The 133,019-nt window shown below is 45.5% G+C and overlaps 1 protein-coding gene across 1 annotated transcript; it reads left to right on the top strand.

The window, feature by feature from the left end:
- The first annotated feature begins 42,132 nt into the window (after window positions 1-42,132).
- On the top strand, window positions 42,133-121,087 carry TNR (tenascin R). The gene is made up of 21 exons (XM_060276597.1): window positions 42,133-42,680; window positions 57,876-58,352; window positions 63,310-63,573; window positions 64,945-65,060; window positions 65,737-65,887; window positions 69,112-69,381; window positions 75,066-75,251; window positions 83,215-83,304; window positions 86,525-86,788; window positions 88,573-88,839; window positions 93,079-93,198; window positions 95,478-95,621; window positions 98,723-98,842; window positions 100,336-100,479; window positions 100,673-100,803; window positions 103,145-103,277; window positions 109,505-109,656; window positions 113,902-113,998; window positions 116,400-116,561; window positions 118,703-118,866; window positions 119,927-121,087. Exons 1-21 carry the CDS (start codon window positions 42,182-42,184, stop codon window positions 120,044-120,046), a joined length of 4,071 nt encoding a protein of 1,356 aa, XP_060132580.1. The 5' UTR covers window positions 42,133-42,181; the 3' UTR covers window positions 120,047-121,087.
- The last annotated feature ends 11,932 nt before the right edge of the window (window positions 121,088-133,019 follow it).

Consider the following 133,019-nt stretch of genomic DNA (forward strand, 5'->3'; position numbering starts at 1 on the left):
TCCAAAGTGACACATAATTTAAGACTCGTCTTCACTCCATTTGGATTTTCCCCTCTGGCCACCTTACACTCGTCACAGTAATGAGCCTTGGTGTTGCCAATATTTCCTGTACGTTTTATACATTGTTGTAAATAAAAAAAACCAAAAATACAAAGCGGAGATGTGGCGTTAGATTTGAGCTGACGCAGCATGTGTTCTGCATATGGATAATAGATGATAGTGTTTTGATGGAGCCTGGAAAGAGGCACTGCGGGCTGTGTAATTTGCCTCTGACAGGAAGCACACTGTCTGGGTTAAGTGGAAAGGCCCTGCGGAGGTCTAAGAGGCCTAAAAATGTCTAATGAAACATGACAACCATGTATTAGATACGTGGGCATAAGGCCACGCTGCTTTTACCTGTGTCGAATAATAAGAGAGTAAGAAAATACAAGTGTTTCTTTTTAAGCTTAGCCCTAGGCAGTGACACCCCACCCCCACAAAAATAATAATATTCATGCCCATATGTCGACTGTTTGGTGGTCACTGTTGTTTGGCGCTGGGCTTGGTCCTCTTGAACCAGTCTGTTGGCCCTTAGGAAAAATAAAAAAATAAAAGCAGCTTTTAAACTGATTTAAACTGACCCCAGCTGTAGTGCATCCAGTTGGAGCTAAAATATTCCTAAGGGGAGAAGATGGAAGTGTTTATGACTGTCCAAACGGAAAAGGGGGAGGGGATGCGGGGGGGCATGAGAGCAATTCAAAGAGGCCAAAGTACCATGTGGTAAAACACACATGCCCACGACACTCTGTATAGGGGCTTATATGCTATCACTAGAATCCTCCAAGCCAAGATGGGCAAGCTGGAAAGACTGGTCTCCGAGGAGGGAATAGAGATAGTGAGCAGGGACAAGGAAAGACACTCTGTACTCCAATGGGATGAGTAAGACCCAACAAGAGATCCAAATGAGGCAGACTCCTCCAAAGAATTGCTCTAGGTGACAATAACAGGCCCCAAGAGACACATTATCCCTTCCTTGACCAAAATGACCAGGGTGATCTTGAGATGGAGAAGGAATCTAAGGAGGCATCAAAAAGAACTGACCAGAGAGGAGGCAATTCTGAACATAAGTGGCACCCAAGGACCTTGTGCAAGATCTAAGGGATTGGGAAGAGCTGCCACAGGGCCATCAAGTCCAACACTTATGGAAGTGGAGAATGGCCGAGATAGCGCAGCCCTGTCACATTTGACTTCAGAAGAGTAAACGTCCCCAAAACAAGGGGATTGGTAAAAGAGAAGCTGGAAGGGGAAGTATTAAAAACCACAATAATAGAAGCTCAGCACAATACCGTAATAGAAGCAGGCACTTTCTGTTTCCACTTTTAAGCACCTGCCGAAAACTTTTCTCTTCCTTCCACCAGGCTTATGCAGGCAATCAAGAATAAACCTTTCCATAATAGTTAGCTTTTTTTTTCATATGTTTACACATAATTGTTGTAAACCTCTCTGGTATTTTTTTTACCATTAGTGGTGTATTTTCATAGTGGTTGAACAAACAATGCCTCTTTGGAAGGAACTCGTGGAACTGTATGTCTCTGAGGGGAATAGGGATCTCCCAACAATACTCAGCACCCTTAACAAACTTCAGGATTCTTCAGAGAGATCCATGCCTAATGAAAGTGCTATGAAACAGCTTTCAACGTATCGTGCTGGTAGAGAGCCTTTGTTCTGAAGGATGGAGTGGCAAGCATGGCAAACAAGGGCTCTGTGGTGGGTGGGGGATCTCCCTTGGATCATCCCTCAGCCGCCCCGCCCCCCCAAATAGGCGCTAGATATGCACTGACCCTCCTACATGCTGACTGTTGTTTTAAACAGTTTAATGGCTCCAATGCTATACATGCCAAATGCACAAATCTCTTTGCTTCATGAACAAACAGCATCCACATGGGTGAACCTTAAAAAACAGAAAACGGAGGAAATTGAATAAGAGTTACTTAACATTTCTATAGACCTGTTGAGAGTTCAAATGAGGATGAGCAGGTGTTCCCCATTCTCTTTCATTATCATTTCGTGGGTTGCTTTTGCCTTCTGGTTTAACTCCCAGCCTTCTGTTTGAAGTGTTTGGAAAAGCCCTCCAGAGTTCACAGCCATTTGTACAGTAGCTACCTGGTAATTGCATGTGTTTGTGTCTTAATAGGCCATGCATTACACCCTGCCATTAATTGCCATGTGCGCACTGTCTCCGGGTGAAAATAAAGTGTAAAATGGTATTTGTTTTTGTATTTACATTTGATCTTGCTATGCAATTAAGTCATCAAAAACAGCCTCCTAATTAAGGAGGATTTACAGGCTGTTTATGCCCTGTGACTTTATGTAATAAACATTAATTGTTCTTTTATGACTTCACAATATTATCAAGCAAAACAGACCTGGTTTGATCTAAAAATGCAGGAGATCAGATATGCCAGATCCATTGTACTTTAGTTTACAGAGGTGCTTCCCATGTAAAACTGCTACTGAGGCTGTATACTTTGGCTCCATACACTCCAACATTTATCTGATGAAAATAGGGATGTCCAACAACAACAACAACAACAACAACAACAACAACAACAACAACTCTGCCCATCTAACTGGGTTGCCCCAGCCACTTTGGGCTGCTTCCAACATACATAAAAACATAATAAAACATTGAGAATTAAAATGCAGGGCTGCCTTCAGATGTCTTCTCGAGGTTGTATAGTTACTTATCTCCTTGGTTCGGGGGTTGCATACTTCCATACCCTCCAACATTTCTCCAATGAAAATAGAATCATAGAATCTTAGAATTGGAAGGGACCCCAAGGGTCATCTAGTCCAACCCCCTGCAATGCAGGAATTTCAGCTAAAGCATCCATGACAGATGGCCATCCAACCTCTGCTTAAAAACCTCCAAGGGAGGAAAGTCCGCCACCTCTCGTTTGTTCCACTGCCAAACAGCTCTTACTGTCAGAAAGCTTTTCTGAATGTTTAGTTGGAATCTCCTTTCTTGCAACTTGAAGCCATTAGTTCAAATCCTACCTTCCAGAGCAGGAGAAAACTAGCTTGTTTCCTCTTCCACGTGACAGCCCTTGAGATATTTGAAGATGGCTATCACATCTCCTCTCAGTTTCCTCTTTTCCAGGTTAAACATACCCTGCTCCTTCAAGCGCTTCTCATAAAGCTTAGTTTCCAGACTCTTGATCATCTTTGTTGCCCTCCTCTGCACACCTTCCAGCTTGTCAACATCCTTCTTAAATTGTGGTGCCCAGAACTGGACACTGGTGTGGTCTGACCAAGGCAGAATAGAGTGGCACTGTTACTTCCCTTGATCTGGACACTAGACTTCTGTTAATGCAGCCTAGAATAGCATTAGCTTTTTTTTCCTGCTGCTGCATCACACTATTGATTCATGTTAAGCTTGTGATCCACCAAGACCCCTAGATCCTTGTCACATGTACTACTAGTAAGCCAGGTGTCCCCCATCCTGTATTTGTGCATCTTCCTGCCTAAATGCAGAACCTTACATTTGTCCCTATTGAAATTCATTTTGTTAGCTTGCGCTCAGTTCTCCAATCTGTTAAGGTCATTTTTAATTCTGATTCTGTCTTCTGTGGGATATTAGGGAACACTGAGAAGTGACTTACATGCCCATTCTGGCTTGTCTTTGTCTCTACATCACTGCACTGGCTCTTGGTCCGAAGCCTGACTCATAGAATCATAGAGTTGGGAGGGACCCTGCAATGCAGGAATATGCAGCTATCCCTTACGGCAGGGGTTCCCAACAAAATTTTCTCAAGGACCCCTCATCGAGCCGCTATTGTGACAAGGACCCCCATTAATTCCTAATCCTAAAATTAAAAAGTGAGAGCCAAATTAAGAGTCTTTTTCTATTTTATATTTATACGTTTTTTACAGTTACAACAGAGTACTCCATCAGTATACAGTTAGTTTTAATTTTCAGTTCTTAATTAGATGAACCACTTTTTAACCAACAGTCCATTTTTAACTACGCGAACTGTAGCTTCTGCGATAAACAACGCTTTGTTTACAAACACTACTGTTTTGCAAAGAGGCAGCGCGCGCCAGGGAGGAGGGAGGGGAATGGAGAAGACAGGGTACCTGCGCAGTAGCGCACAAATGAAGCCGACGCGCGCAAAGCATCTTGGGGAGGTGAGCGTTAGTAGAATGCGTGCGCTGCCTCTTTGCAAAACAGTAGTGTTTGTAAAGCGCCACCTAACGGCATACAGCAGAACTACTGCCTCTATCTAATTCTAGTTTTGCGCTAGACTCTGCTCATGCAGGAAGCGGCCAAAACAAAAAATCTGTTATCATACGAAATATATTTAATATATTTTTTATTCTAATAGCATCTTGCAGACCCCTCTGGCATAGCTCGTGGACCCCTGGGGGTCCGCGGACCACCTGTTGGGACCACTGCCTTACGGGGACTGAGCCTCAAACCTTAGCATTACCAGCACCACATTCTAACCAGCTGAGAGATAACTAAGGGCCAGCAAAGTGTTGCAGTGAAAGCGCTGTCTTCTGCGGCCCCAAGGCTGGTACAAGGTTGTTTCTTCCCCCCCCCCTCTCTTTTGGTTTAATGCTTATTTATTATAACTCTATAACCTGTGCTTCCATGGGGAATCAGTGTTCCGATTCACACCTTGTGTCAGCAATGCTGGATCATCCCTGCCATAGCATCGCTTTGTGATTCTGATTGTAGCAGGTCAGCCAAGACAAAGGTCTTTCCGGTGTCACTTTCAAGCCTTGAACCTCCTTTAAAACTAGGGGAGGGCCCACGAGGAAAAGGTGGGGGAAAGTCAAGGTGTGGGTGCAAAAAAGAAAAGGAGATACTGTGGAGATGCAGGGTGACAGTGAAGAGCACAGGGGTTTTATTTTGCCAGTGGTCTTTTTTGCTTTCTGCTGTTGTGTTGTTTTTGGTTGCTCTTGCTTTCATTTATTGCTCTTTTTAATTATGGTCTTATCTGGCATTTTTAATATTTCCTCTGCATATTATTAATATTGTGAGCTGCCTTCGGTACCTGATGCACAAAACTGCTTGATAGATTGGGTAAACAAGATAAATACATTGGTGTTCATAATTCTCCCTCCTCCTTTCTCCTCTCTGTTCCCCCCCCCTTCCCTCCTATTTTTCTGCTCCTTTTATTTTTCTCTTCTGTGGTGCATCTAGCAATAGACACCAGCAGTGCTTTTTTTTCTAGGGGGGGCACAGGGGTACACATATTCCTAAACATTTGTGAATCTTTGTACTTTTGTCCATTTACTTTATTTATTTTTCCCGATTTGCACTATAAAATGGTGATTTTCTTGAGTCAAAATGAGAGTACCCTAAGCACTTTTTTAGAAAGAAAGAAAGAAAGAAAGAAAGAAAGAAAGAAAGAAAGAAAGAAAGACAAAAGCACTGGGCACCAGGGTCCATAGCTGGATGCATAAAAGATGGGGGGATCTAGAATCTTCAATGGAGAAGGACTTCTTTCAACAGAAGTTTGAAAGGGTAAGGGTAAAGTTAAGAAAATAAATTGGGAAGGAAAAACGTTTATATGAAACTTTCAATTAAATTGGTGGCTGAGAGGGAGCCAAGGATGAAGTTTCCCCTCCTCACTTTCTTAAGCCTATCTAAAGTTCAGTGGCAGTGATCAGAAGGCATGCAGAGGAATAACAAAGGTTTGCTTGTCTCTATTATTACATAAAGGGTAAAGGGACCCCTGACCATTAGGTCTAGTCGTGACCGACTGGGGTTGCGGCGCTCATCTCACGTTATTGGCCGAGGGAGCCGGCGTACAGACGTCATTTACCTTCCCGCTGTAGCGGTACCTATTTATCTACTTGCACTTTGACGTGCTACCGTGTTTCTCCAAAAATAAGCCATACCCCCAAAATAAGCCATAGTGATAGGCAGTTTAACCTTATAGGTTAAACTGTACCATACTTAATAAATATAAAAATAAGACATCCCCTGAAAATAAGCCACCATGTTGTTTTTTTGAGGAAAAATAAATATAAGACGGTGTCTCATTTTGGGAGAAACACGGTAGGTTGGCAGGAGCGGGGTAGGTTGGCAGGAGCTCACCCCGTCGCAGGGATTCGAACCACCAACCTTCTGTTCAGCAAGCCCTAGGCTCTGTGGTTTAACCCACAAGAGCACACAAGCAAATGACTGGTTCTACTCAGGACCACAGCAGCGAAGAAAAGTGTTTAAGCCCCCATGGTCTGTTCTCATATTCTAAATTGTTAGCTGTTGTGATTAGCATTTAATTAAGGGGGGGGGGAATCCCTGCAAGTTTGATGCAAAGCTGCATTTAATGCCACGTGTAGTTTGGACCCAATTACACTAGGAGGGAAATGAGAGTTTCCCTTTCCTCTCCAGCTAGCTTCTCTGTTGGGAAGGCAACCAAGGAGGAAGGAACAGGCAAATAATTCAGATGTGTATTGTAACAATGCTAAACCTGTGCTTTCCCTTGGTCTGGCTGAGCTTCTAAATGTACATCGCTCCCCCACCCCAGTCATACTGTCACGGTCCGGTCAGCGGGCGGTTGAAGCCCTGGCTGAGGACATCAGGACCAGAGGCAAGATGGTGGTGTAGAAGCAGGAACAGGTGCAGGGTTGAGGGTCCAGCAGCAGGCAGTCGCAGGGTCAAGGAGCAAGGCAGAGGCGAAGGTCTGGGAGTCGAGGAGCAAGGCGTCGGCAAGACAAAGGTCCAAGGGTCGAGGATCAAGGCGTCGGCAAAGGTGAGGGTCCAAGGAGCAAGACGTCGGCAAGGCAAGGGAGCAAGGAGCAAGAGGCCAGATGCAACCAGGCAGGGATAGCATTGCTGTGGCAAAGAGCTGAAGGGAAATGCTGAGCTTTTATCCCTCCCAGCTCCTGCCACCAGGTGCAGTGAGATATCAAGTGGTCTCACCTGAGTGGCCATTCCTTGCTTCTCCAGCACAAGCTGAGGCAGGCCCCAGTCCTGCAAAGCACTACAGGCCCCAGAGCCTGACTCCTGCCCATACTCCTGACACATACATCCCGTTTGACCAAGCAACAGAAGGCCAAATAATATATTCATATACGCTAGATCACCTATTTCCATTTGGTGTAAGAGACCATAACAGCCTGCCAATTAATTTATATTACACCATCTGCAAATATGCATAAAGGATAGCAGCGAAGTCATTTATTTTAGGGGCTGCTAAAATGCTGATATGAATGTGGATAATGCCGATCAAATGTTAATACCCTTGACTTGAAGGCTATTTATACATGGAAATGTGGCAACAATCCACGAAGGAGCAAGCCAACAAATCCATTTTGAATATTGGGTGGAAGTCAAATATCCAGCAGCTGAGCTCCCTTACCTGTTATTGCACAAAATGAAATTATATCATCCAGAACCTTAGTTATTAAGCCACCAACTTCTTTCCTGTGGGAATGCATGGGGCCTTATTGAAGCGTGCTGTGAAAATTCAATAAAACCAAGGAGAATATATGATGAAAGTAACATAATGCACAGCTACCGTCACAACAGCAAGCATGAATTATTAAGCCAATGGGATTTACAATCAGTCAAGGAAAGGAGAGCTTTCAGGCTCCATCTATAGAGACTCTAATCAGCAGTCTTTTACCCTTGAATTTGCAGCTAGTCAACTGAGATCAAAATTGCCAAGAGCAGATCTCAGATGCTATGCTACACATTCAAAATTCAAAATGCCGAACTTTCCAGTAATGGTCAAGGCCCATTGTAAATAAGCCGGACAAAGCTTGAGCTCTGCTTAGAAATGGGATAACTCCCCCTGCCCAACCACAGTTGAAATGGGGACACTGGGTTAATTACCCGGACAGCTACTGAATACAGTACCTGGAAATTCATATCCATCTCTCACATGGATTGAAGGCAGCCTGATCTGCCTTAGGAAGAATGTGATTGATGGAGCAGGAGAGACATGCAAGATTGGCAGGGCTGGCCGCGCAAGACATCGTGCTGCCTAAAGCAAAGGACAAATTGGCACCCCACCCCTCATTCCATAAATAGAAACTGACTGGACTAGGAGTTGAATCATTCTTCAGTCATTGCCATAGCTGCCAAGTACCCCGTTTTCCCCGGGAAACCCCCGTTTTTACTTACCTTTTCCCGGTGGTCCCCCATATCACTTCGTCTCCCGTTTTTCTCCGTTATTTTCTCCTGCCGGCGGCCATTTTTTTCTGATTTGCCCTTCTATGGGCACCAAAAATGGCTGCCGCCGGCTTCAAAAGTCGCATCTACGCATGTCCGGAGGTGCATAGATGCAACTTCCGGTGTCGGCGGCGGCCATTTTTGGTGCCCATAGATGGGCAGAGCGACACCGGAAGTTGCGTCGACACACTTCCTGGCAGGCGTAGAAGCGACTTTCGAAGCCGGCGGCAGTCATTTTTGTGCCCATAGAAGGGCAAAACGACACCGGAAGTTATGTCAACGCATAACATATGTTAACGGTGTCACACGGCTGCCAGTCCCGGATTCTGCAGTCCGGGACTTGGAAGGTAAGGTCATTGCAACAATATAGCATCCTCCAGTGCACCTGAGCCAGCAGGCTAGCTCAGAGGGTGGGGGGCAGGCTGTGTGGCAGGCAGCTCTGATCTCCAGCAAAGAGAAATAGCCAGAGCACTCAGGGGTAGGGCTGCATCTGTTGCCTGAGGCAATTGCCCCACTCTGTCTAATAGAAGGGCCAGCCCGGAGTCATGGCATGCAATATATACGTACTCACATCTCCCCATAAACCACCAAGAACAAATGCTGCTGGACTACTTATCCCATTATCCCTGAGCACTGGCATAATGGAAGAGGCTGGTGGGAGTTGTCGTCCAATAACTTCCAGAGGACCACAAGTTCTTCCGCCCTTGCCTAGAATCTTCAAGGAAGGCCTTGGTTTTTTCCAGTCCCATTTCTGATCTGCCAGGTTTAATAGGTTGTCCAAAATTGAACTGAAATAGGGATGCCAGCCAACCTTTTTCAAAGTCAACCAGTGAATCAATGAAAGCGGGGGGGGGGGAGTGTTCTTCCTTGCTGGGCATCAGCTTTTCATTTCAAAAACTCTAGGACCTGGGCAGGACCAGAGGGCGAGGCCATGCAAAGGGAAACAAGCACTACAACTACCACTAGCACAATTCCATGCTGATCTGCCCTTTCTCCCACTGCCTCCCTCAGCCCCACAGAGCCTTGTGGGGGGCTTAGCGAGAGAGGAAACCCAACAGCTGCACAAACACTGCAGCCCCACATGCAGTCTCAGCAAACACACCCCTGAGTGTGTCTGCACTGACAGTTTAAGCATGTGCAGCAGGGGGCAGATATGGTGATGCTAAAAAAAACACCCCTTCCTGCTTGAACCTGGCTGCAAAATTTCAAGTCTTTACACAAAACAATTCTAGCAGCTGACTCCAAAGTTTAAAAGCAAACAGTTAAACCATTTTGCTTCATTTTATTTTTCCTGGTCTGCTGGCAACCCTGTTCCCAAACCACCGAGAGCCAATTCACACTTTATTTCTTAAGCCTTGGCTTCCTTCTAGCAGAGCAAATAGCATACAAGCTGTCACTACATTAGGGCTCCGTCATATGAAAACATTCATATCGTGAAATTGGGAATGTAAACATTTCTTCACGGTGGCATTAGTGCATCAGAAAGCAATGTGCGAAATAAGCTCTGGGCAACCAAAACTGGCTTCCTCACATGTGAGGCAGGTGATTCGGCAGGAGATTCTATGACTTTCAGGCAAAACTGAGTCCAGCACTTCCCATTTTATATTAGGGGCCCATCCCAGAAGAACCTGTGGCCCTGAGGGAAAGAAGGAGAGCCCCCATGTCATTCACAAATTAGCTTGGTCATAATTGTGTCTATATCTGCAATTGCCTTTGGCTCCTTCTGAGCACAACAGCAAAATTTCTGACAGATAACAGAGTGTCTTTGTTACTTGTGTAATGTACAGCACCCTCACAGTCTAAACCTTAGGCGATTAAATTACTTTTATTAATGCATGCCATTTAATCCTTTAAAGAATATGCCTCCCTTGAAAAATAAGTGCTCAACAAAGCAATGGGCTGTCAGCGTGAAATGTCACGTAAATCTATATGGGTGAATATTGCTGCTGTCTTCACAAACCATTGCACACCTATTATGGGCTTTCAAAAAGAAAGGCCATTTTTCAAGCCACAGAAATATGAGCCTACTTTATACTCCATGTCCGATAAAGGTGATTGTTCACTCACATGTTCACACATAAGTACGTAGATACTACACCTTTCAGTCTCACTTGCTATGGGGTAAAATTAAAAGTCTCTGTGTGGACTGCTGGTTCCCCCATTCATTTAGCTTGTGGAAAGCATAAATTCTCATCTGATGAGCAAAAGTGAGAAGAATGCATCTCATGAGTCGTCCCCAAGAGATTGGTTTGCCAGCTTCCCTGAAGTTCATATCCTGAGATGAAAAGGCAATAAAATACAATGTAAAGTCAATATGAATATTTAATGTGGACATGCCACGAACCACCTGAATGAAACTGGTGGCCCACAGACCTCAGTCTGGGAACTCCTGCCTTGAACAATATAAAATGAAGGCTTAAGCCCTGCCAACTTTGGGTCAGCTCCTAAGATCTGTCAGGTCTACCTGTGGTTTTCAGGGCTCAACAGGTTCTTCTTCACTAAACAATCCTGACCAGCTTTCTTTTTTTCCTTTCTGTGTTTTATTGTTCTGATGTCACTCAGTTTTTGTCCCGAGAGGCAACATAAATCTTTTTTGTTTTTTGTTTGCATCTGAGATACTATTTAGTCCAGCATGAGCTTTCATAGGCAACCTGTTCCATCAGATGCATTAAGATGCACACGAAGAGGTGGAAAACTCACAGATCGTGCTGTGCTAAAGAACAAACTGAATTATGGTAATAGACTGAGTACTGCAGAGCACACAGGAATGTAAAAATGCAACCGAATAACAGAATCCACAAATACATCATGCATACCCCCCAAAAAACTGTATTTTTCTTTTAGTTGCCATTTTGTTTTCTTTGTAGAGCCATTCAGCATGCCTGCACTTTGCAGAGTAAAATATGCAGAAGGCAGGTGTCTGCCCCATGGAACCTACAGTCTAAGCTGAGGCAGGACAAGGATAGGAAGAGATAAGAGATCACCATTTTGAGTCACCAGATCACCTAAGTATCAGGCCCTGAGTCACAGAGGGTAGAATCCGGAAGCCAGGGGTTTTAACTGATCAGTCAGGGGACAGAGCCTAATGACATCTGGTGGTGGTAGAAGTCAGAACATGGCAGGGCAGGGCAAGTGTTTGGCTGCGCTTGTTGCCACAGGTGGTCTTCCACTGAGGAATCAGTGTACATTTCTACTATACTTAACTGTTGGTTTCCATAGCTGCCAAGTTTTCCCTTTTCTCACGAGGAAGCCTATTCAGCATAAGGGAAAATCCCTGTAAAAAAGGGATAACTTGGCAGCTATGGGTTTCCCATAAGCCAAAATACTACTGGGGAAAGCCTTTGGTCAAAATTGAAATGTACAGAAAACTGCATAGGGAACTGCATTATACACACCACAGACTCCACCGCAACGTGCAAGCATTCCAGGGCAAATAGTTAGGGATTTTTCCACAGACAAGTCAATGTGAAGAATGTCCACTGAAGCTTAAAAACCAGTGGCCTAGTCCAAAGTATTTGGCTTAGCCCTGCAAAAGAGATGGCTTTTAATGACTAGAAGACTGCTGGGCAGCTCCATCGCCTAGCACATGCAGCATACTCTCAGCGGTTCCTGGGCTCGATGCAATATTCACTTCTCTAGTAGGAGCAGAGACTAACAGCAGCTTTTGTGGTTAAAGTTGTTAAGGAGAAAAAGCTGGCTGTAACTTAGCAGCCTTTGCTGTACGTAACAGTTTTCAAATTCACTTTCTAGAATGTATGTTCCCCTTACCTCAAATTAGTCTTACCTTCTTCACTACAATCAAGATACAAGTCGAGGATAGGCTTGTGCCGCACACACCTCTCAGTGGCTAAATGCTCCCCGCATGCTCTCTTCTGAAGCGTGGAGTGGGATCTGTTTATATTGATGCAAAGGTTTTCCAGATGAGTTCTTGGAAGTGTGGTTACCTGATTTTCAATAGCTTTTTTGTTTCAGGAAATGAATGCATCTAGTACCAAACTCCTTATTCAGGGGAAATCACTTTTGTGTATTAGGCATTTGAATGAGAGAGGCGGGGGAATGTGTGGGTGGATGTGCAGAACCGGCAATACCATAATCTTAAGGCAATTTGTGAAGATAAAAAGGGTGAAAGGAAGTCTGACTTTTTATGAGTTTCAAAAACAAAAGAAAGGACAGGATGATTCACAGGGGAGCAAGACACACTACTATTCAGAGCCACTTAAAACTGGGAGGCAAAAGGACTAGCATTATTATGTCTTCTTAGGCACCATGCATTCATGGTTATTAATTAGAGGGGTTCTATCTAATAAGAGGATGGCAAAAAGCTCTGTTCAATTTACAGTTCATTACTTAAGCCTGTTCTCTCCTCTCTTTACCCTCCTCTTCCAAATCAGTTCTCCATACTCAAATGCTCACAAAATAAGAGTCAGCTCTGTGCTACCAGCAAATTTCCACTATGATTGCTAGCTGCTTTAATAGGTCTATTTATCTCTGGCACATATGATCCATCACACATTGGCCTGTTCTCATGAGACACAGGAAGGTAAGTAAAAGAAAGAAAGGAGAGTTCCCAGTGGTTTCACCCAGGGATTTACAGACCTTCACAGAAGGAAAATCACCTCTCTTATCTCATGGTCTTTAGGCAGACTTTTCAAAGAGAGTTTTGCTAAAATCCAGGAGCCAAAATTCTCAGGATACAATTCAACTCCAATTTCAATGCAAACAATTCTACGGTTTCCTAAAGAAATGAAATAAACAGCTATGCTTGCCTAACTCACAAGCGATTTCTCTGATGGATGCAAAGAATACAGATCTCACTGAGAACAATTCTTGCCTAGTGTCAAGTATACCCAGGGAGCAGTATTAAAAAAATATGCCACTGCTTGCGTCTTGCCAGAGGCAAGTGAAAATCGAACTTCAAACTCCTTCATTTTGCTCTACATCCACAGGCCATGTTTTTTGTAGGACAGGGCGAGTGCTTTCCCTAGGGCAAAGTGAGCTTCTGAATTTTCAGCTGGGGAGCTTAAAGGAAGGCAGAATTGCCCAAATATTTTGAAGACGCTCTACTGCTATAGCATCAGAATTGGGGTGAGGGGTGACAGGAGAATATTTCTGTCCTCATGCCAGCCATTCCAACACAAAGATGTCTTTCTGAGTGTGCCAGAAACAAAAAACATGCTCACCAGCTGGCTGGTCTCGAGTAGGCTGAGCCAACATTTATTTATTATCTAACCATTTGGGTGAAGTAAATACTGCCCTTTGGTTTAAAATTCCTCAGGCGGATGATAGCATTGAAATAATAGCAAACTATAACAAAACACATTATTAAAATCTACAAATGCAATATAGTACAACAAAATGATAAAAGTCTGACCAACCCAATTAATATAAAACATTGCCTTAAAATCAGCTTCAATAATCTATTCAGTGGCCTGGCCAAATGGTACCAGAGGAGCTTCAGGTGCTTCACCAGCCGTCTCCCTAAGGAGAGCACTGTACATATGGGGCCACGAGGGCACAGATAACTGACTAGGCAATGTCTGTCCATGCGGGGTCACACCGACACACCAGCTTTAGCTGGCGGAAGGTGCCAGGTGCTGCAGAAGGCACTTAGACCTGCAATGACAGCACAGCACAACCAAAAGGTGAAACTGATCCCTTAGGGGAGAGTGCAACCATGTCCAGAACAGGATGAACACTGCCTCCATGGTCAGATGAACTAGATTGAATTTATTTCATCCCATCCCATCCCATCCCATCCATTAGTGATCCTGGACACTGATTCCATCCCTCTCCCCCCTCTCCTGAATCTGATTAAAGTGAAAAGGAGAAATAGAGCAGGGTCCCACCAACATACTGGTGGCACCTCATTCCAAACTCTGATGTAGATGTTAGCAAGAATGAGAGACAAGATAGGGCAGAAACCCTCTGTAGCATAAATGCCCTGGGGCCAAAGGACTCCCTCCCAGCACCACCTTCTGACATCAGCCATGAAAGCACAACCAGTGCTGAAACACAGAGCCCCAAATCACCAATTCAGAAAGATTCCCATGACTAGTTGAGATTCAGAAGAATATTTCGAACTGGCCAAATTGACGGAGAGTGATGGAAGTCTATTATTACTATTATTTTGTAAAATAGTGTTTATTGTATTGAAATATTATACTTTTCTTTATTCTTTTACTGTCTACTTTTCTTTGCATTTTCTTCTTCTTTCTTTTTCTTTATATTATTCTTTATGTATGGTTTGGTATTGATGTATTTACTTTGCAATAAAAAAATTTAAAATTTTAAAAAAATTAAAAAGTGAGAGATTCAGAAGAATAACTAGGGATGCATGCCCACATAGTACAAGGCAGTCTTTCTACTGAAACCAGGCCTTAGAACACATTGAAATGGACCCACATAATGCTCTCCATGTTCACTTTTCAGCTTCAATGCAGTTATTTAAGGGGCAACTCCTTCAACTCATAATCCTCCTGTTTGTTCAGAGTCCCATTTTGTTCTTTGTTGCTACTTTGGCAGTCTTTTATCATTTATATTATTATTCCTTCCATGATCCTCATGGATCCTATACTGGATGTGCTGAAAGTGTGTAGCTAAGGGCCAACAAAACTAGCAGCGCTTTCTATGCAGGGTCACATGGACAATCCAGAGACCACAAATGGTCAGGGATCACAAAATGAACACATTCGCAACCCTTATATTATTCCGCACAAATAATGCCGATAGAGGATCTCCTTTTATGCTGGTGATTATTTTCTAGTCTCCGTTTTGGCTCAGCCCAAGTTTCAAACTACAGACAGTGCAGGAAAACACCACGTGTGTTTGATTCACACTGCCTCCCAGCTCAGAATCGATAGGAGGGAAATGGGCATTGATCTCTCTATTTCTAAAAGACTTTGTGCCCAACTAAGGTCAGTCAATCATCTAGACTGGGATATACAAAACCCAGTTCCTATATTTCCATTAGTATTTTCATCCACTTGTACACAGGCATCACACCACACACTTGGATATGCAATTTTCACAGAGCAGGTCAGAGCCAATGTTGTGTATCACAAAGTATTGCTATTGTCTTAAATTTCAGCCATCCCCAAAATGCAGCCCTCCAGATGTTTTGGCCTACAACTCCCATGATCCCTAGCTAACAGGACCAGTGTCGGGGAAGATGGGAATTGTAGGCCAAAACATCTGGAGGGACAAAGTTTGGGGGTGCCTGGTCTTAATTACTGGTATGCATCAGATTCCCCACTGGAAAGTCCTGATATCTAACATCCCAGATTGAAGGAACCCTTTCCATGTTCCACACTAACGTCCTCCTATAGAAGCCTTCAGTGTTGCAGATGACTCTGGGTGTATTCTAGGGGGTACATTTCAGTTCAGATGGAGCACATAGCCATCGAGTGCCCTAATAGTCCCCCAGTGCTACCTACAATTGCACATTTCAAGGAAAGACTTATGGTGAGAAGCTGCAGATCAAGGAAGTCTACTTTCCGTTATTAATCGTCGGTGAACTTCTGGGGACCCCCCTAATGTTTCAAAAAGCACACTTTGAAAGTCACAGCTCTAAGCAATGTAATTCAATGCTGAGATTGTAATCCAGTGCACACTAACCTGGGAATAAGGCCCATATGTTTACACATAGGGATAATTGTCTGCAAAAAGTAACAAGCAAATCAGCCTCCCACAAGAGATGTCCACATCCACATCCCTTTGGATACTAAACAGCAGTAAAGATCTGAACATTCCTCCCTTACAGACAGAATTATTATAGCAACACCTGCATTCACCAAATTGCTGCTGTTGTTGGTCTAAACCTGTTTGTTGACCTTCCTTGTCCTCTTGTTAATTTAAAAAACGAGGTTTCCTAGGTTTCAGTACAGGGAGCTTAATATAGCCACGGGGGCCAAAGATCAGCGGGACTGAACACCACATGAGCACATGGCAGCATTACCACACAAGCCAGCCTGGGTCAATTTGACCTCATCAGTCATGGACAGGGAAGCCAAAAGGAACACATAAAAGCATCCCAGAGCACCTCTGCATCTCGGGGGGGGGGGATATCTCTCTGTGTGTGTGTGTGTGTGTCTGTGTGTTCACTTTCATCCACAAAAATCAGAATTGCATCACAGCTTACCTGTAAACAAACTGTATTGGTTTCTGCATTTGTTTGCTGAATGAATCATTCCTTGCTCCCCACCCCCCACCCCCAATGATAACAGGAGCAATGAGCTACTGGGTTGTATCCAACTAAGGGCTCATCCAGACCTGAATTGCTGTTTGTTCTGTTGTTGTTGTTGTTTAGTCGTTTAGTCGTGTCCGACTCTTCGTGACCCCATGGACCATAGCACGCCAGGCACTCCTGTCTTGCACTGCCTCCCGCAGTTTGGTCAAACTCATGTTCGTAGCTTCGAGAACACTGTCCAACCATCTCGTCCTCTGTCGTCCCCTTCTCCTAGTGCCCTCAATCTTTCCCAACATCAGGGTCTTTTCCAAGGATTCTTCTCATGAGGTGGCCAAAGTATTGGAGCCTCAGCTTCACGATCTGTCCTTCCAGGGAGCACTCAGGGCTGATTTCCTGAAGAATGGAAATGTTTGTTTGTTCTGATTCAGCATTAAAGAGTGGGTTTGGATGGGGAAAGCACCGGGCTGGGGGGGGGGGAGAGAGAGCGCCCTCAGACACTGCACGTTAAAGTGCAGAGTTGTGCCGAGAAGCACGGGGTAAAAGGTTAAGTCTGCTTGAGCCCTAAGTCGTACTCAAAGTAGACCAATGAATTCAATGGACTTAAATCAGCCATGCCCAGAAAGTGGGGAGGTTGTGGTTCTCCAGATGCTCTTGGCAAAACAGACCCTGGCAGACAACCATCTGGATTGATTACAGGTGTAGGTGGAAATTTTGGCTCAGACATTGGGTGTACATCCATTTTGGCTTCCAAATGGAGGACTGAAACTGCTGCAGGATCACGCCAACGATTATGGCCTTTCCCAAACATTGATCAACTGGAGTAGCTGTCGTAAGGCCACTGCTGGGAGCTCTATGGCCCACCTGCTCCTCACCTGGCTTCTGGACAAAGCCTTCCACCGAGACCCCTTTAATGGGGCACCCGGAATCCGCTGCTGGTTCAGGACAGGTTGATGCACCACTTCACCCTAGAACTGATGACTAGGATTCCACCCAATGCTTTAACTGTCCAAAGTTGTGACATTTTGCTATAGGGAAGGCCAAAATTCCAGACAGGCCAATTTGCCAACAGGCACATTTCTTTCTGGCCTTGCAAACAGTGATGATTAACAACCATAGCAAGGTCGGGAGACACAAGGAATCAAACATGGTTGAATATAAAAGATCTGGAAGAAAATAAGGTTAAGCCAACAACCTGGAAGTGAAATACGCTTGTTAAAACTTTTTGACCTGAAGTGAAATCAATGATTAAAGGTAAGGGAGGGTGGGATGCTTTGCTCCTCAGCCAACTGTACTGCGGAGGCCACACACAGCCGGTCTATTATGTGTTGCTGCTGAGCCAGGCATGACAGTGGCTAATGCCCAGCTAGACAGCAAGGAATTCCCCACAATTTTGGGTTCTGGTTGGCCAATTTGAACCTGGCTTACTGGATGGGAAGTCATGTCCCATGGCCGCAACGGCCAGGGGGAATTCCCCATCAGCCAGTGACCATGTGTTTGGCTGCCGGGGAAGGATGGAGAGTGGGGGTCTGCAACCCATGCCCCCTGGGAAAGTGGTGGGCATCTAATTCTAGCTCCCATCAGCCCCCTCCCAGCATGGTCAATGGTCAGGGCATTTGGAGGGCTATGGGTCTGATCACAATGTAGCTGTAGTCGACTGATTTCCATGGGCCTACTCTAACATAAGGGGTGTGGGTGGCGCTGTGGTCTAAACCACTGAGCCTCTTGGGCTTGCCAATCAGAAGGTTCAAATCCCCGCGATGGGGTGAGCTCCAGTTGCTCAGTCCCAGCTCCTGCCAACCTAGCAGTTCAAAAGCATGCAAAAAAGTGCAAGTAGATAAATAGGGACTGCTCTGGTGGGAAGGTAAACAGCATTTCCATGTGCTGCTCTGGTTTTGGTGTTCTGTTGCACCAAAAGCGGCTTAGTCATGCTGGCCACATGACCCGGAAAAACTGTCTGCGGACAAACGCCGGCTCCCTCGGCGTGTAAAGCAAGATGAGTGCCGCAATCCCAGAGTCGTCTGCGACTGGACTTAACTGTCAGGGGTCCTTTACTTTTACTCTAACTTAATATGAGAACACCCATCTTTATTAAAAGCAAAAACAATGATCCCAACTAATTCGCTGCTCATACCAAAAGTATATTTTTAATGGCAAAGAGATGCACACAGACAAATGGTGAAGGGAGAGGAGTCAGAGAATGTGGTCTGTGTCTTTCCTTTGGGGATCAGCTGCCTGTGGGCCGAGGCAGTGTGTGCCATGAAGTGACTGATGGCGCCACTTACAAGCAAGCGTTTTGAACAAATGACTTACATGGTAATGAGCAAACTGCTCCTGGCTACGGACATTCTTTACTTGATGCACTCACATATTCCCCCATTCCCTAGAGCAAAAGTATTTGATCTGGATACAAATAGTCTGGCTGGTTGTGGGAAAGGCCCCTATTTTGATCATAGCCATTTTTTGTTGTGTTTCCACCCCATTCTTCTGATTGGTTGATTCTGTTGCGTCAATTAAGCACTAGCAGTGCACAGGTAACTCTGTTGGCAGCTTCTTCCTTTTTTGTACCTGCATTAAAAGACTCTTGTAAAAAAGTTGTTTCCTTTCTTCTCCCAGGTTTTATTTCTGATTTCTTCCAGAAACACCAGGATATTTATTTCGCCCCATCCTCCAGAGCTTCGGGGAATTGTGGCAGGAGCTGCGGGCAGCTGAGCAGAACGGCCACCAATTGTCAGTTAGGGTTCTCCCATGGGGATTTATGAAAACATCCCTGAAAACATCCCTATGAAAACATCCCTGAAAAGATCACTAATCTTATCAAGACACTTTCAACTTCTAAAGTTGCCAAGGTGGCCTTGTTCCTAAAGCTGCTTCACTTAATCAGCACCCTTTAAATTGATCCCCTAATTTTGTTCTAGGTGAAAGCCACAGGGACGACAGGAAATGCACACACTGAAACTTTGGGTTGGAGAAGAAATCCGTTTCTTTTATCACCCATTCACTATTTATTTCTGGGACTGCAAAGAGAACTTTCAATATCTGGAGGACACACACAAGATGAACAGTCTTAAAAAGATGCCATTCCATTTCTTTCCGGGGGGGGGGGGGGTGCTAAATAAGGCGAAGCCAGATAAAATCCCAATGTTCCATTTCCTGTAAATGTGTCATTTTGTTATGTTCCTCAACATCTTTGCAGAAGCTAAAAGAGATCCCATGAGATTTAAACACCTGCCTACTGCCCACAACAGATACAACTGGATCCAAGTGGCTGATACCTGAGATTTAGAAATCCATTCCATTGGGAAAGCTGAAGAAGAAAACTAATTAAATGAACAAGTGGGGAAAGGACTTAGACGTGGCGCTGGAGAAGGAGGAGGAATTAGTGGACATCTGGCACAAAAACCCTTCTGCGTGTCATATGCCTGAGTCACTGTTTAATACTGCTTAATTATAGTCAGAAAGTCGTGGACATTTTTAGTTGTAAAGATCTGGTTAGTTTGTTACTTACTGAAAACTTTCCATGGCACTAAGAAAAACACTTGGATGCCTGCTCAGGCTCCGCGGTTTGAGAAATGCTGGAATGTGAAATCCATTTTAACATTTAAGCAGCATATAAATTGAATTGAATTTATTATTATTATTATTATTATTATTATTATTATGAACCTATAGCCAGAGGAATTTTCTTTTTCTTTTTAAGGGTAGATTTTTTAAGTAGGGTTCCCTTTTTAAAAGTTATTTGGATAATCATATGACTGAGCGGTCACAACTAGACAAATTCAAGACAAAAGATATACAGTCATGCTACTCTCTCTATTGAGTTGTTAGAGCCCAAACGGTAACCACCTTCAACATTTTGATGGATGTTGCATCTGAGCAAAACCCTCCAGATTCAGTACAAATTTTGTAGGAGGCAAAATTCAGTGACAGTTCTAAAAGGAAGAAAATCGCAGCATGCCCCAACAATATTGAACTACCCCGACATGAAAGATTTATTGCATTTTATTATAAACTTTTCTAAGAGCTCTGCAGTGGAGCAGTTAGAAATTTAATAGATAAAGAGCAAACAAGCAGACTCAATAGTGGTCTTGTGCAGTTCCCCTTCAGTTCAGTAAAGCCTGCACAAAATTGCATTCTTTTGGACTGTGTGCCCAATTATTCCTGTGGAATTATTGCTTCAAATTCCAGTAGGCATTTACCCAGTTAAATGTAATATACTGTGTTCCTTGAAGGCTCTTCTGCATGATGAGAGATAGATGGTATTACAGTTTTTTGGGTTCTAGGCTATAGCATGAATCAACAACTCTTGTTGACACCAGAAGAGAATAGCGGGCAGTTTGAGCCACCTTGCTTCTTCATAACCTATGTTTACTGTCAGGGCACTATCAGCTCACAGCAAATTTGAAGCTCTTCTAGCACAGTGTCTTGATGCAAGGATAATGTGTTCATATATCTCTCCCACAAGCCCAAGATCCCCTTGTTATCCAAGGAGCCGTTTGGTTCTGATTAACAAATTGTTAACCAGCAATTGAAGTGACTTGAGAGTTTATTAATGCAAGGTATTCCATCAATTAAGCCTAAGGCCTAAGCAGGGGTAGCGAGAGGGTTGGGGGAAAAGATAAATGCCCTTTTCCACAGTATTGATTTTGAGCTGGAAACACTGTGAGTTTCCTTTGAGGCATTTTGCCACCACTTCTGTATCAAACAAGCCTGCTCTTGTTTTTCAGTCATACAGAAAAAGATTGTGGCTTTGCTGTACATCTGGCGTAAAAGACCTGAGCTTCGGTTTCTTTGATGACACCATAGCAAGAGTTTGTCCTCAAGACAAATTCCTTTTCAAATAAGTCAGTCAGGTCCTCAGGAAGAACTAGCAAAATTCATGAACCATTTAGGAGTCAGAACTCCAGGGCTTTTTTCAGCCTGAAGTCAGCCCCTCTAAGGTGGGCGCCATTGCCATTATAGGAGAATAAGGGAGGCACTGATGGCGAGTTCTGGCACCTCTTTTTCTTAAAAATTAGCCCTGCAGAACTCCCACAACAAACACAGGAACTTTAGCACAAGCTGAGCACCAACTATGCTTCAATTCAGTGTTTTTAAATATTTAGAAATATTTTTAAATTCCTTCAGTAGCACCTTAAAGACCAACTAAGTTTTTATTTTGGTATGAGCTTTTGTGTGCATGCACACTTCTTCAGATACACTTGAAACAGAAGTAACCAGACCCTTATGTATATACAGAGGGTGGTGGCGGTGGGTGGGAATGGGTGATGGGCTGATAGGAGTGGTAAACCTGTTGATGGCTGTTAACGACTGCTGATGACTGCAATTGGTCCTGCAGTGAAAAAGCAAGGGCTGAGGCACTAAAGAAAGCTTGATCATGCATAATGAGATAAGAATCCTATGTCTTTGTTCATCCCAGGTGGTTCCATGGTTTTAAGCTTGGTAATGAGTTCCAATTCAGCAACTTCTCGTCTGTTTCTGAAAATTTTCTGTAATAAAACAGCTGCTTTGAGATCTTGTATAGAATGTCCTGGGAGATTGAAGTGTTCTCCTACTGGTTTCTCTGTCTTGTGGTTCCTGATGTCAGATTTATGTCCATTTATCCTTTGGCGTAGAAATATTTAATCACCTTTCAGATTACAGGACCCCTTAAACCTTTTGCCAACCTATATACAGATATATTGACAACAGGGTGCTCTCCATTCCGGCTGGGGCTGATGGGAATTGTAGTCCAACAACATGGGGTGGGGGTTTCTTTAGCCATCTGAGCACCTTCTGGACCCTAGCCTGCCTCCAGCCCAATTTCAGCCTGTCTCTATTTGCCCACCTCCAATAAAGCTGTCTGCTCTAAGATTTCGGATTGCTAGGGGTTCCAGGACCAAGATGAATAGGGAGACGAGACAGTAGGCATCCTTGCTTTGTGCCTCTTTGGTTTGCTATGGTATTGGAGTCCATATTGTTAATTCTGCATTTTGCTGAAGCTTGGGAGTAAAATTGTTTGAGGGTTTGCAGGAAGTTGGGGCCAAATTTTATGTTAGTTAATACTGCTAATAGATATTTCTATTCTAAGCAATCAAGGGCTAGGGACATGATTATCAGTGGGAGTTTGGTCGTTTTGCTGTGTTCTATCAGATTCAGTAGTTTCCTAATGGGATCTGTTATGTTGTAACCAAGGAACAAAGCCTGCCTGGTCCAGGGTGATTAGTTTGTGTAGGAAGATTTTTAGGCGGTTAGCCAGGATTGATGTGAATATCTTGTGGTCTTGGTTTATCAATGAGATTGGGTGGTATGATTCTATTTTGAGGCTATCTTGGAGTGGTTTGGGGATAGAGGCTATTTTGTAAGAGGTCCAGGTTTTGGAGATGGGGGCCCCATTAATGATGTTGTTAAATAGGCAGGTCATGTAAGGCATCAGGGGTTCTTTGAATTTTTCGTAGAATTCTGTATATAAAATGTCAAATACGTTCTTAATCCTTAGTGCATCAATAATTTGCGATCAATCATTTACTTCTTCTCGCCAATCTTCAATTTCAATCCAGTACTAATATAGGCAGTGTACCTTTACTATATTTTCCTACGTAAATCTTGTACTTTTCCCACTTTGTAGCAAAAGACAACGACAGCAAAACGATTTGGAGAAATAATGACTTTATTAACAAGGGTGACACACAAATTGTAAGGGTCATCAAAAACTAGAAAGATAAGTAAAATTGGTGAGATGGGAGGGGGAGGGGAACGTGGACGGGTGGGGAGGGGGAGGGGGGAATGAAAGGAGGGGGAGGGGGTAATAGTTTATTTATTGATTTGTAGATCGATGTAATAGCAATGTATTGGAGATATTTTGGACTGAGACTGTATTTTGTGTGTATGTCGAAGTGTTTGTTTTTGAATGTGTGAGAATTATTAAAAAAAATAAAAAAATTTTTTTTGTAGAATTCTGCTTATAGCCATCCGGGCTTTGTGTGGTTTCAGGTTTTTGAGTACTGTTTCTAATTTGTCTGAGGTGATAGGGCTGTCCATGAATTCTTGTTCCTCTGCAGTTAAGGTTGGCATGGCCAGCCCTGTTAGGAATCTTCTGATTTCTTGTTCAGGTGGGTTGCGGGAGGTGTAAAGATTGGCGTAAAATTCAACCAATTTTGAGGTTATATATTTGGTGGATGATGTTATATAACTATTTTTTTAGTGACAGGGTGTCTTCTCTCTCTTTGGCGATCACTCGTAGCTGAGTAAGATTGTTTTCCATAAACACGGTTTTAACAATGAGTCCGTAAGTGACTGTGGAGGCCAATTCTGAATCCGCACGTCCTTCCACAGTGGGGACATTGGTTTCTGGGCGGGAGTTGATCACGGTGTAGATTTGCCAAGCGTGCCTTCCTCTTAGCACGTTTCTCCCTTGCGTCCTGAGATCGAGTTTCTTCAAAGCTCATGACACCTTTGGTAAAGGCTGTTCTCCAACTGGAATGCTCGCAGGCCAGTGTTTCCCAGTTGTCGGTGTTTATACTACATTATTAAAAGATTTGCCTTGGGACAGTCTTTAAACCTCTATTGTTGGCCACCAGCATTACGCTTTCCATTTTTAAGTTCGGAATAGAGTAGTTGCTTTGGAAGACGATCATCAGGCGTCTGCACAACATGACCAGTCCAACGAAGTTGATGTTGAAGAATCATTGCTTCAACACTGATGATCCTTGCTTCTTCCAGTACACTGATATTAGTTTGCCTGTCTTCCCAAGTGATGTGTAAACATTTTCGGAGACACTGGAATCTTTCGAGCAGTTGGAGAGGGTGTTTATAAGTGGTCCATGTTTCACAAGCATATAGTAAGGTTGGTAGTACAAGCTTGGGAGTAAAATTGTAGTACAATAGCTTTGTAAACAAGCATTTTGGTTTCCCTGCGAATGTCCCGGTCCTCAAACACTCTGCACTTCAATTGGGAGAAAGCCGCACTCACAGAGCTCAGGCGATGCTGGATTTCGGCATCAATGTTGGCCCTTGTGGATCATGGCAATGAAAATAATGAATAGAGTTGGGGTAATAACACAACCCTGTTTAACACCTGATCCCACTGTGAATGGTTCACTTTGAAAGCCATTGTTATCTGCAACTGTTGCTGTCATATTATCATGGAGGAGCCGAATGATGTTTACAAATTTATCTGAGCAGCCAATTTCCAGAAGGACAGTCCACAGGGCATTACGATTTACAGTGTCGAAAGCCTTAGTCAGGTCAATAAACGCCATATACAGGGGTTGGTTTTGCTCCCTGCATTTTTCTTGAAGCTGTTGAGCAGTGAAAATCATGTCCACTGTCCCCCTAGAGGGCCGGAAACCATTTTGGGATTCAGGAAGGGTCACCTCGGATATTGTTATGAGACGGTTTGCTAAGATTCTTGCAAGAATTTTGCCAGACGCAGCTAATAGAGAGATGCCTCGATAGTTTCCACAATCAGTTCTGTCACCTTTTTTAAAGAGATTGATAATTTTTTGGCATCCCTAAAGTCTGCTGGGATTTCTTCTCTTTCCCAGATTTTTTCGATGAGCTTGAGAAGTTGTTGTGTAAGTTCAATTCCGCCCACTTTGAAGATTTCGGCAGGTATCCCATCAGGTCCACTGGCTTTGTTGTTTTTCATTTGGTTAATAGCTATACACAACTCTCCCAGATTTGGAGATAGTGCAAGCTCATCTCATCTCTAACTTGTTTTTGCAGAATTTGTGAGAGGACCTCAGCAGCTACAGGGGAGTTGCAGTTAAGGAGATGTTGGTAATGTTCTTTCCAGCGCAGTGCAATAGCTTATTTATCTTTTAGAAGTGTGATACCGTCTGCTGAGCGTAGGGGGCATATGCCATGATTTATTGGCCCATAGATGGTCTTTGTGGCTTTAAAGAAACTCTGTGCATCATGAGTGTCAGCTAAGTGCTGGATCTCTTGAGCTTTTTTTATCCACCAGCTGTTTTTTAGTTCTCTGGTTCTTCTTTGAACCTCAGCCTTAGCGTTGGCATAGGTTTTTTCTTAGTGGTACAGTTTCTATATTTTTGCCAGATCTGAAAGGCCTTCCTTTTCTTGTCAATCATGTGTTCAATCTGACTGTCATTCTCATCAAACCATTCCTGGTGTTTCTTGGTTTGGTATCCAATAGTTTGTTCACAGACTGCAATATTGGATGTTTTTAGCTTGGTCCAGTGTTCCTCAGTGTTATCAGGGAATTCTGAAAGCAGATGGTCCTTAAGAGTCGTTTGGAAGCAATCCCACTTAATGGGATCTTGAAGGGCTTGAGTGTTCATTTTGAGCCTTGGTTTCCTTCCTTGAAGCCTGCGTTGAGGTATAATTTTGATAGCCATCGTGGAGCGTATTAGTCGGTGATCTGTCCAGCAGTCGTCAGCGCTCGTCATAGCTCTGGTAAGGAGCATATCATGGCGATGTTTAGCATAGACAATAACATAGTCTAAGAGGTGCCAGTGGTTTGATCGAGGATGCCGCCATGAAGTTTTAAATTTATTTTTCTGTCAAAAGAGTGTGTTGGTGATAACAAGGTTGTGCGCTGCACATATCGTCAAAAGTAAGATTCTGTTCTGGTTGCTGTTGCCAACTCCTTCTTTCCCAATAGTCCCAGGCCACAGATCAAAATCTTGCCCAACACTTGCATTAAAATCACCCAGGAGGATAATTTTACCTTCCTTAGGCTTCTCTGATAGGACGGTATCCAGCTGAGAGTAAAATTTTTCTTTAATGTCTTCATCGGCATCCAGTGTTGGTGCATAAGCTCTTATAACAGTAGCCTGCTGGGTTTTGGAGAGCTTTATTCGAAGGGTTGAGAGTCGCTCATTAATGCCGGTAGGGACTTCTGACAGGAGCTTCACAAGGTTGTTTTTGATAGCGAAGCCTACCCCATGTATTTGATGTTCTTGTTCAGATAGACCTTTCCAGAAGAATGTGTAGCCTCCTTTTTCTTCCTTCAGTTGTCCCTCGCCTGCTCTTTGAGTCTCTTGAAGCGCTGCAATAATGATGTTAAAACGTCACAGCTCTCTTGCAATGATGGCAGTTCTGCGTTCAGGATGCTCGCTGTCTGTGTTATCTGACAAAGTCCGTATATGCCATGTTCCAAAGTTCGATTGTCTTTTATGACCGCTAGGTGGTGACCCCACTGGGCGCGGTAATCCTGTCAGGTGAAAAGGGAGGCAGACTATGTTTAGAGCACCTTTTCTAGCCTTTCCCCCTTTTCGGGGTGAGCAGAGTGGATCCTGAAAAGGGCTGCTCAGTCATGGATACTGCTGCTGAGCTGCTCAACTGCCTTGTTCCTTGAGTCAGAACGACTGAATCTGTATCCACCACCCATGTGCTGGTTAATGACTAGGGGCTTCCAGATTTCGCGATCCTGCCCCCGTTACCATCTGCCGATCGCCATGGGACTTTTGGGGTTTAGGTTGGGTTTTTGGAAGATGCCTGTGCGTGAATTTGTTTTATGTGTGTAGATCAATGCACGCTGACCAACAAACAGTCTTCGTAGTAGGGCTCTGTTCCGATGGTATGAAGTAGTCACAACAAACCGGTAGATTCCTGTCTGCTGCAGCCTTCATCTGCCTTCACAGCTGTTGTAATATACCGCTTGTTATCATCCACCTGTTCTGCCGTTGAGGACTTCTTTGTCTAGCTCCTTCCCTTTGACCTTACTGCCTTGGGTGACCCTGCTGGGAGTACGAGATTCCCGACGGCTTCACTCACAAGGGTCATAGGAACATGCAAGCCCATTCACCACGACAAGGTGATGATCCGGCGAGTGGGTGACAGGGTGTATTCTTGTTTTGAGTGAAATTTTCCTGCAGCTGTTTGCTAATAGTCTGGAGTTCTTCTCTCCATATTCATAAAAGCGTTGTTATAGGATGTTAATCATTAAGTATAGGATGTTAATCATTGTTTTATTGATTTCTAGATAGTCAATTTCCCATCTCTTTTGTTCTATGAGTTTAAGGAGGGTGGGTATTTTTTTTGTTCCTGTTTGTTTGTAGTGTGATTAGAGGGTTATAATGTCTTGTTCTAAATTACCAATTTTTGAGGATGTTTGGTTTTTTAAGGGATGCACTCTCCTTTATGTAGGCTCCTCTGATGACCGCTCAGGGCCATCTTAAGCCCATCCAGTGCCCTGGTGCTAGGTCCCTCCAGTGCCCCCCTCCAGAGCCTCTCCAAGGGCCCGGGAGTGCCAAGCGGACCGCGGCAGCAGCAGGAGGCCACCTCCACGCTGCGTCTCCTTCTCGTTTCCCCAGCGCTGGGTTCTGCTCAGTCAAGCTTCACCACCAGCGTGCGCACCGCGGGACCAGCAAGAGCTGCTTGGGCGCTGTGTGCACGCTGGTGGCAAAGCTCGACTGAGCGGAACCCAGCGCTGGGGAAATGAGGAGGCGCAGCACGGAGTCCTCGGAGAAGGAGCGCAGTCCTGGCCAGATCGCCGGAACCCTGCACTCACTTGGCGTCCTTCCAGCACCCGGCGCCGTGGTTCTCCGCGCCACTAGCCTCTATGGCTACGACGGGCCTGTGACCGCTTTCATTGTGTCCCAGAAGAGGGTAGTTGTTATGTCGCTCACATCATTGTCCTTAAAGAGGTTTTGGAGAGTTTTCAAGAGACTCTCTCTAGCTAGTTGGTTTGTGGTTAGGATGGGGCTGAAGGGCCATGATGGAGTAGTTTGTGCTTCCTCACCTATTTTGAGGGTAGCTAATTTATTTTTCAGACATGTGTTTTCCTCTCAGAGTTGCTCCATTTGTTTGAGTTGCATCTGGTTTTCCTTTTCTAGAGTGGAGTGCCAGTGAAAAGTCTCCACTTTGGAGGTCAGGTTGCTGATTATTGTCTTCAGGGGATTCACTGATTATTGTCTTCAGGGGATTCACTGTGTTCTTCAATAGTTCTGCTAGTCTCAGTTCTATTTCCTTTTCGTTGTTGGGTAGTTGTCATCATGGGGGGATGTTGAGGCCTCTTTGTCATCCACCATCTCCTTGGTTGGTGCCATCTCAATTGTCTTGGTCACCTTGGCCTGGGATGTGCACTGTGTTCTGTTGAAGTGGTGTGTGTGTGTGTGTGTGTATGTGTGTGTGTTGTGTTTTGGTGGTCATTTCAAGTATTTGAAGTGTTTCATATACCACATGTTCCTGTACGGTAGGTCAGTTTTACTAGCATCCCCATTCTGTAAATGTGGAGCTTAGGGCCCATCCACACTTATCTTTCACCCTGTGCTTTCCAGGCACAGGTCCACACTTCCCCTGCCTCTTTACCCAGGAAAACCCGCTCTGTACCACTGAACTGGAGCAACCAGAAATTTGGGTTTTCCATGGATTGCCGTTTGCTCTGCTTCAGCAGTCAAGGGTGGGTCTTCCTGGCAAAAGCAGTGAGGCAAAAAATAGTGCTCAGACACAGACTTAGAAAGTTCAGACCTGTGTCTAGAAATGAGGAGCAAATGTAATGGTGGATGAGCCCTAAATCCTGCAAAATAGTGGGTTATCTAATGGAGTAACCCTAGAGTCCAGGCAGAAGCAACAGGGCAAAGAAAAATGGTGGATTGATTGGGGCCAACTCGCAGTAAGGGGTAGGTATAAATTCATTTTCTGTTGTGTCACTGCTGAGTGGACTGACTTTGGCTCTTCTCCAGGCTAATCTGGCTTAGAATCTACCGTGTTTCTCCAAAAATAAGACACCATCTTATATTTATTTTTCCTCAAAAAAACACACGCTATGGCTTATTTTCAGGGGATGACTTCTTGTTTAATTAAGTATGGTACAGTTTAACCTACAAGGTTAAACTGCCTATCACTATGGCTTATTTTCGGGGTATGGCTTATATTCCTTGAATGCTTACCGTAAAAATCCTGCTATGGCTTATTTTATGACTACGTCTTATTTTCGGAGAAACAGGGTAGCAACAAGGGTTGGGGGTTAAAATTTCAGCCTAAGGCCCTGTCTAGTTACACAAACATACACACAATTCAAAGACGTCATTTGCATGACCGAGGTACAATTTCCTAACTCACATCCTTTCCTGGCCACTGTGCAGCATTAGCCTAAAGCAGCTGGTGCAAGACAAATCCCTTCCCGCTTACTTTGAAATGTCCCTTGTGGGCAGAGGAAACCAAGGACCCTGGTGCTGTGAGAAAATAGAAAGTTCCAGACTGAAGCAATTCTCATTTGACAGCAAAGACTCTGCAAGAGTGTGGAGCAGAGCTGAGTTGCGTGATTCCACCGGCTGCATGGCGGCCCCAGTTCACCTCATTAGCACTGTATCAAAATGGAGCAGCATTATCTGGTGCTTATATATTACCACAGGACATCATTACCTCGGCTGCCGAAGGTGGCCATGATAATTATATTGATAAGGGGGATTGGATTGGCAATGTGGCATAGATCCCCAAAGTATCTGTTTATCAAGTTACTTTATCTTCTCTGTCTAATTTATGTGACTGTTAACTAACGGTATATTGTCCGTGGCTGCTCTATCCCTGCATCTCTTGTTTCTGCAGCACATCTCTCCTTCTGTGCTATTGAATTCTCTCTCGCTTGCATTGTTTCTCTCTCCCTCTCCCTCTCCCTCTTATCTCTGCCTTTTATCCATCCATCTTTCCATATGCACAGTCCTCTCTCACTCTCTCATTTCCTCCGCTGGTCGATCTGTGTTTGCTTTTCAAAAAAGAAAAAGAAAAAAAGTGACTCTTCTGTTCTTATTGAACCAGAGACGAATTCAACTCCTGAGAGAGAGGAGCAAGGGGAATTTCCTATTCACACCAAAGTCTATAATCCTCACAATGCACAAGCCTAGCTTTGAAATGTCTCCGCTGAGCTGGCTAAGAGAGCCACAGTTGCCATCTTGCACCTTACACACCAACATGAAGAGGCAGGCAGGGAAGGGCCAGAAAGCAGGTTGTAACCCCTCTCTGCACCACATGGGGCTCCCCAGAAGCAATTGCTGCAAATGAGTCTCTCGGGCACTCCCACCTCGGCTGTGGCCTGGGGCCAGGTAAGCAATCCAAGGTCAGTAGGGTTTATTTGGAGCCTTCAACTACCACGAGAACAGAGAATCTGGTCAGAAGATTCAGGAGAGACTCCTGGGCAAACTGATCATGCTATCACCTTCGTGCTGCAGGCGCAGGAGTCCCATAATTGTATGCTCCCCTGTGGTCGGGGAAACCTTGCACATAGAAAAGTGGCTACAATCCTCCTGCTTGGTTCTCTGTTTGTAGGGGAACCATTTATAGCGGGGAGACATTCAACACTGCAGACTGGAGTGAAATAATTTCAGGAACACTTTTAGGTTTTAGGCTGGGGTGGCTAACTCCCAGGTCAGGGTCCTGATCCAGCCCCCACTCCAGCAAATTTTAAATCCCACCAAGTCATCACCAATTATGGCAGCAGCAGCAGCAAAAAGGTGAGAAAACAAGGTCTGAGGGTACACCTCACCCCCTCTCCAGTCTTCAAATCCACCAGTTGGTGAACAGAGAAAGGACAGTTCACATACCCTCCAACATTTCTCAGATGAAAATAGGGACACCCCATTATTCCATAATGATAATTTTACTATTTATACCTCACGCATCTTACTGGGTTGCCCCAGTCTCTCTGGGAAGCTTCCAACATACATAAAAACATAATAAAACATTAAACTTAAAAAAACCAACCTCCCTATACAGGATTGCCTTCAGACAGCTTGGGTGCCGGATAACTCCATACCTTCCGGTGAAAATAGGGACATCTAATCATACCCTCCAACCTTTCGCCAATGAAAATAGGGGTGTCCTGTTTGAAAGCACGTCAAAATGCAAGTAGATAAATAGGAACTGCTACAGCGGGAAGGTAAACGGCGTTTCCGTGCGCTGCTGTGGTTTGCCAGAAGCGGCTTTGTCATGCTGGCCACATGACCTGGAAGCTGTACGCCGGCTCCCTCGGCCAATAATGTGAGATGAGCGTGCAACCCCAGAGTCGGTCACGACTGGACCTAATGGTCAGGGGTCCCTTTACCTTTAAGGAAAGGCAGGACATTCTAGGATCAAATTAGAAACCGGGATAGCTTCTCTAAATCAGGGATGTCCTTGGAAAATAGGAACACTTGGGGGGTCTGCAGTACATGCCCTTCACCTACAGAGAAAATGTTGGGAGGAAGGGCCTGTGGGTGCATCTGCCCACAGGGCCGGCCCTAAGGTAAGGCTGGGTGGCGCAATGCGCCAGGGCGCCGTGCCGCCAGGGCGCACTGCGCAGCTGCGCCCGCGGCAGCCGCGCTGCTCCCGCTAGACAGCCTGGCTGCCCTCCCGCTTGCCCTGCTCCTTGCCTCCCGCCCGCCCACCGCGGGTTTGAGTCCCGGTCTCAGCATGGCGGGTCGGGGGCATGAGGAGGACAAGAGGCCGGGCGCTGTGCGGCACCACCACCACCCCCAGAAGAGGCCTTTGCGCAGGAGGAGGCGGCACCGGTGCCCCGGAGGACAACCAGGCAGCCCGGCCCACCCACTGCGGTGCCCCTGAGCCCGGCCCACCCTCAGCGCCCGGCCCGCCCATGCTATGTCCCTCCTCTGCGTCCACGGTGAGTTGGGGGGGCGGGGGCCGAGGGACCTTTGCGCCAGGGCGCTCGATGTGGTTAAGACAGGCCTGTCTGCCCATGTGCGCATCTCCCTCCATGTGCATACAAGAGTGTGGGCCATAGCCCAGTGGCAGAGTTTCTGCTTTGCATGCAGAAAGTCCCAAGTTCCATCCCCAGCAACTCCAGGCAGGACTGGGAAAGAATGGTGCCTGAAACCCTAGAGGGTGACTGCCAGTGAGCCTAGATGAAACTGAGCTAGATGGACTAATGGGCTAACTCAGCATAAGGCACCTTCCTGGTGGCCACACCTACTGCTGGCCTGCAGCCCTTGGAGGGATGGCCAGGGGTAAAGTGGACCAGGGCCTAAGAGGGTTAGGCACTCCTTGGTTAGGTCCTTGGTTTCCAAATCACGCAGGTGGTCTTGTGCTAGGTTGCAGCCGTAGCACTGCCATTTTTCTTTCTTTCCTCGAGAGAAACAGAAGGGGGGAAACAATTGCATGCATTAATTATGTAAATTAAAAATGGGGTCCATGTTGCAGGTGGTTTGACCCCCTTGTCTCTCCCATTTAAAAAAAAGCAAAAAAACTTTTATCGGTTCAGACAACCATATACACAGCCCACAGACTACTGTAGCAACTGAAGCAATCGAGCCACATTGTGATTTGGTAGATTTATCCACAAAACAGCTCCCACTCTCATGATACTAAGGAAGCTCTCGGTTTGTAAATATCTGCACTCTGGATGAGAGCCCGTCACTTGCAACCCACGCTGCTCCACTCCCTGAACTGGAGACACTGCCAGACTTTCATCGCGCTGAAATCTGTTTCTCATGCCTCCCCATGGAGCAATGGCATCCACAGATGTCACTTCAAGCAGCAGGTATTACTCACCAATTAAGGAGAGAGGCAAAGTACAGCCATAATTTCTAAAGAGATTTAAGATAACTACCCTGCAAGTGCTGAAGACGCCACTGAACAATCGCTCAGCATGTTTTTAGGCAGGTCGTGCATTTTTGCAAAAGGTAAGAAACTGGTAAACAGCTGTTTTAATGCAGGAGGCTGTGGGAGAGGAAGATACTTCATTTCCCATGGGTGCAAGGAACAGAAAATAGTTATGAATTATACAAGGCAATTTCACATGTTACTGATGTAAAGTGTGTCCTGATATCTGCAGCATCCCTGTCCTGACTCAATATCAGGTAAGGTCAAGGTCAAGGAACCCCTGACCGTTAGGTCCAGTCACGGACAACTCTGGGGTTGCGGTGCTCATCTCGCTTTACTGGCTGAGGGAGCCGGCCTATAGCTTCCGGGCCATGTGGCCAGCATGACTAAGCCGCTTCTGGCAAACCAGAGCAGTGCATGGAAACGCCGTTTACCTTCCTGCCAGAGTGGTACCTATTTATCTACTTGCACTTTGACGTGCTTTCAAACTGCTAGGTGGGCAGGAGCTGGGACCGAGCAACAGGAGCTCACCCCATCACAGGGATTCGAACCGCCGACCTTCCTATCTGCAAGCCCAAGAGGTGCAGTGCTTTAGACCACAGCACCACCCGCTGGTGGTAGCTACAAGATATTGAGGAAGGCAAGGGGAGTCTCTTCCTCCTCTCCTCTCCCCTGGTTAAGTCAGAATGGTCCCTGGGGAAACCATTTCCCAAGGCCAGTGTAGTGCCAGTGTCCATGTGAAAGAAGAAATTTCCCAAGGGCTCTTTGTGGCTTTATGGCCTGATGTTCTGCTATGCATGGGGTGCCAAAGTAGAAGGAGGCATCCACGCTATATCCTTGCCACTGCTGTGCAGTGACTAAATTGGGTTTGAAGGAGTAGGGAGAGGAATTGGGGCAGTCTGTGGGTGGGTGGGTGAAATGTTTCTCTCTCCCTCTCCCTCTTATCTCCCACTCCTTTCCGATCTGCAAGCCCTAGGCTCTGTGGTTTAACCCACAGCGCCACCCACGTCCTTAATCCACCCGCGTCCCTCAAATCCAGTCCCAAAGCAGACAGGTGGTATTGTTGGAATCTTTAAGGATGACAGCAATGTCCCTGCTTCCAATCCTCAAGATGATGCTGGTGCCCTTCCACGAACTCAGGCAGGCACCACTGGGCAAGATCCACTCCCCCCCAGCTCACCCATCCAAATCTTGGCATGATACACACCAAATCATGGACAAGTGAGGGTTTACTATGCTGCTGCCTGACCTGGAATTCCAAAGCAGTACTGCAAGGCTAGAGGGCTGGCTGACAGAAAAACCTAAACCCTGTTGGATGGGAGGGAGACCAGAAAGGGGGAAGACTCTTAACTGTCTAATCCCCACTCATCTTATTACCTTGCCAGCCCTCCTCCCATTGCCAAATCTCCCTCTGCCTGTGATCACACCAATAGGAAACCCCAGGTATACAACAAGGGTATTGTTGACTGTGTGTATCCTTTGTGCACCAGTTTTTTAAACAATTGTGACCAAATGTCCACAGAAGAGTCATACTCTTTTCTTTGCAAACATGGGTCTGGGGAACTTGGCTGTGGGAACCTGAGCTGGTGAGAGAGAACTGGATCAGCAAGAGAGGGTCAAAGGGCCTCATTCCGCCAGCCTCTTCTCTTCTGGAAATTGCACCCTCCTGGAAACTGGGTCAAGGCCAACAGCAGAGGAGGTACAGCTTGGACTCATTCCAGGAGAATCTGGGGCTTCTGACTGCTGGTGTCAGAATGGACAAAGATGGGGCAGGGAGAGCCAAAACTTAGCTGTAGCTCTCCCCATCCTAGATAATTTTCTAGCTTCAAGCTTTAAAACGCCCAGCCAATCTGGCTAAGTAGTAAGAACATTGGCCTTTTTTGTGTGCAGTTGCAGCTGCTTACCCTTTGTTGCTGATGAGTAATTTCTCAATTACACCCCTGTAGATAAAGGACACCAGTGAAAGACAATGTGAAAGTCAATGGGCCTAGAGGCACCTCATTTGCACCAGGCAGAGCTCAGTGTCCACAAATTGTTGCTAGATCACCATGGTAGCATAAGAAGAAGAATACTCGTGTGTAACACCAACTTTATTTGCAGGAAAGCCAGACTTTCCCCTTCATGCTAGGTTCTCTTCCTTCACTTTTGTCCTGTCCCTCTGACTTAGAACATGAACCTCTTCAGCAAGGCCATGGCATAGGAGTCAACTTCCTAGGAGGCAAGGTCCCTTCGCCCCACCCCATAAAATATTTGAGGGAGTGAGGCCCCCACATTGTTTATGGGCATTGCCATTCAAATGGTGTGGGTGTGCCCCGTCATGTGATCAATTATGCACGGGGGGGCTTACATGCGCCCCCCCCCCAATATTTTACTCACCCCGGCACCCCTGGGCCATAGTGTACTTGTGCAGCAGCTAGCAAAAGTGTAAGACCAAATAAGTCTTAAATAAAAGCCCATGGGAATTGTGCATTTCCTAGCAGTGGGTTTGAGAGTGTGCATAAGCTTTAATTAGCTTATGTTTAAGTAAACAAATTTACCAGTCCAGTCGCGCTTCCGGACGTAAATCTTCCTTTTTCTGCAGAGCGTGTGCGCAGCGGCAAAGGGTAAGGATGAGTCAGCTAGAGTCGTAAATTCAGGTAATCTGGAGCACGTTGCAAACTCAAAAGACTTTATTTACAAAAAACATAGCCTGGAGATAAGGCAGACATCCTTCATCTCTGAGCTAGAAAAACTTAAACAAAACTGTGCCTTAGTGCACAAGCTTGAGGCATGATTTCTACTACAAACAGCAACCAAGAGAAAATCCGCTACTAAGAGAGCGAGCACATGTAAGGAACTGACTATTTATACAGGCTGTCTAAAATTCCCGGATGGTCCATGATGCTCAGTGTTCAGAGCGTCTAGTATAACTTAACCCTTTAATACCAACAGAGAGCTACCAATGGGTTTTCAGTAAGATCACCTGGGGTGGGTCTCTGTTTTAGGGTTGCCAGACTCAATAGAGGTCAGGACTTCTGTGCTTTTAATTGCCTTGCTCTCTTTTGAATCTGGAAACCTTAAAGAGAAACCAGCAGACCCTTTGTTTAACAACTCCCCTGATCCCTAGCTAGCAGGACCAGTGGTCAGGGATGATGGGAATTGTAGTCTCAAAACATCTGGAGGGCCAAGGTTGAGGAAGCCTGCCTTATTAGTTCACCGTGCCAGACTGGGTATTATGCCAGACCTCCCAATATAAGTAGGTTATGCTCCTCTGAATCCAGTCGGGGGCTTCAAGAATGTTTCTACTCGTCTTTGCAATTCTGCTTCTTTTGTATGTATTAATGTGTAACCAAAATTTGGGTATTAATGTTTCTTGGGTTTACATTCTTGGCTAAAAGTTCATGTAGTTGAAAAGCTTGTCATATTTTAAACAAACTTGTATATCTTTTTTACTAGTTTGGGTTGCTGCTCCATGCTAGAAACAGTCCCTTGTATTTGTTTTCTCCTTTAACTTTTCTTATAGCCCAGGTTTTCCCCTCCATGAAACACCCTGCCCTTGCTCTGAAGCAATTGGTGAATCCCAAAATAAGAATTTTGACAATCACTATCTATTCCATCTATCTAACTATCCATCCATTCATATATGCATTCCCCACTTCACCTTATGGTCCCAGGGTGGGTTATAACAGATCAAACTACATAAAACTATCAAATAACACCTACACCATTGTATAATGCCTTGTTTAAAGTACTCACTCCCTGAATTCAGGTCAGCACTGACACTGGGTGTACTCTCGTCTTTTGTCCGGCCTTCGAGGAACAGCTGTAGTGACCTACCATATATTTTGGGATGTTGTCCAACAAATATAGGTACAGTGAACTTTCCACAACTTGTATACAATGCTACTGTGCTGATCAGATTTGGCTATGTAGTAGCCAAATCATGACATGGGGAAGTAAAGTCAGTTCAGAGTTAGGGATTCTTATATTGCTTTGAATGTGCAAATAATTCCCCCACAATTGATAGGAGAGTCAATGGGGGGGGGGGGTCAATGCCATTTTGACCGAGCATTATGTGCCTTCCTGCAGTGAAGTATGGCTAACCATCCTTAGCTTCAAGAAGAGGAAAAACTCATACAAAAGGAGAGAAAATTCAAACATAGTAATTACCGCAAGCTATCAGAACAAAGGGACCCAGGTGGCGCTGCGGGTTAAACCACTGAGCCTAGGGCTTGCTGATCAAAAGGTCGGCGATTCGAATCCCTGTGACGGGGTGAGCTCCCGTTGCTCGGTCCCAGCTCCTGCCAACCTAGCAGTTTGAAAGCACGTCAAAATGCAAGTAGATAAATAGGAACTGCTACAGCGGGAAGGTAAACGGCGTTTCCGTGTGCTGCTCTGGTTCGCCAGAAGTGGCTTTGTCATGCTGGCCACATGACCTGGAAGCTATATGCCGGCTCCCTCGGCCAATAATGCGAGATGAACGCACAACCCCAGAGTCGGTCACGACTGGACCTAATGGTCAGGGGTCCCTTTACCTTTACCTTTTATCAGAACAAAAGCAAATAGCTGGTTCCCACTAAAGCACTATAGCATGAAATTGCTGCAGAAAAGCAGCAAATGCAACACTTGTTTCTAAGTTACTTTTCTTTGAAAGAACTGCATGCAGACAGTACAGGTCTCTCCATAAACTACTCTTCCAATGAAAATTAAATGTAAGACAAATTTCCCGGGCGCAGGTAAGCAATAGGCAGTCAAGTTGACCCCTGTGCTGTAGTAAGAATAATAAGGCTCCCTTAGCCTAGAGTCACAACTCTGCCTGTCTGCCAGGCACAGATTTTTCTGCTGTGATTTTTCAGGCAGACGTATTGGAGTGAAATGCTGATCGATGTGCACCTTCCCAGCCCCCCTTCAAAACAGGCCCCTTCACCCTGCAGGTCTAATCTAGCACTGGTGTAACTACACTGAGGAAAAGAGTTTATGCTGCAGGAGGAATTTGGCCCATGAATTCTGGATTTACCACCCAGAGACTGCAAATCAATACCAAAATGGAAAGTTGCCCAGTTGCAAATAAAGACACTTTACCACATTATTGTGTGTGCCGGTGGGGGGGTGGAATGACTTTTAACAAGCAATATCTGTGCATCCTGAACGCAAACGTAAATAAACCTAAGATTGTGCAGTGTAGTTTAATGATATTTAATGCACTGGCTGGCTGCTGCAGGAGCCCCTCAATCAAACTAGTGCTGTGTTTCTGGGGAATATTACATGGTTTGAGATAATGGCACATTCCTGCCGGGAACAAACAATCACAAGTCACATTTTCATCGCTTCATTATTTTCTTTCATCAGTGATGATGATTAATATATGCAGAATAGAACCTTACCTACTCGGGTTGTGGGGAGGAAGAAGTAGAGTTTTTTCGTCACAGATATAAGGACAGTTGATGATTCCATTAAACTATTGCCCCCCCCCAAAGACTACAAAGTGTCAAGTCCTTTCATAAGGTGCTTGCAGGCCTAAGGAAACTGTCAGAAACCAATAGGGTCAAATCACAGGTTCCTTGGAACAAATAACATTAAGTGGTAATATAGGAAACAGCTCTCAGGACAGAGAGATGGTTTTAATTCCAGATACTTTCTCTTTGTAAACTCCTTTCAGGGTTTGTTTGTTTGTTGTTTTTAAGTCGAGCAGTAGCATATAAATGTTATAAAATAGCATATAAATGTTATAAAATAAATAATACTTTCCCATGACACCATAAGAATTTTTATGATGACTATTAATTATCATTACACTGAATATTTGTTACTGGCCTGTCCATTGTCTCTGTCTCGAGAGACAATGGATTGCAGCTCCGGTACGAATATGAATATTCAGTGTAAGTAACAATCATTGATGTTAATTTTAAAAAAAGTAACATGAGGTTCTGGGAAAGTATTATTTATTTTGATTGAGTGCTAAAGAGCGGTTTTCCCTGGGGGAAAGTGGTGGGACAAGATGGCGAAACCCTTTGTGAGAAACCTTAGATTTCTGCAGCAAGGAAGTCACATTTGGGACTCGTTTCAGCATCTGGCATCCTTGGGCAGTTGGTAGGACCATCCCCTGACCCATGCCTTGCCCCCTCTCAAAAAAGTTTCGGCCTGGCAGAACACAGAGCAGCTGGGTCTAACATGTCCTAGAATGCCCTCATCATCACATTGCAAGGGGTCATTCCTGGAAATTAAAATGGCAGTCCGCAGCCACCCAGTCAACTTCCGAGGGTCCAACAACAGATTCAACCCACCAGAAGGCACCCTGCCTAGAGCTCTCTCAAACCTGGAGCACCTACACACAACCCACCCTTGCTCTCCTGTAAACATTCACCTGAGGTGGCAGATGTTTCTACAGTTGACTTTGAGGCATCGAAGCACAAAGCTTTGCCTCCTTAAGAGCATGCGTGCTCACACGTCTTGGGCAATCATTTGGACAGCCTTGACTTTTAAGTGGCTCCTGGGTCCTGCACAGCACTCTCTGTGGCTCCTGGTTTTTCAGTCTCAGGTCTCTAAGCATCTCTGTGGCCTCAGAGAAAGAGGCTCCTTCAACTTCCTGTACATTAGAGCATTTTGTGGCAGGACCAAAGTAGGGATCCTTACTGGAATCAAACATTGAATTTTACTGCATGTACCGCCCTGAAAAAAAATGTTTGGAAGATTATGTATAGATGGTATTTAACACCAGTAAAATTATCTAAGATGTATAGGATGAGTAACAAAATGTGCTGGAAATGTAAAGAAAAGGAGGGAGAGTTTTATCATATGTGGTGGAAGTGCGAAAAAGCTAAAAGATTTTGGGAGATGATATATAACGAACTGAAAAAGATTTTTAAATATACTTTTCCCAAACAACTGAGGCTTTTCTATTAGGACTTATTTGACAAGAGATTTCAAAGGAGGACTATATAATATTTTTGTATGCGACAACCGTGGCTAGGAATTTGTTAGCCCAAAAATGGAAAACTCAGGATTTACCAACGATCGAAGAGTGGCAGACAAAAATGATAGACTATGCGGAATTAGCAAGACTGACTAGCAGGATCCGAAACCAGAGGGAGGCAAAGTTCCAAAAAGATTGGAGTAAATTTGTGGACTATATGGAAAAGAATTGTAGAGGTTTAAAGACACTTGCAGGACTGAAATAAATCCTACGAAATGACTTTAAATAGGATTAAGGAACTGCGAGATAAGATTTGGAAAGAAAACCAAATGAGGGGAGGGAGGGAAGTCAAGCTCGGCAGAGCACTGGAATGAGAGATATGGGAATAATTGCTATAAAGAGAAATTTTGTGTGTGTTGTTTTTGTTTTTGAATGTTTTGTTTGGTGTAATGTGTTTAATTTGTTTATTTGGAAAACTTAATAAATTGCTCTTTAAAAAAAAGTAGGGATCCTTATTTTTGTTCCAGTACTTTATCACGTTCTACTCTGTGGAGCTATTTCAGTGAGCAAGGAAGGGGGAATGTGTGCCTGTTGCACCTGCCACCTCAAACAGCTGCAAGTTTACTCCAGCAGTAAGTTCAGATGCAAGGTACATAATCGTGGTCTGTACAGATGCACCAAAGCAAACTGGAGTGAATTATTGCTGATTGAACCAGTTTTAGACACTTCAGAGCAGCAGACCGATACCACTGAAGGTACTGCTGGAGAACATCAAACTACTGATGTTTGAGAGGGTAAGTGTGAATGCCATTATCTTTACAGGGTTGAATTGTTCTTTTAAGCAGACTGTTTCATTATCAAGGTTACTTATTAGTTTAGCTCTTTTCAGAAGCCATGCCTTCGAAAGCTAAGTGCTGCCGATGGAGCAGAACTAGGGGGGGGGGGGTGAAACCTCCAAGCAATTCTGGCAAGACAATCACCTTAATCTAGTGCTGCTCAGAAACCTCTCCTCTAATTTATTGAAAGCTTTCTTCACCTGTTCCATTTTTTTCTGCCTCATTTTCCTATAATATCAGGGGTGTAGAGTTGAACTCGCTTTATCACTGAAATGCAACTGTGGGTGTTCATTTTCCCATTAAACTTTTCTCCTCTGCTCTGTAACCTCCCCAGTTGGCTGCGCTTGCTGATCAGAAAAAGCCCCATAGGAAGAGTTCTCCCATGACATCTTCCTCTAAGCCAGGCATCCCCAAACTTCGGCCCTCCAGATGTTTTGGACTACAATTCCCATCTTCCCCGACCACTGGTCCTGTTAGCTAGGGATCATGGGAGTTGTAGACCAAAACATCTGGAGGGCCGCAGTTTGGGGGTGCCTGCTCTAGGCTTTAATTGAAGCATTGGAGCCCAGGGAGGGTGGCCACAGCCCAGGCCCCTGATTTTGTTAAGGGAAGTCTTTGCTGTTAAAAAAATGTCTATTTGTACAGTGATGTGTTTTTAAAAGTTTTAAAAAAAACTTCACTTAAGACACCCATACACAAGTGAGTAATTCATAGAATTACAGAATTGTAGAGTTGGAAAAGACCCTGATGGTCATCTAGTCCAACCCCCTGCAATTCAGGAAACTCAGTTAAAGCACCCATCCTCCCTTTGCCCTCAGAGATGTCATCATATGGGCAAAGCTGATTTAACTGCATGGTGCTGTGACATCAGTGTGTGGCCTATGTGTTCCCTGAGAACATATCATGCAATCCTATATCTTCTGCTCAGAAGAATATCTCATTTAATTCATGGGGCTTACTCCTAGGAAAGTGCGGATAACATTGTTTTCTTAATACAGGTAGGTAGCCGTGTTGGTCTGAGTCGAAACAAAATAAAAAAATTCCTTCAGTAGCACCTTTAAGACCAACTAAGTTTTTATTTTGGTATGAGCTTTCGTGTGCATGCACACTTCATCAGATACACTGAAACAGAAGAAGAAAACATTGTTTTCTTAAGACTGTAAAGCACTTTGCAAGTGCTTAGAGGTACTGTATACTAGTTGTCAGCAATAATAGTTGTAACTGTTGCCCTTAACTTTTCCTAATTATGGATTATAACTGAATTGAAAATTGGTGGGTTTTGTTCATTTTTGCTTAGTTCTTCCCAATCAACCTTCTCTTTCTTTCTTTCTTTCTTTCTTTCTTTCTTTCTTTCTTTCTTTCTTTCTCTCTCTCTCTCTCTCTCTCTCTCTCTCTCTCTCTCTCTCACACACACACACACACACACACACTTAATCCTACGCTTACATGCATAGATGTTTCTACTGTCTGTGCAAAGGATTTCAGCCTCAAATCTATCATATCCTCTTAGGATCTACTCCCAACACTGGTCTCATGAATTCCCCTCATGTGCTTTGTTTCAGGTTCCGCTAGAACCCTGCCTTCCATCGCTGGGACAGAAGCTTCCTGTCCTCCCTAAGAAAATGGGGGCTGATGGTGAACATGCAGTTCTAAGGAACATTCTAGTCAGTCTCCACTTAATGCTGCTGGGGTCCATCTTCAGACCTTTCGAGTGCCGCCTGGAAGTGATGACGGAGAGGGTAAAAAGACAGGTGACTGACACCGAAGGGGGCTTCACCAACTACACGGCACCTATCAAAGACCAGCCCATGGTCTTCAGCCATATATACAACATAAATGTGCCTCTGGACAGCCTCTGCGCAACATCCCTAGAGGCTTCGTCTGACCCAGAGGTGAGTTCAGAAGATGACCGGATGGCGGAATACACCGAACAGACCTCAGACAGTGAGAGCCAGGTCACCTTCACCCACAGGATAAACCTCCCCAAACAGACCTGCAAGTGTGCCGCCTCCTCCCGGGACATACAAGAGCTGCTGAGCAGGATTGAGATGCTGGAGAGGGAGGTGTCCGTGCTTCGTGACCAATGCAACTCCAATTGCTGCCAAGAAAATGCAGCCACAGGTAGTAACTGGTGCCGTGGGGTCTTGGTGAAAGCTAAGAAATTACAAATAAAAAAAGAATGAATTGATGAGTCATTTGCTTAGTGGTTCTCAAGCTTGTTGTTTGACTACAACTCCCATCATTCCATCAGGGGTGATGGGAGTTGTAGCCCAACAACAGCTGGAATCCCAAGCACTGCTGGGGTAGGCAGAATTCTGCATTGTGCTTTCAGATTTCCAGGAATGCCCTCAAGCTTTGCAGACCTGGAATTTGCTCTAGTTTTAATCCTAACTCACAGACATTAGATTCACTTTCATTTAAAAAAAAAACCCAGGTGTCTATCTTTCTCTCCTTCTCTCCCTTTTTCTATACCTTTCCTCTTTCCCCACCACCCAAAACAAAAAAACCCAAAAAGTTTGTACCCCAAGCCACCCAGTTAAAAAAGGTATGTCTAGTGACATTTCATGGACAAAATAAATTACAGTCATACCCCGGGTTGCGAACGCTACGGGTTGTGCGTTTTGGGGTTGCGCTCTGCGCTGAACCCGGAAGTACCGCAATGGGTAACTTCCGGGTTTCGGCACTCGCACATGCGCAGAAACGCAAAATGACATCATGCTCAGAAGCGCCGAATCGCATAACGCGTGTGTGCAGACGCGGTGCTGCGGGTTGCGAATGTGCCTCCCGCAGGGATCATGTACGCAACCCGAGGTATGACTGTAATTAATCATATGGAAAGGTCTAAATTGGGGGACCCTCCTTATCCATTTGGGCAAGATGTGTGTCCAATTGGCAGGTTGCTGTGCTCCCCCTTTCAAGTATATGCCACACCTTGCTGGCTTTGAGAGGTCAGTCCCCAGATCAGCTTTCAGCCCCTGCGTATTTAGCTGATTTAGGGGGAAGATACCTGAATGCACTTAGGCATTGGTACCTTGATTCTTAAGTGGGGGGTTCCCAGAGTGTGGTCCATGTACTAACTGTGGTCCACAAGCTTCATTCATATGGCCTACAGCATGGCTATGGATTTGTGGTTGAAGTCGGGAGATAGCACATCTATTGCATTAACTATTCATATTGATTTTTTGAATTGGGTTTTATTTCTTTTTCTATTTCTTGCATTGGATTTTATTGTATTGTGATTTGAATTCTATGGAATTCAGATTGTAATATGATGCAATGTATAAGAAATAAAAAAGCAATTAAAATACAATTAAAATGATAGAGCACCTGGCAATTACATTACATTACATTACAATTGCCATAATCAGCCCAAAATAATAATGATCATTAAGCGGTCCATCAAGACCCTCAGCAGTTTTCAAGTGGTCTGGGGTAGAGCAGTTTGGGGACCACTGTGCTAGGCCACACTTCGTACCCACCAAACACACTAGTGAAATGGCCAACTAGAAGCTAAAACTTGTTGATAGTGGTGAGACAGAAGCAGAGGGACAATTCTGTCTTTGGGGCTGTCCAGGGGGTGCTCCAGACTGCAACCTGCTGAAGAATGAACATGCATGCATGAGACTGTCTACTCTTATCTGGGAGGCTTGAAAGCATCCTCCTCCATGCACAATGCTTCAGACATGATGGAGAAGTTGAGGGACCAGGTAACCTGAATGCTTTGTGCTTTCCCCCTACATATATCCACCACAATTGAAACAGAGCTTTTACATCTCTCCTAGATGAGAAATGTCCAAGGTGAGCCCATGTTGGGAGCTCATTTCTCTGCTAAGGGAGATGCTAAAGTTCTGTTCTGGATGAGATGGAGAAGTGCAGAAGCAGAAACCAGTGGACTGAGTGTGAGAATCTCTGCACATTCATCTGCCAAACAGAAGTTTGCATATTTATCCCTGTTTCCCCTTTTTTTAAGGCGCAGTCATAAAGTAAGTCATGGCAGGATTTTTAACCTTTTGCAAAATATAAGACATACCCCAAAAATAAGACATACCTCCATGCCATGTGGAGCGAGACCGCCGAGCGCCCCAGCCAGCCAGTGGGACCCAGCACGCCAGCTGTGGCAGCAGGAGGAGGAGGAGGCCTGCCATCCGGAACCGGCTGCTGGAGCGCAGAGCGCCCAGCAGTTCGGAGCACCCAGCAGCACCGGGCAGAGCGCCCGAGCCAGCGGCCTCGCCTCCGCCCGGCCGAGGAGGCCTGCCATCCCACCGTCTAGTAACGGTTGCTGGAGTGCGTGGAGCGCCCAGCAGCTCACAGTGCCCAGCAGCACCGGGCGGAGCGCCGGAGCCAGCGGCCTCGCCTCTGCTCGGCCGAGGAGGCCTGCTGTCCCGCCGTCTAGTAACGGTTGCTGGAGCGCGCGAAGCGCCCAGCAGCTCAAAGCGCCCAGCAGTGCCCCGAGCCAGCGGCCTGGCCCGGCCGAGGAGACCATAAGGTACCATAAAAACCGTAATAAAAAAATAAGACATCCCACCGAAAATAAGCCACCCTGTGGTTTTTGGAGGAAAAAAAAGTAATAAGACGGTGTCTTAAAAAAGGGAAAACACGGTATTATATCATTTATCAAGTTTGTAACCAAACGTCTGTTCAAAGAACCCAGGGTGGCATGCATGATGCGTTGTCCTATGTTGCCTGCATAACTTCCCTGTGAGGTGGGTTATACAGCGAAATAATGATTTGCCCAGCTAGCTTCATGGTTGAATGAATATTTGGAGTTGAGTGAAAATTCCCCCCCTCCCCAAGTAACAAGAACTCTCAGAAGCATTGAATATAAGGAGGACCATGGTAAATTTTGATGGGGTGTCAAAATTCTTCAAAAGATTCATTGGGGGCCACAGTATCAGTGGTAGCACCTTCGCAGGAACCTTTCAAAGCATTTCATTTAATCCCCACCACATCTATTGCCCAGCTAAAAACACAAACACGCTTTTCTGACAGCCCAGATTGCACGCACCAATTTGAGCTGAGAGTTCTCAAGCAATAATTTTGAGCTCAGCCTTAGTCTGAACCCAAGGTTAGCTTGGCACAGTGCTTCTTGAGTGTTTCTTCTTGAGCACAGTGCTTCTTGAGTGAGGCCCGGGAGATAAAGTTTCAGGAAAAGGTTCAAACTTTTGAGAAACACTACCCTAGAGACCCTTCGACATCTTGAAGAAGTCTCTCCCTTGTTGTCAGACAGCCAATCAAAACCAGAGTGTAGAGCAGGGGTCAGCAAACTTTTTCAGCAGGGGGCCTGTCCACTGTCCCTCAGACCTTGTGGGGGGCTCGATGGACTATATTTTGGGGCGGGGGGGGAATGAACAAATTCCTATGCCCCACAAATAACCAAGAGATGCATTTTAAATAAAAGGACACATTCTACTCATGTCAAAATACGCTGATTCCCATACTGTTCGCGGGCTGGATTAGAAGGTGATTGGGCCACATCCAGCCCCGGGGTCTTAGTTTGCCTATCCATGGTGTAGAGACTTAATGTTAATAAACAGATTGAAGTTGAATCCTGACAAGACAGAAGTACTGTTTGTGGGAACAGGAGGCGGGCAGGTGTGGAGGACTCCCTGGTCCTGAATGGGGTAACTGTGCTCCTGAAGGACCAGGTGTGCAGCCTGTGAGTCATTTTGGACTCACAGCTGTCCATGGAGGTGCAGGTCAATTCTGTGTCCAGGGCAGCTGTCTATCAGCTCCATCTGGTACACAGGCTGAGCCCCTACCTGCCTGCAGACTGTCTCGCCAAAGTGGTGCATGCTCTAGTTATCTCCCGCTTGGACTACTGCAATGCGCTCTACGTGGGGCTACCTTTGAAGGTGACCCAGAAACTACAACTAATCCAGAATGCGGCAGCTAGACTGGTGATTGGGAGCAACCGCCGAGACCACATAACACCGGTCTTGAAAGACCTACATTGGCTCCCAGTACGTTTCCGAGCACAGTTCAAGGTGTTGGGTGCTGACCTTTAAAGCCCTAAATGGCCTTGGTTCAGTATACCTGAAGGAGCATCTCCACCCCCATTGTTCTGCCCGGACACTGAGGTCCAGTACCGAGGGCCTTCTGGCGGTTCCCTCGTTGCGAGAAGCCAAGTTGCAGGGAACCAGGCAGAGGGCCTTCTTGGTGGTGGTCAGGGTGGATTTGATTTAAATCAATCTGATTTAAATCACGATTTAAATCACTAGTCAGTAAGGCTTGATTTAAATCATAGTTTTCTACATAAAGACTAATTATTCCTGGTATAACTTTAATATGCAAGTAGATGAAGATTTTTAGAATAACAACTTTTCATATTAGTTTTTTATCCCCAGTTTAATGGGTTATTCATATTTGGACAACTTAAAAATAATCATTACCTTAATAATAACAATTTAAATAGATTTATTCAACTGAAACAATAACATTACAGCATATGTTATTTGCTTAAACAAACATCCATGTTTGTTAACTAATTTGGCTAAACAAAATAATATATTTTAAGAAACTTAGACTGTCAGCCCAGCCTACACATGAAAAACTTAAATACTGTCCACTCCAAACAATCAGAAAAATATTGTTTCTATTCTATTCACTGAACTTCTTGAAACTTAGCACTGAAGGGGTTGTTTCTGTATTCATAGGTTTGTAGAACAATAGGATTAAGGTCTTTTTCTCAACTCTGTTCATGTTATAACATTTTTGCTGTGAAGAAGAGGCATGTGATCTCTGTTGAGTCAAATTCAGTTTTGAGAACTGCAAAAGTAAACCAATCATCTGTGATAATATCTTGTAGGGTTAGGGTTAGGGTTAGGAAATGCCCAATAATCTTACAAAAACCTCTGGAAGAGCATGACATTGTGAATGGATTAATGGAATTTATTTACCCAAAAAATTAAACATATACAACCTTATTCTACATAATTAAAAAACTAATCTTTATTTCATGATGGAATAACCTTTGGATGGTAATATATTTTCCTCAAAAAGCATTTTATTTAAAAAAATCCAATTTAAATCAAAAAAATCGATTTAAATCAAAAAAATCCGATTTAAATCAAAAAAATCCGATTTAAATCAAAAAAATCCGATTTTTTTGATTTTTTTAAAAAAATCATTGATTTTTATCCACCCTGGTGGTGGTGCCCGCCCTTTGGACTGCCCTCCCATCAGATGTCAAAGAGAAAAACAGCTACCAGATTTTTAGAAGACATCTGAAGGCAGCCCTGTTTAGGGAGGCTTTTAATGTTTAATAGATTATTTTATTTCATTTTTCTGTTGGAAGCCGCCCAGTGTGGCTGGGGAAACCCAGCCAGATGGGCGGGGTATAAATAAATTATGATGATAAAAACATTTTTTAAAACCCAGAGTGTAGAAGCAGTAAAGCTCAGCAAGATATATTGTTTTCTCTTGAGCAGCCTAAAATAAAACTGTGAAACAACAGTTTGCAAAAACCATCTTGTAGCTGAAAGCAGTATTGTTTCTACTGAACCTTCTTTCTATTGAGTGGGGGTGACTTCACCTGATGGGCTATCCTGTGCCGCCCTACATTTGTCTCACTGCAGCACTGCTTCCCTTTGTCTCACTAGCTGTAAATTACATCATTCCATTCATTTTAATTCATAAGAAACAAAATGTGACGTGGGAAGTAGGGGAGTGGTAATCAATCATGTATCACTTGCAGACTGAAAGCAAGAACAGCAGCAAATACAGATTGTAGTCACTTGATTGATCCCCATTCCAGACATGGGGCAAATAAGCCAAAAGTGGCCATTTGAACACCTGTTTCTGTTTTCATTGGTATTCTTCAATATCTCTGGTGGCTTCAAGCTTGTTTTGGGCAAGGATTGGCAGCGCAATTTAGTTCCCCACTACCTGTGGGTGTGGCTTGTGGTAGTGAAGCCAAATTGTGGGCCTTGTGGACACCCCTTCAACATATCAAAGAATACAATGCTTTCTATCTTCTGAAGCTGCAATCCTGCATCCAATTGCATATGCATAAGTCCCTTAGCATACACATGCCTGTTAGCAACTTTTTTAAAAAAAAACATAAATAAATCAGAAGTGTGTGCATGCACACACAGTTAAAACACCTGGGAGAGTATCTTCAGCAGTCAGGAGCTATCAACAAAAACATTTATAATGAAAGCACTGGTTTTCATCTGAATAACAAAGCACAGAGCTTTGTGGAGCTCACTTGTATTCCTTCAGGTTTAGTCTTCCGAAAGACCACGGTTCAGTTGGTCACCTCTAGAAGTCTGTTCTTCAAAACTAAAGAAACAGCAGGCTATTGTAATAAGGTGGTTTTCAAAGGGGTTTGTTGGTATAATGAATATCAGTCCCAAAAGAGAGAGGCAGAGCACAGAAAATGCTTTACACCGGAGGGACTATTTTAAGAGAGAGAGGCGTTTTTGAAAGAGTTTCTGCCTGCCTCCTTGACCTATCATCACATTGTGTACACATCCAGCAGGGAGAGCCATGGAAAAAATACTAAAATGAATCCTTGCTTCCAAATATATGGGAGTTCCTAGAGCTGGCAGGCTCCTTTGACAACATCACCACTGCGGATCAATCCCCAAATTGCAGGGGAGAAGGGAACCCATTTCCCTGCAAATACTACAGCATTTGCTGCTGCATGTAGGGTTGCCAGACTCAATAGTGGACAGGACTTCTGTGCCTTTAATTGCCCTGCTCTCTTTTGAGTCTGGAAACCTTAAAGAGAAACCAGCAGACCCTTTGCTCGGAAATTAAACCAAGGGTCTGCTGGTTTCTCTTTAAGGCTTCCAGACTCAAAAGAGAGCAGGGCAATTAAAGGCACAGAAGTCCTGTCCTCTATTGAGTCTGGCAACCCTAGCTGCATGTTTTGTAAAAGGGCAATGCAGGAGACTAAAACACAGGACAAAAACCACTCGGCAAATAGGAGCACTCATCCCAGAATGGCTACCAGCCCCGGTTTCATTTCTCTGCCGGTGTTCCCCAGAATTCTTTTTCTCTATGCAGCACCTCACAAAAGACTTTGATTCCTGCTGACACCACAGATAGAGCCAAAATTTGACACCTGAGGGGCCACCTCCCTCTGCAAACACACAAACTACTACACACACAACAATGGCTCCACACGCCACCTCACTTGATCCTGTTCACAGCAACCAGGCCCCACATTCGGCAAGTTAATGAATTCTGCTGTCTTGACCGAGCGCAGCATTGCCTTTAAGAAGGACCATCACAAGAGCTGCCAGGCCTCCGCACCTGACCGGCTTTCAGGTAAAATCTTAGCCTAAAGGGACCCTGCAGGTTGTCTTTTGCTCAGCTTAATAAAAGCTCTTGCTGTTACTTCATTCACATGTGCACTGTGCCATGCTCCTGTGGATGCAGCTTCTATTTCCTGGCTGCAGCAGGGAGTGCTCTAGGGCTAGGCCCCAACACGACTTGCCTCCCAGGCTCCTCCACCTGGGTCTCAAAGTCTGAGGCTCCAGAGACCGAACAACGTGAAATTCATCAGCTTAGTGTTGGTTTTGTTTGAATGGAAGTTAGACACTTGGAAGTTAGACTGATGGGAGCGAGTCACCAGAGGCAAAGCGACGCCTCCTGACCTGCCCTTTGCCTAATATTGAGGCTGAACTTGAGAGACGCACAAACACAAGGCAGGGTCTGCTAGTAACTTCACCCTCCTGGAGTCTCCTGTTTGATTTCTGGGCAGCGGGCAAAGGAGCCAGAAAACTCCATTTCGCCACAGAGATCTGGAGGATAATAAAGTCTGAGATAATTAAGGGAAAAGATGCCCAAGAGTTGCACGTTCCAGATCAAATCGGAGCCCTTTGCTAGACAGCTCAACCGACGTGTCAGCTAATTAAAATTTCAGCTGCAAACCCTGAGCGGCTAGATCAGATCATGACTTAATCGGATTCACACCAGAAAGGAGCAGGTTCACAGTTTGGGGGTGCTTTGGATCCAACTCTGTGCAAGGCCATTTGATGCCCTCCATGCAGCCCTCACGCCTCCCTTGGGGAAGGAGGTGCAAGGTTCTAGCAGGGTCCTAGTCAGACCCTCATGCCTTCTTCTCAAAGCCAGGCAAGTGATTACTGGGCTTTGAGAAGGCGCCCTTCTCAGCTGTGAGCACCGCTGTCGCTGCCCTAAATCTGCCTCTGGTGCCTTTTACCAACTGCAGCTGGTTCAACAGCTACAGCCATTCCTGGACTGGGAAAGCACATTAATTCATGTGCTGCTCGCTTCCAGACTGGATTACTCAATGTGCGGCTTCCCTCACACTTGTGGGATGTGAAACATTGAGCAGTCAAAAACAACATCCCTAGAGTGGACATAAAAAGGGTGTGCCTGGACCAGCCAGTCGGAACTTCCTGTCTCCTGGGCTGGGACAGACTTCCTCTGCATGTGATGAGAGGTGAGCATGGCCTCACCTGTGCAGGTAACAAAATACCTCATTGGAGGCCATCTCTCTCTCTTTGACTCCATTCCTCGAAGAAGCAACATTGCTTAGTTTGAGATGCTAGGAGCTATCTCCTTATGGGATAGTTTCCAGGTATATTACTTTTGTAACTTAAGTCTGCTTTCTGGGATCCATCTGTAAACAGAACGAGTGAGTGAGTAAACCCTTTTTATACTTTTCTAGAAGACTGTGTCGTGTCTAATCTTTTTATGAGGGAATAAAGGGGAATTTACCAGGAGACTTATTTTAGAGGCTTATACAAGCCTGGCAAACGCTATCCGCTGCACAAGTTTAAAAAGGGGAATGTCACTCTGCTAAATTGTAGAATTTGTTAACACAAATTGGAAAGGATATCCTCTCCTGCCTCCCTGAACATTCCCACAACACTTGATCTGCAGTTTGTGCAGAGCGCTGCAGCCCAATTGCCAACAGGAGTGAGGCCTTGTCAACATTTAACACATGTGCTCAGAGGTTTGCACTGATTTGCTACCAGGCCAGGTTCAAGGTGTTCCTATTAGCATAGGATGATTGGACAGTGTTCTCGAAGCTACGAACATGAGTTTGACCAAACTGCGGGAGGCAGTGCAAGACAGGAGTGCCTGGCGTGCTATGGTCCATGGGGTCACGAAGAGTCGGACACGAATAAACGACTAAACAACAAAATTAGCATAGGAAGCCCTTAACAACTTGGGACCAGTTGACTTATGAGATCGCCTTACCCCACACAGGCCCACTTAACTGCTCCAATTGGTGGAATTGGCATGACTACACAGTGGCGTAGCATGTGCTACCACTGCCCGGAGCATATACATATTGGGGCACGCCCAGGGGTGGGCATGGAGGGAGCCTGCTGTGGCTACACCTGCTGAGCCCTAGCTGCCAAAGCAGCTGATTCAAATCAGTCCAATTGGAGGGGTGCCCTCACACACGCACCCCGGCAGCCCTGCGCAGCTTTGCAAGGCTGGCGTCAGACTGTCGGATCCCAGCCTTGTGAAACGGCACGGGGGGGGGGGCTCACTCACACAGTGGAACCCAGCCAAGGAGAGGGGAAGCAATGCTGCTGCAGTCTCTCCTCTGCTTCCACCCCCAGGTCACGCTCTCTTCCTCCCTCCTTGGTGGGTGAAGCTGGGGCAACCGCGGTGCCCTCCCCCTTCCCGCCTATTGAAATCCAGCAGCTGCCTTCACTGTACCCTTTTCAGCACCTGCTGAAAACATCATTGTGTGGCGATGTCCCTCACTCCCCAGGAAATAAGACACAAGACACAGTGAAATGATTTTAAGTGGGCGAAAAGGCTACAACTTTATTGGTTTCGGATGTTGAGCAGTATTGGCTTAGGCATTGGAACCTAACCGACTATATCCGACTGTAACCCGTGTGTTACAGTCTGGGAGAAATTAACCACCAGAAAGGAGCCCAATGATGTACATCTACTGAGACACCTCCAGTGGCCACCGTTGGGGGGTGCTATAAGGCCCTGACCTCCGTAGGCTCAGGACAAAGCTACCGCCCCCGGAACCCCTTTAACGGGATTAAATCTCCAATTTCTGGGCAGAGGATGACGTAATCTGCCCCCCTTCTTCTTTTATGCAAATTTCCAATGCCTAACCGCCAAACCAAGTTGTAACAAAATGCTATGAGGTAGGTGAAAAAACCAGTTTGGCTAGTCCAAGTGGAAAAAGTCCTACCAGGCCCCCCGGCCAACCAAGGCGACCAACTGAAGTCCATAGCAGCGTCGGCCTAACCTGCCTAGCCTAAAGGGCGGGTGGGTGGGTGAACCGAATGGGCTGAGAGCCAGGGCAGAAGAGGCTGAGTTCCCGCCTCCGGCTCGTTTAAAAGAAGGGAAGCCCCGCCTCCCGCCTGACCCTATTGGTCTGCCCGGGTATGACGGAGGCGGGAACTCCCATCTCGCGAGGGGGCTGCACGCTCAGCCCCCATCGCGAGAGTTCGCTCAGGCCACACCCACAACACCACCTCCGTGAGATGCGGAAGTGACTTTGTTTAGACAAGTCTACCCAGATAATCTAAGGTTTTTTAAATCTGTTTTAGTATTTTAACATTTGTATGTTTTAAAGTAGGGTTGTAATTGTTTTCTCCTTTTGCAAACCACTTTGAGGGTTTGGTTTTTTGTTTGTTTTTTTTACAATCAAGTGGTGTACAGATGTTATGAAATAAATAATAAGTAGATAAGAAACTTCTTGCAAGATCCGAGCTGTGTTTGAAGCCAATGAAGAAGAACATCATTGCGCCTGAAATGTTAAGGGTAGTCAAAGGAGATCAGATACCATGAGGAGATCTCCTCTGCTTTATTTTTAGTTCAAAATGACTGCACCAGAGGGGAGTAGATCCATTTGGAGAAGTTATGCTTGGGAGAGGGAGCACTTAAGGCTCTCCCTGCCTGTCTGAATGCCTCTCTGCCCTCCCTGCCCGTCTGAATGACACAGTTCACCCACTACTGCCCTCCCAGGAGAAAATGCACAAGTACCACTGTTCTTCTCCCATAGAGCAAATAGCTTTTTAATTTTTATCGGGCTTTTTAATCCTCTGCTGTTTGCTTTTATGCTGCTTTGTATTTGTTTTATGTCTACTGGCTGCTTTTATGCCACTCTTTTTTTTTACTTGTGTTGCTTTAATATTTTGTTTTAATTTGCGTTTATTGTAATGTTAGATGCTTCATAAGCTCCCCTGAAAGCTCCCTGCGGGGTAGAGTATAAATCTCTAAAAACAAGGAGGCGCAGAGAAAGGAGGAGAAGGAAGCGGAAAGAGGGCAGGCCTCTCCTCTGGCAACACCACTTTCCCAGTCGTACCCAAAGGGGCTTCCAGAACAGTTGTCAACTTTTATTTTTTTAAAGTGTGCATAGATCTCCCTGTGTCCTAAACGGATGCTGTAAAGACTTTGAATTATGATTACTATGCACCTTTATGAAAATAAGTGTAAATATTAATATCATCAGGCATGTTTGGGCTTCAGTTTCATCATGGGTCAAGCAGCAGTGGCTACTTCAGGAGAAAGGAGGCCCAATGTCCCACAGGATTTTCAAACACTGATAGGTACAAAAACCCTCAAAGCAAACAGCTTGAAAGAGCTTTTAAAAGCCTTGTCAAAAGGGGCTCTCTATCATCATCTTTGCCTCTAATAGCCAGCTTAGCTCATTGAGTGCCTCCTGTTTTTGAGGGGAGATGAGACTAGACACAAAAAGGCAGAGGTTTTTCTACATTATCAGGGGGCTCCCTAGGTAGACAGTTGTATCCAAGCATGATATTCAACTAAGTTTTACTCCGAGTAGACCCACTGTAATATGCATGACTAAGTTAGCTACTTTAGTTTAAATGGCTCTACTCTGTGTAAAACATAGTCAAATGCCAACCCCTTTAAAATACTATTTATTTATTTATTTATTCATTCATTCATTCATTCATTTTTAATCTCAGATACAGTAGTCTAGTAAGGATCTGCGTGCTTCCAGGACTTACAGACTGTTGGGGGTGGTTGAGCCTATAACGATAGGGAAATCTTAAAAAACTAAACTGCCCACATGGTACAGCGGCATATTCCTGCATTGCAGAGAGTTTGGACCAGGTGGTCTTCACTGGCAGAGGAAGGGGGTGCGGTAGGTGCAGTCCGCTCCTGGTGTCATCCCTGCCGCAGAGCCCCCTGGGAAGCTCGCCACTTGCTGCGGGCAGCTAGCCCCGCCCCTGCGGGCGGCTAGCCCCGCCCCCGGATACACAGCATGTGAGCTAGCTCCACCTCTGCCTCAGGGTCCCTTGCAACTCTACAATTCTATGATTCCATTGCCTGGAGAATGAATTTTGAGGTGCATATGGAACACCAAGGGAGGAGCTGCCTTTGCTGTAGCTTTGCTTGGGAGAGTCATGATGAGAAACCCACTTCAGCCTCATCACAGTTTTGTTAAAATCCTGGATTACTCTATGTTCACTTCTGCCTGTGGTAGTGGAGAGAGAGAGAGAGAGAGAGAGAGAGAGAGAGAGAGAGAGAGAGAGACTTAATCTGCAATCCTATACACATCTTCCCAGGAGTAAGTCTCATTTATCTCAATTGGATTTACGTCTCAGAAGACATGTATAGGATTGCACCCATAATCTGAACTCTCTAGCTCTACATAGCATGGTAGAGGCCTCTTCTGAAATCCCCTCCTCCTGAGGTTCCTGAGCAGCACCTCAAGGCTCCTCTTACAGGACAGGTATACGCTGCAACATTTTGTTGATCTCCCACTAATTCCCTTAATTCTGAATTTGAACATCCCTGGTACTATCTGTGTGAAATGGGGTGCATAAAAATAAGGTAATGGTTTATACACATGCCAGGCACTCATGGTCCCTGGTCTGGAACAAGTATCATAGTTTTAATACAATTCAGAACAGCATTCCGGAACAGCTAATATGTGTTTCCTAATCAATCAATCAAGCTTCATTATGGTCATATACCAGCTATTAAAAATAAAAATGCTTTACAGGGCTATGGGAGTTGTCATTGGGGGTGGATATAAGAGTCTATGAGTTTGAAGGGGCTATGTTTCCAGAGGGAGGGTCCAGCTGGCCTTTCCCCTGGTGCTGCTCAAAGTTCTCGGTTTCGTACCCGAGCGAAGGAACTACTTCCCACAGTCCAATACCGAGTTTGCTATTCCAATGGCCGTCTTGTTCTGGGGGGGAAGACTGGTCCTGCAGATCTGCGTGCAGAATCTGGCTACCGTCCGAGTTAACTTTTGCTCCTTTCCTAATAGTAGGGCCTTTAGTTTGGCCTTACCTGGGAGGTCGGTTTCCTAATCATACGACCCAAGCTCTCTGGTGGCTGGGATGCCAACATGGTAGGAAAGGGGGCCCTGCTCGGTGGTGTTAGGTGGCCTCTTCCTGCTTCCCTGCCAGTAGCTGTAGGTAAGATGGAAGGAAGAGATGGGCCAGCAGTGCAGTGTTGGGGAGTTTACACAAGTGAGGATTGTGAGGAGCTGGAGAGGAGTGGTAACCAGACCCTATCACAATTCCATAATCAAGAGCATGGTCATATTTCCAAATCTGGAACTGGCTGTTGGGGGAAATTAGCCTATTTTCAAGTCCACCCCAAATGAAAATAACCCACTTTGCTCAGTGCACCTCACTAGGCGGACTCACTAAGGCCAGCTTGAGTTTTGAGGGGGTCGTGGGCAAAGCGACCTCTGGTGGGCACCTCCTCTGTCACTAGGCCCCGGTGTGCTCACCAAGCGGCAGCAAACATGGACAGTGCCAGGTAACTGGGATTAGCTGCCATTTTAATTTCCCACGTCAAGCCACAGCAACAGTATACCAGACTCACTGTGGAGAATTTTAAAAAAGAGCTTGATGCAGCCAGACAGCATTGCTCAAATCACCAGGCCAGAAAAAATAAGTTAAAAGAAATAAACAGTCGTGGTGGGACCTTGACAGCTGCCCAAAGTAATCCTAGCACACCCCATCTTCAGAAAGGGGGTCATACTACTGCTCTATGGGACAGTTGTAAAGATGATTAGAAGCATAGCGTCATATAATTGTACAGTTGGAAGAGACCTTGAGGGTCATTTCGTCTAACCATCTGCAATGCAGGAATAGGAACTAAAGCATCCATGACAGATAGCCATCTGTCACAGTGGCCGGAGTGGACTACTTCAGAGTAACGACGCTACGCAGCTCTGCATTTTATTCTTTTATTGGTGCTGCGTATTTACAGTGCTCAAGTCATTGCTATTTACACGGAGCGATGTTGTCAGTCGGTTTCAGAACCTCCTAATGGCTTTTGGCGCGTCTTTCTCCAACACAAAAGCTTTGGCAGACCCATCCTCTTGCCCCTCCTCTTCCTGCGTAATTCTGGAGTTGGAGGGATGGGTCTTCCCCCCTTGCTTGCCCCTTCCTGTCCCACCTGGGACCCTGGCTCCTCTACCTTGCCTGAGCCTCGGACACGACTTCCTGCTTCCCCACTGGAATCGGAACTCTCCCTGCTTTCCCCTTTGCTCGGGGACGGGCTTGAACTCAGGAGGGGAGGGACTTCGCGATATCCCCTGTCCCTCACACCATCCAACCTCTGCTTTAAAACTTCCAAGGAAGGAGAGTGCACAACTTCCCTAGGGAGTCTGTTCCACTGTCCAAAAGCTCTTACTGATGTTTAGTCAGAATCTCCTTTCTTCTAACTGGAATCCATTGGTTTGGCACCTGTCCTCTGAAGCAGGAGAAAACAAGCTTGCTCCGTATTCCATGCGGGAGCCCTTAAGATATTTGAAGATAGCTATCATATCTCTTCTTAGTCTCATCTTTTTCAGGTTAAACAATACCCGACTGCCTCAACCGTTCCTCATCAGACTTGGTTTCCAGACCCTCTGTCATCTTGGTTGCCCTCCTCTGCACACTAGTCAACATCCTTCTTAAATTGTGGTGCCCAGAATTGGACACAAGTACTCCAGGTGTGGTCTGACCAAGGCAGAACAGAGTGGTACTGTTGCTTCCCTTGATCTGGACACTATAGTTCTATTGATGCAGCCTAGAATAGCATTAGCGTTTGTTGCTGCTGCATCACACTGTTGACTCGGGATAAGCTTGTGGTCTAAGACCCCTAGATCAGGCATGTCAAACCTGCTGCCCTCCAGATGTTTTGGCCTACAACTCCCATGATCCCTAGCTAGCAGGACCAGTGGTTGGGGAAGATGGGAATTGTAGTCCAAAACATCTGGAGGGCCGCAGGTTTGACATGCCTGCCCTAGATCCTCTTCACATGCACTACTGCCAATCCAGGTGTTCTCCCATCTCATATTTGTGCAGGAGACTACGCCTGCCTAAGATAAAGCACACAAAGTGTGCTAAGTACCATTATTAATGGCAATGCTTTTCTCCACCCTTCCAGGGCAGCTAGATTACATCCCCCACTGCAGTGGCCATGGCAACTTCAGCCTGGAATCCTGTGGTTGTGTCTGCAATGAAGGCTGGGCTGGGAAGAACTGCTCCGAGCCCCTCTGCCCCATGGGCTGCTCCAGCCGGGGCGTGTGCATCGATGGGCAGTGCATCTGTGACAGTGACTATAGCGGAGAGGATTGCTCAGAGGCCCGCTGCCCCACTGACTGCAGCTCCCGAGGGCTCTGTGTGGATGGAGAATGCATCTGCGAAGAGGGCTTTGCCGGGGAAGACTGCGGCGAGCTCAGGTGCCCTGAGGACTGCTCCGGAAAGGGGAAATGTGCCAACGGGACTTGCATCTGCCAGGAGGGCTACGTGGGGGAAGACTGTGGGCAGCTGAGATGCCTCAATGCCTGCAGCGGGCGCGGGTTCTGCCAGGAGGGCCTGTGCTCTTGCGAGGAAGGCTACCAGGGGCGAGACTGCTCAGCAGGTAGGATGGCTGTGTGATGCCCTCTGTACGAGGCACAGCCCATGTTTCCTAGTAATTGTTCCTGCTCAATCAGCGCACATATTTCTCCTTTTTATAGGTTTTGCAGACTCCTTCTTTTGTTTTGTTTTTTTAAAAAAATGTTGCTGCTATGCAGCTGTAGGCATGCTAGTGTGCTGGCTTCCCTTCCATCACCCATCCGATGCATTATCATATATTTACATAGTAATGTTGTTGAAGCTATTGTAACTATTTCACAGGTACAACCAGATCCATTGTGAAAAGCTGACATTCTATTAAATCGCCTTGACTTTGTTTAAAAAGGAAGATGTCACCGTAGCAGGTTTTCCCACATGCTATGATGAGAAATTAGAGCAGGGAAGGCTGTTGAGCACCATTGGTATGGCAGAAAGAGAAGAGGCTTCGGCAATACCTTGCGGCAGAGGGGCTTCGGCAGCGATCTTTGGGGTAAGAAGTCAGGTGTTGCCATGAGAACTCAAGACTGAAATCCTGAGACAACAGCAGTGAGGGCTCATCTATTGGGCTTTATAGGGCACTGCCCTACCATGCTCAGTCTGCCCTGAACCAGCCCCCTCATGCCCACCTCTTTGCAGTAAGGGAGGCATTGCCAGGCACCTCCTCTTCCTCCTCCGTCTCAGTGTTGCCTTTCTAGAATGCAGCAGGCAGGAGAATGGGGACAAAACCAGAAATGGTTGGCTCCACCTACGCAGGTGGCGCTGTGGGTTAAACCACAGAGCCTAGGGCTTGCTGATCAGAAGGTCGGCAGTTCGAATCCCTGCGACGGGTGAGCTCCCGTTGCTCGGTCCCAGCTCCTGCCAACCTAGCAGTTCGAAAGCACGTCAAAGTGCAAGTAGATAAATAGGAGCCGCTATAGCGGGAAGGTAAATGGCGTTTCCGTGTGCTGCTCTGGTTTGCCAGAAGTGGCTTTGTCATGCTGGCCACATGACACGGAAGCTGTACGCCGGCTCCCTCGGCCAATAATGCGAGATGAGCGCGCAACCCCAGAGTCAGTCACGACTGGACCTAATGGTCAGGGGTCCCTTTACCTTTACCTTTGGTTTATTGACTCTGGCTCCACCTACTGTTGGCCAGTCAACCTTTCACCCAATGTACACCAGCCTCCACTAGACAACACTGGTGTATGGGGCTGTTCCATTTTTATATATATATAAAAAAAATTCTTCAGGAGCCCTGACCTCAGAAACAGATACTGTACTGGAAGGAAAGTCATCAAAAGCTCCGTGACTAGCATAAGCTGGAGTGCCATTTTCCTATTTTGCCAAAGGCAACTCCAGAAAGGATCAAGAACTAAGATTCCAAACTAGCTGCTTTTCTATTTAACTGTTGGCATCTGAAAGACTCATTTACACACCTTAGAATGCTATCTTGAGAATTCTACAGAAGACAGATTACTGAGTTGCACCCCTGGCTTTTGCTATGGTGAATGTGCCTGATCTACTGTGGCCAGGACTATATCCTGTGCCTGCTTGGGAATTCTTGCCATTCTTTAGTCAAGTAACAATGTGCCCTTGTCTTTACTTTTTTTAAAAAAAGTATGTATCTAGAGGAGCATTGGGGCTGTTATCTAAAGCATTTTTCCACTTGTGTCCACTCAAGAAGGCTATTTGAGCAATAAGATAAAAGCACCGCTTGACATTTCTCACTTAAAACAACAAGCTTGAATCTGATGAGGGGTGCTCAGCAGCACAGTGCTTTCTCCTAACCCAAAGTGGTTTGATGTCTCTGCTGAATAAATTCTCCACCCCTGAGGGAATGCAGAAAATGAAGGCGGTGGCCAGAATCAAACACCCTTTCAATCTCCAACAGCTTATTTTCCAGGACACTCTTCTAACTACTATTGCCCACCCTTTTTGCAAACTCTTTGGGCTGATCAGTTCCATCACATGGAGTAGAACCAAGGCTGCTTCTCTTCCCTCCCCTTATCTGCATGGGGATGGCATGTCCAAAGTCAGAGAGAGACATAGGCTGGCACCAGACCTGCCTTGCCTCCTGCCCATAGTCAGCATGATCAGGGAGAACAAGCGAGCACCAGGTAGCGAACTAGATTGGCCCAAAGGTATGGTCCACACTGGTCCTGCATTAAAACTTAATTCCAGGTGGAGCTTTTCAAAGCAATGAAACAAGAAGGTAAGAGCCCCACAGGTTCACAGCAGAGGCTCATCTTGTCCAGCATCCTGTTCTCATGGTGGTCAAACAATTGGCATTGTGTGTGGTCACACTCTCAAGAAGTAAGTCCCGCTTGTTCAATGGAGCATCGTGCCAGGTTAGCGTGCATGAGATTGCACACTGTCTGTCCTTTCTGAGTCCACGCTGAAGTCCACAATTCTTGTGGATCATTTGTGGTGAATGAGTAACACTGAGCCAATCTCTCCTCTGCAAAGGGTAAGAAGAATATCAGAAGTAATGCCATCAGCAAACACAGTGGCATGGCCAAGGGTTTAGCAGCTAATGTGAAAGGAGTAATTTGCTCTTGCTAATTAAAAAAGCCGTGGTGTTCCAATGTTGACACTGACATTTTGATATTTGCTCTCCTGCACACGTGAGGTAGAATCAAGAAAGGCACTTTCTCCTGCCTTATTATTTACAGCAGGCTGCACATGCAGAATCTTTAAATCCCAAATGCCCTCTGCTTATTAGAGCTAATCCTTGTTGTGCCAAAGGATTTCTGGTGGAAGAGAGAGCTCACGTATTTTTGCATTGCCCCCTTAAATCCATTATTTTCATTCAAAGTCTCAGAAAGGCCACATCATCGTTTGACCTTTTTCCTGCGCTTTTCGCTAGTCCTGTACATAAGCCTTCCCTGCTCCGTTCTGCCCCCTTTTAGCAACGCCATCTTCACCTTCTCTTTGAGATGTCCTGTTTAAGATTGCAAACCTTTCTGGGCAGCCGTGGAGGTTGCATATACACCAAACGTTCAACACACACGCCTCCCCCTGCCCCCCAAAGTGTAGTCTGTAAAAGAAAGTGTAGCTCTGTGCATACATGGCCTGTGTCATTTCTGGATTTTGGACACCTTCTGCCACACCAGAAAAAGAGAGTAGGTGAATAGGACAGAGACTCATCACTCTCCATCCGTCTTATCTAGTTCCAAAACACTGGCATTTAATGCACAGGCCTCCACAGAGTGCTCTCTGACTCTCCCTCAGTTTAGACTCTGGCATGCTTAAGGACTGGCCTCATGTCATGGTGGTGCTGTGCTCTGTTTGTAATGTGGGGAAGGCACCATCTCTGTGTAAGGAAGTTACAGGTAGGTAGCTGTGTTGGTTTGACGCAGTCAAAACAAAATAAAAAAATCCTTCCAGTAGCACCTTAGAGACCAACTAAGTTTGTCATAGGTATTTCGTGTGCATGCACACTTCTTCAGATACACTGAAACAGAAGTCACCAGACCCTATCAGTGTATCTGAAGAAGTGTGCATGCACACAAAAGCTCATACCTATGACAAACTTAGTTGGTCTCTAAGGTGCTACTGAAGGAAATCAGCCCTGAGTGCTCACTGGAAGGACAGATCCTGAAGCTGAGGCTCCAATACTTTGGCCACCTCATGAGAAGAGAAGACTCCCTGGAAAAGACCCTGATGTTGGGAAATACTGAGGGCACAAGGAGAAGGGGACGACAGAGGATGAGATGGTTGGACAGTGTTCTCGAAGCTACAAACATGAGTTTGACCAAACTGCGGGAGGCAGGGGAAGACAGGAGTGCCTGGGGTGCTATGGTCCATGGGGTCACGAAGAGTCGGACACGACTAAACGACTAAACAACAACAAGGTGCTACTGGAAGTATTTTTTTATTTTGTTTTGTGTAAGGAAGAACATTGCAGTCTTCTAAACCTTCACACAGGTTTCATCCACGCTTCCACTTGTCCTGCCGCTTCCCCCTGGGGAAACCCACTCTGTACCGTTGAATCAGAGCAAACATCAGTGGGGGGTTTCTGTGGGTTGATGTTTGCACTGATTCAGCAGGGAAGAGTGGGTTTTCCAGGGGAAAGTAGCAGGGCAAATGGAGACCCTCTGCATTCTAGGCACAGGAGAAGAGGACAGTCCCTAGTTCGAGCTATAATTAAAGAGCTATAATTACCTGTTGGGTTGATGCTAAAAATCACAATCTGGTTAAAACGGGACAGTTGGAAGCTTTATTTATGTTGATCAGCTATTTAGGATAATGTTTTGGATTTATATCTATTTTTGCAACCCTAACCATGTCTACTCCTAAGCAAATCCTATTCAGTCCAATGGGCTCCGTAGAGTTAGGATTGCAGCATTAGTCTCCTCACTATCAAACAGCTGCTTTACATAAATGCACCTTAATTGTTGAAACTATGAACATGCAACCCTCACTCCTGCTTCAGGGTGAGGGATTGTGCACAGGGCACCTGCTGGTGCGCCCAGTCCATAATTCAGTTCAGTTACTTGGGAGAGGGTTGCTGAACTGAAAAGAACCACCTCTTTTCAGTTGCTGTGATTGGGAACTGAAGAGCAGCAAGAGGAGAGCCTGTGCAATACTTACCCTCCTTGCTGCTTGACCCACCAAATTCCTTCCCAGATCTTTTCCCTATGAGGAGAAAGGCAGGTTGGGGGGTGATTTTCAGAGGAGAGACAGCAGGAAGACGAAGAGTAAAGCAACTCCCGCCACCTCAGTTCTTTGCTTCAAACTGGCAGTCTCCCATACCTGTTCTTCAGGGGGTGGGGTACATTTGCTGGAGAGGGATGCATGCAATGGTCCATGCAACCCAAACTTATACAACTTTACTTGGAAATCACTTGCATTGAATTCCATAGGCACTTTGTAAGTGTGCTTCCGATAACTGCCTTAGTTCACAGGCTGAGTGGGGAGCACATCTCAAGGTCATGTAGCTCCTTGCAGAGAGCTGTGGGTCACCTTACCTCTTACGGTCAATATATTGGCTCTTCCTCCAGTTGCTCCACCTGAGAACCTGCGAGTGGCTGTGGTTGGCGACAGGTCCATCGAGCTGGAGTGGGATGGGCCAATGGCCGTGACTGAATATGTGATCTCCTACCAGCCAGCAATGCCTGGGGGTCTGCAGCTCCAGCAGCGGGTTCCTGGCGACTGGAGCAGTGTCACCATCAAGGAGCTGGAGCCAGGCTTGACATACAACATCACCATCTATGCCGTCATCAGTGATGTGCTCAGTGCCCCAGCCGGGGTCAAGGTGGCCACCCGTAAGTATTGCATGGTTTTTCGGCACCAAACATGCCATTTAAAATGGAGGAGGAACTGCCTAAATGCTGCCGCCTCTTCATGCAGGGAGATGTTCTCCTGAGAGCATTCTTGGGTGAGGGAGGGGAACCTGTGGCTCTCCAGATGTTCTTGGACCCACAACTCCTTTCTGCCCCAGCTATTGTGGTCAGGGGTCATAGGAACTGTAGTCCAGCAATATGTGGAGAGTCACTCTATGCAGTTTTGCTCGGTGGGCTTCAAAGATAAATAATAGGTTCTTGTGGTTCAGATAGTATGGTTTTTGGAAGACTCCCCTCAGGATCAACCTATCTAGGAATGTAAAAAGAAAAAGAGAAGAGAAGAAAAACAACTCACAATCGGCAAAAATTTCCTCGTAGAGTTTTACTTTCTCCTTGCATTTTGCATGGGGTGTTTCCCCTTCGTTCTCTTCACCACACAGATCTGGGTTCAGAAGTCAAGTCATAGAATCACAGAATCCTAGAGTTGGAAGAGACCACAAGGGCCATCCAGTCCAACCCCCTGCCAAGCAGGAAACACCATCAAAGCATTCCTGACAGATGGCTGTCAAGCCTCCGCTTAAAGACCTCCAAAGAAGGAGACTCCACTACACTCCTTGGCAGCAAATTCCACTGCCGAACAGCTCTTACTGTCAGGAAGTTCTTCCTAATGTTTAGGTGGAAGTCTGTGTGCGGTAGACAAGTTTTGTGAAATCGCTCAAGTATACACAGCCTAACAGAGATTCTAGGCAGGCAGTGAGCTGCATTGTTCCAACAAAGAAGAGTTTATTGCTAGACAGTTGACATCCTCAGAAAGAGGAGCTGAGGACTGCAAGCTTTAGGTTCAAGCTTGCGTATTTTTACCTTTGCCTTGCTCCATACACCACTAGTCAAAGTTTGTACCTCTCAAGCTTTTGTGTGCTCATCCTAATGCTGCATTCATCCTTAAATGTCATCTCTAAGAGCAGACACTCATTTTAGTAGAATTGGCAAAATAATTTTAATCTTCATTACATTACAGTTTGTTTAGGCTGTTAGGTGTACTGAAAAAAGAATTTTAAAAGTTGATTAGATCAGAGCCTGACGGGAGCTGGAAGCAACCCTCTTAGGCACTCTTGATATTCTTCCATTTCATATTCCTCAGGCCTACATGGAATGCTAGGAAATGAGACCACCTGCCTGCAATTCAGATGCTCTACCACTGAACCACACTTCCATCGTAGCTGATTTTCCCACTCATCGTGGGAAAATTGATCATGGAAAGTAGAGATTTGGGTTACATGTTGACAATTAAAACTGGGTTACGGTGCAGCTAACACAACCTCTCCCCCCCCTTTCTTCATTGCTATGTTCCAGAACTCTCCACTCCACAAGGGCTGCAGTTCAAAACAATCACAGAGACCACCGTCGAGATGCAGTGGGAGCCCTCCTCCTTCTTGTTTGATGGCTGGGAGATCAGCTTTATCCCCAAGGTATTACTCAGAGTGGTCCTTCTTCCAAGAGCACATTCTCACATCCACATCAGCTGATACCTGGGGAATTCAGTCCTGCTTTCTGCAGAGTTTGGGCACCCCAGGAGGTTCCTAGCAGGAACTCACCAGGGTACCTGAACCTGTGTGTTCATCTGCTGGAATTTCACTCCAAGTGACAGAGTGCAATACTGGGTTGCTGCAGAAAACAGCATTCCTGTTCCTCCACCCACAAGGCAGGACCCTACACATGAGTAACACATGAACAGGACCCTTAAGGATGTGTTTAATGAAAAGGATCCTTAGAAATGCATTTTCTATCAAACTGTGCCTGTATAGTACATTGTGGCAAGCCTTGTTTTGTTTGTAATAAGGTGTCAAAGACCCAATGCATATGCCCTTCACACTGACTGCTATTTGCAAAAACATTGAAGAGTCAGAGACGCATTGACATGATAGGTAATCTGGCCCTGAAAATTAAGATTTCCTATTTAACAAAGCGAGTATCTTAAGAAAAAACTAATCAAAGGTTGGGATATGCTGGGGGTTTATTGGACTTTAGAACACATGTGTAAACAAAGCAATCTTCCCATATGAAGGGAATCATATTAAAATTTGATTTGCTAATACGGTACCACGATTTCTTCCAAACTTTAGCCAGCTTGTTTAATCTCCCCAGGACAATGAAGGGGGCGTGATTGCACAGCTCCCTAGCAGCGTGACAACATTTAATCAGACGGGCCTGAAACCAGGTGAGGAGTACACTGTCAACGTGGTCGCCCTCAAGGAACAAGCCCGGAGTCCGCCAGCCTCAGCCAGTGTCTCAACCCGTGAGTAGCCCACCCTGCAGTTCTGTGCCAGTTTGAGGGTTAACAACCATTTTTCTTCCAGGTAGGATTGAAGATTGTACTGAGGCTTATATGCAATTGCACCTAAATGGAACCCACATATTGGGAGGCAGCCTCCCTCTGAATTCCTGGTACCCACAACAGGAGAGCTTCTGCCTTCATGTTGTTCTGCTGGTGGGATTCCCAGAAGCTTCTCTGCCTGACTATGGCTGAAAAGAGGAAGGTGGGCTAGAACTAAACTTTTGGTCCAATCTCAAAGGGCTCATTTTGTGGGCAACAGATGAATTGGTAGTTCGTATTCTAGCTCCTGTTTGTTTCTAGCTTTGAAGCGGCAGCAAAGAGGATCTCATTCAGCTGGCTCCTGGTAATTGCGTCAAATGGCTCCATTCACCAAAAAAACATCTTTAAGGGGGGGGCCATAAACAGCTCTTGCAAAGTTCTCAGATAGAGGGGTGTGCCAAGATGGTGGATAATTATAAAGCAATTAATGGACCTTGGAGTGAGGAGTAGGAAATGTGTGCCAAGTATCACATTTGTACCAGCAGCCCTTTCACTCAAACAAAAGAGAGTCTGCTGAACAACAATCAGCAATTCTGATGCAGATCGTAGTCACCCTGTCATTATGTCAGCAGGAATATACAGACATTCCTTCTCTTTTTTCCCTTTTTTCCTTTTCAGATGTTGTATGTTTGAGAATTGCTTGCAGGATGTGGTTTACAAGTGGCACCTACAGGCCATCTGAAGCAACTGCCCCTTTTAAAGTGCCCTTTTGATGTTTGTTCATCTACGGGTGCATTTTGCAAATGTTCCGAACAACACTTTGTTTCGTAATTAAAACTTGGAGGCACACTTCATGTTTAAACAGGGAAATGCCTCCTTTTAGATTTTGTGAAAATTGCCCACCGTCAGACCTCAGCCACCCGCTGACTTTCTGCATGAGTCACTTTTCTTGCCCTGCTTCCTGCCTGGAAGAAGTCAAGAATTCATTCAGAGAAGGGAAGCGCTTTGCCAAGAGTTATTGAATTATCAATGGATGCCCAAAAAGCAGCAAAATTACCTCCCCCTACTGGAGACTGATTTGAAGGAGACACAGTCAGAGCAGCAAATCTTGCAGAGAAGCAATAGGCAGCCTCCCCTGAACACTGATAGTTTGGACTCTGTGTTTTTTTAAAATTAATTTCTGTCAACACACATTTGGAAAGTATAATCTCTGGTATATATATCTAACAAACAGTTGGTGCTGCTTGCCTCAACTTCACTCAGAGTCAATAAATAAGCCTTTAATATATATATATATATATATATATCTCATATATATATATATATATATATATATATATATATATATATATATATATACATATATAATCTTCACTTGAATTCTATGTGAATTACCCTGTTCTTCCTCTCCTCAAATGTCGCTTTTATTCCCCCCAAAAAAATTAATCGCAATCTGGGGAACCGGGGAACCGGGTTCACGTCTCTGCTCCTCCACATGCAGCTGCTGGGTGACCTTGGGCTAGTCACACTTCTCTGAAATTTCTCAGCCACACTCACCTCACAGAGTGTTTGTTGTGGAGGAGGAAGGGAAAGGAGATTGTTAGCCACTTTGAGAGTCCTTTGGGTAGTGATAAAGCGGGATTTTAAATCCAAACTCTTCTTCTTCTTCTTCTTCTTCTTCTTCTTCTTCTTCTTCTTCTTCAAACAACACAAAAATACTTCTTATTAATCATAACTTTCCTTAACATCGTTAGGTGACTTCCCTCAGTCCCCTAGGGAAGCAAATATAGACTTTCCATGTAAATGTAGAATGCAGGTTAAGTATAGAATGTTTTAGTGTAAAAAATGGCTTATTTGTAAATTGTATGAAATTGTCAAAGATGAATAGAAATCAAATGTCCCACTGACTTACATAGGTGAATAAACAGTTTCAGATCAAACATCACAAAGAGAACTTTCAATAATCTAACTTCAGACACAATGTTTCTCAGTGGAGGCTGTTCAAACACTTGGCTGAGATTTACCAAGCATTGAACAATCATCAAGAGAAGTGAAATATTGCATGTGACTGGATGAACTAAACCAAATGTTGGCACATCTGTCCCCTTCTACTTCCTCTTCCTCCTTTTTATTAGGAATATCAATTTACTGTGCGATCCTCCTATACTTGTTGATTCCGTAGTCAGTCCCATTGAGTTGAACATATGTGATAAAACAAATAAATAACTTGCCACTACCATACCATGCTTTACGAGGCCAATGTGCCTCTTGCAGAACACGGTTTAAGCTTTCACCAGCACAAAGGGAGAAAACTGAAACCTGTGGAATAGAAACTGGAATAATAGTCCTCAAATCCACAGGCAAGAAATAAGTCTGAGATTAGATGCACAGCGAGAACAGCAGGGTAATGATGGTTTGGTACACAAGTGATTAACAAGCACTTGCCTCCTGTTTTAGCTCCAACTTAGTTTTGTCTTACACGAGTGCAAACCAGCAAATGCTTGGTGCAGCTTCAGTTTCCAGCCCAAGTACTGTAGTCCTGCTGATGCGGACAATTAACCCCATCTCCCCTCATGCCCAATTTGAGCTGATATACTTTCCATTCATTGTTGGATGTGGGTGAGGAGGTGGAATTAATTGCACACATTCTTGCAAATGGTACAGATGGAAATGGTGGCTGGGTCAGAAACTCTTGTGCATATAAAGTAGATTTTTTTAAATGTGCATATATAGAGAGAGAAAGTTTTAATTCTATCAATGCTTAATTGTTTTTAAATTATTATTTATCTACCAGTATGTCTTTAGCTGTTATTGTTTTTATCTGTAAGCTGCCCTGAGTACCTTCCAGGGGGGGAAGTGGGGTATTAATAAATTTATATTAATAATAATGAATGTGCATACCAGTTCAGGATTAAATGACGCTTAGGGGATCCTCATGTGATGGACATGCCATCATAAGCAACATCTGCAACTCTGATGCATATCTCCACACATATATGTTTTGTTCTTGTCCTTCCTAAAAGCAATGCTACCTGCTTGGAGTTTCCATGCATATCCAAGAGGATGGACGGAGAAGCAGAAATCACACACATCCTTAGTATAGATTCTTAGCACAAAAATCCATTAAAGTCTTCCTTCTCTGTCTATTCCTCTTGTATAATGTGTCTCTTTCTTCCAATTTTTTTAAATGCACCAACTGTGTCTAGTAATTGATGGACCAACCCAGATATTGGTGAGAGATGTCTCAGACACAGTGGCATTTGTTGAATGGACTCCACCCCGGGCTAAAGTTGACTACATTCTGCTGAAGTATGGCCTCGAAAATGGAGAAGGGGGGAAGACCACCTTCCGACTACAACCCCCCCTCAGCCAGTACTCCATGCAGGCCCTACGCCCTGGCTCACGGTACGAAGTCTCCATCGCTGCCGTCCGTGGGACCAATGAGAGCGACGCCGCAGTCACCCTCTTTGTCACAGGTATGCCCAAGACAAACAAGTGTTAGCAGATCGCTACTCACCTGCAGCTAAAGATGCATTTGTATGTTGTCACCTTTTCCCTTCTCCACAACATGAAGATGCCCAACCTATAGAAGAGTCTGTAGTTCGGTGGCAGAGGATCTGCTTCCCATTCAGAAGCTTGTGGTTTCAGCCTCCAGGGCTCTGATATTAGCCGGGGGAGACGCACCTGTCTGAGATCCTAGAGAGCTTCTGCCAATGGGGCTAAATGGACCTGTGGTATAAAGGAGATTCATACGTCCTGGCAATGGCAGGCATGAGGTGCTGCATTACTGTAGGCATGCTTTCATTCTGCCTCGCCCTTTTTTCAAAGAATCACTCACTAGTCATTAGTTACAGGTAGGTAGCCGTGTTGGTCTGACGCAGTCAAAATAAAAATAAAAAATCCTTCCAGTAGCACCTTAGAGACCAACTAAGTTTGTCACAGGTAACGCCAAAGGATAAATGGACATAAATCTGACATCAGGAATCACAAGACAGAGAAACCAGTAGGAGAACACTTCAGTCTCCCAGGACATTCTATACAAGATCTCAAAGCAGCTGTTTTATTACAGAAAAAATTCAGAAACAGGCTGGAAAGAGAAGTTGCTGAATTGCAACTTATTACCAAGCTTAAAACCATGGAGAGACCTGGTATGAACAGAGACATAGGATTCTTATCTCATTATACATGATCAAGCTTTCTTTAGTACCTCAGCCCTTGCTTTTTTCCTGCTACCAATTGCAGTCATTAACAGTCGTTAACAGTCATCAACAGGTTTACCACTCCTATCAGCCCATCACCCATTCCCAATCACCCCACCCACCCACCCTCTGACTATACATAAGGGTCTGGTGACTTCTGTTTCAAGTGTATCTGAAGAAGTGTGCATGCACACGAAAGCTCCTACCAAAATAAAAACTTAGTTGGTCTTTAAGGTGCTACTGAAGGATTTTTTTTATTTTGCTTCAAAGCCTATAGAGAGTAAACTGCTTTAAATTACAGTTCCGTAAAAGAGGAGGTGGAAAGTAGATTTTGGAGCTGTTTTATGGCTTAGATATTGCCCGTCATAAAGATGCTGTTATCCGTATGAAGAGGCCTTGCTGGCTGCACTTAAGAGTAAGGGGGATGTGCACTTAATTGAATCGCTGAGTCTTTTTGTGTCATAATCAAAAAGGCAAGTGAGGCAGCAAAACTGTGGTGTTATAAACTGTGGCCTTCAGTACCACCAATTTGGCACCACACTTGTGGGAATGTCAGTGAAGGAGACCTCAAAGATGCACAAAAGGCAGTGTAGTAACTAAATCAGAGAAAAGCATTAACTTGGAAGGCATTGGACACAAACTCTGTGATAGTCCCATAACTTTGAATGGGAAATAACTGCACCTTACAGTACAATCATATGCTTGTCTATTTGGAAGTTCAGTCACGTAAGTGAATATAAGAATATAGCTTTAATTTGGATTAGTAATGGAGATGAGAATTCAGTTCACATTTAAAGACAAACCTACCTAATTTGCACTTTGTGAAATTTACCATTGCTCCAAATTTGCACCTCTTTGAATTTTGCAGTGCCAAGTAATGTGTACAAAAATGCAGCTGTGCAGTTAAAGTGTGCATGAAATACATACATTAGTGAACACAACATACAAAAATCCATTATATCAGGGGGGAAGTGCTTTGCAAAAATGTGTATACAGTGGTACCTCAGGTTAAGCACTTAATTGGTTCCAGAAGTCTGTTCTTAACCTGAAGCGTTCTTAACCTGAAGCACACTTTCCCATTGAAAGTAATGGAAAAGTGGATTGATCCGTTCCAGACGATGAAAAACACCCCCTAAAACAGCAATTTAACATGAATTTTACTGTCTAACAAGACCATTGATCCATAAAATGAAGGCAATAATCAATGTACTGTATTATAAAATAAATAAGACATTATTGTAGATGAAAAAATTAACATTTTTTTTCTTACCTGCACTGATGATAGTCATTGTTTGGATGGGGTGCTTTTATCCATTTCTGCAGTCACACAATTAACCAGTAGCTGAACTGGGCTTCACACGATCCCCAAAACAATGACAGAAGGCAGAGTCCCTCAGAAGTTCCCCAAACGAAGGAGCAAAGCAGAGACAAAGGCACAGGGCAGACTCACATGAACAAATCCCAAAACCCCTTGCAGAATCCCAAAATCTTCCACTCACCCCCTCCCACAGGGTCGGTGGGCTTACCTGGCTAGGTGCCACCCATCTTGCTACAGCTGGGGGTGGGGCAAGGGTTGGTAAAGGGCTTTTCGGCCCAGGCTCATCTTTGTTTTCTTAACACCTCCACTGCTCTTGGTCTTTGTTAGTTAAGTGTTCCTTACCTAACTTTGGGGCTGGGATGCGACCTGCTGGGCATCCTGAGGATGTCGGGGCCTGGCTCCAGGCATTGTGAAGGCTCGGAAAGCTCTCATGGCTGGAGCCCAGTCGTGGAGACTCCGCAAGCCCCACGGATGTCCGGGCTTGGCCCCGGGCAGCGGCAAGGCCTCCGGGAGCTCGGAACACTCACTTCCGGGTTAGAAACCTTCGTAACCCGAAAAAAACGTAACCCAAGGCATTCATAACCAGAGGTACCGCTGTATTAGGAGAAAGTCATATTAATATGCTGGTGAGTTTTTGAAGGCCTTTTTAAAGGAAGAGAAATCACAAACTGGTTTTGACATGAGGAAAACTGAATTTAAGACTGGTAAAATTAGAAGCTAGGAGAACCCAAGATCTCCCATTTCGCTTGCACATCAAAATGTGCAATACCTCCTAGGATCTCTGGCATAGCATTCTTCCATACACGAGCTTTGGTGCTGACTGAAAAAAGAAGGGACCAAATGGGTGACCAGATGCCAAGGAAGAACAGACTACCTGCACCTTTCATTTTTGTATACATGAAGGGCTTTCAGCAGCTGTAATTGTGTGGCAATGTCCCTCCTTCCCAGAAATAAAAACACCAGACACAAGAATTAAGTTATAAATTGGGTGGTTAAGGCCACAACTTTATTGATTAAGGATGATGAGCAGTATTGGCTTAGGCGTTGGAACCAATCAAACTATATCCGACTCCAACCCGTGTGTTGAAGTCCGTGAGAAGTTAATCACCAGTAAGGAGTCCAATGATGTACATCTACCGGAACTCCTCCTGTGACCACCGTAGGGGCATGCCTTACGGCCCTGGCATCTCCAGGCTCTGGACCAAGCCCCGCCCCCGGAAATCCTTTAACAGATTACTTCTCCAATTTGGGCAGTTGATGATGTAATCTGCCCCTTCAATCTTGTTGTTATGCAAATTTCCAACGCCTAACCGCCAAACCAAAGTTGTGACGAATTGCTATGAGGCAGGCAAAAAACCCATCCCGGCTAGTTCAAGTGGGAAAAGTCCTACCCGGCCCCTGACTAACCAGGCAACCAACTGACGTCCATAGCAGCGTCCCCTATCGAACAGGGATGAAAGAGGCTGGGTTCCCACCTGCAGGGGGCTTTAAATTGCCAAGCCCCGCCCCGCCCGACCTTATTGGTCGGTCCCGGGGATGATGCAGGTGGGAACCCTCCACGGCGCAGGGGCTGAGCTCACAGCCCCTACGCGATGGTTCAGTCGGGCCGCCCACAACCCCGCCTCCGTAGAATGCGGAAGCGGCTCTTTCATGATAAGTTACACCTGCTGAAATCCATACCTGTACACAACTATGAAATGTGCTTCAGCCCTCTCCTCATTGGCACCTGGCCACCCTAAATCAAACGCAGGAACGAAAGGATGCACAGAAGATAAAAGTTGTATCCAGATTAGAATAGGCAATTGACATTTCCCTCTCCACCCCCAACCCCCCCCCCCCAAAAAAAACAACGAATGCATGCCCTGCATCTTCCTCACATCAGCTCCAGATGGTTGGGGGGGGGGGACACAGAACAGTCTTGCAGGGGAAGGATGTGGGTGCACAACAGACATTGTTCCTCTCACACAAAACACTACGTAGTGCTATTTTGCGCGCGCGCACCCCCAATCATCTGCCAAGATTCCAATTAGTGGCCTCCAGTTAGTTCTGCAGTGAAAATGCAAACAAACTGAAAAATCAGTGCACCGCTTGGAATTCAAAATATGAACTCTCTGAAAGGCTGCAGCTTGATTACAGAGTGCATATTTCCATGGGAAATCTTTTGTCACCTCAAACCTACAATTCATGTCATGATTGGGAACATAGCTTAGTGTTAAGGGTCTATGCTTAGCATCTCTGTTTTAAAAGATTCTTGGGTAACTAAGCTAGAAAAGATGTCTGAGGAACCCAGAAGGCCGTTGCCAGTCACAGTGGACTGAACTGAGCTGGAGGAAGCAAAGGGCTGACAACACAGGGCAGCTTCATTCATATTCCTCCGGTGCCTTTAGGGGAGTGGCTGTGGCCCTGGTAAGATTAGCCCTGCAAGGTCCAGCAAAAGGCCCACCGAGTCCAGCATCCTGTTCTCACAGTGGCCAACTAGATGCCCATGGAAAGCCTATAAGAAGGACTTGAGTAGGTAGAGCTTTGCACGTGGACTGCTCAAGTTCCATTCCTACATTTAAAAGAATTTCAAACAGCAGAGTCATGAAATATTTCTTTGCGAACAACTTCCAGGTACAGTAGACAGGCCTGGCCTGGATTGAACTGCCTCAATATGAGGCAACTTCATATGAAAGTTTATTTTAAAATATTGCTGAGAGTGCTGAGAGTTTTGAATCTGTTTCTTCAGATGTATTTCAACTTTAAATCTGATCACTTGGCTTTCCCTCATTTGATTTCCTTTCAAAGCCATTAACCATCCAAATAGCTTATTAGTGAATAAGGCAGATTTGCGATCATCTCAGACCTACACATTATACTTATATTATAAGCTAGATGTCTCACTGAACAATGTTCTCCAAATTATAATTAGATAAAGACCATGAAGTGCTTTGCATACTTTAATGTATTACATGAATGATAAGGGTTATCATTAGTATTAGTTAATGAGCAAGTTCCTTGGCTCTGTGCAAGAGTTATTGGCTCGAATTCTCAGAGTGGATTTATGCAGGAGGACGAGATAGCAGGAAATCAAAATAATTTAGAATCATAGAGTTGGAAGAGACCACAAGCGCCATCCAGTCCAACCCCCTGCCAAGCAGGAAACCCATCAAAGCATTCCTGACAGATGGCTATCAAGCCTCTGCTTAAAGACCTCCAAAGAAGGAGACTCCACCACACACCTTGGCCGCAAATTCCACTGTCAAACAGCTCTTACTGTCAGGAAGTTCTTCCTAATGTTTAGGTGGAATCTTCTTTCTTGTAGTTTGAACCCATTGCTCCGTGTCCGCTTCTCTGGAGCAGCAGAAAACAACCTTTCTCCCTCCTCTATATGACATCCTTTTATATATTTGAACATGGCTATCACCCCTTAACCTTCTCCAGGCTAAACATACCCAGCTCCCTAATCCATTCCTCATAAGGCTTGTATTTAACTTGTATTGTGTTGGGGGGGGGGGGAGTTCTTCAGCCAGGTTACACAGCAAGGTTACACTTTTGAAAATGCCTTTCTTATGTGAAGGCTTGCAGTTTAGGAGACTACAAAGACTGTAGCTGTAGGAGCAAGAGTGAAGCAAGTCACTGACTATTTCCTTTTCAAACGCAGAAATTGATGCCCCCAAGAACTTGCGTGTCCTCTCCCGGACATATGACAGCCTGGAACTTGAGTGGGACAACAGTGAGGCAGAGGTGGGGAATTTCAAGGTCATCTATAGCACTCTGGCCGGAGAGCAGTACCATGAGCTTTTAGTGCCACGAAGTGCAAGTGCCACAACCAGGGCCACCCTCACAGGTAAGCTTCCTCATCGTGGGTGCTTTTCATTTTTCCTTGCAGAATTTACAAGCGGGGAAATGTTACAATTGATTTTGACTATGTCTGCATGATTGTGCACTATTTTTCTAAAATGTAAACATTTTGTGAGTGTTGTAATGAACATGCAAAGTGAGGTTAATTTTACTTTAGGTTTTTGTACAGTCAATAGGTCAAACTGTTCTTTTAATGGATCCTGAGGCTGTCCTTAAATGGCCTTTGATGGCTTTTGATGGTGAGTGGCTACTAATGATGGGACACACACACACCACCTGCTGTGGGCAGAGACTGAAAGGAAACAGTTTGGCATTTTGGCATTTGACCGCCAAAGGAAGCAGAAATCTGAATTTTTGCAGCTGCCTGGCACAAAGTCAGCTGGAGAAAGGGGGCCTCCAAGGACATTCTGTTTTAAAGACTAGCACAGTGTCTCTCTGCTTGTCCACTCTCCCTTGCTTTCCTTGTATGTTTTAAAATAAATATCACAAAGCACCCCAAAGTATCCAGTACTCACAGACAAACTTGCTCTGAAAAGCCCTGCCTCTGAAACTTTTGGAAAATATATATATATGATAAGAATAATATTTGAGAAAACTGGGTATTGAAACTTGCTTAACCTAAATCATATATCCCAGTTTCCAGCGGCCCTTTAAAGTACGCTTCACGCAGAGTATACGCAGTCAGAAGTCGACCTGGCTAAGAAAACACCACCAAGAGTGTAGGGAATTATCTCCCTTATATGAAACCCCTTACTAGCTGCACGCTTGTAAAAGCATGCAGATGAAAATACAAACGGTTGGGTTTCTTTAACTGAAAAACAAACTGACTCTAAAGAGACTTTAAACTAAAGATAAATGCTTTCTCTCTTAGCAACGTTATCTACCCACATTCCAACCTTCAACCCATTCCAAACCTCCCACAAACTCCCACATAACTCCCATTAAACTACCCAAGAATTAACAGCAAACTAGCTTCATAACTAAGCAACTCTCATACTAAGATTCAACTAAGGAATCTCTTAAACTGAGAGTCTCTCTTGCTAAGATTCAACTGGGAATCTCTTAAACTGAGAACAACTGAGAATCAACTAAGTATTCTCCAACAAAGGTGCTGATCTCACTGAGAGATACAGTTCTCCTAAGAGATACATTCAACTGAGAGATCTACTAAGAGATGAATCTAACTGAAAGATCTAGCTAAGAGATACAGAAGGCTTTCTGGCAGAGCCTTATATACAAGAAGCAGAGCCCACGCCTGTGAGCAATTAACAGAAACACCGGCACCTGTTTCTCTTAAACAGAAGTATTTACATTAGAGTGGCTCTAAAGTAACTTGACTACTCAAAAAATCCAACAGAAACATCATATCTCTCTAGGAAGCAAAGAGCATGAAACAGATTGAGTTTCAAGTGATGTGGTTGCAGTAAGGTGCTCTGTCCATGGCATGTGATCTCTTCCAAACTTCCAAGTTGTTGTGATGAACTCACCTTTAGTGCTGTTCCACACATTACAGTCTTTCTGGACAGAGATTATCTCCATTAAAAAGTGTCATGGGTGAGGTGTACCGGGTTAGTTGTTTAAATTTCATTTGTCTCTGTACTTGGCCAAACTCCCTCCAAGTCCTTGCTCAGCATTGCTCTCAAGGGCCTCTGAGTTACTCCACCTTTTCCATGACTTTTCTACCATAATTCTCACCAGTGCTTTTAAAACAATCACACTAAGTAGAAAAGTTTTAAACTTTGTGCAGTGTGCCACAAGCAGAAAACAGGTGCATACTGCAGAAGGTGTTTACCCCAAGAAACAATTGCGCCACATCTCATCCCGCAGAAGAAGAGTCTGGGAGGAAAGAGTCCCAGGCAATCTGACTGGAGGGGGCATTTCCTCCTGCCCCGAATTTAGGGCTTGTCCACTCTTCCACTTGTCCCATGCTTGGTTTGCCACGACATGCTGTCTAGGTACAGGTCCAAGTGGTTTTCCCCTTGCCCCAGGGAAAATTCTCTCTTTAGCGATAGATCAGAGCAAATGTCAATCCAGGGAAAAACCAAATTGCTGTTTGTTCCAACTGAGTGCTAAAGAGTGTTCCCCCCCCCCCAGGGAAAAGCAGTGGTACAAGGGCTAAGCCCTTAGTTGGCAAAGGCATCCACTAAATAATCCTGTTAATTCTCAGATGGGGCTGAAAGATTTCACCTGCAATCCTGTCACACTTCCTTGGGAATATAAGAACCATTGAACTCAAGCCTCTTGGGTCTTTAGCAGTGTTGTGTGGGAAGGGAGCTGTAGAATAAACCTAACTCTTCCCAGCAGTTTTGTAGGTGGAGATCAGTAGTGTGTTGGACAAACTGTCTTTCAAGGAAATTCGTATGCCATTATTGATCTTCTAAATAAGGAGCTCCTGGTAAACCTCTGGAGACTTGAACACCACTGCTTTACTGAGGCGCCTCTGCAAGAGATGGGGAGAGGAAAGATTCAGTGGTACTTCCTGTGGGCACCACTTCCTTCTGCCCAAGCACAGCTCTGTGCCGATGTCTCCAGCATTAGAGAAGATGAAAAGCAAGGAGGAAATGTGGGGGGAAATTCCAGGCTCTTCTTAAACTCTTCTGAAAGCTGCTCTTAGCAGAGATTTCATGGCTGGGCTGGGCTGCTACAGAGGAGCATGAAACAGGTTTTCCTTAATTCCATTGGCAAGGACGTTCCGCCCTAGAGGGGGGATTTATCTTTGGTGTTTGTTTTGTCTACCTCTTGAAATGCAGCAGCCTGTCTCTGCTGCCTGTCTTCATGCACAGATACAGCCTTTTGGCCAGGTCCCCAACCTTCCTGAGATGCCCCATATGATAAGATCGAGGAAATACTTATGAAGAGCTGCCTTCAGTACATCTTCTAAGGAGCTTGGCATCCATTTAAACTAACATTCATGGCAGAGGTTTCTCACTACAGTGGAATCCTCTTACAGCCAGCTTTTCTGTGAACTCACAATACAAGTTTTTATTCATTCATTCATTCATTCATTTAGCATTCAGTTTGCAGCCAAATGGTTTTAGAGAGGAAATAAGCAGGGTATGAACAGCTCTCCCCTGTTGTTTGTTCTTAGCATCCACCATTCATATGGAGAGAGAAAATGGTGTGTTTTTCCTCCATTTGCATTGTGTTTCCTTTGCATTGGAATAGAATCATAGAATCATAGAGTTGGAAGAGACCACAAGGGCCATCCAGTCCAACCCCCTGCCAAGCAGGAAACACCATCAAAGCATTCCTGACATATGCCTGTCAAGCCTCCGCTTAAAGATCTCCAAAAAAGGAGACTCCATCACACTCCTTGGTAGCAAATTCCACTGCCGAACAGCTCTTACTGTCAGGAAATTCTTCCTAATGTTTAGGTGGAATCTTCTTTCTTGAAGTTTGAATCCATTGCTCCGTGTCCGCTTCTCTGGAGCAGCAGAAAACAACCTTTCTCCCTCCTCTATATGACATCCTTTTATATATTTGAACATGGCTATCATATCACCCCTTAACCTTCTCTTCTCCAGGCTAAACATACCCAGCTCCCTAAGCCGTTCCTAATGGGGTGGGATAATATCATTACAGCATAATTAATTGCATAAAATTTCACCACAGCGGACAGCAAGAGGAAAAAAATGAGGTTTTTGTCAGAAGCCAAACTGCAATACAAAGGAAACAGTGCTACATGCAATGAAAAGCAACAAGATCATTTTCTTCCTATATCCCTAGGCTGAGTACTGTCAACAGTTTTTTACAGATTACTCCAAGATGCAAAAAGAAAAGAAAAAAAGTTAAAGCAAGCTGCTGGTGAAGCACTAATCTGTTGGTGATCTACTGGTCGGTTGCCCAATGCCTGCTGATGTAGGTGGACCTTGATCTGATATATCAGGGCACTTATTGGGGCCAAAATACACATTACAGGAAACTTGGAGCTGCACAACTATTTCCTGTTTTAAAAAATAATTCCTCCAGAGGGTGCCTTTTCCTCACACAGTATAGTCCCAATGGAAACTATTTCTACTAGGGCTGGGTGATACGTTGACATTGTCTGAAACCAGTATGGTGTTCACATTATGGTACCAGTTTCAGACTTTTTGAGCTGCCAATACATTGCGCCTCCCCAGCTGCTGCGATGTATCAGCAGCCCAAATTGCCTTCGCCCAAGCAGGCAGGCTGCTTTTTTCCTCTTGGGGTGGTTGTTTGCTCCAGGAGGAAAGATGCAGCCCACCTGCTTGGGCTTTAAGATGTTTTTTATTCTGCATACTATTTACAGTGCCAAGTGCCTGGAATCATGTCTGCTTAGTCTGAGTCAGAACCTCGCAATGGCTTCTTTCTGTTTCACGCTCAACATAATAGCTTGGGGACGCCAAAGCGCCTCCCCCTTGTCCTACAGGGTGCCATACGCCTCAATTCAGGAGTTGGGGGGAAGGGCCGTCCCTCTGACTGCTCTCCGGTCCCTTCCTCCCCAACCTCCTCCCCCTCCACTCGGTGGAGAGGCCGTTTGATGCTGATAGAGGCTTGTCTCTCCCCCTCTGCTTCCTGACTCCTGTAATCTGATCCGCTGCTGGACTTACTGCTCTGCGGGGAACTCAACCTGATGGGGGGGCTGTTCCCTATAAGCCTTCCCCCATACAGATACATTCCAGGCATTGTGATATATCAGCATATCATGGTGTTTAGCTACTGATATACCACAGTGTTGAAAACCAGATATCGCCCAGCCCTAATCACTACCAACAACTTGAAACAGCCATTTTCCTTAATTTGTCAAATAGGAGCTTCAGTGGGAGCAATTTTCAATGGGACCACAGTGAGGAATTAGCTCTCTTCCCCACATACTGTGGTCCTGATGCTGATCAGGACACAAAGCAGCTGCTGTCTGCCATGTAAAAAGGAAAAATTATGAAACTCCAAACGATGCATTTTATGTTTTGTGTAGTTTAACCCTTAAATGCTGGAGATAAGAATGCCTGCTGAGCATTACATAGCACAGGTAACTTAAGAGATCCTGAAGACGCCCTCTTTTTTATTCATAATTTTCAAATACATTGGTGGGCCCCATGGATTCTAATAGAAACAAAGACCATTGCACAAAACTGAAGTCAGCCCAGCCCTGCACTGTTACGCCGGGCACTCTTAATTATGGCTTTATACAGAACAAACCACTGAGTCGCCCCCACAGTGCTGTGTTCTTCAAATGGGTGCAAATGAGTGGAGCTCAAGGAGACCAGGCTGGGTAACAGGCTGGCCCCAGTGACAAGGAACTATTTGTTTCCTGGTTTACATTTTGTCTGCACTTGTGGAGAGGAATTGCGTGCCATCTTACATCTTTTGTACCTCTGAGAAATTGCCAATATCCATTCAGTGAAGAGAGAAATAAACCCAAAGGGTGCCGACAAAGAGCCACTGGCATCCGCTTTGATCCAATAATGATAATAGATGATAGATTGCCTGGAAATTAACTAAATTGCTGTCTCCCCTGATGAGCCAGAAACCACAGGGCAGCCCTCCTGCCGGCAGCTGGATACTTATATTTCCATGGCACGCAGGGAGAAGCTGGGCTCTTTCATAAATTATTGAGTGTTTCATTTATGCCTCATAAATAAGAAACTCAAATGAAAATGTTAGGTGTCAAATCAGTTTGGTAACAAATAAAGCTATCTTGGATTTTCTCTCGTCTGAAATTTAGCTTTACAGAAAGCAACTGAAGTATGTCTCATTAACGGTCAAGAGGTGACTGTTCTTTGCTCTAAAATTAATTCTGCTTTCTCAGCCTAAAATGGGGGGAAATGGTCTATGCAACAATAAATCAACAACTCCCTCTTTTTAATTACCTGGACGGAGTGTGTGCTTAGAGGCACCTAGCTCCTTAATTTTCAGTATATGGTTGCCTCCTATGCCAGTATGTTGCACCTTACCTAGCTTGGTAGATCTCAGTGTTCTAGAAGAGGATCCCAGAGGCCAGTCCACCCACCTCTCCTTGAAGCCACCTCCTTGTAGTAAGCGTAAAAAGTGCTGTCAATGTTATTTCATGGCAAGGTGGAAGAGAGATTCTTCCAACTGTCACGGTCCGGTCGGCGGGCGGTTGAAGCCCTGGCTGAGGACATCAGGACCAGAGGCAAGATGGTGGTGTAGAAGCAGGAACAGGCGCAGGGTTGACGGTCCAGCAGCAGGCAGTGGCAGGGTCAAGGAGCAAGGCAGAGGCGAAGGTCTGGGAGTCAAGGAGCAAGGCGTCGGCAAGGCAAAGGTCCAAGGGTCGAGGGTCGAGGAGCAAGGCATCAGCAAGGCGAAGGTCCAAGGGTCAAGGATCAAGGCGTCAGCAAGGCAGAGGTCCAAGGGTCGAGGATCAAGGCATCAGCAAGGCAAGGGTCCAAGGAGCAAGAGGCCAGATGCAACCAGGCAGGGATAGCGTTGCTGTGGCAAAGAGCTGAAGGGAAATGCTGAGCTTTTCCTGCCACCAGGTGCAGTGAGGTATCAAGTGGCCTCACCTGAGTGACCACTCCTTGCCTCTCCAGCACAAGCTGAGGCAGGCCCCAGTCCTGCAAAGCACTACAGGCCCCAGAGCCTGACTCCTGCCCATACTCCTGACACCAACCATGCCCCACAAACTCTTTCATAGCATCTGTGCCAGAAAAGAAGAGTCGTGTTGAACCCAGTGGCCAAGGTGCTTACCACTTACAGTGGTACCTTGGGTTACAAACACCTTGGGTTACAAACACTTGGGTTACAGACTCCGCTAACCCGGACGTAGTACCTCAGGTTAAGAACTTTGCCCCAGGATGAGAACAGAAATCGTGCGGTGGCAGCGCAGCAGCAGCGGGAGGGCCCATTAGCTAAAGTGGTGCTTCAGGTTAAGAACAGTTTCTGGTTAAGAACGGACCTCCGGAACGAATTAAGTTCGTAACCAGAGGTACCACTGTACTTCCACATCACATAATGCATGAAGTAGCTATTTTATTTTGCCATGGAGATGAAAGGAGGTTGCACGTCTACATGTTTGTACTCAGCCTAATTTTGTCTTTGACAACAAACTAGAGTTAAGCAAGTACAAGACAAAGTCAATGTTTTCAAAGATGGAGGCCTAGGTCAACTGAACAATCCTCAAGAACAAATTGAAAACTAACCTTTCCTGTTGGAAATGTTTCTAGGTTTCTAAACTAAATCGAAAGTATTATGGCATTTGTTTCTGAGGTGACATTTAATTTCTTCTCTTCTCCCCCAAGTCTCGGGTCTTATCAGACAATAACACAAACTAACGCCCCATACTTTGTCCTTTCATTATCAGTGGTTTAGCAGCAAATGTTAGCACAATTATTTATTTATGTTTTTAGTGACTTATCCAGTTTCCATGACAAAATTACAGCAGTGAAGCCAGGCTAGGGAATGGGGGGTGCGATTCAATTATAGGCACTTTGTGACATAGCTGTCAAGTTTTCCCTTTTCTCACGAGGAAGCCTATTCAACATAAGGGAATTTCCCTTTAAAAAGGGGGAGAACTTGACAGCTATGCTTTGTGAAAAAAAGACATGAACTGAACGCAGCCATCCTTCAAAAGCCACATTTCCTTGAATTTTGCAATGCAGTTTTCCAGCCGAGTAATGAGGACAAAAACACATATACTGGGGTCAAGTATGTACAGAGATGCATATATTGATGAAAGTAACATACAAAAATGTGTTGCATTAGGGGGAATTGCTTTGCAAAAATGTACACATTAAGCAAAATTGCATGGAAACATTTGCACTAAAATGCTGATGAATCCTTCAGGAGAACTTTTTAAAAAAATGAAAACTGATATGGAAATGTGGAGAACTGAATTCAAGATTAAGAAAATGAGAAAGAAAATTGTCAGATTCACCCATCCATAAGCCAGACAAGAAGAAACCACTACGTGGGTGGAAATGGTTTCAATTCATTGCTTAATCTGTGCATCGTTGTGTGTCCACATGCAGATTTGGTGCCAGGAACAGAATATGGAGTTGGAATTTCAGCTATAATGGATGGCAAGCAAAGTGTTCCAGCTACCATGAATGCAAGGACTGGTGAGTGACACACAGTTTTAAATTAAAAAATCATTATGGAGTAAAAATAGTGGGTTCTGCCCATCTCTTGAATCTTCACCCATACAGTCATAACTCGGTTTAAGTACGCCTCGGTTTGAGTACTTTCAGTTTAAGTACTCCGCGGACCCATCTGGAACAGATTATTCCACTTTCCATTACTTTCAATGGGAAAGTTCGCTTCAGGTTTACGCTTCAGGTTAAGTACGGACTTCTGGAACCAATTGTGTACTTAAACCGAGTTACCACTGTACTTGGGGGCTCCAGAACATGGTTAAGTGACCCTCAGTTAATTCATTCTGCAGTACTTTGCCAGTTGGAATTAATGCAGCAATTTCACCAAGCAAATTATCAGGGTGTGGAGGAGGTCTAAAAGAAGGAGCTGATTGTACCGAGACATGTCACTCTGCCACACTCTGTGCCACACTTCAAATTTGGGAAGTCCTGCATAGGATTCAGGAGAAATGGCTTTGCAAGCCTCCATTGGTTACTTCTGCTCCAGGTTGGCAAATGATTTCTAGCAGGAGTCCTATTCTGAATGATTTGAATGTTTGCAACACTGGCTGTGCCTGCAGAGTCACATGCAAAGTGCTCTTTTACCCTTTCTCTCCCTGTCGGGTGCTCTATCAATGTTCTCTTCTTTTGCCCCCCCCCCCATTTGTTTGTTCCTGTGAGAGAATAGAAGCAAACAGGAATTAGCAGCAGAAGCCAAAATCTCCGTTCTTCACACTGATGAGGGGGCTCCTAGTAAGAAGGCTTTTCCTTGTGTCTTGGAGTGAGCAGCCGAGGGACATAAACAAGGGGTGGGGGAGAATATGGTTTAAAAGTTTATCCCATTACCACTGAGAGAGAGAGTGTGTGTGTCAATTTTTATAGACACATAAGCAAGCTGGCATTTTGCACAAGGGGAAGTATTTACAGCAAGCATTTCAATGCAAATGCAAACAGCTTTTGCCTTTATGTGATATTTGTACAGTGATTACAACTGCAAATATCAAAGGCAGCCTTAGAATTTCTGAGGTATTGATTTGTAGATCACACTGCTCTATCAACACTACCAAAATCCATTTCTTCATCATAATAACTTTCAGTGACCACTCTGATTGTGTGTTGGCACCACTAAGGATTCTGGATCTGTATTTTTAGGCTCCTGTCACAGGCGCGGTAGCGGCTACTCTAGAGTAACGACTCCTCAAAGCGTTGTCTTTTCATTCTTTTATTTAGTGCTGATTATTTACAGTGCAGAACAGTACTATGTACATGTTGTCAGTTAGGGGTCAGAACCTCCGAATGGAGATTCGCACGTTTTCTTCCAGCAAAGTAGTCTCGGGATACTGAATCTCCGCCCCCTTCGTTTCCTCCGCAATTCCGGGGTGGGAGGGATTGGCCTTTTTCCCTTGCTGCCCACTTCCCTTCCCACACTGGGCATGGGCTCCGCTACCTTGCCTGAGCCTCGGTCACCACTTCCTGAGTCTCCGCTGGAGACCTCTCCCTCTCCACTAGCATTCGCGCTGGGAGACGAGCTGCTGCTTAAGATGGGAGGGACTTGCCTGTAACTTCTGTCCCTCACATCCCCTGTACTTTTGTGGGCCCAGCTCAGTTCTATACTGCAGTTCCACACCATAGTCAAGGGAGAAGAGAGATTGCTGAAGGAGACAATAGAGTCTAGTTCACACACACACACACCCCCAGAGGAGCCTCATGCTTGCATAGAGATATGTGATAACCCCATGAGGCAGGAGCCACTGGCTTCAAGGCCAATGAAGTTTTCATCTGCATACATCATTAAGAGTTTTTTTCTGCACTGGTCCAGTAAAACGCTTCTGTTGCACAGACCAGAAACAGTTCTCTTTGCAGAGCATTAATCAAGCACAGCGGCTGGATTCTTGTTGCGGTAAAAGCCTTGTAGCTTTGCCAGTAACGACCCACGGAAGCCCAACTTTCGAAGACAGTTTTATTGCAGACAGATAACAGAAACACCTCCAGAGCTTTCAGACATGGCTGCTCCACACCCCACAGGCAAACAAAACAAACGCTCTATATATACTGAGCATCTTAACGACTTAACGACTTAACAACTTAAATCACGTGATCTTGCTAATTTGCCAGCGTCTTAGGTTTAAAGCCCTAACAGTCATTGCACATAGAGAGATTCAAACTAGCCAAGCCATGCCATGTCATCTCTATCAAATTCAACTGAAACTCAGTAGCAGCTGGCAAGGCAAAAAAAACCCGCCCTCTGGCCTGTCCTAGGCCCAGGGAGAATTTTTGGGACACTGTTAAGAGACAATGGGTTGTCAGTTATTTAATTCATTGTTATTCACTGCTGGGGGACAGAAGTGCTATTGGTGTGAAAATATTCTGGACCAACTTTTTGCGGAGGAAGCCCTGTTGCATTTGTGGAATCCCTTGCCCTGACCACCCGCAGACTGTCTCATCAGAGTGGTGCATGCTCTGCTTATCTCCCACTTAGACTACTGAAATGTGCTCTACATGGGGATACCTTTGAGGGTGACTCAGAAACTACAACTAATCCAGTATGCGGCAGCTAGACTGGTGACTGGGAGTGGCCACCAGGACCATATAACACCGGTCCTAAAAGATCTTCACTGACTCCCAGTACAATTCCAAGCACAATTCAAAGTGTTGGTCCTGAACTTTAAAGCTCTAAATGGCCTCGACGCATTAAACCTGAAGGAGCGTCTCCACCCCCATCGTTCATCCTGGACACTGAGGTCCAGCACCGAGGGCCTTCTCGTGGTTTCCTCACTGCAAGAAGCAAAGTTACAGGGAACCAGGCAGAGGGCCTTCTCAGTAGTGGCACTCGCCCTGTGGAACCTTCCCTTAGATATCAAAGAGATAAAGAACTACATAAATTTTATAAGACACCTGAATCAGCCCTGTATTGGGGTGTTTTTAATGTTTGATGGTTGGTTATGTTTTTATATATGCTGTAAGCCACTCAGAGTGGCCAAGGAAACCCAGCCAGGTGGGCAGGGTATAAATATCATCATCATCATCATCATCATCATCATCATCATCATTAAATTTGGGCCTCTGATTAAATTTCTTTTTAAGAGAATTTCAAGAAGGCTCAATGCTGCATTTTGTGTTTTTATTGTGTGTGTAAAAATCTAAACTCAGACATGCATTCCCAGCTGTTAATAGGCTACCTTTTTAAATCTCCTTCTCCTGCTGCCAGAGCTCGACAGCCCTCACGACCTCATAGTGACAGCTTCCACAGAGTCATCCATCTCTGTGTCCTGGACCAAAGCCAAGGGCCCCATTGATCACTACCGGGTCATCTTCATTCCCGCTTCAGGAATGGCATCTGAGGTTACCGTTGCCAAAGACAAGTCTGAGCTTACACTATCAGACTTGGAACCTGGGACTGAATACACAATCTCTGTCATTGCTGAAAGAGGCCGTCAGCAGAGCCTGGAGAGCACAGTGGATGCCTTCACAGGTAGGTACTGAGGGTCACCTGAGGTTTTCTGAGGGTCTGTTACTACTATTTGCTGGTTGACTACCTAAGGACCATGTTACTGTAGATACGCCATTGAAGAGTCATTTCTTTCACTAATTGCAGCCCCACTTAGCTGCTTTGAAGGTTGGGGGTGTGGTGCTATGAGAGAGAGTGTTTAACCCAGCGTTTCTCAACCGGTGTTCCGCGGCACACTACTGTGCCGCGAGACGCTGGCTAGTGTGCCACGACGAGAAGGGCGATTTGCATTGTCACGTCGCTGACCCGCCGGAAAAGAAGCCGGCCGGGTCACGACGCGAGGCGAGCGCCCACGTCGTGACCCGGCCGGCTTCCTTTCCGGCGGGTCAGTGTTGTGTATTGGCGGCCGCCAGGCACATGACAATGCAAATCGCCCTTCTCGTCGCCGCACGTTGCAGCAAAATTTAGAGTCAGCATCTAGCCGGAGGCCAGAGAGGGCACCGCCGCCTGGGGAGGAGGAGGCAGGCGGGGAAGGCTGCGCAGGGCTTCCCTTCGCCGGGCCAGAGCGGCGGCGGCTGCCTGGGGCGGCTGGGAGGGAGGCGGCGGCAGCTGCGTGCCCATGTCTGCCCGCCTGGGGTCTGTGCGTGCCGTCTAATGTGTCCCCGCTCGCTCCGCAGGCTCTGCGCCTGGTGGGTCCGCCTGGCTACCACGCAGCAGTTCTTCAGTGGCATGCTTTACGTCTCCCCTCCAAACTAAACTAAATATAGGGCGGCACAGAGTTGGTGTGCCGCGGGATTTTTTTTCATAGAACAAGTGTGCCGTGGCCCAAAAAAGGTTGAGAAACACTGGTTTAACCCATGGTGTTGGTGGGGAGAGAGGTTCAGCATCTCTTCTTCTGCTAATAGCAGGAGGGGGTTTGAGTGGGGGGGGGAAGCAAGGAAGGAAAGTGTTAAACTTCTCCCAGAATGCCGGTTCAAAATAACACTGTGGCACCGCTAATTGCTTGAGCCTAATGTGATGGGTATGTTATTTCCAAAATGCTAAGTGCAGAGATAGCCCAGGTAATGGAATTGCATGTTTGCAAGAACCTTCACGTGCCCTCTTTCTGTTGCCACATTTTTCCTGTTCCCCCTTCCTCAGATTTACACCCTACATTGATCTCGCCTTTTGGGGCAGTGGTCAAATGCAGAGCATTTAAACTACACCCTGTGATTAATTCTTAAAGGGGGGGGAGCCTAAAACTCAAGACAGCTCAGAAAATACATTTCTAAACTGGATAATCTTTACCCTCATTACAGAAGACTGGGGCTGTGTACACACATTCTTTTAATGAATCGTTGTTTTGCTCATGAAAAGTGCTTCTTGAGAGACTGCTTTCATTCTGCAAGTAAAAGTTCATCACAAATGGATTCTGCATTAATCTGCAGTGTGTCCGTTTAAAAACAGATGTACAGTAGGTGGTTCCAGCTATTGGGCGGGGGGGGTATCCACACCCGCCCAATGGCATTGTGGGTGGGCAGATTCCAAGACTGCAACCATTGCTTTCCTCTCCATTCACCTGGGGTATGTGCAGGGAGGGAAAGGCATGGATAACCTAATCAAGGGGAGAGTTTTCAAATGTGCATCATGTAGCCACACCCATTCCTATGAATGGCAGGATATAGAATCAACCTAGTTTGGAAGCAGCCTTACCCTTTGGTCGTTTTGTACATGCTCAGATGTACTCACCTTTTTCAACATTTTGCATGTTTCCTGGCTACAGTAAATAAGACCCAGCCTGCCATTTTCTTCTGCATTCTTGTTTTCAGGGTTCCGGCCAATCACACAGCTTCACTTTTCTCATGTGACTTCCTCCAGTGTGAACATCACTTGGAGTGACCCCTCTCCTCCAGCAGATAGGCTGATACTGAACTACAGCCCCAAGGACAAAGAGGAAACCAAGCAAGTGATGCTAGACCCGACCAAGAGACATGCTGCCTTGATTGGCCTGCAGCCGTCCACAGAGTACGTTGTGTCCTTGGTGGCTGTGCATGGCCTTGTTAGCTCTGAGCCCATCATGGGCTCCATCAAAACAGGTAACAGTTGTAGTGCTATCTCCATTGCAGTTTAATATCTATGTCTTGTCCACTTCCAAGGAAGATCCTTTGTGCTTGAATGGGTTGCAAAATTAAAAACAGAAAACAGAGTGGAGCCAAACATCAAAGTCTTAGAGCTGAGTCTTAGAATTCACATTTAACTCAAGCCAAAATGACACACATCCCAACTATCGCTATGAACCAGTGACTGTTCCAGTTTTCTTCAGCCTCTTCATTGTAAATCACTCTACTGTATTTTTCCCCCATCTTGCAAATGAGTTGCTAGGGTTCAAATGAGTTGCTAGGGTTGCCATTCATAAGCTTTCAGCTTTCCTCCTCAACAATCTCTGAGCATGAGTGTGAATACAGCACCATCTTAATGCACACACATGAATCTTATGGTAGCATGCCCACCATTTTGAATACCCCTGTCTGAAAAATGCAGCATGCATGGTCCGTCCCCACCCTGCTCTCCTCTGTTGACCAAACCAGAAATGGGATGGGTAGGTCCTGGGTTTGGTGAGTTGCAAGGGGGCATGGGGTGAATAAAGGAAGCAGAGAAGAGACACAGGGAAGCAGAGAACAGGGAAACAAAAGGGATTGAGAAGATGGTTTGCCCCAGAAAAGGCAAACAGTGGGAGGTTTGCCTTAGAAAAAGGTTGGTTGCCCCAACGGCTAGCTAGAAGCAGTGGGATGTACTAAGTTAATTAAATAACCCATGGTTCCTGTAAGCCCAAAGCACCAGACACACAGGAGGCCACCAGAATGACCTCTCCACAGGTCACTGTTTGGGGCCAGGGTCTTCCTTCTGTTCAGGAGATATTCCCAGAATAGTAACATATGCAGAAAAACAATGGTGTGGACTCGTCTGAGGGAAGTGCTTCTTATTCCAGTGATTTCACAAGAGTCCCAGGAGAGCAGGAAGGAATTAATTTTAATTCAGAAAAATAGTGTGCCTCGGCTATTAGAAGTATAGGAAACACTGAGCTAGAGAACAGGTGAGACCTGGGTCTACTGCCAGCTCTGGCCCGGCTGTGGCCATGTCTGCTAACCTAGAAGAACTTAACTCAGAAGTGGCCATGCATCATCTGAAGTTGGCTGCTTATCGACATAGCAGAGGAAGCAGCAGAGAAGCAGGCAGGAGCGGCGGCATGAATCAGTGCCTTGTCTAGCATCAGGATTACAGACCTCCAGTTCCTGCCCAGGCACATCAAACACTCTTCCTGCTTTTGTCACAAGTAGTGTCTTGCTTCAGTTTGGCCGCACAGGGGACGGAAAGGGTTCTTAGCTTCACCTCTCCCAGGGCCGTCTTAAGTGTACCGGGCGCCATGGCGCGATGATCCCTGGCAGGGCCAGGCGCAGCGGGCAGCTGGAGGGCACGGTGCGACAGGCAGGGACGCTGCCAGCTGTGCTCCGCCTCCGCTTGCTCGGCTGAAGCGAGACGGCAACAGCGGCAGCAAAGCTGCCTCCGTCGAGGGAAACCTGGACCTGGGCTACCTTCCGCCCACACTCCTTCAAGTCACAGCGAGCACAGACAGCGCTGCCCCACAATGCTCCGTAGCACATGTGTCTGTGCTCGCTGTGACTTGCATAGCTGCCAAGTACCCCGTTTCCCCCCGGAAACCCCCGTTTTTACTTACCTTTTCCTGGTGGTCCCCCGTATCACTTCGTCTCCCGTTTTTCTCTGTTATTTTCTCCTGCCGGCGGCCATTTATTTTCTTTCCGATTTGCCCTTCTATGGGCACCAAAAATGGCCGCCAGCGGCTTCAAAAGTCGCATCTATGCATGTCCGGAAGTGCATAGACACGACTTCCGTTGTCGTCGGCGGCCATTTTTGGTGCCCATAGAAGGGCAAAGCGACACCGGAAGTTACGTCGACGCAACTTCTGGTGTCACACGGCTGCCAGTCCCAGATTCTGCAGTTCGGGACTTGGAAGGTATGGTGACTTGAAGGAGTGTGGGCGGAAGGTAGCCCAGGTCCAGGTTTCCCTCGATGGAGGCAGCTCTGCTGCCGCTGCTGCCACCTCATTTCAGCCACCGCTGCCGGGAAAGGAGCGGGCGAGGTGGAGGCGGAGGCAGAGGCGCGGGCATCTCCGTGTGCCTCCTTGATGCGCCCCCTGCTGGGCGGGCGCCCTGGCGCACCGCGCCAGTCAGCCCAATAGGAAAGACGGCCCTGACCTCTCCCCCTTCCAATGCAAGCAGATGGTGCCTATGCCCACATAATTGTCAAACGCTACAGTAGATCCCAAATCTCCTTTCCCCCTCCCCATGCCTGCTGATTTGCCCTGGGTTGCTGTAACAGTAATCTTCCCATCCATCCTCCTGTAGTCTCAGAGCTGGGTTTTGAGACCGCAACTGGTTCCAAATGCAATACAAAGGAATTATACATGTATGCTCAGTTAACCTCAAAATCCCCTCAGCAGCCAAGAAACCAGATTTGCTCACTGCATGTTCATTCTGAAATCCCCTTCGAAAAGCCGCACACATTGTTCCAGCTGAAGTGTGTGTGGAGGACAGAGGCAATACACCTGCATAAGGGGTACACACTACTGTATCCTCCTCACACACAGCAACACCTGAGAGGTGTTGGCTCGTGAACGATGCAGGAAGACTGATGTCTGTAGCAATCTTGTACTTGGTAGAGTTGAAGGCAGAAGCAGGCAGCTGTGGCTGTAATGCCAAAGAATCTTACTCTCCCACAACCAGAATATTAAGTGATGGGGTACTGAAGAAGATTTCATGAATTTGTTATGGTCTCTTTCACTGTTTCTCTGGGTCTTGATTATTTGTCCATTTATTCACATAATTGATATCCTGCACCAGCAATAAAATTGAAGAAGCAAAAAGTACATCATCATTATTATTATTATTATTATTATTAACAACACAGACAGCAAATTAAAGCAAACTAAAGCAGCAGCAACCTGGTTTTTTGTAAACCGCTTAAGAGGTTTTATTACAATCAAAAGGTCTATAATTTTTATTAAATAAATTTAAAAAGACAGTATAATCAAACTACTCTGCAAGAAAATGCTTCTGTTTGCAGTTCAGAAAATCCTGAGAAAACACAAATGTTTTCTGGCACCTAAATGATACTGATGATGTCTCCATGGGGAGGGCATTCGAAAGAGGATGCAAGTGGTGAACCACTGTCCCTTAGATCCATCGCTGGATATTTCTCCTAATCAGCATTCCTGAGTGGCATCAAGATCAGCTCCTTAAATGAAGAATGAAATATGTAATCGTGTTAACTGCCTTGCCAATTACTATGACAAATGAGCCATTGCTATAAGGCCTCTGCCGATACACATACAATTATGCTTTGGTGCACATGTTAAGGTCTTCTCCTTAGCAGTGACAGCTAAGGGATTGCCTTTAAAAAATAATAAAGTGAGACTTTTAGAGAATAAGCTATCACTGTTGGAAAGTGACACTGAGCAGTGGTGTTCTGTCTGCCTCCCCCCCCTCTCTTTTGAGACTTTGGTACATCAAAAGGTGTCTCCTCTACCACCATAACCTTACCATCAAATATGGTCTCTCTTTTTTGGCTATATATTTCTGTCCTCAATCAAACACCTACAAAGATGACCTCTGGCCAGAACTATATATCATATAAAACATGGCTTTACTGAGAAAAATGGCAGTCCCCTGTCAAGCTGTCACTCCCTCTTCACAACATCTAGTGCAACTTACCCCAGGCCCTGACATCATAAAAGTTTTTTTAAAAAATGTCACACCCTGTTTCAGAAGGTTCCGCAGGACAGGATACAGTAGAATAAATTCATTTTGCAAACAGCGATAAAAGAATTTTTTTCTGTCAAGTGTAGTGTTGTGTTGAATAACCAGCAATTGTTAAAACAAAATAAAAAAAATTCCTTCCAGTAGCACCATAGAGATCAACTAAGTTTGTTATTGGTATGAGCTTTTGTGTGCATGCACACTTCTTCAGATACCATGCACACGAAAGCTCATACCAATGACAAACTTAGTTGGTCTCTAAGGTGCTCCTGGAAGGAATTTTTTATTTTGTTTCAACTACGGCAGACCAACACGGCAACCTACCTGTAACTAGCAATTGTTAAGCGTGTGAATTATACAATAAGTAACTGTGCAATAGCACACCACAGTTATCAAAAGAAGCCACCACAGTTATCAAAAGAAGTGATGCATTTCCGGTTGGGAATTGTGCAATGTGCAATGTGTTTGCCAGCTTTTATCTCTTTACTTTGCTTCGTTAAGGGATTGATCCACCAAGGAACCTGACCATTGACAACGTGACTACAGATTCTGTGACGGTCCACTGGGCTCCTCCTATTGCATCTTTTGACCATTATAGGATAGCCTACAAATCTGCCCAAGGTAACACTCCCAGAGGTCTGTGGAAACAGCTCACCTGGGTGTTTTGGGGTGCCTGCTTTCTTACAGGGTCTTGTGTGAACTGACCAAACCTGTCCCTTTAGGGGGTTCATTTGCCTGCTCCCATCTTGTTTCATCTGCTCCCAGTTAGGAGGTCCCTAAGGAGGCGTGTGTGAGGAGGGTGTATCCTTTGGCTGACCCCCTCCCACAACATCACTACCTACAGAACTCTCCCATAAACCCACTGCTCTCTGGAAAGCTTAGCATGTGGGTGTTTCCTTTGAAGCTAACTGTACAATCCTGTGCCTGTTTACTCAGAAGTAAGACCCTGTATGTTAGATAGGTCTGACTTCCAGGTAAGTGTACATACAGTTGCAGCCTGAATACCTTCTTCAACTGGGTTCCACAAGATTAAAGAGTCCAGACTTTCAGAATTCATCACCTCAAAGACAGAGATAGGTCATTAAAATAAAAGAAGGCTAAAGGTTTTGGCGAGGAACCTTCATTTGCATTTGACAAGCGCCTCAAACAAGTTACTTCCAAACCAAAGGACTTTTGGTAATTACTTTGAAATACACATTTTCTAGAAATAATACACTGTGCATTTGATTCTATTAGCCTGCGCTTTTGGGATCCAAAAGGTGCTTTGTGCATTGCATGGTATAAACATGTATCTTAGGATATGTGTACAGTATGTGTTACTTCTACATGTTTGCTGACACCTACAGTATCTCTCCCTCAGCAAGGGGAGTGTTGTGGAAGCTCTTGTATTTTTCAAGGCTGTGCATTTGCAAAAGAGAATGAATTGAGTGGGGTTTGGGGCTCCTTCCGCATTTTAAATATTCTCATCCTCAAAAACTAGAGTAGACAAATAGTTTTCTAGAGCAAGGGATTTACTATTGCTGTGCCACATACTCAAGTCACAAGTCTGTTGAGGTGTTGAAGGAATAGAATGCAAAGCAGAAATAAAGGTGAGCTGCTTTCCCCACCCCCTACCCCCCCTTCATTAAGTTGCCCAAATATTTTAGAACAGGAAATTACAGGTTATAATATTTCAAAGACCCGCTAAGGGTCTGTGTATATTAAACTCAGAAGCAGCACTTATAGCTATGCAATTAGTTGCAAGTTTGTTAATGCGAGTAAGGTTATGCTTCCTCAGCTCTGCAAAGAGAAAAATAACTCCATCTTACAGAAATTATGGGAAATTGCCCCAATGAACAAATTAACTTATTGGAGACAAACTTTAAACAACCAACAAGAATATATTATTATACAGAGATGGGCCTTAAATTACAGAGTCCCTTTCAACTCTGTAATTTTATGGTTCTGTGATACTAATATAATACCATGCGATTATTTTTCACCCATATGACGCTGTTCTCAAGAGATGCATATATTTTTCTAATGTGTATATATCTCACACATTAAATATTATTTACTATCTTTACTATAATATCCTTAAATTAATCACATAGAAATTTAGTACACTATTTGCACCTTTTTTAATGGCAAAGATGAGTGTCTGCATTATTTGAACCGACATATGCAGAAACCTAAAGTGATCTCTGAGCTATTAAAAAAGCTAAACTTTTTAGAACAATACAATATACCTAGAATTATTTATTTTGCTGTGAAGTGATCCTTTCCCATCCCCCCCATGCCTTTAGCTGATAGAAGAAGAGGCCACAGTTGAGCTAATCTCTTTGGTTATTCTCTCCTGCTTCCAGTTAAATACTGTTTAGTTTCTTGTTGCTTGCAGTCTTGAGCCACACTTGGTTGCAGATGAATTAGCAATGCTGGTTTAGCGCATGTCTTTCAACCTTGGGGTAGTGGCATCAGGATTCAGGGAGGGGACGCTGAATGTGGGAATGGGAGGTGTGCAGTCTGAAAATTCAGCCTTAGCGCCTTCCCCATGTAGAATGAGGGAGGGGGCCCTGTTGGGTTCTCTGCCAGTGAGTCCGGTTTGCAGCTTTATTTCTCCAGAGCTGGCCCTGGCTAGGGCAGCTCTTCCGACCACACTTGGCACTGGACCAACTTTTGATCAAAACATACATCTTTCCTCCTGAGTCCAAGGGCTCCATGGAGTCCCATTTGGCTACCTCTCCGATAGCCATGTGGACAAATACAAGAGAGAAGCAGCCAGAGGATGTGCTCTTCTGGCGACTTCCATGGCGATCAAGGCTGAAAGGTGTCTGTGCGGCTGACACCTGGCTGTTGTTAGCCTATTTTTAGTGCACCTGGATTTGCTAGTCATAATGGAGCCATTTTCTCCATCCAAACAGGACGAGTGGACAGCCTTGTTATTGCCAAAGGTGTTACTGAATACACGCTCAGCCACCTGCAGTCTGCCACGGAGTATGAGATCAGCTTGAAGAGTGTCCGAAGCAGAGAAGAAAGTGAGCCTCTCTCACACATCCTGTATACAGGTATGGAATGCATTTTGGGGGTTATACAGAACTGTCCAGAGTTTACTTGTGAATGCAAGTGGCATTAACATAGCTGCCAAGTACCCCGTTTTCCCCGGGAAACCCCCGTTTTTACTTACCTTTTCCCGGTGGTCCCCCGTATCACTTCGTCTCCCGTTTTTCTCCATTATTTTCTCCTGCCAGCGGCCATTTTCTTTCTTTCCAATTTGCCCTTCTATGGGCACCAAAAATGGCCACTGCCGGCTTCAAAAGTCGCATCTACGCATGTCCATAAGTGCATAGACGCAACATCCGGTGTCGGCGGCGGCCATTTTTGGTGCCCATAGATGGGCGGAGCGACACCGGAAGTTGCGTCGTCGCACTTTCTGACATGCGTACAAGTGAATTTCGAAGCCGGCAGCGGCCATTTTTGGTGCCCATAGAAGGGCAAAGCGACACCGGAAGTTACGTCGACGCAACTTCCGGTGTCACACGGCTGCCGGTCCCGGATTCAGCAGTCCGGGACTTGGAAGGTAAGCATTAGGATAAAGAAGCATCAAATGGTTGGTAGCAAGAGCTTCCTTCAGGAATTTGGCACCTTCGTTACATATCTTTAGGCAGCAAGCGAAAACGTTGCTCTGTAACCAGGACTTCGGCTGATTAAACAACCTGTTTTCTATTTTTATGTTGTAAACCATCCTGTGATCTTTGGATATAGGGCATTGGGTAAATTTAAGTAATAAAAATGTTAGGCGGGGGCAAGGTAATTTGGTGGCTGCCAATGAACAGCTGGGAGGGCACAGCATTCACTTCCCATACTTTCACAAGTACTGCAGCATCACAGAAATGTTAAGCTCAAAACTGAATCTGCTGAGAGAATTGTAGTAGCAGGTAGCATGGGCATGGCCAGGGGGCAGGGGGCAGGTAATAATAATAATAATAATAATAATAATAATAATAATAATAATTAATAATAATAATAATAATTTATTATTTATACCCCGCCCATCTGGCTGGGCCTCCCCAGCCACTCTGGGCGGCTTCCAACCGAATATTAAAAACAGTACAGTATCAAACATTAAAAACTTCCCTAAACAGGGCCGCCTCTAGATCAATTAAGGTAAAGGTAAAGGGACCCCTGACCATTAGGTCCAGTCGTGACCGACTCTGGGGTTGTGCGCTCATCTCACATTATTGGCCGAGGGAGCCGGTGTATAGCTTCCGGGTCATGTGGCCAGCATGACAAAGCCGCTTCTGGCAAACCAGAGCAGCACACGGAAACGCTGTTTACCTTCCCGCTGTAGCGGTTCCTATTTATCTACTTGTACTTGACATGCTTTCGAACTGCTAGGTTGGCAGGAGCTGGGACTGAGCAACGGGAGCTCACCCCGTCACAGGGATTCGAACCGCCGACCTTCTGATCAGCAAGTCCTAGGCTCAGTGGTTTAACCCACAGCGCCACCTGGGTCCCTTAAAGCAATATAAATACGTAACTAACTGACCATTCACATCGGTTCTGCCCTCCCTAAGTCCTGCCCACCCCCCAACAACAAAAATCCTGGCTACTCCCATGGCAGGTAGTATACTAAACAGAGTCCAATTTTTCTTAATGCCCTTACCTTGCAAATGCCTTCTGCAATTTTGGGTTGGTGGTGTATCATAATGTTCCATTCATCTCATACCATTCATCTCATGTCATTGATTTTGTGAGGAGGAGGCAGTTGAAAACATCCCCCATTATATGCTTTGCTGTGTTATCTCTCAAATTGTACCTCTGCAGAAGCACTTCCATTCCAAGATGCCGAAAGATCACAACTACTGTTAGATCAATAGAAAAGGGACTTCCTACGGAGTAATGAAAATAAAGAAGAGCCAACCTATACGCAATGGGGCAGACATTTTTCTATGTTTGCTTGCAGGCCTCATTCACATACAAAGGGCAGAGGGAGTCGGTTATTAACATTTGAATGGACGTGCCTCTTGCTTCTCCATAGCTCCAAGCACCTTTCTCTCCATCCCAGTTCACTCCCAGAACCAGAGCTGGGCCACAAGAGGGTGAAGTAAAGTAGTGAAGTAAAGGAGGGATGGAGAGGTCAGATGGGGAAGATTCACCTCTAACTCATTAACTACTTTTGGTGTCAAATTCAGAACCCACTCCCCACTCTGTGTGTGAATGGAACTGATCTACAAAAAATAACCTGGCTGTCCCATCACATCGCATTTGGGCCTCAACTTCAGGCTGTAGAGCCATGGCACCGTTTTCCTTTCGGCGCTTGCTTTGCTTCACATGCAAATGACTTGTGGTTTGGATACAGCACTTGCTGCTGAATCATGAGCATAGGTCTGCCTCATAGTTCCTACTAGTTGCCTTACATTTTTGCTCCATGGTTTTTGGACCATGGGCGTACCCAGAATCAAAGCTAGGGGGGCACACCAGCCACGCCCCCAGCCACACCCCCAGCCACCTGATTGGTTAGCTGGCAATGACATGGCCAGGATCCCCCCAGGAGGCATGGTCAACGTCCCTGCCCCCCAGAGAAAAGGGGGCCGTTTGCAAGGCAGCACACGGAGCCACCCACGCTTGCACTCCTGCCTCGCCCGCTACTTTAATGGCAGCGGTGACTAAAACGAGGCAGCAGCAGCGAAGCTGCTTCCGTTGAAGGAAGCCTAGACCTGGACCTGGGCTAACTTCAGCCCACACTCTTTCAAGTCACAGCGAGCACAGCACAGAAAGTGCTGCCCCACAATGCTCCACGGCATGCAAATGAGGTGCCGCGGAGCATTGTGGGGCAGCACTTTCTGTGCTGTGCTCACTGTGACTTGAAAGAGTGTGGGCTGAAGTTAGCCCAGGTCCAGGTCTTTTTCAACGGAGGCAGCTTCACTGCCGCTGCTGCCGTTTCGCTTCAGCCAAGCAGGCTGAAGCAGAGCACAGCAGGCAGCGTACCTGCCTGTCCTCTCCAGCTGCCCAGCTTTTAGGAGGGGCAGCTGCCCCCCCCTGCCCCATGCTGGGTACGCCCATGTTTTGGACTTTAAGCTGCTTCCAGGTCCTTGTCATGGCTGATGCCTGAAGCAAAGAAACAACTTCTGTGTTGACTCCCTTACCTTGCCTTTTTGTTTTGCAGCCATGGAGAATCCAGAGAGCTTGACTGCCACAAACATCACCCCAACAGAGACCCTTCTGAAGTGGGACCCGCCCATGGCTGAAGTTGAGAATTATGTCATTGTCCTCACACATGACACAGGTATGTCTGTGTCTGGTATGCAGTACTGTGTGGGGCATGGAGGGAGCACCCTGTGACAGGTTGGGAGAATTCAAAAGAGGCAGATAGAGGAGGTTGGTGTGAAGAAGCAGGGGACGGATATGTGTGTTTCGAACGGAGGGTCCTAGCAGCCAATTTACTCTCTAGGGCACTGTGCTGGTGCTAGAGGATACGACTGTAGTTCAGCCGATAACACAGGGGCCCATGGGATTTCATCTGGGCCTTGAAAGTCTGAGACTCTGGCCTGGCTCCTCAGTCTTGTGTATTGTCTGAGTGAAGGCAGCAGTGGAGCAAGTCGATTGGGTGCCTGGGGTGGCGCCTGCGGAGGCGGGGCCACCTACTCACAGGGGCACCGTGGGGCCTCTGGAATCTGCCTGCCTCCTCCCACTCAGCCACCCTACAGCTGGCGGGGGGGGCAATGGGAGGACCATTTGGGCAGTGTGGAGCCTGCAGGCGCCCAACCCACCGCGTCACTCCCAGAAGACACACGTAGCTTGGGCGCGCTTCAGGCCCCGCAGTGAGTGCCGCCCAGCATTTTGTCACACACCCCAGTGGTGACACATGGGGTGGACTGCCCCCCACCGCACACACACCCTTGCTATGCTCCTGAGTGAAGGTCAGCTGCATTTAGAGTGTCCCGACCTGGTCCATCCACCTGGCCCATGCTTTGCTTCCAGAACACCAGCCTTGACCGTCCAAAGAGGGAACTCTTTGGAATGAAGAACTTTGCAAGTCACCGCCACCCCTTCTCACAGTCCCTGTCACAAAATGCAGTGGTCCAGGAAGACCAGAGTTGGGATCACAAGACTTTTGGGACCATCAGGAACTTTTGGGTTTTTCAGAAAACGTTGTTGGTGTCAATCACAAAGTGGGATATGTAGCACAAGACAAAATGGCTGCCAATTCCAAAACAGATGTTTAATTTTGGAATCCGATGCATGTTCAGTCTAGGAGAGGGTGAGCCAGTGCAAATGGGAACTAATCAGGAAAAGCAATCTCTTGTGGATCGTGCATTTTTGAGGGGATATTTACTGAAAACTTTCACAAGTCCTATAGAAGGTATTGACAGGCACACTTAGATGCCAAGTTGGCACCTTATAGACCAAAGTGTCCGGAGTTTTTGCTGTCCTTCTGCAACATTCTCTACTTCCAGTGTAACATTCCTCCTGTAGTAGGATGGATCCACACAATCAATTTCCCCCCACCATGAAGTGATGTTTCCTTTCACCTTGGCATAGCTCCCAGTCCTGACAACATAATTGTTCTCCACATTGATCTCAGTCTTATGAGTGGTCCATCCACAAGTTCCAACAAGTATCCATTAGTCCTGATTTAAGACTTGACATATTTGCATAGGCTATGACCTGCCTGAAGGCTATCTGACCATAAAGCCTATTTTATTCAAGTTGGATCTCACACTAGAAGGCTGTCATTTCGAAAGCCTCATGTTCTGTACAATCTACCCCTGATTTCAGTTGCCGGAGAAACCATTTTAGTGGACGGGACCAACCAGGAGTACCAACTCATCAGTTTGCTGCCCAGTACGAGCTACGGAGTCACCATGTATGCCACCAATGGGCCTGTCACCAGCAGAACCATCTTCACCAACTTTACAACTCGTAAGTATAGCCTATTAATTCTCACTGCCAGGAAATAACATTCACAACAACTGACAACTTGTTTTCCTGTGGGATATAGGAAACAAACTTTCCGATGAAGGGTTTTTATATCCCTGAGTATTCAAACTGTAGCTTGCATATCACAAAACCCTGCAACAAAATCATTGCCCTACTCTGATTCATTTGCCAACAGTTTTGGATCCTCCCTCAAATTTGACTGCAAGTGAAGTGACTCGGCGAAGTGCACTGCTTTCGTGGCTGCCTCCTATGGCTGAGATTGAGAACTACATCATGACTTACCGGTCACCTGATGGGAGCCGCAAGGTGAGTCCTTTCTTCCAATAAGTCTCTCCTGCCAGGGTGGAGCCAGATGATCTCCAAATGTGCAGGGGGGGGGTTGTTGTTTTTGCCTGAGGGTTGTGATTTCATTCCCCTCCTCCACCACCACCACCCCAAAAAAACAGCCCTCAATCCCTTTTTGTTCTGTTTTTTTGCAGTTTTCATAGTCACTTCCCCTCCCCTTTTCGTCACTGCTATCGAGACCATTTTTTTTCTGTTTCAGGTCCTTTGTTTGATGTTACGGTAGCTCTGCTGTGTTACCATTTCAGCACAGTATTTGCATAGCATGAAATAAATACTAATAGGATAAAAAGGTAAAGGGACCCCTGACAATTAGGTCCAGTCGTGACCGACTCTGGGGTTGCGGCGCTCATCTCGCTCTATTGGGCGAGGGAGCCGGCATAGGGCTTCCAGGTCATGTGGCCAGCATGACAAAGCCGCTTCTGGCAAACCAGAGCAGCACATGGAAATGCCGTTTACCTTCCCGCTGTAGCGGTTCCTATTTATCTACTTGCACTTTGACGTGCTTTCGAACTGCTAGGTTGGCAGGAGCTGGGACCGAGCAACGGGAGCTCACCCCGTCACAGGGATTCAAACCGCCGACCTTCTGATCAGCAAGCCCTAGGCTCTGTGGTTTAACCCACAGCGCCACCTGCGTTCCTGCCACTAATGGGATAACATTAAACTAATGGAAAGAAATAGCATACAAGTAAAACTGGCCAGCAGTCTTCCCTAGCACGAGCCCACATTTTCTCACACAGTTTCTCAAAGCATCTCCCACCCCTGTTTGAGCCATTGCATAATAATCAGGCAATGGGTGTTTTGCCAAGAAGCAGCACCTGATCACTGCCTGCTTTTAACAAGTGGGTTCTTGGAGGGGAGTGGGATACCCTTGTCCTCGCCTGCCACTTCTAATGCCATGATTTGTGGCCTTCACTCACACAAGGAGGACACAAAACAAGCAATTGGGAAAGTCATGAAACTTTATGGGATACCATTTCCACAGCTAAACTGCAGGGTGTGGAGGGGAATAGAGTCATTCTCTTATCCAAAACTGCATCAGCTATGGCACATTTAATGTCCCCGTTGTGAGCGCTGCATTTGAAAAGACTTTGTGTGCACTATCTGGGTGACATATTGCATTTTGCCATAAATCAACGAAATATAGCAAATTCACGAGACAAGCTGGAAGATGGACTGTGTGCTACAAATGGGGAGCAAGAGAAGTTTTACTAGGCAAAACTCATCATGGGGAAAATCCATTGGGGCCCCACAACCCCATATCACTCCTGCAGGCCTCTCCTGTCTCCGAAAACATCTTGTGGGAATGATTTGTGTGATTTGTTCAGACATAACTGAAGTTATGGAATTAACACACACACACACCCATTAGCAAGGGGCAGAAGCCAACGTTACAAAGGAAACATGAGGCTCCCGCTCCTGTGTTTCTCTTGCAACATAAATTTGGGGGCAAGGGCACTTGCACAGGAGAATGGCAGGCCGGAAGGGGGTGTTTAACCCTTGGTTTTCCTGCTAGACATTCACAAGGGAAGTGCCTGAGCAGTATTCCAATTCTCACAATTTGACTTCCAGCCTCTTTCAAATTTGAAGGACTGCTTTCACACAACCTGACACCCCTCAGGTTGTAAGTTCAAGACCAGAATCCTGATCCTCGAAATGCCTCCAGGTTCCACTTCTGTGTTATGTACCTGAGCAGGGCTGGCCCACCCATGAGGCAAGGTGAGGTGACCACCTAAGGCGGCAGGGGCAGCAGATCCTGGTGTAGATCTTTCTCTCCACCCCCTCCCCTTGTTCCTGATATAGTTCTTTCCTCACCCCTTTTTCTCTGGCAGGGAGGCAGGCACCATTTGGGGTTCTGCCTCAGGTACCAAAATGTCTTGGGCCAGCCATGTACGCATAGCTGCCAAGTCTCCCGTTTTCCCCGGGAAACCCCCGTTTTTCCGGCTGTCCCCAGCCGAAAAAACGGATTCCCCCCCCCCCGGTTTATTCTGGCGTGGCGGCCATTTTGGAACTGGGCGGAGCATGCTCAGAAGCAACTTTTGATGCTGCTCTGCCCAGTTCCAAAATGGCTGCAGCGCAACTTCTGGTGTGGCGGCCATTTTGGAACTGGGCACAGCAGCATCAAAAGTCACTTCTGAGCATGCTCCGCCCAGTTCCAAAATAGCCACCACGCTACTTCCGGTATGCTACTTTCGGTCCGGTCCCTTATTTTTCAGAGAGGAACTTGGCAGGTATGTGTACGTTAGCCCCACAAATCTCTCTTGCTCACCTCTGATTTTCCATCTCTTTTCGTGACTGAGCACAGGAATTGATTGTGGATGCAGAAGACACCTGGATCCGCCTAGAAGGGCTTTCGGAAAACACAGAATACACCGTGCGCCTGCAAGCAGCCCAGGATGCTGTGAGGAGTGGATTCACCTCTACCATCTTCACTACAGGTGAGAGGGTTACCCAGGGCTTTCTTTCTAGAAGAAAATGTGGTGGAACTCACCACAGGAGTGGTGAAATCATGTACAGTGGTACCTCTACTTACGAATAACTCCACTTACGAATGTTTCTACTTACAAATGGAGCTCCGTCCGCCATCTTGGATGCGGTTTAGATAGGATTTTTTCTACTTACGAATTTTTAGATAGGGTTGCTTCGACTTACGAATTTTTTCTCCCAATGCATTCCTATGAGATTCGACTTACATTTTTTTTGACTTACAAATGTGCGTTCGGAACGCATTAAATTCGTAAGTAGAGGTACCACTGTATAATGGGGAAAACCCTGGAGAATCCTAGTGGTTTATGAGGAGAACCCACCCTAGAGCCCAAAGACAATCCCATCGGGCTCCAAGGAGGGTCTCCTTGCCAGCCAGAGGCTTGTTGAGGTTGCTCAGCTGAGTCACAATCACTTTTAACTGAGGTTCCATCAGAAGATTGGGTTTTTTAAAAGAAAACATGTACCGGTAATCTTTTTTCCCTTGAGATTTAAAGAGACAATTCCTTGGCCCATGCCAAAGTTGATGTTGCTTAACAGATAAACTTAGTACTTCCAGACTAACCCCCTCCATACATACACAGGCTGGTTTCTATGGCTGACTTAAATTTCATAGCTGAAATGTGTTACCCTCCCTCTTCCCCACACACAAAAGGCAAAAGCAAAAATGAGTATGGAGTGGGGTACAAAGTTAAGAGTTCAAACCAGAGGTACATAGTAAGTTGTCTTATCCTGAGTCAAGCTATGGCTCTATCTAGCTCCTTATTATGGAAGTGAGAGCTGGACCATAAAGAAGGCTGATCGCCAAAGAATTGATGCTTTTGAATTATGGTGCTGGAGGAGACTCTTGAGAGTCCCATGGACTGCAAGAAGATCAAACCTATCCATTCTTAAGGAAATCAGCCCTGAGTGCTCACTGGAAGGACAGATCCTGAAGCTGAGGCCACCTCATGAGAAGAGAAGACTCCCTGGAAAAGACCCTGATGTTGGGAAAGATGGAGGGCACAAGGAGAAGGGGACGACAGAGGACGAGATGGTTGGACAGTGTTCTCGAAGCTAAGAACATGAGTTTGACCAAACTGCGGGAGGCAGTGGAAGACAGGAGTGCCTGGCGTGCTCTGAACCATGGGGTCACAAAGAGTCGGACACGACTAAACGACTAAACCACAACAACAACAGCTCCTTATTGTCTACATTGACAGGCAGCAGCTCTCTGGTTCCAGGCAGGAGTCTCTCCCAGCCCCACCTGGAGATGTTGGGGGTGGAACCAGGGACCTTCTGCATGCAAGGTGGATGCTCTGCCGCTGACTAAAGCCCTTCTCTTTAACCGCCCCAAAGGTTTTTCCCACAGAGCGATGTTTGGCTCCAAGTTTAAATCTGATGGGGTGCATGACAAGATTGCAGGAGGGAGGCTTCCTTTTTTATCATTTCATTTATTTTTATATAGGACATCTGTTAGCCACGTCCCTGCCATGGCTCACAGTTTGCAAACAAAGCATAAAAGTGCAAGAATACAAATGCATTTTTTAAAAGCATACAAAAACAAACAAGTCATGGGAGGCAGAAATACCCAGCATAAAGGGACAAACGTAAAGGGCAAGGCCTAGGCAAATGAAAAGTGTTCACTGGGCACTGAAAAGAGGATAGAGACATTGCCAGGTGGATGTCTGTGAACCTCTCTGAGTGAAATGTTACCAATGCAGGTGTGGCTAGTCTAGCTCTGGCTATGAGGGATCACAGCAGAGGCCACTCACGCATCTACAGATAGGGCTAGATCTAACAGCACTTCAAACTGTACAGTAGACATGATCCTTCAAAGAAAGTTCAACCCTACCCAGAACAGACTGAATACCACCACCCCAGTCCAAACAAATCAAAATTTTATTGCATTAGCTGGTTGGCCATAGCACATAACACATAAAACATTAATAATAATAATAATAATAATAATAATAATAATAATAATAATAATAGCGGTAACCTACCGCTATTATACAGAACATGTATCAAACACTTACAAAGCATTGGATATAAAAACATGCGATATAAAACAGAATTTGGTAAAAACTAGGATGCATCATGTGTGTTTTGTCCACTGGGGAATGTTTAGTGAAATCCGCGTCTAGAGAAAGTTAGCCAGTCGAGAGAGCTCTGAGTTTCAGGGCCTGCAAGATATAAACGGCCACTCCGCGGGTAACCCTGGGGTTAGCGTCCACCAATAGAAATTTCATGTGGTCGTCTTCCGAGGCGATAAGCGAAGGAATCAGTATGAGGAGCCTTGGTCTTATTCAGAACAGACTGAATACCACCACCCCAGTCCAAACAGATCACTCACCCAAAGCTCCCCTGCCTTAATATGGACCAAGCTTCCGCTAACTGGCCTCCATCCAGTCCATGACCAGTTGCAGACAGCAGTTTAGCACCTCCACAGCTTCGCCTGAATGTGATGGAAAGGGTAGAAGTGGGAGTCTTCCATGTACTGATGGCACATTACTCCCAGTTTCCAGATAACCTCTACAAGAAGCTTCTGAGTGACGCTAAATAGCAAAAGGGGCAAAATAAAACCTTGTGGCAAACCATAGAACAGCTGCCAGGGGACAGAGTGGGAATCTCCCAACACCGCTTCTGGAGCCCCTGATCAATATAGAAGCAGAAACACCATTTTTCTGGGCCCCCAGTTCCCACCACAGATAGTTAATACTGGGAGGAACCGTGGTCAGTGGTATCAAGAGCTGCTCCGAGGTCCAGAAGGATCACACTCCTCCTGTGTTTCCTCCACTGTAAGTCTCTGTTTCTACCCAAAACTGGATTGAAATTGAACTAGACTAGGCAAATTCAATAGTATATGGAATTGCGCAGCCACCACCACTTGAGTACATTGCCCCAAAGGATCCTCTGAGTCCGCCATGAGTTTCTTCTGGAATTACTATTCACTCGTCTCTTTAAATGCCCCTGGGACCAGCAGGAAGCCATTGATTGATCAACTACAGGACTGAACCAGTCGGTCTATTGCAGCTACTGTTACAAGGCAAGGCAGACATTAAGGTGTTAGGTCAAAGTCCTCCAAGCATCCTATACACATCTCCAGGCCTAAATAACTGAAGTTCATCCAACAATACATAACAGTGTTTTCCTGGGTCAGTGAAAACGAACAGCTGTCTACAGCTTTGACTGCCTAACATCTGTTTCTTTATAATATAGCAAGTATTTTTAAAAAAAAATCAGATTCCACAGCCTGAATTTAGATTAGCTTATGCTACAAATAGTTGTAATCCGGGTAGTGGTGCATTTGGAAGAAGCGGGTTTCTACAGAAATAATAATATCGCACTGGAGAGTACTCTTGTGTAGACTCATGGATTGTGAAACAGCACAAGAGGGCACCCAGAGTGGAACGGCTTGTTTAGAAAGGGGATGCACAAAAGTGGTTGGATGTTGAATCCAATTACATCCGTACCTAAATTGTTCAAAAGAAGCAGGAAGGAGCTGTCCACACCCATATAGTTCTGAAATCACTCACTTGGTGTTTATATCTCTAGTAGTCTAAAAGGGCTGCCTTTGAACTTTCCGCGGATATATTCTTCCTTGATGTGCATGAAAAGGTTTTTGAAAAGGCTGTCAGTTAACAGCACCAGCTATCAATAGCCAAAAACCCTGCTTGCCTCATACAGGTATAGATCGGTGGCTGTTGCATTATTCTCCCTTCCACTTCAGTTAGTGTAAAGGATTAGGGTGACTTAGGTTGCTAGGGATGAAAGCCAATGCAGAGCTTTTAGATTGATTTTGCTGACAGATGAAAAGCATATCAGACCTCCTGGCGTAATTCAGCGTTGTGTCGCTGGTTTTTACATGGTTGGTATATTTTGATATCTGCTGAGGTGACCAACTTCTGTACTCTCCAAAGAGTTTATTTTTATTTAAAAGTCAGCGTAACATAGCAGTAAGAGCTTCAGGGTTGTGGTGCACACGACAGAAAGCTGGTGTAATATAGTGGCTAAGTGACTGGGCTACGGGTCAGGAAAACTAGCTTGATTTGAATTTTATCTCTGTCACGATGACTTTACCAGGTAGCCGTGGACAATCCCTTGCGCCACTGCCATTTGCCTCCCAAGCTAAATCTGCAGAACATAGTGAATCCAGAGAGAAATAATAATTGGGGGGGGGGGAATTCCCACATAAATACAGCGCAGGAGAAAGGTCTGGTGAAGGAACACCTCCCTGAAGATCACAACCCCAGTTTAGTTTCCAACCCCACCTTCAGCAGCTGATCGTTCTAAAGCAAAAGATGCAGGGAACCTCAAGTGCAGGATTCAAATATGCCCTTAGCACAAACATGCCCAAACTAAGGCCCAGGGGCCAGATGCAGCCCAATCTCCTTCTAAATCCGGCCCCCGGACGGTCCGGGAATCAGCATGTTTTTGCATGAGTAGAATGTGTCCTTTTATTTAAAATGCACCTCTGGGTTATTTGTGGGGCCTGCCTGGTGCTTTTACATGAGTAGAATGTGTCCTTTTATTTAAAATGCACCTCTGGGTTATTTGTGGGGCCTGCCTGGTGCTTTTACATGAGTAGAATGTGTCCTTTTATTTCAAATGCACCTCTGGGTTATTTGTGGGGCATAGGAATTCGTTCATATTTTTTTAAAAAAATATAGTCTGGCCCCCCACAAGGTCTGAGGGACAGTGGACCAGCCCCCTGCTGAAAAAGTTTGCTGACCCCTGCCTTAGCATAATGTGCAGTTTGACCCTAGAAAGCTACGAAGCGCAGCACCAGCTGCCTCCAGTTCTCATAAGGCTTTCCATGAGAACAATAAGGTGTGATTAACAAAAGAGAAAATCCCCAGCTGTACACTGAAAGTCTTGAACGTGCTCAGGTTGACTAGAGACATAACAAGGTGCTTTCATTCCCCCAGCCATGATAGCTGTCCGTTGTGGCTCATATGTACATGAGATTCTAGGAGAATTGCCAGATAAGCAGCACAAAGGAAACTTTATTATTAATGTCGCCCAGGTCTTCCACTAAAGAGTAGCAGGGCAAGGGGAAGTGTGGACCAGGGTTCGAATCCCCACTCACACATAAAGCTCACTGGGTGACCTTGGACCAGTCACCATCTCTTAGCCTAACCTACCTCACAGGGTTGTTGTCAGGATGAAATGGGGAGGGAGAGAACCACACATACCACCTTGAGCTCCTTGGAAGACAAAGGTGGTATATAAATGTAATAAATAAATAATATTTTCAAAACTGCTCGGACTACATTCCACACTTTTAAAGTACATTCCACGCTTATAAAACAACTTCATTGGTGCCAGGAAAAAGCAAATAACGATGGTGTAGTTACAGAAATTAATCAAATTTGGTTTCCCCACCCCATTTCTCTTTCGGTAATTTTGTATATATTTCCTCAACTTCTACTAGCCATGGGATGGACAAAGAGCTTGCAGAGCACTGAATCCCTGCCCTGTGGCCAATGGAAAGCCTACTTTCATTGATTTCTGTCTGTAGGAGACCCAGATTTTCCTGTAGGTTTACCATGGTCTTGTCAAGGACCTGGAGTCGCCTTGAAAGAAGATGACCCTCTGCTTAGGGAGGCCTATTTCCTCATGGGGCTCCAGGAAAACCTGTGTTTTACCGCTGAATTGGATCAAACAGCAATCCGCAGAAAACCTGATTGTCGTTTGCTCTGATTCAGCAGTAAAACATGGTTTTTCCAGGGGAAAGTACTGGGACCAAAACAAACCTGCTTGGACACAGAGCTTTAAAGTCTGGATCTATGCCTAGAAATTTGTCACAAAAGGAAGTCTGGTTGAACCCATGCTTTAAGTACAGAAGGTCCAAAGTTAAAAAGTTCTCAGGAAGACTCATCCCTGATAACTGTTGCCAGCTGGAGTCCTAGACTAGATTAAACCAATAGCCTTATTTAGCTCAACTTCCTCCAGTCTTCCATCTTTTCTTTGGGCAGTATCAGTCACTCGAAGTGTCCCTTAGGGTCCCCGTTATAAGCAAACTGATTTAAATTTTAAAATGGGCACAGTTTATTCTCCATACAACAGCAAGAGCACTCACAGGATCTGACCTCCCTGTCATGGTCTTGGCTTATCATGAACAAAAGTGTTTGTCAATGTGATATGCAAGCAGAGGTGTGATATGACTGCTGACGTGTTCACTGCACTCATTTTACAGGAGGTCGTGTGTTTATGAATCCTCAAGATTGTGCCCAACATTTGATGAATGGCGACCTGATGAACGGTGTTTACACCATCTCTCTTAATGGGGATCTTGGCCAGAGAGTGCAAGTGTACTGTGATATGACCACGGATGGAGGCGGATGGATTGTAAGTGAGCAAACAAACTTGTTATGCAAGTCCTCTTCTTCTTCTTCTTCTTCAATCAAAAAGTCATATTTATGAGGGTTTAATGGCTTCACAGAGTTATGTGATTCATGAGTCCAATATTTGAGTTGTGTATGTGTGGAATGCCTTATTAACATTTTGTTAATCTGAGTGGCTGAAGTTATAATTCTTCCTGGTTGCGTACTTTCCTTACTCTCTAGAAATTAAGTCTCTCCATGGGCAGGGAAAAGCATATGCATCAAGCTCACGATCGCGCACATGAGCACTAAGGCAAGATGCAACACAATGTATGCCACTTCACACACTGCAACTACTGAGTTATATTTTGAACTTTTGACAACATGTCGTAGGATAATGTTTTTCCTTCTCTTCTTATCTCTTCGCTTTTAAACTGGCATAGCACAGTCTAAGGCAGCTGACACAATAGAGCTTTCCCTTTCTTTTTTCAAAGAGCCTTAAACCAAGAAAATAAGTTGGAATTTTATTGCAGCAAAATCCACAGTTAGAAGGGCAGGGCTCTAAGGGACAACAGGTGCCAAGCCTTACCAAGACAGTGGTAATAGACATGAAAATGTCACTCTGTGCCTGGGAAGTGTGATTACCTTCGCTCCCTGAACCAGCACATAGCCAAAGCAGGCAATGTCCCTTCAGTGTTCATTTCTGCACTTGAAATCTGCCTACATATGGTGAACATTGTCATCCCCATTCTTGCAAGAGCCAGACTGCCAGGATGCTAAGGATCTTTTCAGTAGGGTGCTTCAGCCAATCCTGACCTCCTTGTGACTAGTAAGTACATATGATCCAATATATATATGGTGCATATATTTGCAAAAACAAATTTATCCTCACTCATTGTTCACACTTTACATTTTTAGGTACTCCCTATAGTATTTTAGATAAATGTAATATGTGAAGCAGTTCTAACAGTGTAAATATGGCCACTACATCCCATATCTTAAGAGAGCACAGGCAATGGGCAGCCTGGAGGCACAGGCCCACAATGATGAATGACAACTCTGCAGAAGGAACCTCAACTTTGCTGGGTTCTAAGGTCTACCCTGCAGCTTGCTTGACAAGATGGCATCCATTTTAGCTGTTGTGGAGGATACAGTGCACACACTGTTGTTTAAATTCACGTGAAGAGGCCTCTCTCTATCTCTCTTTCTCTCACTCACAATTTTTCTTTTTTGAGAAAAAGGAGGGAAGGAGTTAGAATGGAGAAATGGGCCTTAAATGTTTTCTCTCTCTGCTGCTTCTCTGCTCCCAATCCACACTACTTTTCTCCCCATAGAGTTCCACATCTATCTTTGTGAGGATAATACACAATAATCTGTGGAGGTGGCAGCCTGGAGAAATGGTTTGGAGTCCAGCAACAGCCAGGGAAAGGGTTAATTAGCACCCGGTACCACTTTTAAATTGCCCCTCCCAAAGCAACTTTTTCTCTTTGAAAAACCAAGAGGCCAGGGGTGGGGAACAGTGTTGCATGCCTTTAATTGTGTAGTTAGGCAAAGAAAGAAAGAAAGAAAGAAAGAAAGAAAGAAAGAAAGAAAGAAAGAAAGAAAGAAAGAAGGAAAGAAAGAAAGAGGCACTAGTCAATAACTAGAACCATCTCGCCAGGGTACTCTATTTTCCATGCCTTAGGGACTAAGTTAATAATAGTTACACTCTGAGAGATTCCTGGTGATTTATTTGACACATGCAACTCCTTTGGAGAGTGAGGCTGGAGTTGATTCATGATGCTATCAAGGAAATTAATCGAGGATGTCTTTCAAAATTTGCATTTCACTGCTCAACATATAGCAGCTACGGGAAGCGCACAATAGACCCAGGATGGCCCCCGAAAGGCTTGCAGGCAGGATTTCCCCACGGAAGCAACTTTTCCTGGTTCTTTGTGGTCCCAACCAAATGTTAATCAAGGTGTGGTACAAAGTCGGTTTTGCTTACATTTTCACTTGTAAGGATTTTACACTTGCATTTCATATAAATATTACCGTCTTGCTTTCCAATGTGCCTCCTGGTAATGCAGAGGACCAGAGCGTCTTTCAGAAAGCGCATTATATCTTTGTATCCCCTGTTGACAGCCTTCCATAGCTGTGAAGTGCTTGCTGCTAAGAGGCGCCACATTGATTACAGAGGGCATGAGGGCAATTGGATTGTCCCTGCTCACAGGCTGGTAACCAGAGTGTATAATGGCCCTTAAGTAATAATAATAATAATAATTTATTATTTATACCCCGCCCATCTGGCTGGGTTTCCCTAGCCACTCTGGGCGGCTTCCAGCAGAAAAATAAAACACAGTAATCTTTTAAACATTAAAAGCCTCCCTGAACAGGGCTGCCTTCAGATGTCTTCTAAAAGTCTGGTAGCTGTTTTCCTCTTTGACATCTGCTGGGAGGGCGTTCCACAGGGCAGGCGCCACCACCGAGAAGGCCCTCTGCCTAGTTCCCTGCAACTTGGCTTCTTGCAACGAGGGAACCCCCAGAAGGCCCCCGGTGCTGGACCTCAGTGTCCGGGCAGAATGATGGAGGTGGAGACGCTCCTTCAGGTATACTGGACCGAGGCCATTTAGGGCTTTAAAGGTTAGCACCCACACTTTGAATTGTGCTCGGAAAGCTTGGAGAAGGCCTCCTCTGCATTAGGGAAATGTCATTCCTTGTGGAACCAGTTGATCAATCCCTGTCTTAAGGTACGAGTAACATGGACCTGGGAAATCCGGCCCCATGTACCAGAGCACAGAGGAAGGCTGCTAATGAAGGGGATGGTGTGCCATCATAAAGATTTCAATCCAAGAGTAATGGCCAATGTTGCCTGTGGCCTTATCACCAGGGAACAAACATTGCTCAAGCAAAAGGGAAGGCGGTTAGTTTTTCTTGTGGGACTGACATCATCAGCTGCTTGGTGGGTGGCTAAGTAGATACCTGGTGGGTGACCAGGTACCATACGTGAATATTTCAAAGCAAGAGAATGCAGCCCACTGTGATAGCATAGCTGCAGCTGCAAAGTGTGCAAAGAAGCCAGGATAACATAGGGCTGACTTTTGCCTATAAACTGCCTGGCATCCAACATTATCACTATTAGTATTGATTACATTGTTGCCCCATCTTTCCTCTCAAAGGAGCCTAGGGTGGCAAACAACCAAACAGTAAAATAATGCAATTGTTTTTTAAACATGAAGAATATTTAAAAAGAGTCACATTTTGTCATGGACTGGTTGGACGTGGAGAAATGGTGGGGGGAACCAGCTGAGAAACCACCAAGGGAAGAAGGCTCAGAGCCCAGGGATTGGTAGTGGGACAACGATGAGTGGTCAGAGGGAGAAGACTAGGAAGAGGAGGTGTCAGAAGAGGTAACTGGGTTTAGTGAGCTGGGAGAGTCTGTGAGAGAGAGAAGTCCAGAATCGGAGGCAGAATCTGAAGTAGGCGAGTGAGAGGAGGGAGGTCAAGAAGCAGAGATGAGTCAGGTCAGGCAGGTGAAGAGTCAGAGGTGTCTACCACTCCAGCTGCGACAAGCTCCCCTTATCCCAGAACCAGGAGAGGGATGAAACAGGTGGAGCAAAGATGGGCTGCATCCAGGCGCAGACTCCAATTGCTTGGAAAAAGCACTAGAGAGGAAGAGACATAGACGGCTGGGGAGGCAGGGATCTTAATTTTAGCAAATGGTTTCATGGAGTAAGACCTATCGTGGATGAGCTGTTGTGCTCATTAGGCATGACACTCAGCTAAGTCTATGAAGATCGTGTTTTTGCTAATAAAGAGTAAATCACTGTGTGATTTCCTGACCAGCTCGCTCTATGACACATGTCCTCACAACTAACAATTTCATGGTTGCCAGAAGCAGTGTATTTCAGCCCTCAAATTCTCAGGTTAACATGAATGTATTTAAATTCCTCCTGAATGTTAATAATAAACAGGGAGGTAGATGCACCTTGACATGTGGCAGTAGGAGGCGCAAGCTGGCACCAGAACTCTTGCAGCTATGGTACCTTTCTAAGCTTAACTATGGTGGATGTGTAAGCCAAGAAAAATCAATTGAGGGAGTTTGTGGAGGAAGTTAGCTGAACAGGGAATAGTGTTTACTTTATTGAAAAAGAAACTGGCTTCTGATTTGTCTGTGAAGGGAAATGGGGGCCATTTCCCCAGCATACACACAAAGGCCATCCACAGGTATACACATCTCATATATCATAAGGATTGGTCTGCCTCACCATTCTCCTTCCTTCCTTTGCAGGTGTTTCAGAGACGGCAGAACGGGCTGACAGATTTTTTCCGGAAGTGGGCAGATTATCGTATTGGCTTTGGAAACCTAGAGGATGAGTTCTGGCTGGGTAACAAACCTTTACCCTTTTCTTGTCCCTGTCCCTGTCAGCCACGAAACCAGACACCTGTCCATCATATCGTCTTGCAACAGGCACATTTGGTTTCTCTTTCCCAGTCGTTCTTTTCTTCTTTGCCTTCTGTGCATCATCAGACGGTTATCTGTCTCTTTCACTCTTCCTGCATTCTCAATCAATCTGCTTTTTGACTCATCAGGTTTCTCCATTCTTTGTCCTGTCCGTGTTCCTCATTAATGATGGGCTCTGTGGCATGAAAGGCTCGTAACTGGGACCTGGTCGCTGCTTCATTTGTTAGGTAGTGCAGCAAGCTTAATTGCCCTCTAGCCCTCATGGAACTGTGGTCAAACATCCTTTCGCTCACAAAACAAGCTAGATGGAGTCATTTCGTTCCATTTCAATGCGCTTTGTCTGCATCACAGATAAACTCTGCCATTCAGCATGATTGGCAGTTTCTGCTAAGGGAAAAGCCCAAGCATAAACTGAGGAATTCTTTTGGGTTACATCAAGCAAATGTACATCTAACGCAAAATATGTTAGCCCTATCTCTGGTGTGTAGGAAGGATGTATCAACACTACATAATTAATCTGATTTGATAATAATTCCACCACCCCAGGGAACTCTGGGAAGTGCTGTTCTATGAGAGGAGCTCAAGGTCTCTAACACGCAATTCTCAACGCGTTCACCAAGCTACAATTACCAGGATCCTTCCAGAGGGCAAGGGGAGCCTGGCTTGCAAACTGCTATATAACTCCGGCAGAGCAGAGACACAACTGGAGTATTTTTAGTGGCAAAAGTAGGGATTTTAGCACTCCTGAAAATATAACTTGTTTTATTGAGTTTTTATTTTCTCATGAGCCATCTGTGAGGAAGAAAGATTAAAGAAAAACAATTCAACCTACAGGCAGAAATATGTGTAGCCGATGGACCCAAGGCTACGTCTGATGAGTTTATTCCATTCTTGAAACAGTGGGGGGGGCAATCAGGGGACCATGGAGGAGCTGACTGTAGAGGCCAGAGTACTGGCAACAGCTTATGTCACATAGGCCAAATTGGGGCCACCAGGGATCAAAAAGTGGCTCATGAGGCTGTTTTGCCACAACCCTGCCCACCTGCCCCACACCTGAAGTCAGGTATGGGCCAGAAAAAGACACGGCTTCAAAGAAACACTCAGGATTGTGTTTGCCCTTTGCCGCTCTCACCCGGCATGTTAGTTTCTCATATGGCAAATGTTTATTGAATACATAAGTTGATCAGACTGTGGCAGGAATCCACCCAGCACTCATGGGGAAATCTGGCATGATCTCTTAGAGGAATCAAATGAAACTTTAACACATGGCATGATAAAAGTCTGTACCTTTATCAGGACAAGTTACTTGTTGTTTACTGTTGTAACCATTGTTTCCTCAAAATTTATCTTCTGTACCATGGAAATAAATAAAAACAGTAGAAAGAAAGAAAGAAAGAAAGAAAGAAAGAAAGAAAGAAAGAAAGAAAGAAAGAAAGAAAGAAAGAAAGAAAGAAAGAAGAGTCAGGAGTCTTAGAATGTGCTCTCAACAATTCTTCTGCAAGCAGGGTTTCTCATAGAGTCGAATCCAGCCGCAAGCCCCATTTGTGGCAGGGCACTGTCTTGGCATACACAGCTCAGATTCAAGTTGCTCCTGCAAAGGAACATTGTGCCTTGCTGCCCAGATTGAACTCGATGGATGGCAACGGCAAAAAATCTTTCTTAAATGCACATTGCACCTGCAAAGGAAGAAAGGAAAAATTAGGAGCGCATTCCTGATTTTGTCCTTTGAAGTTGTCAGCTGATGCCATGGTACTGGCCCTTGTGGTCTCTTCCAACTCTATGATTCTGTGATTCTACTGTCAGGAGATTGACACATGGGTGGCCCCACACAGGTAGCACACAGAACATGGGGGGGGGGTTTCCTGTTTTCCCCTTCCCCAATGTATGCCCATGGAACAGCAATTCCCCGCCCTTGGGTTGTGGACTATTGGGATAAAATAGTTATTTCCCAGTTCTCATGGAACTTTATAAAGAGTTAACAGACAATGGTGTTTTTTATTGCTGACCTACACTTGACTCCATGCATTCTTATAACAGGCAGTTAGGTTGGGGAGGAAGCGAAGAGCAACAAATGGACATTCCAGCATGAGGCTTGGCTTCTGGATCCCATTATCCAGAACCCACATCCGATATGTACCTCCTGGACAACAAAGTCTAGACTCAGGACAGAGGGGTTTGAACAACAACATGGAGCAAATTTCCACTCAGCTTTTACTCTCAATTCCACATCACAACATGTGCATTGAGAGCCAGTTCTTACACCGTGCTGTTCACATGATTTCTAGGCATGCAATCCTACAAACTCTTTTTTATTGTCTTTCTAGGACTAGACAATATGCACAAGATCACATCACAGGGGCGCTATGAACTGCGGATAGATATGAGAGACGGCCAGGAAACAGCCTTTGCATATTATGACAAGTTCTCCGTTGGAGATGCCAGGAGCCTGTACAAGCTTCGGATAGGGGACTACAATGGCACTGCTGGTACAAATTCAGGGCACATTCCCCACTTACTACTCCAAGACTTTTTCCTCAGGCTTAACAGCTCTCGCCTGATCTCACCCACACAAGAGAGCAGCCAATTCTCTCCATGCAAACCAATCACATTTATATTTATCTCCACCCCCATCCATGTATTTCATTCTCCTCCTTCTCCAGTTTAATCCATAAGGTGGTAATATACAAATAGGACCCATGCAGCAGCTTTTTTGAAAGTATGCAATGTCACCTTTCTAATAGTTAGTAGGTAAGCCCAAGTGTCTCCTGGGGATATAACAAACATAACTTGGTGGCGATCCTTCTTTGCATGCAAAAGGTCCCAGGTTCAACCCCTGACATCTCCAAGTAAGATCATCTCATATCGCAGTGGGTTAGATGAGGTAGATGGACCCATCCATCTGAAACCCTAGACTGCAGATTCATATGCTCCCATATAACACTTGGCCAAAAGATGTAAACATCTGTCTCCCTCTGTGCTTGTATCTATCAGTGATGATGAGCTTCTAAAATGGAACCCACTCTAATGCTGAGCCAAAAAAAGAGTTGGGGGTGATTTTTGCAAACATTTTTGTCGTTCTCACCCCACCCACCCACCCCGCCAGTGAATTTTCAAAGGAGCTCAAAGGGTGACAAAGTGTTCACCTGTTATGGCAACTGGGATACATTCCCTTTCCACGTTCCTCAAACCATACTGATGGGAATGTGTAGGGGATGGACTGATGATTAAATCTGTACATTAAAATTTATACCTCCTATCCCATGTGTGTGCAAGAAATATGAAAAGTAGGTGGGGTGTGAAGCCGTTTTAGCAGAGTACAACACTTGCATGTTTTGCATCTTACTAAAGTTTAGGAATAAGGCAATTACACATTTTTATCCCTTTTTGTGGTCTCTGGACCTCCCCTTCGTCACCCTAATTGCAGAAAGGGAACCACACATTTTTAGGAAGATAAGCAAAAAAAGGTTTACTTACATTTCAATGCAGGCAGAAAATACAATACAGGTAAGAAAACCTCTCAGGTACAAAACCCAAAAGCTGGCTTCAAAATAGGCTGTGTGTGTGTGTTAGCCCCCAGACACATGTCTGATCAGTTTAGAAGCATGACAGAATAGAGAGAATCCTCAGAAGCAGAAGGAAGTAAAAAGGACAGTCTCCTGTGTTATAGAATCCCCGCCCAGAGGAAAAGTGACCACACAGATGTTCCTCGCTAGGGAGTTTAAGAACTCTGTGTACTAGGCCCAATTATTTGCTTTGTGTGTTCATAAGTATATGCGCATAAACAAACAGTTTGGGTGGGGAGTATACCCTCCGCCATGCTGCACTCATTTCTTCATTCTGAAGGGGGGGGGGAGACTGTCACACATCCCTGATGCCAAGGCAGTGAGGATACATGCCTTATGCCCTCCTGATTAGAATAAGGATAGTGAGAGGGTTTCCTTTGCCATCTGTGATGCTATGAGGTAGACATGCCTAATGGGTCATGTAATTACACCAGTTTTCCTTGAGGGTGGGATGATGAGAAAACAGGGGTGTCGATGCTCTGAACCAGCCTAGAAAATGCTGCCACTGACAAACATGGCTCTGGAAATAGCATAAAAGAAGCATGCACTGGGGTGTCAAACAATATGCCGGGCTGCCTGAAACACAAAAAGACTCCCATGCTGTGCACCACATATGTGCAGCAACCCCCAGAAGTTGCTTCTGCTTGCTTCTAAATTTGGGCCAGCTCTCACAACTCGGGGCTCATGCGCACTTTGCTTGTCCTGCCCCTAGAAAGCCAGGGGTCCAGGCACTTTTCCATTTGTCCCATGCTTCCTAGACATGGGTCAGAATAGTTTTCCATTTGCCTCACTGCTTTCCCCGGGAACACCTGCCCGGGAACACTGAATCAGATCAAACGTCAATCCACTGAAAAACCCGACTGGCGTTTGCTCTGATTAGGAGGTAAAGCGTGGGTTTTCCCAGGAGAGAGCAGCGGGACAAGCAGAAGTGAGGACAAGCCCTCAGTGCTTGTTCTCACAGAGCCAAAACCAGGGCAGCCACCGAGCGACAAACACACATGCATGAACTCAGCTTGAGGTGTCCCTTTGCAGGCGGAAGGAAAATGACCTGTCTTCTGTTGCAGGGGATTCACTCACATATCACCAAGGGCGCCCATTTTCCACCAGAGACAGAGACAACGATGTTGCCGTCACAAACTGTGCCATGTCATACAAAGGGGCCTGGTGGTATAAGAACTGTCACAGGACCAACCTCAACGGCAAGTATGGCGAGTCCCGGCACAGCCAGGTAAGTGGAGGGTCAGTTCAGAGCTGCAAACAGGAGCTCAGCTTCTCTGCTTGTTAATGATGCGTTTTGCAAGCCTCTTAGCTCATCAGCAGAGAGCTGTGTGGTTAAGAGCAGGCATCCCCAAACTTGGGCCCTCCAGATGTTTTGGACTGCAATTCCCATCATCCTTGCCCACTGGTCCTGTTAGCTAAGGATCATGGGAGTTGTAGGCCAAAACATCCGGAGGGCCACAGTTTGGGGATGCCTGGTTAAGAGCATGAGCTCTCATCACCTGGTGACAAGCCCCCTGCTTATACCAGCATAGCAGTGGAAGCACTACACAAAGTATTTTTCTTTCATAGAGTGGTTTTATGTCTGTGTGGAGTTTTTATACAGGGAAATGGGTTTTTTTATTTTAAAAAAATACAATTTCCTACCTGCAGTTTAAAGTGGTATAGCGGAGGCTTCTGTCATTTCAAGTCCTGGTCCGTACAATGCTAAATAATGCAGTGCTACAACTTCTGGGGTGGCAGAGGGCACTAGGCTACCAGGGAGAAAGTTTACCTTGCCTCTCCCTCTCCCAGCTATGTTAGTATTCTACTTAAACCAGGCATCCCCAAACTGCAGCCCTCCAGATGTTTTGGCCTACAACTCCCATGATCCCTAGCTAACAGGACCAGTGGTCGTGGAAGATGGGAATTGTAGGCCAAAACATCTGGAGGGCCGAAGTTTGGGGATGCCTGACTTAAACTAAGCTTTTCACATGGGGAGCATTCATTAATATGGTCCTCCTGCTGAAACCCAAAGCAGTTCTCTTTACCATCTTAGGTCTCTATCACTTCATTCTTCTGAATGTGCAAATCAGGCCTAATGTACTTTGAATAAAAGTGCTCTGAGGTTTAAATCTTATAAAGCCAATCCTTCTTCTTCTTCTTTTAAGCCTTCAAAGTATTTCAGTAGGAAGTAGTTGTGAGTGCCCTGTTCTACTCCTCCTAGCATCCTCCCTTTTTGTTATGCTACCTGAATTATCCCAAGTATCCCCATCCCCTTGGCAATGACTTTCCCCCTGCTTTGCCCACAGGGTATTAACTGGTACCACTGGAAAGGACACGAGTTCTCCATACCTTTTGTGGAAATGAAGATGCGGCCCTACAACCATCGCAACACCCTGGGGAGGAAGCGGCGGTCCCTGCAGCTGTGAAGGGGCCAGGATCCCTCTGGACAAGCAGTCCTTTTCTGTCATTTGTTTGTATTTTATAATCTGAAAAGGAGAGGACAAAAGGTAGCAGCCTGCTCCATGCTGAGTGGCTGAGGGAAGCCATGATGCCCCTGAGGGATGGCTCACTTTGGTAAGAGAACAACCTTGATGCTTTGCTGTCATTCCCAGTGACTTTATTGAGTCCCTACCCACCCAGCACACCTCCATAAAAGAAGAGTTCTTTTGTTCTCTCTTGAACCTATTAGAAAATGGCTTTATTTAAGGTTTTCCTTCTTAACCCAGTTTCTACTGTACGTGTGGTGCTTCTTTTCACATGCCAGCCTGTTCTGCCAGCGGGTACCAAGGTCGGTTCCCAGAGTTCTGGTTGCCCATTGTTGCTGCTGCTACATGAACTCAGTGACATTTTCACAGTGATGCCTGCTGAGCCAGCAAATCTCCATCAGTCGGGGAAGAAGATTCCAAAATCTGGAAACTTACTGAACCCACCTGCAGAGGCCAAGTGGCTCCATTCCTTTAAAGGCCACACCCTTCACACAAGGCAGGCGAAGACACTTCATCCTTCCATCCCAACACAAACCCTAGGTCATGTTCCCAAAAACAAATGCAAGCAAATCTACTTGCTCATGTGTCAAATTGATTTTGGAACTAAACGTCTCTCACCTGTATTGCTCCCATGCTGTACCAATTTTATAGGCACTCCAACTAAATTTATCTCAGACTTTAAAGTCAACTTCTGAAATCGGAGTTTAACAGAGTCAATGTCCCTTTAAAAAGTGTATGCCCCTTCCCCCTCACCAGTCCATTGGTGAAAATACTTCAGAGTGCAGCCACCTCCCTATGAAGCCACTCATTCTGTGGCAGGGGGCTTCCAGTTGCATCGACACAGACTAGACAACCTACAAAGACTACGGAGGGGCAGAGCAGAGGGATGCTTTGAGTTAACACCACGATGCATCAAACCTGAGCCTCTTTTTTGGGTGTGGGGAGAAGAACATCCCTGGGCATGAAACGTGTGAATATTACAAAAGCGAGACACTTAACTCCTCACTAGCCCCCATAAAACTCCTTAATTGTTGTCTACCTTTGAGCAGAATGTTTGGAGGCTGAAACAACACGTCATGTTGAGATTTGTGTTGGGATCTACCAACATTCCCCCACCACCACCAACCATAGCTGCCAAGTTACCCCGTTTTCCCCGGGAAACCCCCATTTTTACTTACCTTTTCCCGGTGGTCCCCCATATCACTTCGTCTCCCGTTTTTCTCCGTTATTTTCTCCTGCCGGCGGCCATTTTTTTTCTTTCCGATTTGCCCTTCTATGGGCACCAAAAATGGCTGCCACCGGCTTCAAAAGTTGCATCTACGCATGTCCGGAGGTGCATAGACGCGACTTCCGGTGGTGGCGGCGGCCATTTTTGGTGCCCTTAGATGGGCGGAGCGACACCGGAAGTTGCGTCGATGCAACTTCCGGTGTCACACGGCTGCCGGTCCCGGATTCTGCAGTCCGGGACTTGGAAGGTAAGCCACCAACCCCCCCACCACATGAAATGCAGCAATGGTGGCCGTCCACCAGGTTCTTTGGAGCAGTGCATGGGATATGTATGTGATGACGATGGTGATGACTAAACCTTCCCCTCCATGCTGTTCTCCTAGTCAGAATCTCCACTAGTCTGCCCCTCCAAACTGCAGCCTCAGCAACTGTTTCTTTTTTTCCCCTTTTCCTTTTTCTTTTTTGTTATAACAACAAAAAAAGGGTTGTAAAAAAGAATCACAGAACTGTCCTTTCCACGATGATAATCTGGGCTATCCTGCTTCAGGCAGTGCGGGGGGCACACAATTAAATGTTCTCCAGAATTTTTTTTTAAAAGAATTTTTTTAAAAAAAGATTTTTTTTTTAAAAGAAGCTTACACATAGAAAACTAGCATATCAGGGGAAAGGCCATGCTAGGACCAGAGGCCTATCTGGGGTCCCTCGCAGCCTTGCTAAGAAGCTGGCCACACAGAACAGTGGCCCAGGGAGCCACTCCAAGCCAGAGTGGAGAGGTGCAATTTTTGCACGCACACACACACACCCTGGACCTTGGCAGGATCCAACCTAACTGATCCCTAGCTGATCCCCTGGCTAGAATCTCTGCTTTGACATCCATTTTTCTATGGAGAGGGAACGTTTGGTATGGGAGAACATTCAATCATGTGAGTATCACCTGCCGTCTGAGGTGGGACAACCGAGGTCCAGGCTCTGTCACCTTCATTAAGGATCTAGGCCTCAGTTGGATGAGTGCAGGAAGTTCACCTAATCCATTTGAAGCACTCAAGGTTATTCTGCCTGCATCAGTTTAGAACTCTATTGTCCCAGAAAATTGTATTAATTTCCTAAGTAGATTTTAAAAAATAATAATAATCTGGCTGACTAGTCTCTTTGAAGCTTGAAACTCCCATGTCTATGAGGGCTTCTCTGAACCAGCTCTTTCACCCTGCCATAACACTGAGTTGTGTCTACTTCACCATTCCAGAAATCACCCCATAATCCCAGAAACCCTACACAACACTGGGCAAAACACTGCATAATGGCATCCTCTCGACCAGGCATGGCCAAACTTGGCCCTCCAGATGTTTTGGGACTACAACTCCCATCATCCCTAGCTAACAGGATCAGTGGTCAGGGATGATGGGAACTGTAGTCCAACAACAGCTGGAGGGTGAAGTTTGGCCATGCCTGCTCTAGACACACACAAACTTGTTCCTGCCTGGCAACAGTTTGTCCTAAAGAGTCACATTTTCAGAGGTGGGCCACCACCAGGTTAGGTAGTGAAGTTTTTGATAAAAATTGAGCAAAATTATATATGCGACATTTAGAATTCAAAGAACAGAATTTATCTTTTAAAAGAAAAGGCTAGTTTCACAGGAAACACCCCTCTAAAATCAACTATGAGGAGACTGGAGCGACTGAATATTCTCTGATTCAGCAATGAGTTTCTCTAACTGTTTAGCAATAGCATAACAATAATTAATATGAACACTGGCCATCTTTAAAAGCAAACGCTTGGCATGCAGGAGCAAAAAGGAACGTTTAAATTCAAGTGTAGAAACAGTGCAAAACTGACACCTTGTGGTGAGAATAAGAAAATACAGCGAATGGCCTCTTTATAGGCCAGGCTTCCTCAGCCTTGGCACTCCAGATGTTTTGAGACTACAATTCGCATCATCCCTGGCCACTGGTTCTGCTAGCTAGGGATCATGGGAGTTGTAGGCCAAAAACATCTGGAGGGCTGAGTTTGAGGAAGCCTGATATAGGCAGTACCTCACTCTGGGTAGATACCTGAGCGTTCCACATCCCTGTTTTACTCATTGCACAGGAATGCTTTTAAGATAATCTGCAGTTTTGCACATGGCAGCTGATACTTAAGATATAACAGAGCAGAAACAACAGTCCCACTTGCAGAGGATTACAGTTCTATTCTTCCCTTAAAGAAACTCCACTCTGGCAGCGTCCATCTTCTGAGGCCCATCAGGGAACAATATATAAACCTGTTTATTAAACCTGTTCTGTCATCAACAGATGAGGGGCCTGAATCTGTAGACTAGATTCAACAGACTGAACACGCAAAAGCAGAAAAGAACTCAATTAGAACATTGTAGAGCATTTTTAGGTAGCTTTCCTTTTTCTCATGTAGCACCTGATGAGCCAAAAAATAACTTGAATATCCATGTCCTATAATGTGGCTCATTCTATTGTTTCCTGTGGCAATTTGGCCATTAGCTCAGTTTTTTACTCCTATCTAATAGGCATTCTTCCCAGAGCAACAAGACTTACCTACAAGAGTGGCAGGTTTCCTCAGAAACCTGTCTCCATTTCTGTTGTGGCATTTTTTTCCAGTTAAGTCATTGACTCAGACACTACAGGTATTAGCAAGGTATCCACCCACCACACCAACCCCATAAGCCCAACAGGCCACAGACAACTTGTAAGCATCTACTGATGTTCTACTTGCCATGGTAGCTTCATTCCAATCAACTGTCTATTCATTGTGAAGATCGGACGGCTGTTCATGCATAACCAACAGAGAATTATGTGGCTAAGGGCTAGATCCATGAGCACTTTTGGGTGCTTATGGGCTGGTGTTTTCCCACAAATGAGTCACCAACTGGAAGCGGTGGAAGCTTAGCCCTTTAGGCTAATACAGGGGTCCCCAGACTTACCCGCCTTCGGGCCGGAGGGCGGGGGAGTGCGCGCGCAGTGGGCCGGAGGGTGGGGGAGTGCCCGCCAGTGCTCATGCGCACATCCATTTACTGGCGCGGTGGCGCGCTTCCAGGCCGGAAAAATTGCCGAAAATTGTTTGTGCGCATGCGTATGGGCCTCCCCCGACCCGGAAGTGCACCTCCCCCGCCCCGGAAGTGCACCGGAAATGACCTCTTCTGGGTCGGGAGAGGCCCATACGCATGTGCAGAAACGATTTTCGACAATTTTTTTCAGATCTGGAAGCGCGCCGCCGCGCAGCGCACCGCAAGAGCCGGCAGCGGGCGGCGGGGGTCGTCGCGGGCCAGATTGGGAGGCCAATTGGGCCGCATCCGGCCCGGGGGCCGTAGTCTGGGGACCCCTGGGCTAACATGAGTCTTCTGCATGTTTACCTGAAAGTAATCCCATACACTCTTGCCACAATAAATGTTTTACTCTTTAGGAGACCACTCTTGTAAGTTGCTTGTGCTACAACAGACTACAGTCTGTTACAAACTCTGGATACAAACTTAATTCATTCCAGAGGTCCGTTCTTAACCTGAGGTACAACTTTAGCTAATGGGTCCTCCTGCTGCCGCTGCACCGCCAGCATGCAATTTCTGTTCTCATCCTGAGGTAAAGTTCTTAACCTGAGGTACTACTTCCGGGTTAGTGGAGTCTGTAACCCGAAGAGTTTGTAACCCGAGATACCACCGTAATGCGACTATTCTGGAATTTCCCGCACAAAATAAGGGCAATAAAATGGCACACAAACACAAAATATCTGCAAAATGGCCGAAACACCCACCCCGACAAAAACAGACCCTCAGGAAAAACGATGTACACTTCAAAACTTTTGTGGACATTATGAAGCCTTCAAGGGCACATCTATTAGAGCATATAATGTGGGCTAGTATTCCCTTTTCAAGCTGAATTTTTATCCATCCCCCCCCCTTCTTTGTGTATGCGTAAATTGGTATATTCCAGGCATGGAAAAGGTGGGCACTGAACAAATTTGTACTGTGGAGGAGCATAAAGCAACAGTGTGGCCATTACAGAAGTTCTTTTTTGTGGGGAACTCTCTGTGGACAGGAGGGCTTCTGTGTCTTTTTCTCTGGCAGCAGCACAGCACACAACTTGTGAGCCCACATTTGGGGCCATTTCCAAAGTGATTTTCCGCTTGCATCACAGTGGGAGCTGCTGCTGCTGTCGAAAGGGCGAACAGCTCCATGGCATGGACTGAAAGCGGATCCCAGAATTGTATAGTCCATAACTACAGAACCAGGGAGTGGTCATTATTCTGCATTAATACATTCAAAGTAAGAGGAGATTTAGGTTCTCCGCTCTCCATGTTGACACAGTGTTTAAAGAGTTCCTTTTTCTACCCTACACCTCTCAACTTCTTGAAAGGCAGAGTGGGACAAACATTGTCAGAACAGGAGATTATACCCTTTCCAAGGGGAAAGGAAGCCTCTGTGACAAACCACTGTGATGCTGGAGTTTAGTGGGAACGCTGAGAACAGCACACTCCCTTCCGATTTATGATGTCCTTGCAAGAGTGGGGTGAAGGCATTTCCCCTCCTTGGGGATATAACTAGGTGCTCTGTTTATTATTCTCACTAACCCTTCAATCCACGGTGCTGACAGCACTCCAACAATACTGCCTAATGGTTGGTGAGTAGCTACAGTAGTTGAGATATTGCTGTCTCAACAAGGGAAGATAGCTAGGATGGGAGGAGAAAAAATGAAACCAGATCCTGCAGAGAAGATCAAACTGCATAAAAATCCCTAGACTTTGGCAAGTGTCATGTTTGCTTTTTTCAGAGGATGACGACTCAACAAAGATTTTGAAAACTCTGACCCCTCCTTTGTATATGCATTATTCTGGAACTATGTTTATTATTTAATAGAAGAAATAAATGAGGTGGCAGCTCCCTCAGAGAGACTATGACAAACTAAACCTTACCAGTAGAACAATGAGGGAGAGATAGGAAAAGCAGCTGCCCTCCCGAGGATCCCGTAATGGAACCGTAGCTCAGAGAATGGGGATATACGCTTGTTAACCATTGTTAACTAGTATTTTTAGTCCTGATTGCTCTTAGGCTCTGTATAGTTCCTTTTTTAATGCATTTTCTATACGTTAATAAAAGATTCCAAAGGAGAAATGGGTGTGTGACTGGTCAATGCAAGAGTTACCAAGCAATTCTTGAGAGTCGCTTTCTGGCAAGGATTCAGAGGGTTAACTTGGGCCTGATCCTTCCTATCCCTCAGTGTATTCTTACCCATTGCATGCACCTACCATCTCCCCAGGTTTTGCATGGTTTTTGAACTCCGAGACAATGCGAGCGACACACCCACCTGCCCTTGTTGCTGTATCCTCTGAACACATCACTCTTGCTGCCTTTCCCATCACTGTGGCCACATCAGCCCAGCCCTGCACACAACCTGCCACCCACTAGAACTGAACTTGTGCTGGCAGCGTAGCCCTACATCCAGACGGAATGAGGTGGCTGGCTGGTTTGGGGTTGTGGGTGGGGAGGTGCCATTGACTCCAAAAAGCTACCAAGCATTCAGAACCAAAAGCAAACAAAAACTTCCTCCTTAGCTTGAAGAGAAGTTGTTAACTAGATCCACCCTTGCTTTCCAGGATTCTGCTGTTCCATATTTCAGGGACCTTAGCAGCAGCTACAGTTGCTTTATCCACGTCAGAGATTATTGCACACTGGAAGCTGCTTTACAAAAGTCAGACCATTCATCCATCTAATTCAGTATTGCCCACACTGACTTGCAGTGACTCTTCGGGATTTCAGGTGGGGGCCTCCCCAGCCCTATGTGGAGATGTCAGGGATAGAACCTGGGACCTTCTGCGTGCAAAGCAGGTGCTCAGCTACTGACCTCCAGCTCCAGCCAAGAAGATGAGCATGCAAAGCTGCATTCTGCTGAGTCAGACTGCTGGTCCATCTTCTATTCCAGGACTGACTGATCTGCAGCAGCTTATCAAGTCCTAAGGCAGGCATCTTTCCTTGCCTTGCAATCTAGTATTCTTACAAAATGCCAAGAACTGGTCCAGAGATTGTCTCTGTGCAAACTTGGTTGTGTGAGACCATCCATTTCTAGTTGATAGACACCGAAAGTCCCACCTAAAACGCAATTAATTAATACCCTGCTTCCCACAGAGTGGAAGGTTTGAGGAGAGCTCAGGTACTACAAAGTGGAAATTAAAACAAAAACGCCACCTCATTTAAAGCACAACTATGGACGAGTGAAATTCACCTGGTACCAAGGGAATGCCAAGCAAACAATGTTGTTAAAGCCCTTTCCAATATACATGCATTTATTATTATTACAACGAATGCCTGGCTCTATTGTTTTTGTCACTCCAGCGCGCACACACACACGTTCTGTCTGGGATAAAGGCCTCCGGACCGGATGCTTTGACATCTTCACTGCAGTTCAGAAATCAATATAGTTGCATTGTTTCCTGCCACATGTAATCTTTCTTGTAAATTGCAAGTGCACACCTTCACACTTACAAGGATGAAGTGACAGCAGAATACGACCCCACTGCCCAAACTGCCTTACAGAAAGAGCAAGGCCCTTCAGGTGCTGCTGCACTCAAACTCGCATCAGTTCCAGCTACCATGGCCAATGGTTGGTGATGGGAGCTGTGGCCCAGTATGAGGGCCTGGCCAGAGCAGGAATTGTGGAGGCTGCCTCCCCATCCTGACCCTTCCAGGGAGGAGGAAGAGGAAGACAGTTTTGATTTACAACAGGGGCTTGAGGAAGGTCACAGCTCAGAGGCAGATGAGGGGGAAAGTTGGGAAATAATGGGAGAGGAGGAGGAGAAAGCAGCTGATGGACACGGTGTCTTTAGAAAGCATTCCAAACCCCCCTCTCCCAGAACCCGGCAAGCCTGAAAGTAGGAGAGCAAAGAGCTCAAAGACAGAGGGGACGTAGCAGCACCCGTGGAGGAGAGGAATGAGGAAGTGGGATAGATGGGGGTGGAGATTCACTTGGGACGCCATTATCCAAGAGGCTGGGTTCTATAGCCTTGCTCTGTAAATACTAAATAAAAATAGGACGGTAAGAAACATTATCTTGTCTTTGTACATTCCTGGGCAACCAGCCAGGAGTCGCTGGCAGCAGCCTGATACCCAGCAGCATCTGAAGAGATGCAAGTTTGCCACCCCTGCCTTCCAGGCTGAGGCTCCATCAATCTTTTTGCTTTCCAGTCTCTAGTGCGGCCCCTTCTTTCTTTTTGTCCACCACTTCACAGCAATTTCCTTTAACAAATGTTTAGCGTAGCAAGATACAACAATTATTCAGATATGACACCTACACTTCAGTGGCTACAGCGAGCAAGCAGGTTTTGTAAGTACTTTGCTTATCCTGATCCAAAAGGAGATAGGAAGTCTAATCAAAAACTGGAACATCAATTACAAAGCTCCCAAATTAATTTCATCTGGGAGCACGAAAACTAGGAGTGCAAAATGTAATGGACAAGATTCTCAACAGCCTTCTGACCAGGAAAGAAAGATGATAGATTATCAACATTTTAATATTTCTGCCACCTAGGATGGCCAAAAGCATCAGCCACAAATGCTGTTCTAAGAGGATATGTAATATGTTAATTCATAAAGGCAAGACAGCATTGCAGGGGATAATCGTGTCATACAAAGCAACCGTGTGTTATGATATCCATATGCAATAGTATATCCTTTGAATATATGGTATTTTAAAGAGACTTGCAATCAGCTGTCTCCAATCAGCCTGAGAATACATAATTGAATATTAAAGAATCACCCTGTTTAACCCAACACATGCCTTTGCAGCTGTTTCATCAGACATTTTTCTTGTCACACGAAAAGCAAAGGTTATAGCCATGTGGACACATGAGAAAAAAACAAAATCTAGGTTAAGGCAATACCTTTATTAAACCAACCAAAATGTTACCAGCTACACCCATGACTTCAACATTATCCCAACCTTTCCCTCCTTCTCCCCTCCCCCTGGTTTTATTGACCATCTGGCCGGATAAAGAGGTTGGGAAGATTCGGAATCATGCACATTTTTTGCAACATTTTGGATTTGGCCATTCACCCAGTCCAAAATTAGGGCTTTGCTGGAATCCCTGTACCTGTGCATATCAGTGGTGGAAAACCAGTAAGCACAAGAGCACTACCAAAAAAAAAACAACCCAAATTTCACTACCAAATGTAACTTATCCAATTCCCATAATTCATCTCTGCACTGAAAATATTTCCCCTTCCTTGGGTAAAAATTGCACTTGCCAGTGTGGTTTTCGAGGCTGTTAATCTCATGCATGCCATTTTGGTGATGATCTAATTGAATTGTACCCCTAAGGTATTTTTATTCTTTTCATACGCTCAGTATGAAGTATCTTTGCAAGACATCAGGAGACTGCATCTGCTATCTTCCTTTTGATGTCTTCCTCCTTAAAAGAAGAAAACGTCACTACGAGATGTTTCCCTTGACAAAAATCACTAACACTTTTTAACAGCCATTGCAACCTAAACTATGTAACCAAGTCAAGTGCCATTTCGTCAGCATGTGGAGCTGTCATTCAAGATGGAAGGCAGGAAGAAATTGGGGACTCTGAAGTTCCTCAACAATATTATATCTAGAAGTGCTACAGTAACCCGGCAAGTTTTATTTCCAAGACAAATACTATGTGGCTGATTATGCAGTTGTCCCAAGCTTATCTTTTGTCTGGTTGTATCTACTTAAATTTCCATAAGGACATAAACATTTCATAATCTTGGTGTGCAAGCTATCCAGGCTGGAATAAGAGTGTGTGTATCACTGAAAGCAATGGAAAACTTTCACACTAGAATGTCCAAATTCTACGATTCTGTGAATCTTCACAAATCCCCATCAGGAAGCAAAAAGAGGTGCATCAAGTTCACCGTTGGGCTGCCATTCATGGTTGAAGGGTCACAAATTGGGAAGGCCTGGACTAGTAGGTTGAACTGGAGAGATGAAAACAATCTATGCTGCAATCCTGGCTTCTGAGCTACGAAGTTCACATGGTGGCTTTGGATAAATCACCATCTCACAGGACCAAATTAGATGCTAAAGGCGTCATAGTGGTTTAGCCCTTTCCCCCCACCCTGCTAGGGTCCCCATTAGCAGGGGGAAAATTTGATAATATGGTGCCCTGAGCTTGGACAAATTTGGTGCCCTCGCCCTGCTAATTATTTCCTATTTTAACAATAATTCCTTTTGGTACAGTTGCTTTTTGAGGATCTTCTCAGTAGGTGCCCATATAAATATAGGATAGTATTATTTTGCGTCCCTTCAACTTGGTGTGCTGCGCAGGAGAACCACCTGCACCTAAATGTGAGGCTGGTATTAGGTTCATCCTCCCCAACTGTGATTGCTCTGGAGGCAAAGCACAATTTGCAGCCTCTGAGCAGTAATTTTTATCAAGACTGGCAGGGGAAACAAAAGGTTTAACATCCTCCAACCCATAGTCCCAAAACTGCCCAGGCTTCTCTTTGGCTGCCATTTATATAACACAAAAACCTGCATGTCAGTTTACACAAAGTCTAGCTTGGTCCTTGGTGATCATGAACAAGTCGGCATCTCTTGGGGCCCGACTACAAGTTACACAAAGTTCTGTGTAATTTCCACCATCCCCAAACATTTCCCTCTCAAGCCCCCACCTTTTGGCAGAGAAAACATACAATGAACCCATATAATTTCCCTGCAGGGGGGAAACCCAATGAAAGGTGCTTTAAAAAAAAAAAGGAAAAATGACACTCCCTTTCTTCCATTCTTATTGAAGTTTCATCAGTTGCTTTTTGCTTTAAAAAATAACAGTTGTCTAAAATAATAAGAAGCTATGTAGCTTCAGTGTTGTTGTGAATACAATATAGATTTTTTTAAAAACAAAACAGTGTTTGCCTTCTGTCTTTGTGTTCACTGCCACCAGTTCCAAGTGACAGATCAGAAGCTACTTCCAACCATTATAAGGCGTTGTATCCTGTATTTTGTAATGTTTTCCCTCTGGGTTGCCAGAAACAACATTTGCTTTGATGTGTTGGTTTTCCTCTGAAACATCCATCCTTGTGAACCTCACATCTTGCTGGGGATAGAAGCCCTTCCTTATTAAAATGAGGCAAATGGGAATAGCTGTCTGGAGCAAGACTGCTCTGAGCACTGGCTGACAATGGGAAGGTGCTTTTTCCTTTCCCATCGTGCACAACCACCCGACAGATTTCTCCCGAGCACCCCTTGTGTTTCTACCAAAGCTCTTTGGTCCGAGGCCTCTTTGTCAGCCTCCACATCCTCAGCAACGAAAGCAGCGCTCTAAGGATTTCCTCAGGAAGGAATTCTTTGTCAGAGCCAAGAAGCTACAAAGACAAGAAGGTCTCACAACAGGAGACAACAAAAGCAACACTAATTCTTCAAGCATCACTCAATCACACATAACAGCCAGACTCAACCCAACAAGGGCTACACAAGGTGCCCCAAATGCCAGAATGGGCAGCCACCACACAAGAATTACTTTACTCATGCCGTCCCTCTATCCAGGAATGAGCAAGGTTGTTTGTGTTGTAAGTCCTCCTCCCACCAAGGCCTCAGAGGCCTCATTGATGAAAAGCTCCAAGCAGCTGGAGAAGAAAGGGAAAGGGACCCCAGGAGGGACCTCACTGACAAAACCCAGAAGTGTGTTTGCAACCAATAGTGCTGGAGCGACACAGCTTTACCACTACTGTATCCTTATTATTTCTGCTGTGGTGGTTTGTAGTGGTGTAGAACAGTAGCACTTTGCAGGAGACATTGTTTTTAGAAAAGCACCTCGAGAAATACAATTCCTTGTCCCCAAAGGGCTTACAATTTAAAATCTGACCATATAAGGAGGAAAGGAAAAAGAGAAGAATATGAACAGAAGCACTTGAGTAAAATAATTCTTGTCTGGGGGCTCCAACTATTGTTAGTTGATGAATCAGGTAACATTATCAAAGGAGGACAATTGCCTTCACTGTGCGGTATTACAACCGAATTATAGTACACCCAGTAAAAGTCTGTAAATTCGCATTTATTCAGAACCTTTCACAAACACTTTCTGTAATAAAAACAAACCCTTTAGAGAAAATGATCATGGAGCTAAACAGAACATGTAGCTTGGTTTACAGAAGATGAATTAGTGAAAAAACCATATTAAACCAGAAAAAAGAAAGGTGTCAACTCTTATCTAATTAAAGCTTTAGGCATGCCAACAGGGTGGAACTGGGCACAATACTCAGATTTTTGGATGGCAGACAGAAGCAGGGCTGTGTTTGAGCAACTGCCTCCTTGCTGTCTGTTTCCCTCAGAATCGTAGTCTCCAGGTAGGGAGCTGAAAGGATATCAGGACATATTTGCTATGTCTAGAAGAGTTATGTCTCTAGAAGGTGAGGCCAGAAAGGGAAGCTCCAGTGAGGCCACAGGCCAAAGATGAGGTTACTCTTGGAAAGAACTACAAACAGCTGCCAGCTGCAGCTGGCACCGAATGGAAGGCAAGGCAGGGAGCCCAGATACAGAGAAAAGAAAGTGCCTTCATGAAAACAGCAGCAGCAACAACAACAACAACTGCAAAATAAACCTTAAAGGGCCAAGTGTACTTAGGCTCTTGGCCACATCTCTCTGGCCAGCCAAGTCTTCCCAAGACCCATAAAATGGGGAAATACCCAAACAGCACCGATCAGCTAACAGCACATTCTGTTTCATAGTT

Source organism: Zootoca vivipara, chromosome 7, assembly GCF_963506605.1.
Source record: "Zootoca vivipara chromosome 7, rZooViv1.1, whole genome shotgun sequence".
In the NCBI taxonomy this organism is placed as follows: Eukaryota; Metazoa; Chordata; class Lepidosauria; order Squamata; family Lacertidae; genus Zootoca; species Zootoca vivipara.

Coding starts and splice junctions, on each gene's coding strand:
- TNR (XM_060276597.1), top strand. CDS start 42,182: ATGGGGGCTGATGGTGAACATGCAGTTCTAAGGAACATTCTAGTCAGT. Junction 58,353..63,309: donor GGGGCGAGACTGCTCAGCAG/GTAGGATGGCTG, acceptor CTCTTCCTCCAG/TTGCTCCACCTGAGAACCTG. Junction 118,867..119,926: donor GCGAGTCCCGGCACAGCCAG/GTAAGTGGAGGG, acceptor CTTTGCCCACAG/GGTATTAACTGGTACCACTG.